The sequence below is a fragment of the Acomys russatus genome, chromosome 32 (assembly GCF_903995435.1).
Source record: "Acomys russatus chromosome 32, mAcoRus1.1, whole genome shotgun sequence".
In the NCBI taxonomy this organism is placed as follows: domain Eukaryota; kingdom Metazoa; phylum Chordata; class Mammalia; order Rodentia; family Muridae; genus Acomys; species Acomys russatus.
In genome coordinates, this window is record NC_067168.1 from 8490368 (window position 1) to 8596186 (window position 105819).

Here is a 105819-nt window from a genome sequence, read left to right on the forward strand (position 1 = left end):
CCTGGGCTCCACAGGGCATGATCCCCTGCTGATAAAATAAATTACTTGCCGAAACTGCCTAGGATTTAAACTGACAAATTTTTCAGTAAGTTCCTTTTTCTTAACAATGGATTATATGTACTAACTGATCTAAAAAATGGATACACATTAATCTGAGATTTAGTGAGGAAAAAGTGACGTAGCTGCTCTAAAAAGGGCCAGCCAATCTCCTTAAAAGTGAAAGATCCACGAGAGCTACGGTGCCAAGGGGCAAATTGGCTCAAGGAATATATTTTGTTGGTGAAAGTAAGGACTAAGATTAAAAGGGGAGACAGACATGCAAGCTGAGAAGGAGTGAGACAAAAACACCCACAACAAATGTAAAAAGCCAGGTACAAGATACCTACGATATACATAAACTCTAAGATAAAATGAGAGTTTGTACGTTTATTTAAAACTTACTGCCTTTTTCTTCTACTCAGGGCGACCAGCTTGTTTCTCAAACGGGAAGCATTTTCTCAGGAAATAGGTAGCGGCCTGACCTATACATCAGGCACCATAGAGCCTAAAAAAAAAAACATTTAGAACTATACAATCTTGTTTTGATTTCAATATGATGATAATTGTATATTCATTGTTAATGGTGATGTTATATTTCTTCTTTGAAAGAGATAAAAATGAAACAGAACTGGATAAAAGAAAGACTGCTAACTTAAGTGAGTCTGTGTTTACATGAATTCAAACTGCAGAACAAACAGTTAACTTATATACTAATCCCACTACGTGGAATTAGCTCTGAGACTGGCTGAGACATGTGCATCTTGTATAATGCTTGTGAAAAATTAGATGTTTTCAGAATTAAAGAACCAGGCACTGACGCTGGACCAGACCTGACAGGATTCATTCCTCCAGCATGCTAAGCGCTGACACCCTGCATCCTTCATGTTCCAGCCCCAAGTGCTTAGGTTGCTGTTCCCCATTAGAAAAAGACAGCTTCAAAGAAGGATCTTGGTCCAAATTGGTCCAGCATTTCAGATTGTCTCATACAGGACTTAATATTAAGCATAGAATTTTTCAACATTTAGAGATTGGACCACAAATACTATTCTTAGCTTGTTTAACCATCCTTTTCACGTTTTATTTGGGCCCCTATACAGGTACTTTCCGCACCAAAACTACCTGAAGAAACTTTAAGAGAAAGACGCCCTGTTACCCTTAAGGGGGGTGGGGTAGGTTTTTGGTTGCTTTCTTGGGCTATAGGTGTCTATTGTCATTGGGAGTTGGTAAAGGTTATTATTGGTCTTATTCAGAGAGAAAACAAGGTTAGACTCAGGGAACTTCTCTCTTTTCCTTTATCTTTCTTTCTTAGGTATAGAGATAGGGTTAACAAAAGAAAAGGGAATATAGAAACATATAGGGATGATAAAACAAAAAGTAGATTATTGAATCTAGTCCTCAACTTAAGGCCTTAATTGCTACTCACAAATAAGGTTAATTTTATTTCATTGATATAGAATTTTGTATATTGATACAAAATAAGTTTAATTTTGATACATTGAAATAGAGTTCAAGTTTAACATTGTGCTTTACACATTCCATCTCCACTCTAGAATGACACATACAACTCAATTAATACATAGCTTACTTCCAACACTCTGATAGTGCTATTGTAGGCTGTTTAAGATAATTAAGTAATACAAGTCAATTGTTGATCAATTCACAGTCATGTCAAGTATAAGCATACACATGCTAGGTTTAACAGATAGGATTCTACAGTTAGATAAGGTCTTCAAAATCCTCAGAGACCTACAGAATATGACATTTTCAAATGTTTTTATTATTTTAAGGATTCTCTGACAATAAGACAGGTTAACTCCTGACAACACCCACCCTATCTCAAAGAAGATGATGAGCATCAAAGAACCTCCTAGTAGAGATGGCTTCAAATGTCCCAAAACAGCCACTGGACCAAAATGTCCTCGTTTCTCCCACAGACAGAATTCTGCCTAAAAATGCAGATTTGGATGCAGGCAGAGTTGACGGCCAGACTCTGTCAAGACAAAGTAAGCAAGTCCTCAATGGCTCCTGCTTCACAATGTGTCTGTGCGATATATTGGGCCAGAAGACTGAAGAAGACACTCAAATATTAGAATTTTGGGTGACTGCTCAGGCAGCAAACTGTCTCTATCATTTTTTTCATTTTGGAAGCTGCTAACTTGCATTTCCTCTTTTCTCAGGTAATTAAAATTATTCCTTCTCAAGTCTCTGATAGGGTTGAAGATAGTTTTAAAATAAAACTTAGTTGTTTAGGAGTCAAGATACTTTTTTAGGTCTACGTAAATATTTTAGGTTGATAGATATAAACTTTAATAGAGACTGATTTACATTCAGAACTTTAGACTCACAGAGATAGAATAGATGTTTCTTTACGGTTGCCAAATACTTTTTGATTAGACTTTATTTATGTAAGTCTTACCTACTGGTTTTTATAATTTCTCATAATTGTTCTTAATGTAGATGAAAGAAATGGCCTTTTTATTTAGACAGAAAAGGAGAAATGTTGGAGGAGTATTTTGATGCTAATTACTGCTTGCTGTCTCTGTGATCCCCCTTTTGACCAATAAAAGGCCATCACTGGGCAGGGCAAAGAGGAGACAGGTTCCCAGGCTAAGAGACAGAGAGAATCCTGGGAAGGCGAGACCTGAAGAGTGACTTGAGGACAGGGACCCGAGAAGGGAGAAAAGGAAGGCCGCCATGGGTTAGGTGGAGGAGACACATGTGGCCGGCCGGCCGGCATGGATGGAAGATTCAGCCCAAATAAAGAACATTAGCAAGGATTTGAGATTATGAATGGGATGTAGCTTGACAGAAATTATTAAAAACAGATGGCATTGGATTGGGGCAGGTATAGGATACCTGCCCTACTATGGGAAGTAGTTTAGAGGATTAATGTCTGCCCTGCCCCAGGTTAACTAAGGCTATTTTAAAATATAACAAGTGTCTATGTCTTGATTGATTGCTAGCAGGTTTTACTAAAGTAATAATAAATATAAGCCTGATAATAAACATTATTAGGCCCTATTGATAATTTAAAAACAACACGCTATAGATATAAATACTGCTTCCCTCTATAGTTACATAATTATTTCCTTTAATTTATAAGTTGACTACAGGAAAAGATAAACAACAGTACTCAGTAATAAAATAGAACAATTGTAGCTGCGAGAGTTGGGTCTTTTTTTAAAAGATTTACTTATTTATTTATTATGTATACAGTGCTCTACCTGCATGTACACCTGTGGGAGAGGGCATCTCTCCAGCCCCAATAGTTGTATCTTGAATGTACCTGCAGACTCATGTTAAGGAGTTGGTCCCCAGGTTGCTGCTATTGCAAAGTCTTCCAACCTTTAAGAAATAGGGCCCTGGGCTAGAGAGATGGCTCAGAGGTTAAGAGCACTGGCTGTTCTTCCAAAGGTCCTGAGTTCAATTCCCAGCAACCACATGGTGGCTCACAACCATCTGTAATTAGATCTGGTGCCCTCTTCTGGCTTGCAGGTGTGCATGCATGCAGAACACTGTATACATAATAAACAAACAAATCTATAAAAGAAAGAAAGAAAGAAATAGGGCCCAGTGCAAGCTGACTGAGGGTATGGTCTTTCAAGAGATTGTGTGGCCTTTGTATCCTCTTTGTCTCTGGTCCCTGGCTTGTATAAAGCAAGCTTCTCAACCAAGGCAGTTCTGTCTGTCTGTCTGTCTGTCTGTCTCTCTGTCTGTCTGTCTGTCTCTCTCTCTCTCTCTGATTTTGGGCACACAGGAGGGTGGATCCTTGCAATTGACCATAAGGCCTTAAACATGTTAAGCAGATGCTCTACCACTGAGCTATAGTTCCAGCTTCTTTTATTCTATTCATAAAGACCATAGTCCCCTAGAAGATCTAACACAAACATTGCAGTCCTCCCCCCTCCTCTCCTCTCCCCCCCCCCCCACTCTTCCTCTGTTTTCTTTTTTGACATAGGCCAGCTTAGAACCATGTATTCCAAAGTGGCTTCGAACTTGTGGTGGTTCGTATCCCAAGCTTTACTCCTTTAACTTCCTGAAGTCTAAGATGCTATGGCTTCATTCTCCACACCCAGCTGTGGTTGACCTTTGAATCAGTTTGTTTTCCTTGCTTTATTTTGTTTGACTGACCTTTTGAAATAGGCCTTTAGCTATACAGCCTGTAATCCTAGCTACTGTGGAGTCTAAGACTGGAGGATTGCCAATTCAAATTCTGCGTGGGCTACAAGTGAGTTCAAGACCATTATGACAATAGAGTGAGAGCCTGTGTCAGAATAAAAAATCAGAGCAAGGCCTGGTGTGTAGGTCTGCAATCTGAGCACTCTGGAGGTGAAGGCAGAAGATTAGGTGTTCAAGCACAGCCTAGGCTACATGAGACCTGGCATCTAAAACAATAGGGGAGGTGACTAAACCAATGGGATAGTTGGGGAAGCACTTGCCTTACACACGTAAAGACCTGAATTCACTGTTTTTTCTTTGTTTGTTTGTTTGTTTTGTTTTTTGGTTTTTTGGTTTTTGTTTGTTTTGTTTGTTTGTTTTTCTAGACAGGGTTTCTCTGTGTAGCCTTGGCCATCCTGGACTCACTTTGTAGACCAGGCTGGCCTCGAACTCACAGCGATCCGCCTGCCTCTGCCTCCCAAGTGCTGGGATTAAAGGCGTGCACCACCACGCCCAGCTGAATTCACTGTTTTATGCTGTGAAGAAACACCATAACCAAGACAACTCTTATCAGAGCAAGCGATTCACTGGGGGATACTTATGCTTTCAAGGGCTAATCCGTGATTATCATGGCAGGAAGCAGACAGGCACTGAAGCAGTAGGTGAGAGCTTTGTTTGGGTTTTGAAACCTCAATACCACCCCCAGTAACACACTACCTCCAACAAGGCCTTATCTTCTCCATCAAGGCTACACCTTCTAATCCTTCCTAAACAGTTCCACTAACTGAGCCTACAGGTGCCATTCTCATTGAAACGATCACAGATTCCCACTATCGATGTTAAAAATAACACCTAACATAGCCAAAACACTAAGAATGTAACATTTATATAATTCCTGGTTGTGTCATGGATCTTTTTGCTACAGGTAGTTTATTGTATATATGTGTAATAATATAAATCTATATGTAAAAAATAACAAACAAACAAACAAACAAAAACCCAACGCATAAAAACAAAAACCCCAAGCATGGTGGCTCATGCCTTTAATACCAGGCTTGGCAAACTGAGAGGCCAAAGACAAGATGGGAAGTAGAGACAGGCAGGTCCCTGGAATGTTGTGGCCAGCTCGGCTGATCTAAATGACAAAGTCAAAGCCAGTTAGAAACACTGTCTCAAATGGGAGAGGGCACCTGATGACCAATATCTAGGTCTTCTGATCTCCATAGTGTGCAGACATGAAACCACAAAGGCATTCTCCCACCCCAGACAGGAAAAAAAAAAAGGTAAAAAATAAAAAAACAAAGGAGGTATATTTGTGTGGTTAGTGTGTTCATCTAGCGTGCAGGAAGCACTGGATTCCAGCTCCAGAACTGGCAAGACCCTGTCTCCACAAATCTGGGAAGGGGGAGCATGGGAGAGCACTGTTAATATAAGGTTGGTACGAACTGACCCACATTAATAATAAAAATAGCATCCTGGCTTCGGTACACACACACACACACACACACACACACACACACACACACACACACACAGTTGAGAACACAGTTACCAATCTTGGTTTTTGTCTTTTTGAGACACACTTTCACTATTTGGATAGTCTGGAATTCACTACAGAGAATTCCACCAGGGTTGGCTTTGAATTACTAGGTGGTTCTCCTGCGTTATAGGACCGCAACGCCATAGCCAACTTCATATGTGTGCTTAAACAATGTTAGTAGGGGGCTAAAGAGATGGCTCAGTGGTTAAGAACACTTGCTGATGTTCCAGAGGACCCAGGCTCAGCTGCTAACACCCACCCGTCAGGTGGCTCACAACCACTTATAGCTTCAGCTCCAGAGGGCCTCTGACCTCCAAGGGTATAGGAATACAAGCACACATACTCACACATATACAAATAAATAAAAATAATAAAATAAATCTTTTTTTAAAAATGCCAGGTGTGGTGGGGAACCAGCACCTGGTCTACAGAGCAAGTCCTGGATAGCCAGGCCTATTACAAAGAGAAACTCTGTCTTGAAAAACCAAAAAAAAAAAAAAAAAGAAAAGAAAAGAAAACAATTTAAGTATGTTAGCTATGCTGGCCACTTGTCTGCAAAGCTCTGAATTGTATGTGGTGACAAGGCATTCCTAAGGTTACAGACAGTAGGGTCAATGCTTTCTGACACAAGGAAGATACGATCTAATAGACGGTTGAGGCTGAGTGTCTCTATGATGAACCAGGATATTAAAACTAGAATAGGTATGTGTAATGGCAGACAACTCTGGTAAATTAAGGGAATGCTCAGCCTGTGTTTTATTTTACAGTAAGTAAGCAGTAAGGAGCTTAGCTGGGGATGGTGGGGAAGGCTGATGTGAGGAGCACAGTTCTCTGCAGTCAGACTAGAGCCAGGGCCTCAAACATCCTACACAAACAAAGGCCTTATATATGATTGAGCTCTATTCCCGGCCCCCTAAATTTTCTTTAATGGAATAATTAGAATAAATAAAGCAAAACCTCACATTATTTGCTGTTAATGCCCACACACATAAATCTGAACTTTTACCTTTTATATTTTATGCCAAAATTAAATTTTCCTTAATAAGGTCAATGATAGTTGGACGGCATTTGCTACATTTAAATGACAAAGGCATGGTAATAAGAAAGTTTTAGGAGCCAGGAGCCAGGAGCAGTGGCACACGCCTGTAATCCCAGCACTCAAGGAGGCAAAGGAAGGTGGATCTCTGTGAGTTCAAGGTACAGAGCAAGTTCCAGGACAGCCAAGGCTATACAGAGAAACAGTCTCGAAAAACAAAACAAACAAAAAGCTAAGAAAATTTTAAATAAATTTGTATTTTGCTCTAAACTTTATTATTATTGTGTGCTATTTAGTGTGTGGCAGCCAGAGGGCAACTTTCAGAGATGACTCCCTCCTCCCACCTTGTAGGAGGAGTGATGAGATGGCAGATGTGTACGTACTACTATTTGGGCTTTTAAACATTTTATTTATTACTATTTTTCTCTGTGTGTACGTGTATATGAGTGTGCATGTGGAAGTAACATCACAAACCTGACTCTCTTTCCACCTTTACATGGGTTCCTAGGACCAAACTCATGTCATCAGGCTTGTGCATCACGTGTCTAGCCACAGCAACAGCCCTATACTGGCTTTTTTTTTTTTTTTTTTTTTTGGTTTTTAAAGATAGTGTTTCTCTGGCTGTCCTGGACTCACTTTTTAGACCAGGCTGGCCTCGAACTCACAGAGACCCACCTGCCTCTGCCTCCCGAGTGCTGGGATTACAGCCAGCTCCTGTGCTGGCTTCTTTCTTTCTTTCTTTCTTTCTTTTTTTTAAAGATTTATTTATTTAAGTATACAGTGTTGGGCTGGAGAGATGGCTCAGCGGTTAAGAGCACTGACTGCTCTTCCAGAGGTCCTGAGTTCAATTCCCAGCAACCACATGGTGGCTCATAACCACAATCTTCTAAACTACCTCCCATAGTGGGGCAGGCATGGGATCCTTGTCCCAATCCCATGCCATCTGTTTCTAATAACATTTATCACGCTACCTCCCATCCATAATCCCAAATACTTGTTAATGTTTTTCATCTGGGCTGGATTCTCCATCCACGTCGCCGGCCATGTGCTTCTCCTCCAGCTAACCCATGGCGGCCTCCTCTCTTCACTTCAGGTCTCTCTCTAATTTTTATTTTTATTTATTTATTTTTTGTGGAGATCCTTCTTCTTCCCAGAATTCCTCTCTCTCTCAGCCCCACCAATCTCCTTTGCCCTGTCCAGGTGGGATGGCTTTTTATTAAGCAAAAGGTAAATCACAGAGGCAGTAAGCAGTAATTAGTATCAAAATACATCAGACCATCCCCCCAACAAATAGGGGTTTAAGCTATATAGGAGACACTGCCTCAGAAACAGGGGGGGGAGGAGGAACAAAAGGAAGAAGAGGGTGTGAACATACCGAATATATAGTTACAGGAGCACCATTTAAATATGAAATTTTCTAGGTTGAATAAACACAAGACTGTTGATTCTCAGATGATCATACTCATTAGGAGTAATGGCGCGTTTGGAAAATATCACTACAGTATACCTGAGTATGGCAACTGATTTCTTTTATTTTTTTATTTTTTGTTTTGAGACAGGGTTTCTCTGTGTAACCTTGGCTGTCCTGGACTCGCTTTGTAAACCAGGCTGGCCTCGAACCCACAGCAATCCGCCTGCCTCTGCCTCCCCAGTGCTGGGATTACAGGTGAGTACAACCACACCCAGCCCAGAATGAGAAGGACTGAACTACGAAGGAACCTAAAAGACAGTTGAAATCTCATTCTCTAAGTACCACCCCCAATCAGGAGCAACTGTGTCCAGGGGGCCTGTTAGAACTGCAGCTTCTTTAGTTTAGGTAAAACAATGTGTTGTAACGAGCCTTCGGGTGATTGGGTTTTTTGTTTTTTGAGACAGGGTTTCTGTGTGTAGCCTTGGCTGGACTGGAACTCTCTTTGTAGACGAGGCTGTCCTGGAACTCTCAGAGATCCACCTGCCTCTTCCTCCGAGTGCTAGGATTAAAGGCCTGCATCACTACAGCTGGCCAGGTGATTGGTTGGAAAGATGGTGCTCCTTAGACTGGCTGAACTTACCAACACCTAAAAGCAGGGTGTGGTGTCACATGCCCTTAGGAGGTAGAGGAAAGTGGATCTCTGTCTTTTTAAGGCCAGCCTGGTCTACATCAGGGAGTTCCAGAACAGACAGAGCTACATAGAGAGAACTCGTCTCAAACCAAAATAAAGAAATAATAAAGCAGTGGCCTTTGTCTGAATAGGCCCCATTCAATTCCCTCTCCCGCCTCCCTCCAGGATCTATATAGAAGACCAGGCTGGACTAGAACTCACAGTGCCTGGCTCTGCCTCCTCAGCGCTAGAATTAAAGGCATGTATCACCACACCTAGCTTAATTAAATTCTCTTAAAATGATAACATTTCTTAGTTTCCTATTCCATGTGTATTAACTTTCTATGTTTTTGTTTTGAGGTAAAGTTTTACTGTGCAGCCCTGGCTGGCCTGGAACTCCTTCTGTAGACCAGGCTGACCTTGAACTCACAAAGATCTGCTTTCCGAGCACTAGGATTACAAGTATGAGTCACCACAGTGGGCTACGTTACTATACCACTAAATTGGCAATTTACCACAAATTTATTGTGGTCATACCTGTAACCTCAGCACTCAAGGAGGCAGAGGCTGGAAGATCTTTGTGAATTTGAGGCCAGGTTGGTCTACAAAGCAAGTCCAGGGCATCCAGGGCTACACAGAGAAACTGTCTTGAAAAACCAAAACCAAACAAAAGAAAAGCAACACTTATCATGGTCGAGCTCTGTAAGGCCAGAAGTCAACTTCTGTCTCACCGGTTAAAACCAAGGCTCTAACTTCCTCTGTCTCTAGAATCAGCTTCTTCGCCTTTGCTGTCCTGAGAGGCCACCTGTATCCTTTGACTTCTGGTGACTTCTTCCAGCAGCATGTGGAGAAAGTAAGCACGTGGCATTCGTTAGCTTTTGTAGGTGAGAGCTGCCTATGTGCCTCGGTATTAATACTGAGCCATTAGCACGGATTATGTCATTCAAAGACTAGCCCTACAGGATCATGCATTTCCTTAGGCAGTAAAGAATACAAACTGAAACAAATTTGTAAAAATACAAATTATATTCACTATGCTACTTTTAAGAAATCAGGATAGATACTGGTGTCACTATAGTAGAAGACATTATGGTGTTTGTGTTTTGAGGCAAAGCTACTCTGTATAGCTGTGTAGCTCCCTTTATGTACCAGGGTGGCCTTGAACTTGGGATCTGCCTTTCTCAGTCTTCCAAGCACTAGGACTGCAGGTGTGAACTACCACAGTGGGATAAAATACATTATGGGGGAAGAAAAAAAAAAAAAAAAAAGGTTCCTATGTGACTTCTGATTAATAAACAGCTGAATTAGAAGGTAGGTGCTTAAAGACTGTACTCAATAAGTATTTTTGAATGATGAGTTTTGAGTTTTCACTGATATACAACATAGATTTTTAAAAGATGAACAGTGAAGATTTTAAAGAACAAGCTAGGCAGGGTGTGAGGGTACATGCCTGTAATCTCAACATGTTGAATCAGGAGGATCAGCCGTTCAAGGCCGTTTTTAGCTACAACAAGAATTCAGGGCCAGCCTGGGATTCTCCATACCGTGTCTTAAAAAACCAAAAGGAACAGGATGTGGTGGCATAAACTTTTTCTCCCACTAGCTGGGAGGCAGAAGAGGAGGCAAAGGCAAGAGGGTGGCAAATTTTTGTGAATTTGAAGCCAGCCCGGTCTATACAGCGAGTTCCAGGTCAGCAAGGACTCTATAGTGAGACCTTGGCTCCAAATCAGGAGTTAAGAGGGCTGGAGAAATGGGCTCAGCAGTTTGGTCCCAGCGCCTACACTTGCAGGCACAACTGTCTGAACTATCCCCTCTTCTGGCGTCTAAAGGAACCTAGGCAAAACAATCACACACACACTTTTTTTTTTTTTTTTTTAAACCGGGCGTGGTGGTGCACACCTTTAATCCCAGCACATGGGAGGCAGAGGCAAGCGGATCGCTGGGAGTTCGAGGCTAGCCTGGTCCAGGACAGCTAAGACTAGAGAAACCCTGTCTCAAAAAACCAAAATAAACAAATAAATAATTAAATCAATAGCTGGGTGGTGGTGGCACATGCCTTTAATCCCAGCACTTGGGAGGCAGAGGCAGGCAGATCACTGTGAGTTCAAGGCCAGCCTGGTCTACAAAAGTGAGTCCTGGACAGTCAAGGCTACACAGAGAAACCTTGTCTTGAAAAGCCAAATAAATAAATTAAAATTTAAAAATCTTAAAAGAAAAACGATTATTAGCAGACTACACACCTAAGGGATTTGTATTTCAGTAACTTTTTTTTTTCATTTTCTGCATTTTCCATAGTCTTGTGTTTTGTTTGTTTTGTTTTGAGACAGGATCTTAGGTAGACCAGGCTGGCCTCCAACTGACAGAGATCCATCCACCTGCCTCTGTCTCTCCATGGGCTGGGATTAAAAGCCTACACCACTATGACCGGTTTGTAAGGAAAGAAAAAAAGAGCTCAAATTATATGGTTACCTGAACCAGTTCTACACAGAATCTGGTGTTTGAAGTATCAGACACACAACAAAGGTCTTAAAACACACACACACACACACACACACACACATAGAAGTGTACTGGCTCAGCCATATACATTGTTTTGAAGACGGAACTGCACACTAATTATTTTCCAAGGTAGCATTACCTCTCTACATTTTTCGTTTTTCCTTCACATTTTTCTTCACAAGGCACCCACCACACGTTTTAAAACCCCAGCCGTAGAGAAGAACTTGGGGCGTTTCTTCAGCATCTGACCTGGACAGCATAGAATCAATCCCTCACCAGCAAGCAAGCAGGCTCGGGAGCGCTCACAGGCTGGGGCGGCCATGGGGCCTTCTGAGGAAGGGGTTTTGTTCGCACCCCGCCTAGGCCTGGGGCAGACGCCACGCAGGGCCCAAAGCCCCCACCCACGCCCCGGGGTCGGGTTCCGACCGACCGCTCGGTGTCGGCGGGGGTGGGAGAGGCTCGGGGCGGGGGCGGGGCGGGCCCGGAGCCCCGAGGTGGTGGTGGTGGGGGCAGGAGGAGGAGCGGCGGCGGGGCTGCCGTGGCGGAGACCCACCCCCGTCCACATGGACAGCCTCCGAGGCCTGGGCTGAGGCTCTGACGCCTGGGCGGGGTGGGCGGGCGAGCGGCGGCGGAGGAGGCGGGCGAGCGGCGGCGGAGGAGGCGGGCGAGCGGCGGCGGCCAGTGCTGGAGCAGCGAGGGGGTCGCGGGCGCCTGACGGTCGCGGAGCCCTTCGCCTTGCTCGGCTCGGCGCGGCGCTGCGGCCATTTTACGGCCCGGGACGCAGGAGGCGTGTGAGCGTTCGCCTCGGTCTCCGTCCTCCCGGGGCGGGCGGCGGAGAGGAGCTTTCTCGGACGCCGGTGCGGGCCGTGCTGTGCCGAGGGGGAGTCGGGCCCGGGAAGCGCCTCCTCCTCTTCCTCCTCTTCCTCCGCCTCCGCTCACCGTTCCCGGTCGGAGCCCGAGGAGAAGCCAGCCCAGGCCCCGGGCCTCTCAGTGCTTCCCGTCAGGGCCTGGGCGCGCCGGCGGCCCCGCTTTTGTGTGAGGCCCGGCCGGCGGGGAGGCGCCGCTCGCGGACCGTCGGAGCCCCACAGCCCCCGCCACCCTGCGGCTGCTACCCACCCGCCGCGCGGCCCCTGTTCCCCGCGAGCACCGCGGCGGCGCCGGCCATGGAGTAAGAAGGAGGCGGCGTGGGAGGAGGAAGATGGCGGCGGGCAAGAGCGGTGGCAGCGCTGGGGAGGTTACTTTTCTGGAAGGTATGTTCGTGTCTCCCCTGCCCCTCCCCCGCCCCCGTCCTCCTTCTCTCCCCCCCACCCCGGGAGGGTGGGGGTTGGGGGGGTGGGAGATTCGCCACACTGGGGAGGGGTCCTCCCCTCCCCAGCCCCGGGGCGGCGATGGATACTCTTGCTGTGTGCTCGGAGTGGGCTGGAGGCCGCGGGGGTCCTGACGCTGGGTGGCGGGCAGGGAACGCGCCGGCTTCGGGTCCGTCCGGGCAAGGGCTCGGGCAGGCCCGGCGCGAGGCGGTGCGGCGCAGTGGTGGCGGCGCAGGGCGAGCCGAGGCCCCGGGGCGGCCTGCGAGGGGGGCACGCAGCCGAAAGGCTCGGGCTAGTCGTCCCCCACCACCACCACCACCCGCGTCCATGTTTCCTATGGTTGTCTTAGTGGGTGAGAGCGGACTGCGTTCGGGGCTTGCTTTTAGCGTGGCGTGGAAAGTTTCAGGCCTCCAAGCTTGGTTGGATTTGGCCGATCCAAGTAGGCTGGGAGAGAGGGTAGTTGTCGTTTCACGGCCCCTTCGGGTGGAAAGCTCCCAGGCTGGTCGCGGCCATTGGGCTGCAGGTTAGACCCGGCGGTGCCTGATATAGCTCTTAAAGGAGGATGTGTTTGGTTATACTTTGTAAGACAACTTCTATGAAAAGAGAGAATGAGCTTCGCAGTATGGGTTTGGGGTAAGCCAGGGCAGCTAAAAGAGTTAGGGTTTTTCCATTTTTTCAGTCGCTTGTGAAGCAGAGTTAACTATTTCAGTTGGTGGACTTAAGGCGGCTGAAAGGTATGTTTTGGTTTGGGGTGGTAAATGGGATACGGTACTGGTATTTGCCTGTGACTGTATAGGGACCTCCGTAATACAGCTACATTTAATTGCAGTTTTCGTCCAGGAACATGAACGTTCTCACGACTTTGTCTGGTAATTGAGTTTATAAATATATTTAGGAAAATGAGTTTGCATTCAGTGCTTGTTAAGAATAATTAATCTTTGGGGTAATCTGCAGGTTCCCCCTCTCCCCCCCACCCCCCACGAAACATATTCAGGCCATGCTTTAAGAAATGAGTTAGACACATTACTGAATTAAGAAAATATAGTTTGAAGTTAAGAAAGCACCTTAGTGGTAACAAGTTCTATAGGAGGATGGCTTATGCCTTGTTTACTCTTTGAAGGCTTGTGGAGACTAAGAGAGGAGGAAAAGTAATTTTCTTTATTTGTACTTGAGAATAGAAAAGTGGGAGGGGAGAACTTACCTTGCTTGTAAGCCAGACTTTATATAAAAAGCGATGAAAGCTTTCTATGATTTTCCTTACAAGATAAAGAAAGCGCGTGCATTTTCCTGACTTCATTTCATATTACCTCCACACTAGTTTGACCACAGGAGGTGACCTGCCAACAGGCCAGGAGAAGAGCAATTCCTGTTGCAGGTATTCATTCCTGTGTGTGTTGGTTTTTTGTTTGGAAATTTACCAGATGGCTTTCTGGGGTTCATAGTCACCAGGAAGATGATTATACTTGTAGGCTTTTGTACATTTTGAGCTTCCATGGGCTTCAGGTTCACTTTAAATTCTGAGTGGATAATAAAAGGATAAAACAAGCACAAAGCCATCGCTAACAGAGTCAGGGTGATTGTCCATTGCTTTAAGTTTATTATAACTTAGGTGTCTGTAAATGTATGCAAATTAAGTTTCCTCCTGTCTTATTCAGTAGGGTATTTTATTTGTTTAAATTTGAGACAGGGTCCCATTATGTAGACCAGGCCAGCCTTGAACTTGTGGAAATCCTCCTGCCTCAGCTTCTCAGCACTAGGATTATAAGTAATGATGGTTTTAGGATTTATTATTTTTTAAACCTTTCTTTTAAACTTTTATTTTTTTGTATGTGAGTCTTTGCCTGCATACATGTGCTACATGTACAAGCATTGTGACCACAAAGTCAAAAGAGGCCATCCAGTCACCTGGAACTCGAATTAAGGGCGCTTGTGAGCCACTATTTAGGTACAGGGAACAGAATTTGCAAGAGCAGCGAGTAGTCTTAACCTATGAGCCATCTCTCCAGCCTCTAGGTTTAATATTTTATTTTAAAGATCCCTATATTTACACTGTGGTTTTCTCTGGCCATAGTTTTGAAAAAACGGAAGTAGGTTTTTCTTAACTCATCAAATATTTTTAGTAGCCTAGGCTGTTGGTTGGAATAAAATGGTGAATGAAATACTCAAAGTCACTGCCTTCATAGAGTGTTATTTTAGTGGAAGACACTGTCAACAACACAACAGCAGCACTGCATTTTAAAAAGTTTACTCATTATTATGTATACAGGCCTCTGTCTGCATGTACACCTGCAGGCTGGAAGAGGGCATCAGATGAGATTATAGATGGTTGTGAGCCATCATGTGGTTGCTGGGAATTGAACTCAGGACCTCTAGAAGAGCAATCAGTGCTCTTAACCTCTGAGCCATCTCTCCAGTTCTCCAAAACTGCATTTGCAACAGTCTTATCCTTAGTTTTCTTTCTTTCTTTCTTTCTTTCTTTTTTTTTTTTTTTTTTTTTTTTTTTTTTTTTTGGTTTTTCGAGACAGGATTTCTCTGTCTTTGTAGACCAGGCTGGCCTCGAACTCACAGCGATCCGCCTGCCTCTGCCTCCCGAGTGCTGGGATTAAAGGCGTGCGCCACTACGCCTGGCTCTTATCCTTAGTTTTCAAAACTTCCATCAGATTACTGAGATTTGTTCAAACTTGACAAACTGTCTTACCACTTGTGCTCATGAATCTGCACAAGAGTACATGGAAATACTGTCTTATTTTTCTTAACAAATAATCAAGGGATTTCTTTCTGCTTTTCAGCCCTATGGAAATACAAAGTGTGTGGAATCAGTTCGCTTGTAGTTTTACTGTCACTTTTTTTTTCTTTTTTCCTTTTTGGTTTTTTAAGACAGGGTTTATCTGTGTTCTGAGTGTCCTGGAATTCTCTTTGTAGACACAGCTGGCCTCAACTCAGAAAGATCTACCTGCCTCTGCCTCCTCAGTGTTGAGATTAAAGGCGTGTGCTACCATGCCCGGCTTACTGTTACATTCATTCATTCTTTCTTTCCTTTCTTGCTTTCTTTTTTTCCCCTCGTTTTTCAAGACAGGATTTCTCTGTATGGCTCTGGCTGTACTGGAGCTCACTCTGTAGACTAGGCTGGCCATAAAACTTACAGAGATCTATCCGCCTCTGCCTCCCAATACTGTAATATTTTTATACCTGGCACATATTTGCTGTTAATAAATAAACTAGGTATTTACAATGTGATAGAAGGTTGTAGAAGAAGCATAGGGAGCAATGATGGAAATTTTATTTTATGGTTTTCAAGTTAAGGAAAGTGTCCTTAGGGGCTGGAGAGATGGCTCAGTGGTTAAGAGCACCACCCACTCTTGCAGAGGTCCTGAGTTCAATTCCCAGCAACCACATGGTGGCTCATAACCATCTATAATGTGATTTGATGCCCTCTTCTGGCATGTTGGAATACATGCAGATACAGTGCTCATATATTAAATGAGTGAGTGAATGAATGAATGAAATAAAATGAGAGAAAGGTGCCCCTGCCAGCTGGTGGACAGGAGCATATACCTTTACTCCCAGCACTTGGGAAGCAAGGAAGGCTGATCTACAGAATGAGTTCCAAGACATCCAGGGCTACACAGAGAAACCCTATCTGAAAACACACACACACTCTCTCTCTTCCTCTCTTTCTCTCTCTCTCTCTCTCTCACTCTCACTCTCACTGACACTCACACAAACAAGGGAGGGAGGGAGGGAGGGGGACAGAGGTGTCCTTAAAGAAACGATGCTGAGTAAACACCTTAATCATGAGGTGCTCATGATGAAGCCTTAGCCGTGGCATGTGCTTTTGTTGTTTAAAAAACAGCAAGCAGAGGAGAATGTATAGAAGCTCTGTGGTCCAGGATTGTAATCATGTCTCATTCTAAGTAGTAGGAAGCCATTGGAGAACTCGTGGCAAAAAAAACATTAGCTGATAAAATTTACACATCCATAAGTCTGTAGTAGTTGCTCAGTAGCAGAGTGCCTGCCTAGCCTGCACAATGCCTTCGGTTTGATCCTTAGCATGGTATGAACTCCTGAAATCCCAGTAGAAGCGAAATGGAAGCAGGAGAATCAAAAGTTCAAGGTCATCCCTATGGGATACATGAGGCTGTCTTTTTTTTTTTTTTTTTTTTAGGTCATTTTGGCTTCCCTGTCTGCAATAAATTAACAAAAGTGCAAAAATAAAAAGGAGATGTATTCAAAACAAAACATGTAGCAATCTTGATAGAAGCAAGTCTGGCTTGGAAATTGGAAAACAGAGTCAGTGGATTGGAGATGGTTTGGTATAGAGTTTGTAGTGTCTACTCATACAGTGCCCACTTTAGATGAAAGGAAAGGAAGACTTCAGGATCATTCTTTGAGGTACCCTGGAGGTACTGGGAAGTAATGCCACTTACTGAGACTGAGAAGGGAAGTAATGCTCTGCTGGGTCCCAAGATTCAAATGAAAGTTTGATATCTTTGCTCTAGAACATATTTTAACTATTAAGGGTTTCTAATTGTTCTTTTGTGACTTCTCTAGAGGAAGTGGCTACTATTTATTGGACCCTCCGTATTGCACCCGTGTTGAATTTTCTTTTCCTTTTTTCCGGCTTTGACTGTTTATTTTACATCTGTTCATATACTGATGTCACACAGCCCTTTTTCACTTGTGATAATTTCAGCAGATTTCTCCGTTTATTCAGCGTGTATTTAAGAATAACAATTGCTGTGATCACTACACAGAGGACCATAGTGGTTTCTTGGATCTTCTGAATAGTAAGGAGACTAAATAATCATAATCACACTTAGAAAATTGTAACTGTTAGGTATAACAAAGGAGTTATTTACAATAAGAACTTTATCTGTCAGAGTGCTTTAAAGGATAAATAGGAGAAGGAATAGTGGAGAGGTAGAGCTTTCCAGGAAGAGATGTAAAAATAGAAGGAGCATGCATGTTTCAGGGAATGAAAACAGTGCCAACAGGAATGGTGCAAGGTGAGGCTGTTGGTGACATCATCAAGTATGCTTCCAAAGAGATCTTTGACTCCCATGTGGAGACAGCTTTAGAGGGATGGAAGAGCATTAGGGGAACCAGCTGGGAGATGATTGCTGTGCTGGGCAATTATAACTTGCTTATTCTCCTGCACTTTTGATATTCTCTCTCTTCTCTTTCTGTGGAGCCTAACAAATCTGTTTTCTCTCACATTTGTCTATCTATGTAATATGTTTACTTTTATCTATTTGCTTTCTCTATTAGTTTCTCCCATTTAGTGTGGGGGGGTGGGGGGGCGGGGGAGGGAGAAAATATATGAGCACATGGACGTGCATGCAAGCAAGCAAGCATGGGTTTCTCCTGCCTGTGTATGTGGAGACCAGAGGTCAAAGTGTCTTCTATTACTCTCTACCTTTTTGCAAATATTTAAGTGTTTATTTTATTTTATCTTTTTTCAGGACAAGATAATGACTGTGTAGTCTTGGCTGTCCTGGACTTTGTAGACCAGACTGGCCTTGAATTCACAGAAATTTGCTCTCCTTTGCTTCCCCAAGTGCTGGGATTATAGGCCAGTGCCACTTTACCCAGCTTGTTTTATTTTATGCGTATGTGCCTGAACATGTATGTGTACCACATACATGCGGGAACCTGCATAAGTCAGAAGAGATGGTGGGTTCCCTGGACCTGGAGGTTAGAAGGTTATTAGCTGCCCTGGGAGTGCTGGGAATTGAACCCAAGTCCTCTGCAAGAATAAGTTTTCTTAACTGCAGAGCCCTCTCTTCAATTTCTTAGATGCCTGTTTTTTTTTCTCTCCTTCCTTCCTTCCATTTCTCCCTTCCATTTCTTCTCTTCCTTCCTTCCTTTCTTTCTTTCTTTCTTCTCTTTCTTTCTTTGTGATGCATGTATGTGCTTGTGCTTATCTCTGCAGATGTGAGGATCTACTCGCCACAGTGTACTGTGGAAGCCAGGGACAGCTTCAGATAGCAGTCCTTGCCTTATGCTGTGAGACATGGTCTGTTGTTGTTGTTTGCCACAGCATAGACCAGGCTAGCTGGCCTGTGAATTCTGAGAACTGGCCTTCCTGCCTGCCTGCCTGTAGAGAAGCTGGGATTTTACAGCACAGCACTGGCTTTATGTGGGACAGTTTTTCATGCTTGTCCTGAGTCTTCTCACCTGCCCTCTACCTTATTTATTTATTTATTTACTTATTTATTGTAATTAGCCAAAGATTGTTCATTTCTTGCACTTGAAGTACTTTCTGGTGATCTCTTTTGCCTGAGATTCTTTGCTGTAGTTCTTAAGCATTACACAACTGTATCCAACCATTACCCATTTCTTGTCATCAATCTTAATTAGATTGATTTTATTCTCAATACAAAGTGCTTCCACCAACTTGACATACATAGGCTTATCACAGTTGGATGCCAACACAGAGATAACCTTGGGGCTTGTCCAAGGCTTTGGCAGCTTCACAAATTCCACGTACTAAGCCACTATGGACGAGAGAGGTCTTCATAATCTCTTGTAAAGCAGTACTATTGTCCATTAAGCCTCTCGCAGCAGTGCCTTCCTGGACCGGACTCGGGAAGCTAAATCTTGGATGAACCTGAGCATTGGAGAACAGTTCTACCATGTTTTAAGTCCAGAATCTCACTGAACTTGGAGCTTGTGATTCAAATGACTTGGCAAATCCCCTCTGGGATCTTCCTGTTTCTTCCTCCCAGTAATGAGCATAGAGGCATGAGCGGTTACATACAGCGTTACTGCTTTCTAATTTAATTGATTCGTAGCTGCAGAACATCCTTTACATAATTTCAATTAAAAACTTCTTGAGATGTATTTTATCCCGCATAATGTATTCTATCTTGGGAATGTACTTGAAAAGAATGCGTGCTGTGTTACAGCTGAATGTTCATGTTTTATAAATGTAAGGTACATCAGTAAGTAGATAGTGCTTATGTCTTCCCTTGGTGTTGGCCTTAGGCTTCCTGTGGGAGATGACTTTCAACTTTTGGTCCTGCCACCTCTACCTTTGTGTTGTGATTGCTGGTGTACACCAGCATCTAGTTTATATGGCCTTAGGGTGCAAACCCAGTGCTTCCTATGTGCTGACTGCTAAGTGAGCTACATCCCAGTCTGCACTTGACAGTTTATATGGGAGGTGTATCTGAGCTCTGGTCTTCATGCTACTGCCACAGCAAGTTACCAGTCATTTTACCAATCTCCTTTTTTTCCTCCTTAAAATACCATATTTGCCGGAGTACAAAATGACTTTTTAAACCTACCCCTCACGAAAAAACAGTGCTGAAGTTGGAAGTTGTCTAATGCGCCAGGTACTTACTTACCTGCAGCTTACTTCCCCTGTCCTCATACGTCCAGTGCATATGTAGTGAGGGGGCCGCAGCCCATACCCCACTTGTGCAGGAAGGAGCAAGCTGTACACATCTTCCTGTACCTCGAGGAGAACTTGACCATCGATTTGCTCTCCACCAGAACCCACCCATTCTACCCGGAGGGCTGCTAGTCTTCAGGTTGAGTGTGGAGCATGTCTTAAAGGGGCAGTGTAGGCTGCCACTGGCTGTCTGCTGGCATTTAATAAAGTGCCCACTGTCTGTGCCCTGCCTGCAAACAGATATATGCCTGAGTTTGCTGCACAGGGTGTGCATTGGAAGAGGGGCAGTCTTATATGTCAAGCGTATTCCAAACTATATTTAATTGGAAAAGTTGGGGGTTGTCTTATATGCTCAGTCATCTTATATGCTCCAAAAATATGGTAACTTTTCTGCCTTCCCTTTCTTCTGGAACTTGGCAGCAATCCTCCTACTAGGGTGCTCTATGCCTAGTTGTCCCTTTCTAAGAGGTGTGAGGAGAAAACGCATCCTAGGTTGAAGCACATGATAATGAAAGACTTGTTTTTAATCTTCTAAATTTTTAGTCACATTTATTTATTTAGTGTATAGGCCAGAGGACAACTTGATGGTAGTCAGATCACTGAGCTGCCTTCCATCTCCTCCCTTGTAGTCTAATAAACCAGCAAAATACTTCTGTCTCTAATGAGAAGTGTTTCAGTATGCCTAGCCATACTTTTTAATATATGAATTTAGTTTAGAACCCAGTCACTTTGGGAGTATCAGAGACAGCAGATTTTCACTATCTGTTGAACTCAAACATAGCCTATCTTTCCAAGGATTGTGAGTGAGGCCCTTAACTTTAGTTTACTCAGAAACATATTTCAAGGTTCTTTGTTTAGTCTTGCTTTTCTTTGTCTTCTTCGTATATGTTGTATATAGCTTAGATTGACCTAGAAGTCAGTATGTAGCCCAACCTGCCTGCTAACTGATAGGCATTTTATGTCACCATGCCTCAGCTTCCATTGCTGGGATCGTAGGCATGAGCCCAGAAGTCTGGTTATACTTTTTTTTTTCTTAAAGATTTATTTGTTTTTTAATATGTATACAGTTCTCTACCTGCAGGCCAGAAGGGGCATCAGATCACATTATAGGTGGTTGTGAGCTACTGTGTGGTTGCTGGGAATTGAACTCAGGGCCTCTGGAAGTGCTCTTAACCTCTGAGCCATCTCTCTAACCCCTCTGGTTACACTCTGGTTGATTCCCTTTTAGGAGTTGTATCCTGATGCCATTCCTTATTTATTCCTTACGTAGGGCTGTTTTCTGTTTTCATTCCCGTCGAAGTGATAAAGTTTATTCCTTGATTTCATATGCTCACATGAAGCAGGAGAGTAGAATTATACTTGTGTATAAAATGGTTCTTACTAGAAATGAATTTAGAATATGAGCTCAGCAGCCGGAATGCTGAGATCTCACCCCTGGCTGGATTACTTAACAGTTTATCTTGTCTAGGCTTTCCCAGTTGTAAAACAAGGATGACTTGTGTGAGTAGATTAACCAGCTGTCTGCCATAGTGCCAAAATGCTAATAAAGTCAACTTAAAGAGAGAAAGGTTTATTTTGGTTGATAGATTTTGGAGTTTTTAGCACATGGTTTAGAGCTGGCCTGGGTTGGTTTCTGCCCTTGGAGTACCTAGGCACCATCGTGCACTGGGCCAGCCTGGAAGGATGAAGCTTAGCTTAGCCAGGCGGTTGGGTTATCCAGGATCTCCGTTGGTGAAGTGTCTGGAGAACTCCCTATTTCCTCCTTCCATTAGTGCCCCTCTTTCAGAGCGTTGCAGAAAAAGAGGGAAAATGTAAATAACGTACTAGGGGAAAAAAGAAACGTGATGAAGAAAGCTATGGCTATCAGTTGGGCCCCAAGCTCTAATTCTGATCTTCTGGGGTTGGCTTGCTCTAGGTTAAAGAACCAGAATAAGCCGGGAGGTGATGGCGCACACCTTTAATCCTAGCACTCAGGAGGCAGAGGCAGGTAGATCGCTGTGAGTTGGAGGCCAGCCTGGTTTATAAAGCAGGTCCAGGATAGCCAAGCTTACACAGAGAAACCCTGTCTCGAAAAACAAAAAACAAACAAACAAACAAAAAACCCCCCAGAATATCCTGAGTTCCTCAAGTATTCAATATATTTTGTTAATGGCAAAATGAAATATCAGTTTACAGATTATAAGACAGAAAGAAACCATAATTTTATTTTCTATTTCTCACTATACCAATCAATCTACCCACTTCCCAAGGTTTATATAGCCCTTATTATTCCCCCAAAAGAGAGCTGTCTCACTGAAGCTCACCGAGAAGGCTGTTTCTCCTGACCTCATCTCTTACTGATGAGGGAAGTCAGGGAGGCTGGGCTTTAGGAGGCCACCCAGACCTAGAGAAGAAAGGGGGAGACAAGAGTGTTGTAGAAAGACAAATTGTTCTTTCTATGTTAATACAGTATATTAGGAAGGCAGTAGTTTTCTTTACCAGGTGGTTTACCAGTGACTGACACAGATAAACTATTATTTATTTTTAAACTGTAAGCACTATGCTGGGTAGATTGAGCTATTCTAATCCTAGTACCTTTAAAAACTACATAAAAACCACTAGCCAATCTGATGATTTACAGGGCAGTTTTTGTTTTTTCCCTGAGACAGGGTTTCTCTGTATAACAGCCCTGTCTGGCCTAGACTCACTTTATAGATAGGTTGGCCTTGAACTCAGAAGAGATCCACCTGCTTCTGCCTCCCAAAATCTGCTTCTGGGATTAAAGATGTGAGCCACCATGCCTGGCTCCTGTCTGCTTCTGCTCCATCAGGGTCAGCACCCTCTTCTTTCTCCTCCAGTCCTTCTCTTCCACCCAGTCATAGGCCTTTATGCATCTTTATTTAGCCAATGAGGGATAATTGGGGAACATTCCTTATCATCACATGGTTACAGGAGATAGTTCAACATTCATAACAATGATCATGGCAGTAACCAGATCTCAAGGAACTGAAATTAGCATTTGAAAATACAATTGGACCTTCCTCAAAACAAGTTATGTTGCTGGAATTAAGTCAGCATGTGAGTCAGCCACTCGGAAGAGAAGCAGCAGGTAAGTAGCCGGAGGCGGGCTTAAGAGAAAGAATAAGGCAATATTAAGTCCAGAAACATTAAGAAAACGGTCTAAAACAAACGAGAGAAAAGAAAACAAGGCCTGAGCCCATCAAATGTAAAATCCCAACAATAAACACGTCGTGGTTTTAAATTGCACTACATTCTGAATAGCAAGGTGAAATCTTGGCAGGCACCTTCTCTGTACAGTCTTAGATGCTCCTCTCCCACCCCCACCCCCACTGAGACAAAGTCACTCTGTGTGTCCCGAAGCCTAGTTGTTCCTGTCTTTTTAAATATGATTTTTGTATATTTTATATATTTGCCTTGGTTAAGATTGATTGTTGTGCTATAACATTTTTTGTGTGTAGTTTTACTTAATAATCCCAAGATTCAAGAGTACTGATGCTGTCAGTCTGAGTGTGCTATAATACAAGAAAAGGGAAGAGAGAAAAACAGCCATGTACTAAGCTTGTCAGAATCTACAGTAAGAATCAAAAATTTGAAGACAGATTTGTTAGCAATATCAAATTGTAAAAGCTATATCCACAGTGCTGATATCTATGTAATCAGCTTTCAAAAGGTATCACATTACAGGCTTGTGTCCACTGGCATCTTGGAATGTAGTACATAAGTGAAATCCTCAAACTTGAAAGGGACATTTTTATTTTTTAATGAAATCCAAGTTTCCAAATTCAGAAGTTTATGAATTATAAAGAAAAATAGGACTAGGGATATAGCTATTGATTTTCCCTGGAATGTATGAGAGCCTGTGTTCCATCTCCAGCCCTGGGGTAGAGTGGAGTAGGTGGGAAGATTTAAAAAATGACATATCAAGTCCTGAGGTCTACTTTGATCAACAACTGATAAGAGGATTTTCTAAATCCAGGCAAAGAAAGTGAACAATCGCTGGGTTGGAAGGAGACTATTGGGTATTTTGTGACTATAGAGAAGTCTAATTTTATGTTAGTCTCATGGATATGTTCAGAAACTTAGTCTTAAAGTAGTGTTCTGCTTACCAAAAGGCAAACATTTACGTAGCTTTGGGAATGGAGGAAGACTCAGCTGAGTGGTTTTGGGAGGCTTCCTGAAATAAGTACAGGGCTGATTCTGTCTTGGCTTGGCTACTCAGATTCCATGTTGGCTTCATTCAAGTGTCTGGCTGGATACCCCCTTACCCCCATGCAGTCTCTAGGCATCTTTGGGTGCCTAGTATCTTCAACAGTGGGCTTACAGTTGCATGGGGGAGCCAGGGGCTCCACAGTAATTGCCTTTGGGAATCTTGACAATTCTGAGAAAGAGTGACAGCACCACCTCAGATTGCTATTCTTAAAGTCTATGCCATTTTCATCACCTCTACACTAGCCAGGATCTTGCTATGTATGTAGCCTTGCCTGGACCAGATCCTTGCTGTATAGCCTAGGCTGGTTTTGAACTCATGAGAATCTTCTTGCCTCAGTTCCCTGATCTGCAGCTGGTATACATTTCTTTATTCTCTATGCATGTGTCACTGAGCTACAATTATACATATATATTCATATGCATTCTTATGTAAACAATATTCACACTTAATGTAATTGTTTTTTTTTTTCTGTGTGTGTGTGTGTGTGTGTGAGAGAGAGAGAGAGAGAGAGAGAGAGAGAGAGAGAGAGAGAGAGAGAGAGAGACAGACAGACAGACAGACAGACAGACAGACAGGACCTTAACTGTGAGCAGCCCCCTTTAGCTATTTTTATTGTACCTTTCATCTCCCCTTTGTTTTTCCTCCTTACATCATTGTCATTTTTGGTGGGATGACATGTAGAAGAATACATAGAATTGTAAAAGAAAAAAAATGTATTGATCTGGAGAGATAGCTTAGTGTTAGAGTACTTCCCTAGCATGCACAGGGTCTAGGTTTGATTCCCACTATTGGAAGAAACTTAATTTGTTAAAATTTTCTGTGTGTGTCGGGGTTTTTGTTGTTGTTGTTGTTTTTTGTTTTTTGTTTTTGAGACAGAGCTTTTCTGTATGATAGTCCTGGCTGGCCTCGAGGCTGGCCTCGACCACAGAGAACCCTCTGCTTCTGCCACCCAAGTGCTGAGATTAAAGGTGTGTGCCACCAATGCCAGGCTACAATTTTGTTTTTTTATGGAAATCTTTCCTTAATTTTCTTTTTTAACCCTAATTTCACAGGAGTACAGTGGCTATACTTTTCCACTGATGATTACCAGTGTTGTTCAAAACAGTGTGTTGACATGTAAATACTCAGGGACTTTAGAGGATTGTAAGTTTCTGCTTAGAATGCACGAGGCCCTCAGTTACATCCTACACCACATAAGTCTACACATTGATGCATATCTGTAATCCCAGCTGTGGGGGGGGGGGTGTTGGTCTGGTGCTATGTATTTTAATGCTAATTACGGCCCCCAAGATCTGGTTGCTATGCAGAGCACAACATCTCCTCACACGGGTCTTTGTGTAAACCTAATTTAAAGTTAATTGGTTAATAAAATTGCTAAAGCCTATAAGTGGGCAGAAGAAAAGTAGGTGGGCCTTAGCTGGGGGCCTCAGACGGAGCATGAGGCCAGGAGGATGGGGGGGCGGCTTACTCTGTTTTACAGTCTGGGAGATTTCATATTGAGGAAGCAGTGAGTGAGCAGGAAGTGGGGCCTGGTTATGTAACTTAAAGATTTGCCCCTAGCGACCCATCTCCTAAAGATTCTGTAACCTTTGCAAACAGTGCTAGAAACCAAATATTCAAACACATGACATATGGGAGACATTTTCATTCAAATCGTAATACTTTGTCCCTGGCTCCCATAGACTTATGGTTCTCATGATGTATGGTGCATTCTTTGAAAGTCCCCACAGTCGTTAGCAGTCCAGCACCATAGGAGAGTGTACGTACTGTCTCTTCTGATACTCAGGCAACCAACTCCCTGTACAATTTTCCTTTTTAAAGTTACACACTTCCAACATACAATGGCACAGAATAAATATTCCTACTCTAAAAGAGAGGTGCGTGGGTGTATAGCAAGGAAAGGTCAGATCAGAGCAAGACTGAAATCTGTCAGGGCAAACACCAAGTCCTGCAGCTCATGTCCTACATCTGGAACTAGTGATAGAATCAGCTGGGTTATAAATAGCCCCATCCCTCCCTGTCTGCTGCTGACTGCACACACAACCTTTTTCTTGAGCCAGCTCTGTCCTTATCTACAGCTTTTGGTTGGTGGATGTTCATGGTGCTGGCATCTCCAATATACTTAGGTCTCCATTGAAACCTTCACTTTTACAACTTCTCACAGGGGTTAAGCCATATCATGTGGCTCTCCACTCAATCTTTTATCTATGAAAGCATTCCTAAAATATCACTGCTACATGGGTAGAACATGGACAGTGCCAAGTTCTGTTTGTTGCCAGCTTCAGATGGACCCTTTGGGCCACAGTCAGCCTCTGTATGCTTTCTAGGCTGACCCTACACTTCTGGGTAGTGCTCTTTCAGCTATATTCTGAGTTTAGGCTCTCAGAGAGGATTTCACAATGTGGAGACTTTGGTGAGATCTTGTACTCAGGCCCATTCCTATTGTCTCCTGCAGAGCAAGAGGTTGGTCTCCCTTGTGAACACCCACAGCCAGCCACCAGCCACCTTTCAGTACTGCTCTGGATTTAAACTTGTACATGTTCTTTTTCTTGCCAAAGTAAAGGTTTTTGGTTTTGTTTTTTTTTTTTTTGAGGGAGAGGGAAGACAGTGGGAGGGAGAGAAGGGAAAAGAAGACACAAAGACAGACTGACTAATTCTCCAAGTCATCGGCTAGCTTGGAACTGACTTTGTAGACCTGGACGGCCTCAAATTCACAGTGATCCTCCTGACTTCACCTCATATCACTATGTCTACTTAACTCAGGTGTCTGACAGTTTCTTAATCTCTCTCTCTCTCTCTCTCTCTCTCTCTCTCTCTCTTTTAATACTTTTATTACTCCCCTCTCCTATGACTGTGCCTGAGGGGGACTTCCTCCCCCTTCATATGCTCATAGGGTATCAAGTCTCTTCTTGGTAAATCTCTCTCTTTTTTAAAAATTTATTTATTATTATTTATATAGTGCCCTGCCTGCCTGTACTCCTGCATTCCAGAAGAGGGCGCTATATCACATCACACATGGTTGTGAGCCACCATGTGGTTGCTGGGAATTGAATGCAGGACCTCTGGAAGAGCAGTCAGTGCTCTTAACCGCTGAGCCATCTCTCCAGCCCTTAATCTCTTTTAAAAGAAGTTTTGGTTTGGTATTTTATTGGTATCTCATTTGGGGACTTGTCTGATTGTCCTTGATGATTAAATGGGCATTAAGAGTTTTAGGGAAGAACAGCAGAGAAGGGAGGTGCTTTTTTGGTCATACTGTAATGAAAGATTATATGCCATGAATAGACATTACTATTGATGTAGCCTTCGGCATGTTGGGTTTCTTCACTGTCCATTTGAGGGTTTTGTTAATTTTTTTCTTTTTTCTTTTTCCTTGGGGTGAATTAACAAGTCTAGCCTGTTCTGAAGAAATTCAGAGTGTGTACAAAACATTATTTGAAAAATTCTCTAAGGAAAATGTATCCTTTATTTGGGAAGTTATATATAACCAGTTCTGTAGTTTGTGTTTAATTTTTTTCTTACTTATACATTTGTATGTATGTATTGTACCTGCATGTGGCTGTTCACTCCGGTGTGCATGAGATTTGAAAAGGGCGTTGGAGGTCTTTGGGGTGGGTCTCTGCCTGAACCTGGCCTTGCATTTTCTCATCCGTGTTAGAAGCCAGCAAGCCCCGGCAGCCCTGTTTCTGCCCACCTACAAGCTCGGGGTTGCAGGGGTGCCCAGTATGTTAATGGATGCTGAGATCCTAATTCTGCCCCTCAACGGTTGCTTGTTCAGTAAGCACTTTAAACCACCGACCCTTCTCTCCAGCCTCTGGTGTTTTTAAAGCGTGAGCATCTTAGTGAACCAGTTTAAGCTTTTCCTTTATACTTGCTAAGTGTCCAGTATAGTGTCTAGTTGTTGTTATACAATACCATAACAAAAGCACTTTAGGAGAGAAAAGGGTTTAATATAGCTCATAAAATTACAGTCCACCATTGCATGGCAATCAGGACTAGCAGGAACTTGAAACACCTAGTCACATCCAGTTAAGAGTAGAGAGAAAATGAATGAATCATGCTTACATGCTCAGCTTGCTTTTTCTACTCTTAGGCTGTACAGGACCCCAGAGCAGGGAACAGTGGCGTCTATGATGTGTGAGTCCTCCCCACTCCGGTTAGCACAATTAGGACAATTCTCCCCAGATACTCCCATAGGCCAACTAATCTAGATAACCTCTCATTGAAACTGTCTTCCCAGAAGAGTCTAGATTTTATTAGACTAAAACTTTTGTCACAGTAAGGTAGTCAAATTTGCTACAGACCAAATTGTATAGAAGGCAGCCTGCTATAGAAGTGTGTCTAATTGCAGTGCTTCCAAATGCTCATGGCCTTTTGTCAGCTCAGGTATCTGAGACCAAAGGAAGCTGTTCTCATTATGGGCTCCTGTGTGCTTAGAGTGTGACCATCCTTGTATCAGCTCTTAGGAATTGAGGGGTTGTAGTTAGGAGTGTTCTGCTTAGTCTCTTTAGGGTGCTATTGCAAAGTTTCACAGATTACATAATTGTCTTTGCTGAGTTTTAGGGGTGGGGTTTTTACTATGCAGCTGAGGCTGACTTCAAACTGTGTAGCCCAGACTGGCCATGAACTTGTTTATGATCCTCCGTCTCTTTCAGCCTCCCAAGTGCTGGAATGGCTGACATGCACTACCACACCCAGCTCTAGATGGATTTCTTAGTGCTAGAGGCAGGAAAGTCAAATCAAACTATCCAGAATCAAAGTTCCTACTCTTACCATTATTATCCTGAGGTGGGATTTTAAAAATGTGAATTTGGAATAATCCCTATGATTGATCTTTCAGGATACTCAGCTAAAGTCTGCCTTTCTGACCCTTGACATGGAAAGATGTAACCTTTTTCCTTTTCCGTCTCTTTTGGTCACTAGCCAGAGCTAAGCATGCTTTTTCTTGGACTTGAAACTTCCTTATTGTTTCTCTTAGCCTGCCTGCCTGCTAGTTGGCTGCTTCTCTGTCATGTGACTGACCTACATGCTGGCTTAACTCCAGCAACATAGCATTTTCTCCCTTCTTGTCTCCACCTTTTCTTCTCTAGGAAGATGCCAAGATTTATAGGTTGCCTGCCTTAAAAAAAAAAAAACAAAAAACTAATAAATTTATCCTTAAGTTGAAGGGGGGAGGATCTAAATTCTGGAGAGACACAAACATTTAGATGGGTGCCTAGCCCTTTGACATTGTAACCTGAAACTGTCATCTACAGAGGTCATACTTGAAACCCAAAAATTAGGTTACAAAGTTGTTTTTTTGTTTGTTTGTTTTTTAAATCTCTTAATATTTTAAGTAAGTTTACAATTTTGTGTTGGGCTGCATTCATGGTCATCCTGGGCTGAAGCCAATGGTTTGATACACTTAGTAGATACACTTTTTTTTTTTTTACTGTTTTGTTTTGTTTTGTTTTTAATGGTGCTGGAGATTGAAGCCCATGTCTATAGCTTGGTGGGCTAGCAGTCCATCCCTGAGCTTCCACTTCCCCACCAGACTTGTAGATATACTTTAGTTCTCAGAACTCAATAAGTTTAGATCCAAGGGTAGGTTATTACAGTTATATCTGTTACTTTTTAAAATAACTAGCTGTATTTTCCTTTTTCCTGCCCTTTGGGTCAGTCTGACCTTTCATAGCACTAAGACCTTAAACTTAATCTTAGCACAAACTCTTACAAATTATATTTTTGCCATGTAGCCCTAGGACAGATACTAACTTTATTATTATTATTATTATTATTATTATTATTATTATTATTATTATTATTATTATTATTATTATTATTTCTTTCATATTACATCTCTATTGTTATCCCATCCCTTGTATCCTCCCATACCTCCTTCCCTTCCGCTTTCACTCTACTCCCCTTCCCTATGACTGTGACTGAGGTGGGCCTCCTCCCCCTGTGTATGCTCATAGGGTATCAAGTCTCTTCTTCGTAGCCTGCTATCCTTCCTCTGAGTGCCATCGGGCCTCCCCATGAGGGGGACAAGAAGATCATTATCATGAGTGGATCTGGGCCCAGGGGTTCTGCTCAAACTATGGCACCAACCAAGGATAATATGTGCAGTAAACATCAAACCCCTACCCAGATCTAGCCAATGGACAGGACATTCTCCACAGTTGAGTGGAGAGTGAGGTCTGACTTTCACGCGGATTCTGATGCCCCATATTTGACCAGATGCTAGCTTTTGAACCTCATTAATTCCCCCTCCCACTTTTTTCTGTACTTCCTAATCTTGAGTATTGTGATCTAGACTTTTCTGGTTATCAAATTAACTATCTTGCCAACACATGGTCTTGTTTTTCTTCTGTTGAAAGGCAGAAGTGGTTGAGTCTAACAAAAATGTTAGTGGTTTGGATGTAATTCTCATGAAAGGCAAAAAGGTAAACTAGAGAGATTAATTCCTAAAATCAGTGATCAAAGATTGAGATTAAGCTGATTTTATAGTTCATGTATATATGCATGCCCCTCCCCGTTTTACTGTGTTTTAGTAATTTAAGTTTCTGTAGTAGAGACACACACCCACGCTCACATGCATGCACTCACACACACCAAACCAGTTTTAATGTATTCTTTCTCTTGGAGGAAATAATATGTTTATGAGAAAGAGTTGTTTGTTTTTTTTTTTTTAAGCATCAATATTAAAAAAATTGAGAGAGCTGGGCATGGTAGCCCACGCCTTTAATTCCAATACTCAGGAGGCAGAGACAGTTGGATCTCTGTGAGTTTGAGGCCAGCCTGGTCTACAAAGCAAGTCCAGGACAGCCAAGGCTACACAGAAAAACCCTGTCTCGAAAAACGAAAAAACAAAAGCAAACCAAAACAAAATTTAGGACAGTTTGGAAAATGTTCACTTTTTTGTATTAAATAGTTACATTAATGAGTACTTATTTCAGTTTGTTTTATTTCAGCTTTGGCTAGATCAGAATCTAAGAAAGATGGAGGCTTTAAAAGTAATTGGAGCTTTGATCATGAAGAAGAAAGTGAAGGAGATGCAGATAAAGAGTAAGGATATTTTCCTCTGATATTTCATAAGAATGAAACATTTCATTAGAAAATCAATTTATATTTTATGATAAGTTTTTTAATATTACATTTTTTACAATAAGAAACTATAAAGTAATAGTTTATTGGTAAATAATTTTGCTTATATTTTTCAGTCTTTAAAATATATGCTTGTACTGTTTTCTAATGATAAATGACTAGACAACAATTTTCAAACAAAGGCAATCTTCTTCCTCTTCTTTTTAAAAGTCAACCTTTTCTGGAAACAATTTGAAAAGCCACAATTTATCAAGCCTCTGAATTTTGTATGAAAAATTAAGTCTTCCATTTTCTTTGTTTTTAAACTTGTGAACCTGTGATCACCACTTTGACCTTCAAAAAAGATTTCCACAAGGAAAGTAGTGCCAGTATAAACGATACACGTAGGCATTGTCTAGGCAGAAGTAAAAGCAGTCACACTTGTTAGTGCACTTGAATGAGCCCTGTGTGAGGTTTTGCAGCAGAGGTGTGGCTTTTGTTGTGGGTTTTGGTAGTGCTAAAGATCAAGTTCAGGGCCTTAACCAGGAAAGTGCTCTTCCACAGGGTATGTTCACTACCTTTAATGAGAATTAAAGTAGTACTTCAGCATACTCTGATAATCATGTTGCAAATCAATACTTTTTTTTTTGATGTTTTTTGTTTGTTGGTTTTTCAAGACACGGTTTCTCTGTGTAACAGTCCTAGCTCTCCTTGACTCGCTTTTTGTAGACCAGCCTGGTTTCGAACTCACAGAGCTCTGCCTACCTCTGCCTCGCCAGCACTGGGATTAAAGGCGTTCATCACCATGCTCGGCTTCAATACTGTTTTTAAGTTCTTGGTTTATTGACTTCTTTTCTACTGTCCAAATAAATTTTAAGTTTTGGCTTTTCAAGACAGGGTTTCTCAGTATAACAATCCTGGCTGTTCTGGAACTCCAGAGCAGGCTGGCCTGAACTTAACTCACAGAGATCTGCCTGCCAGTTGCTGCAATTAAAGACATGTGCCACTACACCTGCTGTAAATGTATTTTTAGAAGTTTGTCTTCCTAGTTGTTTTGGGAGAGGGTCCCACTCTGTATAGCTGAGCATGGCCTTGAGCCTGTAGTTATCCTCCTTAGCCTCCAGGGCTAGAATTGCAGCTTTTTAAAAAGATATTTTTACATAAGTTATCATTCAAGTATATTGACTGAATATTTGAGGTATTTCAGTATTTTAGAGGTAATTTTATTTGAAAGAGAAGTTTGGTTTGAATTGATAAATATATCTCAATGAAGTCAGCGTTTTATTGTCATCTTGCCCTTTTTTAAGAAGTTATTTTTAATTTTTTCCCAGTAGATATTTGGTATTTAAATAGTTTTGGGAAAATGGTACTAAATGTGAAATTGCAACAAAGATATTTTACCTTCCAGACATTTTGGTAGAATATGTTATTGTTGTTGGTGGTGGTGATGGTGGTGGTTTGGTTTTTCTTTTTCAAGTCAGAGTTTCTCTGTGTAGCTTTTGCTGCCCTGGACTGACTTTGTAGACTAGGCTGGCCTTGAGCTCTGCCTGGCTTGAAAGAAAAATTTTGTATTAACAATGTTGATATATAACAGTCATGAAATAAAACATTAAATTTTAATTACAAATAGCTTGAAGTATCTAAAAGACACTTTTTATTTCTGTTCTGGAGGATTTACCAGGATTATATTTTTTAAATGATCTATTAAGGTGCCATCCTATGCACCTCAGACATAGATCACACTTTTCAATTCATTGTGTCCTCACGGATTTCAACTTTCTGATCATGTTGAGGTTGGTGGTGAGCTGTTTACTGTAGTGTGATGGTCAGGTGTGCTGAGTGAAGGAAGGTTGCTGTCTCCAAGGTTGTACACCACCCTTGTGCAGTGCCGTTGGAATCGCTTTCTTTTTCTTAGCCAATTTCCCTATCCTCGATGGCACCCTGCTTTTATAACTTCTCTAAAAGAAACTATTGAGCATGGCTAAATATAAAGTACAGCCTGAAAAACAAGGTCATACCTTCATTTAAGGTAGGGATCAACAGATTAGTTTGTTGCTTACTGCCTAAATTTGTACATGATTGTGTTGGAAAGTAGACAGCTGTATAATGTTAAAAGTTATTTTCATGCTGCGGTGGCAAAGATACAGAGCACACATATAGTTGTCCTATGGAAAGCCTAAATGCTGAGACTTTGCAGCGCAGTTGGCTGATCGCCTCAGGCGATGAGCCGCGAAGATGAAGCAGCTGTGCTAATGTGTGGACTGCGCTGTGGCCTAAGGTCTCTTCCTTTATTTTCTGTGTAGTGGTGCAAATCTACTCAGTGTAGAAGAGGAGGATTCTGAAACCTCAAAAGGAAAAAAGGCAAGTGTTGCTTTAAAAAAATATTTTTTTCTTTTGCATTATGTACTTAAAAAAGTTATTTAAAAAATTTGGGCATGGTGATATATATGTCCCTTGCAATCCTGGCACTTAGCAATCAGTGCAGGGAGGTTTGCCACAAGTTCAAGGCCAGCTTGGTCTAAGTTCAGGCCAGTAGGGCTACAGAGTTGAGGCTATGTCATTTTTAAAGAAAAATATTTATGTGGTTTTTACTGTAAGCTCCACTGCTCTCCTTTCTGATTCCAGACACAAACAGGTCTTCCCCCCCCCCCCTTTTTTTCTTTTTTTCTCATCTCTAAAGAACTGTGTCTTGGTTAGGCTTTCCATTAGTATTAAAAAATAGCAAAATCAGCTTAATAAAGGAGAGAGATTGATTTTGGCTTAAGTACGCTTTTGGTCCACAGGTGCTTGGGCCTATTGCAACATGGTGGAAGCATACAACTTATGAAGCTTCTTATGCCCTGGATGCTAGGAAGCAGAAAGGGAGAGGGGGGCAGACCTCCCCGTGGTGCCCCAGGCTCTGCTTCCTTATGTGGTTGGTAGTATACTGTACACAGTTCGCTCGTCTTGTTTTCACTTGGAATTTCTGGAGGCCATCTATAAGATGCCATAAAAAATAGCTCTAGGACTAAGGGGATGGCTCAAGAGGAAGTGTTTGCGTCACAAATACCAGGACCAGAGTTGGCATCGCCAGGGCTTTGTGCATGCCAAGTAAACACTCTACAAACTGAGTACACATCTTCCATTCCTCAATAGTATATGGCTTGGAAGAAATGACATGGGTCAAAAATACCATCTCAATTTTTGTGAATGGGACTATTCTAACCTGTGAGGTGATTATCCATAATGACTCAGTTTTTACTTGTTAATGCTGTATTTTCCTCTCTTCAACAATTTGATATATTACCAACTAAGACTATAAATAATAAAAATTATTAAAGGAAAAGAAGTAGATATACCAGATATCTAAAGTAGCAAAATAATGATTGTTGCTTTTTTGGTTTTTTGAGACAGGGCTTGTCTAGCCTTGGCTGTCCTGGACTTGCTTTGTTGGCAGGCTGACCTCGAACTCACAGAGCCACCTGCCTCTGCCTCCCTGAGTGCTGAGCTTACAGGCTATGCCACCGTGCCTCGTTTATGTTGTTCTTTCTAAAAAAGGAAATAGTGTGTGTGCGTTTGGTGTGGGTGCATATATCCTCCAAAGCTAAATTCCTTCTTTCACTAATTGTTGCTGTATTTATTATTGAGGCAGAATTTCTTGCTTAACCCATAGTTGGCTGATCTCTCCCATCTAACTAGCCCCCTTTCCTGGGTATCCCATCTCTGCTCTCCAAATGCTGGGTCTTCAAGTGGCCACAATGCTTGCCTGGCTTTTACTTAGGTTCTGAGAACACAAACTTCACTCCTCATGCTTGCATGGCAGCGTGTCTTACACTTTTGTACTTGTGTGACAAAAAAAATCATAAGCTTAAATTTTGTGATTTTCTTATAGAATAATACATTTATGGACCTGGGGGTATAGGTTAGTTTGTAAAGTGCTTCCTTAACATGCATGAAGCCAGAGCTTTGAACTTCGGCACCATAAGCTAGGAATAGTGGTGCATGCCTGATGGCGGCACAATCAGAAGCCCAGGTTCATCCTCAGTTACATGGAAATTCAGGGCATGAGGCCCTGCAACAAGAAAACATAGTAAGGAGCTGGGCACAGTGGCGCACGCTCTTAATCCCAGCACTCAGGGAGGCAGAGACAGTCAGATCTCTGTGACTTAGAGCCTCGTCTGCTCTACAAAGTGAGTCCAGGACAGCCAAGGCTACACAGAAAAACCTTGTCTCAAAAAGCCAAGGTATGCGGGAGAAGGAAAGAAAACATAGTAAGTCAGACATGGTGGCTTTTGCCTTTAATCCCAGAACTGAGGAGGCAGTTGCAGGTAGATTTCTCTGTGAGTTCAAAACCAGCCATGGCTTCACTGAATACGCTGTCTCCAACCAACCAACCAAAAACAATAAAACTCTTTTTAAAAAAGGAAACAAAAAGAGATAGTTACTTTTTCCTGAGACTAAATACTAAGTGTAATAGATAGTAAGAAAGCTTTTTAAGGGAATTGACAATATAATAAATGATATTTTCCATGAGATTCATAGTTTCTAACCATATCAGTTAATATCCTGACAAAAACATGAGCTGGGGGAAAGGGCCTGTTTGCTGACAGTTCAAAGAATGGTCGTCAAGGTGGGAAGGCGTTCTGGCAAGAGTATGGGCCCGCCTGGCAGGCTGGAAGCAGTGATCCCATTTTATTTGCACATAAAGAACAGGAGTTGGGAGCAGAGTGTAAAGAAAGCCTCAGCGTCACTCTTGGTGAGGTTCTCTTTGGCCTATACCTTTTAGAGGTTCCACAACTTTCCAAACAGGACTGCCAGCCGGGAACCAAGTGTCCAAACACATGAGCCTGTGGAGGTATTTCATATTCAGCCTACAACATAATGAAGCTAGAAGTACTGACTATTTTATTGCTTACTGAAATGATCTAACCTATAAACAATCTGTAAACGACAAGTGAGAAGTTGAAGAATTTTTCTTAAATATATACTATCACTTTGATGATGGCACTAGTTTGTTGGTCGATACTCCCCCAAATGCTTTATCAAAAAAGATACTCGAGACAGAATATTGCTTTGTAGCCCATGCTGACCTTGAATGCTCCACCCTCCTGCCTCTTCCTCTCCAGTTACAGAGTTTTAGACTTGTGCCACCATATCTGCCTTCAAAAGGACTATTTGAAAACACATAGTTAGTTCCTTAGTCAGAAACATGGTTGAAAGTCTGGTAAGGCACTCAGTACTAAAGTGCTTGAGAACCCTAAATTAAGACTCTCATTCCTGCTTCTGGATCCCAGGTGCTCATTTATAAGAAAGTGTCTCGGGTTGGAGAGGTGGCTCAGAGGTTAAGAGCACTGACGGCTCTTACAGAGCTCCTGAGTTCAATTCCTAGCAACCACGTGATGGCTCACAGCCATCTATAATGTGATCTCATGCCCTCTTCTGGCCTGCAGGTGTACATGCAGGCAGAACATTGTATACATAAAAAAAGAAAGTATCTCTATGCATATGGCATTAATTTTATCATTAGTTTTCAATGCAAACCTTGCTTCTAGCATTCCTAACATGATAATATATCAAAACAACCCAGAGAGATAGCCATCAAATACAGCTTTCATAATGAAGACATCTGGGAATTTTGTGGTTGTTTTGTTTTGCCTTTTCACTATGCCAGTGATCCAGTGCTGGGCTTTGAGCATACTAGGCAAGCATCTACTTAAAAAAAAAAAAATGAATGCTATAACCCCATTATCTATCCAAGTTCTGTTACTTTTGCCAGTTTATTTGTGTCTTAAGAGAATTTCTTCCGAAGAGTAGCAAATAGATGTACAATTACTTTGGGCTAGAGAATAAGACTATTGCTATTTTTAGCATGCTGTCCCAATCTAGATTCCATAGTAAGACCTTGGTGGTTTATTTTATTTATTTGGATTTTTGAAACAGAGTTTCTCTGTGTAGCACTCTTTATACCAGGCTGGTCTCAAAATCAGAGATCTGTCTATCTCTGCCTGCCATGTACTGGTGATTAGAGGTGTGTACTACCACAACTTGACTAAGAATAGTTTTTATAGAGGAGGGAGAAGGAAGAAGATACTGAAATAGATAAGGTCAAGGTGAGACTACACTGTAAAAGTTGCTTGCTGTACTTGGAGAAAGAAGAGAATGCATATGTGAAATTAGTAAGTAGATAGTGTAAAAAATAATAAAATAGATGTATGACTTTCTTTTATATGATTTTGAAGAAATTATCACTTAGAACTGATAACTAGGGCTGGAGAGATGTAGCAGTAGTTAAGAGCACTTGCTGTTCTCGCAGAGGACTGGCGTTCAGTTTCCAGCACCTATGTCACAGCTCACGACTGTGTATAACTCAAATTCCAGGGAATCCTGTGCCTTCTTTTAGCCTCAGACATGGTACACATGACGTACATTTGGGCAAAACACTCATACCCATTACAAGAAAAGAACTGAGAACCGTAGAGTCTGAAAATATCTTGTTCAGCGAATTGTAGCAAAGATAGGTTGGTTAAATATTGAGGCCCTCCTCGGGCTTTTCTGGTCAGGATGTTCATGTTGACATTTACACCGGTGAAGCACAAAGAGCTTACTTCAGTTTGTATTGATGTAGAAACTTTGGTGCAGAGGCAAAGTCACACATTTTGTAGTATAGTCCTACTGATAGCAGAAGGCCTGGTAAACAGTGGAAATCTTAATATTATTGGTTTGATTTGGCTTTGCTTTCTAGAGAGAAAATTAGTCCAAGACCCATTATCTTAATTTTTAAGTGTTTTAAGTGAGATTTATATGAAAAGAAAAATAATAGAGTCCCTGTTCCTACAAATTTACATTGTCTTTAGGAAAAATAAAACCCAAAAAACAAAACATGAAGCATTTCCACTCAGGTCCTCCTGCTGCTGTCCTCTCACCAACCTCTCTTCCCTTAGTCACCAACGGCTGTGTACAGGTTTATCTTTTCCATCTCCCTCCTTTCCTCTGTCCTGCTCCTCCCCCACCCTTCTCTCTGTTCTTCCTATTCCTCACTCCCTTTCTTTGCGACAGTCTCACTATAATATCCCTGACTGGCCTGGAACTCACTTGGCTCAAGTTTGTTGCAATCTTTGCTTTGCCCCCCCCAATCTCCGGAATGCTGAAATTTGAGGCCATCATGCTCTGTTGACATTAAAACATTTTTAATGACATTTATTTGTGTGTGTGCATACATGGGTGTGCCCACTCTCAAGTGGAGGTCAGAGGAAAACTTGAATCAGTCAGTTCTCTACTTTGACCATTGTGGGTCTGGGAGATCAAGCTCGCACGGGCTAGGCTTGCTGGTAGGTGCCCTCACCACCCGGCATCTCACTGCCTTATGAAGTGTGTAGCCTGGGCTGCCTGGGAGCTGTGCTTCTCTTGCTTCCACCTGGTGTGTTGTCACAATGGGCTCATTTTTTGAACTGATGAGTTTTCAGATTATTGTTGATAAATTATAATGTGATGTCATTTATTGACTCTTACATCTTTTTGCAGTTAAATCGGAGATCTGAAATTGTTGCTACTAGCTCTGCTGACTTCATCTTGAAGACTTATGTAAGACGAAACAAGACTGACAGTTTTAAAGCTTTGAAAGGCAACCCAATTGGACTTAATATGTTAAGCAACAGTAAGAAACTGAGGTACATTTAAAAGGAAAATAAATCCTTTAACAATAGATTGATGTGTAGATGCTTCATTATAGAGAAGGTAAAGAAAGAATTTGACACTAGAAGTTAAACTGCATTTGTGGCCAGAGGCCTGCCCTGCCCCATTTCTTTTGAAGTTGTTGGTAAGGCCAGGAGGTTGCATAGACTCTTTGAATCTTAAAAGAAACAAACAAACAAACAAAAGACCCCTTCAAGCATTTATTTATTTGTGTGTGTATGTGTGTGTGTGTGTGTGAGAGAGAGAGAGAGAGAGAGGGAGAGAGAGAGAGAGAGGGAGAGAGAGATGCATGAATGTGTGTGTTCTCTTGTAGGGGGTTATGTGTGGAAGCCAGACAGAACTCGTTGGGTCTTTTCTTCTATTTCTTAACTTTTTTTTTTTTTTTTTTTTTTGAGACCTGGTCACTGTGCAGCCCTTGGTTAGCTTGGAGCTCACTGTGTAGATCAGACTGGCCTCAAATTCAGAGATCCAAATCCATTGTCTCTGCCCTTGAACGGTGGCTGTATCGTATTTTTTCTGAGACATGGTCTCTCACTGGACCTTTAGCTTGCTGTTTCAACTAAACTGTTGCCAGTGAGCCCCCTTGATCTACGTGTCCTTACCTTGTCACCGTTGGAATGCGCATGAGGTTTTGAGTCTTTGCTTTTCACAAGGATGCTAGATATCTGAGCTCAGGCTCTCAGTCACTTTACTCCCTGATCCATCTCTTCAGTCTCTTTTAAGTCTCGAATTAGGACCTAATTGCAATGATTTCTTGCACGTAGCAAGAAGTGTTTTAGTGTGTCACATCTTATGCATTTTATTTCATGTAAGTAGAAAATCAGTCACAGTATCACAGCTCACTTAGCTTTTCCTAGTGCCGTCATCTCAACAAGGGGCTGTTTTTCTCTTAAAGGAGTTTATTTTTCTTCTTTGGATAAAATGCTCCTTTCTTATTCTATTACTGTCTGGATAGCTAAGAAAGATCTATACATACCAGGTAACTTTCAAGTTAGTAGCACAATTTAAATTTTAGACTTTGGGCTTTTACTCCACTATCCTAGTTATTCTTTTCCCTTGAGCAAGTTGGAAATAGTTGAAAATATATTAGAAAGTCTCCTAATGGACAATTTTAGATGGTTAATTTGGTTTATCTTTTCTCCCCATTATTTTAGTGCACAGTTTATGTGTGTGTGTGCTCAGATTTTAAAAGGTATTTTGTTGGTGTGTGTGCAAATTTTTATTTATTCAAACTATTTTTTGTTTTCAAATGTGCAGTGAAAATACACAAGCTACAGCATTATGTTCTGGGACTGTAGTTCATGGGAGGCGCTTCCATCATGCCCATGCGCAGGTGCCCGGGGTCAAAACAGCAGCTCAGAGGTGAGGAGCCCGTTCTCCTGAACTCACGGTTTTGCCTTTTTAACTACACTTTTCATACTCCCTTTATGTGTGGAACTTGACAGTTTTCTCTGTCTTTGAAGAGTTACAGCTCCAAAATAATTCATAACCTGTTATATTTTAATTATATTTGTTTCACAGAAAGCCACATTTTTGTGGAGAATTAAGAGCTGTTTGCTATATTACATTTTAGGTCTAAGAGGATATTTACTGAAGCTGATCCATAATACTGATCTTACTGTATTGGATTAAACAGCTCTGGTAGTTGACCTAAGGAGCAAAACTAATTCTTATTATTTTTCTTGTTTTATAACATTTCAGAGTATCAAGCAAATTCTGTTAGTTTTAAGTGTTTGGTTTTTTTTTGTTTTGTTTGTTTTTAATAAATTTAGGAGTTTTCACTGATGTTGAAAGTACTGTTTCACCCTTAAAGCATTGAGAAAAAGGTTGGTCTTTTAAATGATTTTGAGCTTTTTTCAGAATCATTTTTATAATGTTAATACTCCTTTGAATTGCTTCAAATTCTTAGACCCTTGGAGTTGTCTGTTAACACTATAATATAACTCATAACATTTATTTTTTAGTATACGTTTACATGATGTTTTTTATAATGAGTTATAATATAACTCATAACATTTATCTTTTAGTATACGTTTATATGATGTTTTTTAATCTTCAAGCTTCTTCTTCTTTTTTTTTTTTTTTTTTTTTTGACTCATTTTGTAGACCAGGCTGGCCTTGAATTCACATGGAGCCACCTGCTTCTCCCTCCTAAGTACTGGGATTAAAGGTGTGCACCACCACGCCCAGCTTTCTTTAAACGTTTTACTTATTTAAAAAAAAAAAACTGTTTCAAGCCAGGCGTCGTGGCGCACGCCTTTAATCCCAGCACTTGGGAGGCAGAGGCAGGCCGATCGCTGTTGAGTTCAAGGCCAGCCTGATCTACAAAGGGAGTCCAAGACAGTCAAGGCTACACAGAGAAACCTCGTCTAAAAAAACAAAACAAAACAAAAAACTATGCTTCAGACCTTAGAAACTTACTGTATCTGATGCTTATGTAGATTTACTGTGATAGATCTTTAACTTAAAATCTTTATTTTTTTCTCATAATTTAAGATGATTAAATGAAAACTTCTGTCTTTCTTAAATATTTTACATATCATATTTCACATAAAATTTTAAAGAAATTTAGTATAAAAGATAGAAGTTGCTGCTCACAAAAAATTTTGCCTTGTTTTAGTAATACAGGGTGCACAAACAAATCAGGCTCTATGGCAAACATGGGGCACTACCATAAGATAACAGATCAAAAAATAAGAGGTATGGTCACACAAAAAAATTAAGGTCAGAAATTTGGGTTGTTTTTTGTTTTATCCTAGGTCTTATTGTACCTTGTATTTGTATTTGTACCTTGTATTGTACCTCTGTAACTGATTTAGTTTGTAAATGAGTTAATGTTTATTGGTAAAAAGGTTGTTTTCTAAAAAAAAAACCAGCAGCTGGAATTAATTCATATTTCCAGACAATCCTAAGCCAGAATCGCTGACCAGAATGCTTAGGAACAGTAGAGGAAACTTTAAAGATTCAAATGAGCAGGACAGAGTCCGTCCACTCATGTTTGTCTTACTTGTAAACATATTTTGTTTTAATTTCTGCAACCTTTCTTTTAAAGAATTTTGAAATTCAAAGTCTAGTCTTTGAAAATTTCTCAGTTTTATATCTTCAAAAAACAAAGTGATTTGTATGTTATAAAACTGTTATAGACGATGAGCAGTGTATTGGAAGACTAATATGGCAAAGCCCCACCATTTAAACTAAAATTTAATGAATTATGGTGGCCTATGACCCCAGCACTCAAATGCTGTAAATTTGAGAACATCCTGGGCTAGTGCGTTTAAGGCTTCTCAGAGCTTCTGTACAGGGAGAACTGCCTCAAAACACAGACCTGCCTTCTGTCCCCAGTACCTTCTCATCCCTAGCAAGCAAAGGCTTAGGTGTGACTTTTGGAGTACTGATGTGCAAAAGAAGTGTGAGAGTATTACAGAACAGAGCTGTCCTGCAGGAGCACATTACACAGGAGCCTTTGTGAATGCTTTGGAGGCTCTGGGCACAGTTGAGAGAGAGGCCTCTCAAATGTTGTTGTTTTCTTAAGTCTTAATCTGAAATTCAAAAAATGTTGCCAGTTTGGTAGTTCACAGAACAGTTTTTGGAGAGAGTATTAGGGCTTGTTTTTTATGTCAGTCCTGCATGCTAGTAATTGGTAGTTTTAAAAGAAGATTAATACTTTTTTTTTTTTTTAATCTAAAAAGGGCATGATGGAAGGTTGTTAAAAATTACATCAGATTTAAATCCTTTGGGGCAGATGGTTAATATTCTAATATGTTTCCTTACTACTGTTTCAAAGTTATTTTATACATAAAAGATAGACACATGCACTGACCGTGCTAAAGGAAAGTAATAGACAATTGAACTGCAGGCATTTAAAAATCTGTTACATTGCAGCTCCACCCACTTTTTAATTAATTAATCAAGTCACTTTACATCCCAAAAGTAGCCCCTTCCCTCCTCTTCCTCCATTCCCCCCTCGCCTCTACCTCAGAAATTTTTTTTTCTTAGCTTTCTTTAAAGGATTGGTTAAAAATTCTTCTAAGGGAAAAATAAATGTCTTCAAAAACATATATCAGTGAGATGTGGCGCATGTCTGTAATTTACCACTTAGGAGCCTGTTTTCTGTCACCTGACAGATATATTTAATAACAGTGATAAAATTCCAGATACTAAGGTAGATGTATTGTTTCTTCACTGCTGACAACAGTTTTAATGTGTCTTTTGGGTGCTGCTCATAGGAAAGCTCTGTACTTTTTCTTAATTTCCTAGATTGTATTGTTGACTTGGTTGTATGCTCGCAGGAGAGGCCGGTGATACTGTAGTTTTGTTACTTACATTTTACTTACAATTTTGAACATTTAACTCTTTATATGATGAAGAGCAATAGTTTCAGAATGTGAGTTTTGTCTTACTCTAAACTGAAGACTATAGCTTTACTCCTGAGTGACTGATTTTTTTTCCTGGAGTTTCCATGAATTGTGGAGAAATGTAGAACTTGTATATAAACTGGACTTGTGATAAGAGAACATGGTTATAAACCTAGGCTTTGTCTTGTGTCCTAAATAGCATACAATGTTTATTCTAAGACTGTTGTGCAAAACAGTTTTAGCCTTAAAAAATTGGTGTCTGATAAAATAAATTAGAAGTTATTGGAATTTTTATAACTTCCAGGCAATATCATTATTTCTTAAAAATGGTATCTATGACCGTCATAAAAGAATTTGTTAATCAAATGCTTTATAAGTGAAGCCCTTTTGAGAATTTTCATGATTTTGTACACCCATGTCTTCCTATTAAATAATATGTGACTATTTAAATTATTTTATGTTGACAAAATTTGAAAAAAAGCAATATTTAACATACAGTGTATATAAAATATCATTAAAACAAATTGCTCTTAGTCATAGCTTTGCCTTGTTGACTGTAGTTTCATATCAACAATGCATCTCCTCTCTTACATTTTCTTTCTTTTTCATGTTTTAAGCAATCAGGACCGAAAAGAAAGGTAAGCTTAATGTTGATGACAGTGGAACATGGGTGTAGCAGTAAAATAACAGCTTATATGCTTTGACAGCACCCTGAATTGGAGTTCATCTCTAAAGCTAATTTAATGACAAGAAACCTGTTAATAACACACTGTTACATTTGATGTGTGGGTGATACTTGGGTATAGTTCTCAATGCATATATTATTACATGGATGGTTAGTATATATTATATAATATTTAGCCAGACATTATACTAATGTTTGACTAATTTTCTTTTAAAATTAAAATTTTTGCTACCTTAAGAGTAAAGTTGCATACAGTAAAATTATGAAGGTGTTTGTGCCAGGAAGACTTGAGTAGGCTCAGACATGAGGAGCAGGAGGTTGAGGACAGCAAGACCTGTCTGCAACCTGGGACTCGCTGTGTAGACCTGTCTGCAGCCTGGGACTCCCTGTGTAGACCTGTCTGTAACCCAGGACTCTACACAGGGACTCATTTGTAGATCAGGCTAGATTTGCTGATATAAATTTGCATACTCTATAAAATGGACTGGGGAGAAACTTTTTCTTACAGAATAATTCTAAGTGAAATATGTAGATACTGCTGTCCTTTGAATGTGAGCTGAATTTGTTGCTAAGTAGAATAAGGCAAAAATGGTAGTTTTAGAATAGAGAAAACTGGTAACGGTTACCTTAGACAGGAGGCCAGGGTTGGCTAGGTATGATAGTTTACAACCTGTAATCTCAGTACTTGAGCAGGATGCTGAGGCAGTAGTATCCAAGTTGTACAAGCTCAGTCTGGGCCATAACAGACCTTTAAAAAGGAGATGGCAGCCAGTGCAGCCCTGTCTCCAGGGGAGGAGAAAAGGAGAGAAAAGGCTGGGAGCGATATTGTACTCAGGAGTGTTTGGTTGTACTACCCTAAAGCTATGTCTCCAGTCTGAAAAGTACGATTTAAAGAAAATAAGATTATGAGTGGCAATTTAATTTTCTTACCAAACAAAGATACTTTTACGTTTAAAAAAAAAAAAAAGATCTTTCTTCTGGGCAAGTAAGGGGGTCACAGGGACAAAGGTGCTTGCCAGTAAGCCTGACAGACTGAGTTTGATGTTGGGGATGCATATGGAAATGTTTGAATACTGAGCATAAGGAATTTTTGTTCTCTTTTTTAGTATAATTAAGAGCAGCTTATTTTTCTTATTTGTGTAGGAAAGGATGCAGGAAAATTTGGAAACAGTAGCTATGAAGTCTGGAATACAAGCAAAATACATATTGCAACACATTTTAGCATTGTGGGTATTACATGTATTCATCCTCATTAGCAATAGTGTAGTACAGAGTATCGAATAGCGAAGAGCGTAGTTCATTAATGTAATATATACAGATTAGTTTTAGGGTACTTATCTATAATTGTTAAATAATTGTGGGGTTTTGTTAATAACACGCACCATTTTGAAATATTTACTGTTTTTGTTGCTCATAATTTAAAAAATTGGAAACATAGAATTACAGTGGAAGTATTACTGTATTTGCCTCAGGCTTTATTATAGTATATAACCTTTTATTATGAAACAAGCATATTTAAAATTTAATATTAATATAGTATACTTAGGAACCCAAAGTTTTTTAAGGTGGAGTCTCACGTAGTCCATGCTGCCCTTGAACTCACTGTGAAACTGAGGTTGACCCTAAACTCCTGGTCCTTTTGCCTTCCCAACTTCTGGGATTATAGTCACGTGCCACCATGATGAACTAGAAGCTAAAAACATGCTCTTTAAAGTTAAATTTGAACATTTAAAATTTATTCTTCCACAATTTTATACGTATGCAGTATGAACTGCTCTCTCTCAATATTCTCTCTCTCTCTCTCCCTCCCTCCCTCTGAACCTCTTCTTGCTAACCCTGCCTGCCTACCTACTCCCCTCCACCCTCCCCCTTCCCACTGTGTTTAACTAGACTTGCTTGCATGAGCACAGATGAGGGGGTTTTTTACTTAAGCAAGGCCATCTTGTTACTGACTATATCACTAAGAAATACCACTCGCTCTTCCCCCAGTAACCATTAACTGCCTGTGGCTTCTCAAGGGGAGAGGGGCCCCAGGAGCTCCTTCCCCGTTCATACGGAATGTGGACAGGCCCAGGGTTGTGTAGGTCTTCTGGCCCTTCTTTTTCTTTGGTCTATGTCTTCATATGTCTTAGACTAGCTTGGAACTCTGTGGTTGAAATGACCTTGAACTTATAAAAATGATGTTATTGTTAATATTATGTGTATATATATCTTGTGGGTATGGGAACATGAGCACAGGTGTCTTTGGAGACCAGAAGTATTAGCTCTTCCAACTCTTCCAGGAGCTAGAGTTGTGGGCGAGTGTGTGTGTGTGTTCCTCTGTGCGGTAAGTTAAGATTCCTTTTAACTACTGAGCCGTCTCCAGTTCCAACTTTGAACTTCTTTTTGATCCTCCTGCCTCTACCTCCTGAGTGCTAGCATTACACACACACACACACACACACACACACACACACACACACACACACACTCTACAGTGCTGGAATCAAACGTAAATCTTTGTGTAGGCTAGACAAACTAGCATCCCTGAGCTAGATCTCCACCTTACTTTTGTTTTTTTCATAGTACTATTGCTACTGCTATATGAAAGGCAAGGTTTCCCCACTCACACAATTTATATCATCACAAATTTAAAATCTTGGCAGAGGAGAAATTGTCACACATTTGTTGTTGCTGGCAGTTTGCTGGGATTCAAATTGACATTTAATAATTGTGGGGCTATGGGCCAGTTAACCAATTTTATTGTTCTGTTATAGTTATTTTTATAAAACTGTGTTTGTTTCTCTTTGTTTCTCTCTTAAAGCTATCACAAAAATAATTGAGACTTTTGTATTTGTTTATAAAGCTTCACGACACAATCTTGAGCAATGTGAATCTGTTCTTAACTTTGTATGTTACCCAACTGCATCTTTGCCACAATCCCCTAGTTAACTTGCTTTTTAGTTCTTTTTTGCTCCAGCTGAATCTTCATCTCTCCTCCACCTCTTCCCTTTGAATTCCTTCCTGAATCCTCCACTTTCTCTTCTAACACCTCCCTCCCTGGCTGACAGGAAGTCCAGCCTTATTCTCTCCCCTGCTTAGCGATTGGCTGTAAGCTGCTTTATTGACATATCAGGCAATTGGGGAGCAGCGTTTATACTACATTAAGATTCTCAAAACAAGGCTTGCAACCAGATATGGGGGATACAGAAATCAACATTTGAATTATACAATCACTTTATGCCTACGTTGTGCCTCATTTTTCATATATAAAAATGTTGATAATGTATATCTTGAAAGGTTATCAAGAGAATAAGGAATTAATAGGAAAAAATTTGAACAATAGTATCTGGCACATAGTATTCGTTGTTTATTGCTCTTATAAATAAATTGCTGTCTCTATAGAATTTTGTCATTCATATTTTGAGTGCTATGATTTTATATGGAAATATGAAATCCTTTAAAGTATTCATTTGTGTTGTATTTAATCAAATGAATTATATTGTTCTGTATTGAATAGAAACTACTGAACACTAGTTTGAACATTTATAAATAGTGTAGCTTCTTTAGTTTGTGCTTATATAAAACGAGTATTTTCAGACGCTTAACCAGTGTTGTTAAGTATCTGTTATACCTCCTGAGTTTGTGCTTCTTTTTCCTTCCGTGGTGCTTTTCTCTCAGTACTAGCATCAAAACATTTTTTCCTCTCAAAATTAGTATACTTAGACTTACATAGATTTGCTATTAGGACACTTAGTTATTGAAGTTATGTTTATTATAGGTTGTATGTTGAAACAGGTATGGTGGCTAATGATTGTACTCCTGCACCAAGGCAGGAAGATTGCACGTTTGAAGCCAGCCTGTGCTACATAATGAGACCCCCTTTCTAAAATAATGATAACCAACTGTATGTAAGTTTGACAGAATAGTTTAATCTTTTAATAGAAGTGTATTTCCAGCCATAGTGTCCCACGACAAGATAAGAACAAGACATCACCTGCTTTATAATTGATGCATATGTTTGAAACACATTTTACTAATATTTTCTATAAGACTAATTTTATTGAATATTCATTTTGTTTAATATTCCTTCTAGTCATTGATTACTTTTTTCAATAAAAAAATTGGATAGTATTCAGTTGGGTCATTTATTCATACTATATGTGACAGTTTTTTAATGTGAGTTTCATAAACTAGTTAAAAAGGAATTTCAAGAGAAAAGTCTTGATTTTTTTCCATTTGAGGAGTAAATACATAGCTTACAGAGTGATTGCTTTGGAAGGAGGTTATGTAATGCTTGGAATCCCAGCTACCTGAGGCTAAAGCAGGAGAGTCTCTTGCATCTGGTAGTTTGAGATTACAAATAAGGCATTTCTTCTAAAAAATAAAAATTCCACTAAATAGATGACTGCATTGAAAACCCAGTGACTTGAATGTATTTACTGAGTATGTGTTCCACAGTTCACTACTGTAGCTCTAGGAGGTTATAGAGTGAGAGAGCGCCACTGGTCTCTAGCTGGAGTTTTATTTTCCTAATGTAGTTTTATTTTATAGCATCAATTTTTAACATGACAATATATGATTTCTCTGAATAAATATATTGTAAGTGGGCCCTTGACTTTGTCATTTTGAAAACTTCATTTCCTATTTGAGTGAAATCATACACATTTCCTTTTGTAGGAAAGAATACCCACCTCATGTCCACAAAGCTGAAAACAGCCCTGTAATGTTAAGTCATAGGGAAGCTATAGGTAAGTGCATACTTTTTGTTTGCTACCCTGAGAAGGGTTTTTAATTCCTGCATGTAAAGTACAATAGAAAGAATATAGATACTAGCTTTAGGATAGTCTGAGGCTCAATAGAAACCATGTTGAAAACCATACTCGATAACAGATTTCAGGTTGTTTTACATTTTAAACTGTGCTCTTATATTGTCAGGATGGTTGTACAATCAGGTGAGTACAGTTCGAAATCTTTGGATTAGGTTGTTTTCGTTAAAGATCCAAATATTAATTATAGAATAAATTTAAATTTAAATTAAATTTAAAGTAGTTTTATATTTATATTAATACAAAAAAAGCATGTATAAAATATATTGCACCATCAAATCATCAAATTGATGGTCCTTTTGTAATGGGTATCTAGGGTGCATACTATGAGGCATGTGTGGAGGACAGGAGACAGCTTTAGAGGCCTTCTTCCTCCCCTTTACCTTGTCGAGGCAGTTGTTTTGTTGTTTCTGCCACTGTGTATTCCAGGACAGTGGGCTCCTGAGCTTCCAGACAACCCCTTCCCACTTGTCATCCTGCTTTAGGAGTGCTGGTGGATGCTCGCTCTCACCTCAGCTTTTTGTTTATGTCCTGGGATATAACTCTAGTGGCTGAGCTTACACTGCAAATGCTCTGTTGATGTCTTAACTTAAATCTTCCTTAACTGCTGGGGTGGAAGGAACTTAAAGGTGTGTTACTAAGCCCAATCTGGAATGGATTGATTGGTCAATTGATTATCTTTTAGATTTATATTTATTAATTTTAATTTTGCTGTATGTGTATGTATGTGGGTTGCATGCATGTGTACAGCTGCCCATAGAGGCTGGAAGCGTTAGATCCTTCTAGGACTGGAGTTACAGGAAGTTGTGAGCTGCTAAAATGGGTACTGGGAACATAGCTTGATCCTCTTCACGAGCCATCTGCACAAGCCCCATAATAGCTTTCTTACCGTATGTCCTCCTTGTTTATAGACAAGATTTTGCTTGTTTGTAAACATGATAGTTCCTAGTTCCAAACTTTGGTACCTGCATTGAATTATACCACTGTTTTGTAAGTAAAGTTTTTCATGCTCAGTTTCATCATTTTTCATTATCTTGCATTATTCATTTCAAATTTGAATTGTACTTTGCAGTGCATAGTTATGTTAATAGATTGAGTTTATCGATAATGACCACCTTCTTAAATCTGTTACACTTCATTCTTGAACACTGATTCTATTCTGCTTGCTAAATTATATTTGTTATGTACTTATGTTTTATTTCTTGTGGAAATTTCCTCTAAAATTCAGGTTTTATACCTGCATTTTGTGCAAAAGAGCAAATGGTGCCATAGAAGCACTGAATTATTGGCCCAGGCTTACAAAACTAGCAATGGCAGAGATGGCTTGAAACCCAGGTCTGTTTAATGCCAGATCACATACCAAACCAGCCCTTTTTATTATTTATTATTTAAATACTTACTCTTACCTTTCTATCTGTGGCATCGAGCCTCATAACTTTGGAGTTGGCACCTGCAGACTCAGCCACTATGACCAATTTTATTTGAAAAGAAATTACATCTTTCAAAATGGCATGTGTATTGAACATATACCTTTTTTGTTTGTTTTTATTCACTAATTGGCACAGTAAAATAACTACTTACATAGCATTTACAGTATGTTATATAACATAAGTAATCTATACATGATTTAAAGTATAGACAGATGACCACAGGTTACATGTCAGTACTACAGTTCTTACAGGAGACAGATATTTGCCAATTGTAGTCATAAGGAATCCTGTCATTAGGCCCTCCTTTGATTCAAAGAGAAGACAGTGTACTCATTTTTAAATACTATGCATACTGTTATATTTACTTGTATTTTAACTGAATATTACTTATATTTAAGAAGCATTTGGCAGAAAAATGATGCATGTTTGGATGGAATAAGGTTCATAGATCTTGTGCTTCATTTATAAGAACTAGTGAAAATTTGTTTATAATGAAAGGATTTTTCCTTTATATTCACAATTGAGTTTATTTAAAAAAAAAATCTGAGTAGGGCCTCGTATCACAACCCTTTAATCCCAGTTCTTGGGAGTCAAAGGCAGGCAGATCTCTGTGAGCTCAGAGGCTGCATAGAAAGACCTTGTTTCAAGATAAAATAAAACAAATCTGAAGCAGCATGTTGTTTAAAGGAATTAAGGGTTTTTACTTGCAGCACATTCTGTTGTCCAGTCTGTTTGTTTACTCCTGGGCCCGACTTCCCTGCCTTAGCCTTTTAAGTGCTCATAACCCATGTCCTGTTGAAGGCCATGTTTTTAGGCTATTTTGCTGTAAACTAATTTCACACATTTTTTATATTCTGGGCACCCGTGTTTATGTACTTTCTGATTTTAAAAATGTTGTCTATGTTTTTTTGTACTCAAAGTGGGATAGTATAACTATTAGTGACCATTTATTCAGAAATTGGAAAGTAAACTGACCCTCGAAAAAACCACTAGCATCGGGATCCTCTAGACTAGTGTGTTTCTCTGTGTAACCTCAAGTGTAAAACCATGATAAAAAATGTTAAGTCTTTGATGTCCTTGGGTTGTAGGCTAGGTATTCAGGTTCTAAGTTTACACATGACTCATTATCTCTATTGTAAAGGGTAAGTCGTCTTCAAAGGTGACTTAGAAACATCATCTCCTCCCCTAAATTCCTCTGCCTCTGCTTCTCCAGTACTAGGATTAAAGGCCTGCACCCCCACACCTAGCTAATTTCATACTTAAATATAGTCTACCATTTTGTCTTTATGCAGCTCATTAATATGGTAAATACTTGTCTAGTTTTTATCTTTTGTAGTTTCTGAGTGTTAGAAAAATATGTGACTAGCTGGGCATAGTGGTGCATGCTGTTAATCCCAAAACTTGGGAGCAGAGGCAGGAGAATCTCTGTGAGTTCAAGCCCAGCCTGGTCTGCCAAGTGAGTCTAGGCCAGCCAGGGCTGGTTAAACAGAGAAACCTTGTCTCAAAAAAAAAAAAGAATGAAGCCAGCTTCCCCCCCCCCCCCAGCATATTGGCAACAATAGATCAGTATAAACAAGTATTTTATTATTCAGTGAGTGCTAGATGTATAGGTTACCCATGGAAATGATGAATTGATGAATTGGCCAGGGTGGGACAAAGGCTTCTTAGCAACAAAGGCTTTGGATTCATCGGATAGATTGGGTAGACTTAGCTTGCACGGAGAGGAACATATGGAAGAGAATACTCTGGAGAAATGCACCTCTGTGAAATGAGATACAGAATCAAGTGTGGTGTGGGCCACATGACGTTCTGAAGTCAGAAGAGAAAAGGAAGTTTGGCGTGATGGTGCGTGGCTGCTAGCACTTGGAGTGCAGAAGCAAAAGGGTGCACACAACCCTGAGGCCAGCCTGGACTACAGTGCGTTCACACCAACCTGCTTAGCATAGGTGGGCCTCATCTCAAAAGGGGGCAGGGGGGCAAGGAGAAGAAAGTATTCAAGTAAAACTATTTAGCAAAGTATGTCAGTGGGGCTCTAAAACATAATAAAGACAATTCTCTTATATTTCTAGCGGGAAATGCATATCTAAGCAACACTTAAAAAAATCCACATGAGTAGCGTAAGAGTTAGTTTAAATTACTTTTTTAGAATCTTTGTACCAAATACTTGAATTCCTTTATTTTCTTACTACTAATCAAAAAACAGAGCTTGGAGGGAAAGGGGTATATGTGTGCTTTAATAGGTGTTTATGTTGCTATATTGCTCAAATGAATAAGACACTGTCATACTAATGCAATAGTCTGCAGTGTGGAAAGCCTACTGAGAAGGGGAAACCAGGTAAGAGTAGCTTGGACAGTATTACTGCCTTCGTCTTAAAGGTCTTGTTTTTGTTTTTTGTTTTTTACGTGTATTTAGCATGCACATGCTCGTGTATGTACACAGGTTGTTAGTAAACAACTTTCAGGAGTTCTCTTCTGTCATGTGGATGCTGAGAATCAAATTCATGTCATCAATATTGGTGGCAAGCACCCCTGCCCACTAGCCATCTGGTTTTTTTTATTATTATTATTATACATATGTATACACTGTCTCATTTTAACTAAAAATTAAAACGTGAAAATACAGACTTTTAACTCTTCTATAGCAAAGCTTTTGAAGAATTTGTTACATTTAAATTTAGTGCTTTTCACCCCCATTTCCTTTAGATTATATAATGAAGAAAATTGAAGAGACGGGATCATATGTAGAGCCTGAAATTAAGAGGAAAGTACAGCAGAAACGGCACTGTAGTACTTACCAGCTGTCTCCTCTGTCCCCTGCCTCAAAGAAGTGTTTGACCCATTTAGAGGTAGGTCAAGAAGTTGCTCTTTTTACTAATCATACAGTATTTATGTTACTACTACTTAAAAATCTAATCTTATGACTGTAGTGTGAGAGTGTGGTCACATGGTGTAAGTTGGAGGACTATGACTAGCCTTTGGGAGTTGGCTCTTTCACACTGGATCCGCAGGATCAGACTCAGGCCATCAGGCAATTTCACCAGCCATTCACAGTGCCTCTATTCTCCTTACATCCTAGGTGTTCTTTTATCATAAAACTCAAAGAAACTTAGAAAAGTTATCTAAGCAAATGTTTATGGCTTAAGTAGACCATTTTCTACCTGTCCTAAATACAGAGTGGAAGAGATGGCCCAGTTACTAAAAACATGTGCCAAACAAGCCTGAGGACCTGAGTTCAAATCCTCAGTGCCAGGTGTGATACTCATCTGCAATACTCTTAGGGTGAGATGGGAGGCAGAGACAGGAGAATCCAGTACCACCAGGATGCTTTGTCTCAGAGTAGAAAGCAGGGACCGAAACTCAAGGTTGTCCTTGGCCCTGTTACGTTCATTCTTCTCTCTTTCCCTTACTCCTTCACTTTTCACACCTACCTCTTTCTTCTCCCTCTCCCTAATATCATCTTACTCAACTCCTCCTTTTTCTTTCTCTCTTTCTCCTCTCAACTTTCTCCCTCTCTCTTTCCCCCATACACACTGTTACACACAAAGAAAAATTTTCAATTAAAAAAAAAACTAATTTGGATCTAGAGAGAAAGCTCAGTGAGTTAAGATGTACTGCTGTTAGAAAGGACCTAAGATCACCCGAGCACCCACATTAGGCAGCTCACAAGCATCTACAGGAACCTACACTTATACCTGCACACACTGCCCAGCATATACATAATTTAGAAATCAATTAAACCTTCCAGGGAATATTGATTTTAAACTTACTATCTGTTCCACAAAACTCAGACTTCTTTTTTTTCCCTCCCTCCTTTTTTTCTGTGAACCTAGGACTTTGGCATGTTGGGCAGGCACCTGATCACTGACTTACAGCCTCATTCAGATTTCACATAAACTGTGGGTTTAGGCTTCATTTAAGGATTATGTGTTGCATTTATTTGCCACAACTCTTTAGACTATTTCTGTCTGGAATAATTCCATCAATTTCTTCGTTGTTTGTTTTTTTGTTTGTTTGTTTCAGATAGGGCCTCACTCTAGCTCTGGCTGCCCTGGAATTCACCAGGCTGGTCTTGAGCTAAGAGAGATCCACCTATCTCTCTGCCACCTAAGTGCTGGGATTAACGGTGTGCATGATTACTCCCAGCAATTACAGTAATTTTTGGTTTTTTGAGGCAGGGTTTCTCTATGTAGCCTTCGTTGTCCTGGACTTGCTTTTGTAGACCAGGCTGGCCTTGAACTCACAGATATCCACCTGCCTCTGCTAGGTTTAAAGGCCTGGTAGGCTAATTGTTGGTGTGGATAGGGAAAAGGTGAATTCTGGATCTGATAATAGAGTAGCAAATGTTATTTCTCCAGCCCTTACTTAATTATTCATGAGCATGTGGGTTCTTATTTTACTTGAGTTACAGTCTTTACCTTTCATATATTTGGAAGCTCAGTAAATACCTCCTATTGTGTGTAGACCATTCCTGTAAGCTGGTCCCTGGTGCTTTGACGCACCGCCATCATTCTTTGAGGGCTTCATTGTTTGGGATAACAAGGCAGTCTAGATTTACTTGTTTTGTTTTGTTTTTTATCTCTTATGTATCTCTCTAGGAAGTCATTGTTCCCTTTATATGCAGGGAGGCATTTATTTGGGCTCTAATTATATTCATCAATAGTGAGTTTTTATTTGTATTCTCTGTCATTACACAGGGCTAGGAAATACACATATATGTGTGAGTTCATTTCACCGTTTTATCTTTTTGCCCTTTGTAGAATTGTAGTTGTTTTTGGCGATAGAATTCTGACTTCCACTAGGTACAATGCTCACCTATAATTGCAGCACTTGGGAGGCAGAGGCAGGTAGATCTATGAGTTCAAGGCCGGCCTGGTTTACAAAGCAAGTCCAAGATAGCCAGGGCTACACAGAGAAATCTCGTCTTGGGGAAACCTTGACTCCCGTTAACCCTGCTAGATTTATGCATTTTCTCTGTTCTCCCCTATAGACTACTCTCCTGGTTTGCCTGCCTAGGTTGACTCAGGCCATACTAGTGTGTCCTGAAAGAAGGGAGGCGGTTGGGGGAGCTGGGTCGGAGTTGGAAAGCTCCTTCTCAGCACATCATCCTTCCTTACTGCGCTGCCAGCTCACAGGCCTCAGCACTATTTCAGAACTGCTTTATGTCTAAAGACCTTTGACTCCATTTCTGTGCCAGTCGATCCTGTTTTCACTTAGAGTGAGAAAAATTATACAGTCTCTTTGTAATCTTTAATATACTAGCAAGATTAATAGTTCATCTTTTCATTTAAGACTGCAAGACTCCACAATGCACTACTTTAAAGAAAATAGTATCGTTGAATTTAATGTAATTAAACATCTTTTGGATACATAATAAAAATGACATTGTCTGAGACAGGCTTGTTTTTATTAAGGTTTTTCTTGTATAAAGTCTTGGACATAGTATGCAACACTAAATTTATAGTGTTTTCTTGTTGCAGTTTTGAGGATCAAACTTTATGCTTAAAGGACCTTACCATCAAATCCTCTAACCCTATAATTTGAAGTTATTTACCTTTGTTATTTTTTTTTTCCTGACCAAATGGGACAAAAACAGGTTTTAATCAGATTTTTTCAGAAAGAAATTACAATTAACAAAGTTTTTATATTCGTGAAAAACCTTTTATTTTACGCTGTACATGTTAAAATTGCATCACTCATCAGCAGAGAAAGGCAAGAGGATTGCCCACGTACAAGATCAACCTGGTGTACACTGATTTCCAGTGTAACTAGTGCTTTGTAGTAAAACTTTCTCTCAGAAAATCAAAAATCGTGAAAGGAAGATAAGGAGGTGGCATACATATATGTATATACATATATACCTTAGTGAAACTATTTCGTTTTTAGTAGTTTCATTTGAATTTGGGTTTCCATGATGGTAGAGATAGAAACCAGGGCTTAGCTTAATCCCCAGCTGTGTGACTTTGCAGATGGGGCAAGTATATGTGCATGCATGCCTGTGTGTCACCTTCTTGTCTGCCTTACTTTGTAACCTAGACTAGCCTTAATTAAACTCCATCCTTCCCCAGCCTTGAAAATGCTGTGCTTACATTTATATGTCACTATTCCTTGCTTGAAATTCTTTATTTTCTTTCTAATGTTTATTTTAAACTTTAATTATGGGTATGTGTCTGTGTGTATGAACTTGTGAGTCAGGTGCCCTCAGAGGCCAGAGGTGTCAGATTCCCAGAAAGCTGGAGGTTATAGGCTGTTTAGAGCTATATGAGAACTGAGCTAAGGACCTCTACAAGAGAAACATGTACTCTTCACCACTAAGCCATGGCTTGACAGTCATCTCTAGTTTTTATCATTAAAACTTCAGTGTCTGATTCAGTTCATGGATTGCATTTTGTTTCTAATTGCTGCAATTAATTTTATGATATGTATGTCTTAGCTGATGAAATACTTACTATGTTTTAGTATCATTTCTCTAGAAAGAATAACTGGAATGCTGTTTTCCCAAGCTCTTCATTTAAATATGCTTTGTTTACCTTTATTGTAGATGGTTAGGTGAAACCAAGTACTTGGGTGTTTCTGTTTGTTTGTTTGTTTGTTTGTTTGTGGTACTGAGAATCAAACCTCCATTACATGCAACACAGTGTCTCTACCATTCCCAACTCTTTCTGTTTTGATTCTTAAGGTTAAAAATCAGCTTATATCACTAACTGCTTGACAGGATGGCCTTGAAATTTTTTCTAGCATTCTGATTCTGACCACCCCCACATCCCCCACCCCACCCCCCAAATAACATGACTTTCTCAGAATCTTAGGGAGGCCATGATAGAGATGATGAAAAAACAATTTTGAGACTTTTAAAAGGAGCTTTTTAGTGCCACCATAAATATCAAAGTCTTTCTTTTGTGGTTTTTGTTTTGTTTTGTTTTGTTTTTGGGGACATAAGGTTTCTGAACAGCCTGAACCTTGCCCAAAATGTGGAAAAGAAAAAGAAAATCAGACCAAATGCCAAAGTTGTGGTATTGTTTTTCATAATGATTTACAAAGAAATTGCCAACAAGCTGGAACTCTGAATGAATCTACTGGACCATTACTAAGAACATCAATTCATCAGAACTCTGGAGGACAGAAGTCACAAAACACAGGATTGACAGTTAAAAAGTTTTATGGGAACAGTGCGGAAGAAATTCCACCTGATATTTTGCTGTCCTGTGATGCTAGCAGACACAATTACATACAGACCAGTGGGAAAGTCATTTTACCCGGAGGAAAAATACCTAAAATTACAAACCCGAAAGAACAAAAGACAAGTGTGTCAGATCTAAATGATCCAAGTAAGTATCCTCTTCTTGTTTTCTCCTTTCCCTCCGGAATCTCAAAACCTATGGGCTCCAGTGCCTCCTGCCTTTGCTCCTCAGCGTCTGAGGTCCAGGTGTGCACTGCCACACGTAGAATAGCTGTATTCTTAAATGATTAATACCCGGTATTTTTATTGTGTCTTTAACAAATAATCATAGATCAATACAATATTTGAGACATAGAAAGGAGTCAGTGGAAATTAGTTCTCTTACCACAATGCAAAAATAGTGTGTGAACAGTTTAAAGCCATGTTAAAGAAAGTGCACCCACAATTTACAAGTTAGTAGGTACCAATTACTGTGATAGTATTTTACATACCCTTTTTTCCTTGCCACAATTCTGTGAAATAGATACCATGGTTGTTTCTGATTTCATAGAGGAGAGAAATTCGATCAAATAATCAGCTTTGAAAATAATAGAAGGTCAGTAGTTTTTGTAAAACTGGATAACAAAATCAAAGAGATAAATTAATATTTCTAGAATGATGGCCCTCAGGGGCTTGTACATTACTCAGTATTAATTGAACATGTATATGTGGGATACTAAAAAGAAAGCTGCCCCTGTAAGTGCATACATACATCATGCTTCCTTTACCCACCTCCCTGTTAAGGTTACTTACAGAAGTAAGTAACGCACAGGCAGCTGTATTGCCAGAATATCTTTCGCTAACTTTTTACTGTTATGCAAGAACACCTTAAAGTGTATGCATTGGGGCTGGAGAGATGGCTCAGAGGTTAAGAGCACCGGCTGCTCTTCCAAAGGTCCTGAGTTCAATTCCCAGAAACCACATGGTAGCTCACAACCGTCTATAATGTGATCTGATGCTTTCTTCTGGCTTACAGGTGTACATTCAGGCAGAAGACTGTACACATAATAAATAAATAAATCTTTTTTTTTAAAGTGTGTGCATCAACCTAGGGTATTTTTAATGTTTTTCAGTGTGAAGCATAGTTTTAGCTTCTAGAATATAGCACTGAGCAAGACATTATGCCAGCTGTTAGAGTTGCAAGTGGCTTACAACAAAGAGTGATACAACATTGAAATCAGGAGTAACTGTCTGTCTCTGTGCTTACATTAGTTTAGGTTATCTATCAAAAAGTGATTTTCAAGCTAATATTTTATGACAAAACATGAAGAGTTTTGAAGGTCGAGAGAGTAGTTGGCAAATTCTTGCTAGTGTTCCTGGAGTGAGGAATTGGGATCTACTCCATGCATAGTGTGAATGGCTCCAGGATTATGATACAGGGGCAGATTTGATAAGGTATAGTAATGAGCACAAGATCTAAGAGCAACTTGTCATTACAGTTCTCTTCTTCATATTTAAAAGCAAGATTTACTGAACATTATTGGTACAGTTACTCCTCAGGACCAGTTATAATTTTAGTGTTTTCTATTATAAGGTAAATTATTTGGCCAGAAATTTTAAATGTATATTATTCTGAACATAATTTGTATATTTTCAAATCATAAGTTGTAACTCTGAAATAGACCTGTGGATAGTTCTTGTGAGTTACTGATGTAGATGTGTGGCCTAGTGACTATATCATGTTTTATTTTTTCTTTGGTAATACTAGAGATTTTAACCCAGGGCCTCATGCATGCTAGGTTAGTGCTCTACTGCTGAGTTGTATCCCCAACCCTGGTAGTGGTGATTATAGAAGCTCTGAGCATAAAGAGTTGATTTCATATTTGCCGAATATTTTTGAAAAGATTATGAATCACTACTTCTTTTTTTTTTTTTACCTTTTATGAGATAGAGTAGATATACACATTTTAAAATATCTACCTGTCTGTCTATCTATTTATTTATTTTAGTGGAGTCACTTCTTGCCTTGCAATTCTACATGAATTCCAGTGACCAGACCCAGGGCACTGGACTTGTGCAGCTAGTGATTTCACATGCTCAGCCATTTCATGGGTTCCTCCTTCATTTGCTTTTATTGATCTGATATGGAGAAGATCTAAAACAAATTTAGTATATTTCCCAGCTCAGTTTTTAGCTCACAGAAATGAAATATAAATGTAAATTTTTTTCATGTAAAATTTGAATTTTCTTTATGATTTTAGTCATTTTGTCCAGTGATGATGATGAAGATGAAAGGACTAGCAGAAGAGAGAGCATCTCCCCGCTGCCTGCTGACTCAGCGTGTTCTTCCCCAGCACCATCTACTGGAAAAGTAGAAGCTGCACTGAATGCAAATATAAGCAGAACAGAGCAAGAGCCTAGAAGCAATCAAGCAGAGTCAGAATTAAATACAGTTGTCATCCCAAGAAAAGCAAGAATGAAGGACCAGGTATGTTGAGATTAAGGTTTTTCCTTTGGAGTATTACCTCTGTTTTAGAAGAGTAATTTGTCAGGGACAGCAGAAGATGGCTTTTTTATTAATTCGTGCTCAAATGCTGTTAAAAATTTGTCTTAGAAGACCATAGAACCAAATGTTATTAAGAGTGAGTGAATAGGGCAGGTGAGATGGCTCTACGCGTAAAGATGCTTGCTGACAAACCTAATACCTAATACTCTAATTTCAGTATCCAAGACCTCCATGATGGAAAGAGTAAAAGCAACTCCTAGAAATTGTCCTCTGACTTCCATGTGCTTTGGTATTTTATGTATAATCTCCAAAAATAAATAAATGCTTTAAAAAAGTAAATAACTAAAACTGAGGATTAAAGAAAAAAAAAAACAAAGAATAAAGAGTACCAGATGTAACCAATCTTTTGACATTGTAAGGTGACAATCACTGTGAGGTGATGGTCTTTATCACATAAACTACAGAGTTCATCCCTGAGACCTGAGCCGTTGAATTGTTATAAATCTCACACTGTTTTAAGTAAGTTGATGATTGTGTTCATAGCTGTTGTTGGCTGTACAAACACACATCAGAGCATAAGTTGGATGTGTTGTCAGATGTAAACTACTACACTAAAAAGTATAAATTGGAAGCTGGGCATGGTGGCACACACCTTTAATCCTAGCACTCAGGGGGCAGAGGCAAAGGCAGGCGGATCTCTGTGAGTTTGAGGCCAGCCTTGTCTACAAAGCAAGTACAGGACTGCCAGGACTACATACAGCGACCCTGTCTCTAAACTGCCCCCAGCCCCCAAAATAGTAAGGAAGTACTTACTAAAGAAAATGAAATATAACTAGTTACTAAGTTTTAAAAATTACTACAAAGTAGTGCGGTAAGAATATAAGGGAAGAGGAGGGCACTTTTCTGTTTTGGCAGTAGGAAAGAAAGCTGTGGCTTTTAGGGAAAGAGATTTTAAAAAACCGCATATCTTAAATATTTTAATATGTTTCATTTGACCCTATAGAGTCCTTTTCAAAGGATTTCTTCCTTCTTTCCCAAGATGTGAAGTATTTATACAAGATTGTTAGTGAGCACTGTGCCTCATGGCTGTAGTCCTAACACTTGATGAGCCGAAGCAGAATTGCTGCACGTTTGACTGGGACTGCTTTGGGATACAGTGAGTTCTTAGCCAACCTTGCCTACAAAGTGAGACCCTGTCTCTAGAAACAGAACAAAATAGAAACCAGACAACAGCAAGACACCATTAGTAATGAGAAAAATCACTGTTCACTAATACATGGATGGCTAGACCAGTGCCACCAACTGAAGATAAAAATTAGAGCTAAGTCAACATATATTACTCTTTAGAGAGGCTAACAAGATACAGGAATATATAAATTTATAAAATGAACATTGTCTTAAGCAGAGAAAAACAGCTTTACTACGGAAATGAGAAAAAACTGTCATCTTAAGAAATGAGAAACAGCAAAAACAACTCAGGATTACTTTTCAAAATGGATTAGTATTTATACAATCTTAGTGCCTTTCTAAGCATGACAACACAAGCAAAATAAGTAGCAGAATTATAGGTGCATTTTACTAAAGAGAGATTCAAATCAGTATATGGAACATGAACAGGATTTGCTAGGTTAATGTGAGAAGAAATAGCATCAGCTGACAGATCTTGTCAGTTGATTCTTTAAAAGAAATGAAAGGTCTAAGCAAGGGAGATTATTAACATGCCTGCCACCGAGCCAGATGACCTGAGTTCGATCTTTAGTACCTGTGTAGACAATCAAGTGTGGATTATAATCCAGCACTGGAGAGGCAGGCATGGGTGCACCCCTGAGTTTACTAGCCAGTCAGCCTTACCCAGTCAGAGAGCCCCCTAGTTCCCAGTGAGACACTAATACATGCTGACATAAAGATGCTTGCCCACTGGTGCTCACACAAGTGCGAGAGCACTGAAAATGAAAAAAGTCAGATGGTAATTGGTTGATGAATGCTGATTGCCAAAGGTTTTTTTTTTTTTTAACTGTTGTAGTGCTCCAGTGGTGGTTACAAGATGGGCTGTTAGGCTTGTAAATTAGTATAACTTCCCTGGAGGGCTGTTGAGCAGTAACTGCACACAGGAACCAGACTCCAGAAATACTTGTTGGAGATATTTTGTTTTGGGGACAGACTGGGAATATGTACAGCATAGAAGAGTTGAGTTAAATGATGGTTTTGATGGGACACTTGACCAGAAGGCTTCTGTTTCTCATTTCAGCGGTGCTCTATAGCCGGGTCTTTCAGGTGCCTTCCTTTTAGGATTGTACTGGAAACAGCACTTAAGTTATCTATCATCAGTAAACAGAATAGCTCTCATTTGAAAAATGAACAAAGTATAAAAACAAAACCAAACCAAAGCAAACATGTCCAAGATGCATTTTTAAAAAAGGGTCTTTGTGTCATTTTAATAATTTAGGAAAATACTCATAATAAACAGTTTCTTAGCCCGAGAAGTCAGTGTATAAAACTATATATATCTATATGGTGTAGTATATATTTTCTTGGAGGATCCTGGACATGTCAGGTCTATGATGGAGTCTCACTTTCTAGCCCCATCTGCCCTCAAACTCACATTATAGCCCAAGCTAGCCTTAAGTTCTCAGATGTACTTCTGCATTAGCTGAAATTACAGACATGGAAGAAGCCTGGTTCAGGCTCACTTCAGTTATGGTAATGGTCTCTAGCTCCATCCATGATGTTACAAATGATAGCACTTCATGTTTCTCTCTGTCTGAGAAGTACTTCAGTGTGTCTGTTTGCCATGTCTGTTTCATCCAGCCATTGAAGTGCACTTAAGTTATTTCTCTTAGAGTAGTGTGGTAGCCATGGGAGTATGACTATCTCTTTGGTTGGCTGGTTTCATGTAATTCTGATAGTAGCATTAGTTTTATTCTATTTTTAATTTTTGGAAAAATATATCAGTTCTATAATGGTCATAGTAATTTACAGTGTCCCTTTTTTCTGCATCCTTGCCATCAGCTGTTGTCCATTTTTCTGTTGCTTATTTGAGATACTTTGTTAGGTATATTGCTTGCCAATTTCTTCTCATGTCTTTTAGACGTTTTTGTGGATTTTTTTGTGCTTTCATGTCATGTATAAAATGTCTGTTGCCATTTCATCATTGAGAAATCCATTGTATTTGTCTGCACATGTTTTATTGTTTTGAGGTTGTATAGTAAGTATGTCTTTTATCCATTTAGAAATGATTTTTATATATAGTCAGAGATGGGAGGATTTTTAGTATTTATTTAAGAATATTTTTAATTTTTTAAAAATATACGAGTGTTTTGCATACATGTATATCTGTGCATCACTGACCACCAGATTCCCACCCACCATGTGGGTACTGCGAATTGAACTTAGGTCCTCCAAAACAGCAGCAACTGCTCTTAAGCTATGAACCATCTCTGCTTGTTGATACTGCATTTTTCCTGCATTTTTTGTGGAAAAAGACTGTCTTTTCTCTAGTGTATATTCTTAGCCCCTGGGGCTGGAGAGGTGGCTCAGAGGTTAAGAGCATTGCCTGCTCTTGCAGAGGTCCTGAGCTCAATTCCCAGCAACCACATAGTGGCTCACAACCATCTATAATGAGATCTCATATCCTCTTCTTGCCTGCAGGAGTACATGCAGACAGAACACCATATACATAATAAATAAATAAATATTTTAAAAAGCGATATGTTACCTGAGGCAGGGCACTTGAGGTGCCGAGACAAGACAGTCCCGAGTAGAAGGGCATCAGAGACTACATGAAAACTCAGTTTCAAAAAACCAAAACACGGACTGGAATGATAGCTTCACTGTTAAAGATTAAAACTCATGAGAGTTCAGTTCCAGCACCCATAACAATTAAATCCATCTCTCAAGCTTTCCCTAGTTTCCTATAGTATAGCTGTATATACATGTATACATCTATATATACACACACTTATTCATTAAAACGAAACAAAATATTTTAAAAATCATTTGCCTGTAGAAGCATGAATTTAATTTACTTCCAGTTCTTTAAAAATTCTGTTCCATTGGTCTATGTTCTGTTGGCTGGCCTACTGTACTACCATGCTGTTTTGATTACTATGGCTTTAGAGTATATTTTGAAGTCCGATGATAGTTCTGTTCTTCTTAAGATTACTGTAGTATTCGGGGATGTTTTTTCTTTTGTCTTTGTGATTGCATAGTTGCATATAACAGTTAAGATTTGTTTTGCATATTTTAATAATAAAGCTTCTGTACGAATCTAAGATGCCTTTTCCTCTGTATGTCTTTAGTTTCTTTCTCATAGATATAATTAATATCTTTTCCTAATTTTATGCCTAGAAATTTTATTTTCTTTTAGCCACTGTTTTTTTGGTTTGTTTGTTTCTTTGTTGTAGTTCAAATAATTGGCTGTAGGTGTATGGCAACACTATTGATTTTATTGGTTTATTTCATACCCTGGGACTCTGAATTGCTTATACTGATATTTTGGGGTGCTGTGTGAGGGACTGTGTACATTCACTGCTTTCAGCGTGTGTTTTGTCTATGGCAGACCCCAGAAGTATTTCAGGATGTCAATGGGACTACGGCCTGTCCTGTATAATGTACCTAGCTTTTGTTGTTCAGTTGGTTGGCTTGGATATGTTTTCTTAATTTTCTATCTAGAACATGTTTTATTCTTTGATGGTAATATAATTAATTGTGGGCTACAGAAAAATTAAAGTCTGAAGTACTCCAAAGAGCAAAACTTCTTAGGTGGTTTTGGATTTGGAATTTTGAAATTATCGATGCTTAGCCAGTAAAATTTATGCAAATATTCCAAAATCTGAAACACTTCTGATAGCACACATTCAGATAAGGTATATGCAGCTTATATAAACACAATTAAATTCAATTGTAATTATAAACATATAAAATATTGTTTATATTGCCACTTGCATTTGTGAGTGTGAGTATGGATTCATTCAGGCATTTATTAGACATTTATTTATTTAATGTGGAACAGGTGCATCTCCCACAATGCAGGTGTGAGGGTCAGAGGACAGCTGACAGAGTCAGTTCTTTGCTTTATCCATGTAAGTTGTGGGGGTTTAACTCAGGTCACAGGCCTGAAGTAAGTGTCTGTACCTACTGAGCCATATTACTAGTTCTAGTACAAGCAATCTGTGTGAATATATAAAATACCCTTTTTAAATATTAATATTCTCTTGAACATTTTCTTTCTAAAGAAAGCAAGACAAAACAGGCCTCAAGTTCCACCACTGTCATTCATGACTAGCATCTGTTCATCGTGTCTGTGCGTCAGCAGCCACCTCTGATCTGCTCTGGGCACACTTCCCCTCTCAAGACAGGATTTCTCTGTGTAGCCCTGGCTATCCTGGAACTCATTCTGTAGGGCAGGCTGTCCTCAAACTTAGAGATCTTCCTGTCTCTGCCTTCCAAGTGCTAGGATTAAAGGAGTGTGCTACTACTGCCTCGTGAATAGAGATATTCTTAGTCTTCATTACTGTTCATTTTAGGAAACAGAAGCTTAAGGAAGTTACTGACTTTTGCAAAATCATTAATTTGTATTTTGGCTGTGATTTAAACAAAGCTAGTGTAATTTCAGTTTTGACCACCGTGTTTGAATTTCAAGTCATAACTTGATAATTCTGTTACCTCTCACATTGAGGAAGGACAGTCAACTAGTGACATTTCTCATATTGGGTCTTTGTGCATGTGTGTTTGGTTTGCAGTCCTGTTACAGTTTTTACTATGTGAAATTTTTCTTTTTCTTTTCAGCTTGGCAATGCCATCAGCACACCTCTAAAGCGTCGTAAAATAAACACTCATGTAACTTCAGTTCACACTATGTCTATAAACCCAAACTTTGGCAGTGTCATTTTAAACTGCCGCAGTATACGAGTTGGAGCACTCTTCCGACTCTTGGTGGAGCCTGTAATTGTAAGTACTTTCTTAAGCTGTGGCTGTATTGCTAACAAGAATCACATGCAACTGACAGTAGTTTTAAAGTGGGTTGAATCATTGAAGTTAATCAAATATCAAAATTACTTAAAGATTTCAGATTGCTTTAAGAGTCTATACACTCATTTATATATTGCACATTACAAACTGGGACATAAGAACACACAATGTAACATTCAAAGTAATGTTAGACTCATTGTAGGAGATGCGTGTGACTCTTACTCATACCTACAGTTCAGGCCTGTCAGCGTTTTACTCTACAGGTTGGGTACCCCATTCCAAAAACTCAAGATCCTCTGAAGTCTGAAACTTAAGAGAGCTGACAGGAACTTAAAGGTTTTGTATGGCTGGATATGGTGGTATATACTCTGAGCCAGCCAGATATGCTGGTATGTACTCCCAGCCATTTTGGAGGTTGGGCGTGGTGGCGTGGTTCAATGCAAGCAAACAGAATAGGCCAGCTTTGATACTAGATGAGGGGGCACATTCGTCAGTCTCGAATTGAAGGTTGAGTTGGCCTTACGGCTGGAGCTCAGTGGTGGGCCTCAGGGTTAGCCGGCTCAGCGTTGTATTCAGGCACCAGTGGTGGCTGGCAGACATGAGTAAAGTTTTAGATTTTGGAGCATTAAAAATTTTTATTTTCTGATCAGACATGTTTAAATATTAAAGCCTTAAGTAATTATTCCACATGAACATCTCCAAAATGTGAACCCTATTCAGCCCTCACCATTTTAGAATTTTGGATATGGAGTACTTGGTCTGTGTTTACTTTTCATGTACCTGATTAGTACTATTAATATTGGTACCTCTTACTCGTCAGTGCATTTCTGATTCTCTAACTCCAATACCTGCAAGATAACTTGATGCAGGTCTTAATGACAAGTTGAAGTAATTACAAAATTAAACCATTTTATAATCACCAGTAAATGATTTAGGGAAAGACTGTCAGTAAAAAAAAATCTACACACTTTAAGTATCTTTGCTTGAATTGCTTAGTTACAAATGGATAAACAAAAACAGTGCAAAAGCCTAGCAATCACTACTGAGGCAGGTGATAAAGTTTAACATGATCGGTGGGGTAGCCGGACATTTGTGGGAGGAAAGTGTGGGTCTCAGCACATCGTCATCCATGGGCTCCTTTTACTGAAAATGTATGGCCTGGATTTGGAGATGAGAAAACACCCCTCTAGCAGAGTGCATGTTTTATACAAGTAGAATCCATAAAAGCCATATCATGAAAAATAGGCAAGTTTGTAGTGTAGAGTAGACACAATTGATATATGCTATGTAATATTAACAGTAATAAAGTTAAAACAAGTAAAAAAAATTACACGTTAAAACAAAGATTGAATAATTGTAAGCATTTACAGAAATTTAAGTTTAAACTGTGTTAAGGAAGCTCATCTTGGTCTCTTAGATGTGCTCATGGTGTTTTAGTTATATAGTAAAATGTTCCGTTTTTAAAATAGTCATGCCAAAGGTATGAAGTAATGAGTGCTCCCTGCTTTGTGCCTCTCCCCCTTTTTTCAAAGTAAAAATGAAATGTATAAAGTAATATAGTAGATATTGAAAATAAAATGAATCTAAGAAAGGGTTGTTAGGTAGGTATTCATTGTAGTATTCTCTGTTATAAAAGTTCAAAATATATGAGGTGGGTTTTTTGTTTTGTTTTTGTTTTTTAAGGGTGGATATTTTCATCTTAGATTTAATCACCTGCTATGTGGCTCAGTTTTTCTGCCCTTTGTCTACTTATGGATGGTATATGCCAGTTAGAGTGTGTGGAACAAAATCTCAATAGGTCTGTCAATACTAATTTGCCTTTTTGTTTTTAAAGTTTTCTTTAGAGTCAATCAAGATACATCTAGATGGTAAGCTTTTTTAAATTTGTTCATTTATTAAAGCTTTATCTAAACTGATCCATTCTTAAAGTTATAAATACTTGTAGAATTTGTTAATTAGTTAACATTTTTTTGTTTGTTTGTTTTTGGTTTTTCAAGACAGGGTTTCTCTGTGTAGCCTTGGCTGTCCTGGACTCACTTTGTAGACCAGGCTGGCTTCAACCTTACAGTGATCCACCTGCCTCTGCCTCCCGAGTGCTGGGATTAAAGGCGTGCGCCACCTCTCCCCGACTCTAGTTAACACATCTTATAAAGAGCTTCATGTGATTTCATTCTGCAGTGTAACAAAGCCTAATACTTTAGAGTCTCTTTTATTTGGAAAAAATATGTTTATAAATGCAGTTTTTGTCTTTGTTTGTTTTTGGTTTTCTGAGACAGGGTTTCTCTTGTAGTCCTGGCTGTCCTGGGCTTGTTTTGTAGATCATGCTGGCCTCGAATGCACAGCTCTGCCTTCCTCTGCCTCCTGAATGCTGGTATTAAAAGTGTGAGCCACCACGTAAGAATAGTATAGAGCATGGTAAATGTTAATTTTATGTTTGTATTTTCTCTAGTTTGGGTTAGCTTTCTTTAAAATTTACTGCTTTTTATTTCTCTTTTCCCTCTAGGACCAGAAAATGATCCTATAGAAATTATTTTAAATACCTCTGACCTAACTAAGTGTGAGTGGTGCAATGTCTGGAAATTGCCAGTAGTGTTTCTCCAAGCAGTGCCACCTATTTATCAGAAGCTGAGCATGCAGCTGCAGATGAATAAAGAAGATAAAGTTTGGAATGGCTGTAAAGGAATTAACAGGTTAACAAGTAAGTTTGCAGACACATTACAGTTGAGACAGATGGCCTGCTGAATAGCAGAATAGGAATGTTTGGAAAAATAGAGGGTTTTATATTTTGGTAGCATTTTTGGGTAACACTGCCCGTTTTCCAATATTTACTGTGTGTCCCCCTTGTACCAGAGCTTATTGGTTAGCACCTTTCTTATCTCTGTGTGCATGTACAGACGGAGAAGCCAGCGATCACCCTCAGGTGTTGTCTGGCGTTTTGAGACAGGGCTTTTCACTGCCCTGAGATTTACCCTGTAGGCTGTGCTGCTGGGTATGCAGGCAGGGGCCTGCCTGTCTCCATCTCCCAGCACTGGGATTATAAGCTTATGCCACCATGCCCAGCTTTTTTAATGTGGGTTTTGGGAATGAAAGTGAGGTTCTTTCTTATGCTTGGGTGGTAAGCACTTTACTGACTCAATTGTCTCCCCAATTCTCTTTTGGCTCTTTCTTTTCTATCTTTTTTCTTTTTCTTTTTCATTTTTCTTTTTCTTTTTAAGAGTGTTTCAGTATTAACTGTGTAGCCCAGGCTTTCCACAATCTCTTGCCAATCATCCTGCCTCCACTTTACAAGTGCTGGAATGAAAGGCATCAGTTGCCGTACCCATCACTTGTTGGTATGCTTTAAAATTGTCTATTTACTTACTTTATTCTTTCACCCTTATAGTTATATTTATTTCTTTACAGGTTTAGAAGAACAGTACATTATTCTAATTTTTCAAACTGCCCTTGATCATCAGGCAGATATGGTCTTTCAAAGTATAATTACTGAGATTGGCATAAAGAATAAAGTTTCCAACTTTTTTGCAAAAATTCCTTTTGAAGAAGCCAATAGCAGACTCGTTGCCTGTACAAGAAGCTATGAAGAGAGCATCAAAGGAAACTGTGTGCAAAAAGAGAACAAAGTGAAAACGGTAATTATATTTAAAAATCTTAGGGTAATTTTAATAATGGGTAATTCTTCTTGCTTTTTGTGATGCTGGGGAATCAAACCCAGGGTTTCTACACACATATGCTAGGCAAACACCTTGCCACCAAGCCACACCCTCAATAATAATGAATAATTTTAAAATGAACTGTTTTAATAGTACTCATTTTTATGTTAGACTTTAAAATTTCATTTGAAAATTAAAGATTTTTCTCCCCTGGTTTTTTATTTTTTCATAACAGAGTATCTCTGTGTATCCCTGGCTATCCTGGACTCGCTCTGTAGACCAGGTTGGCCTCAAACTCACAGAGATCTACCTGCCTCTGCCTTCCTGAGTGTTGGGATTACAGGCATTGGCCACTGTGACAGGCAAAAAATTTAAGTTTAAAACAGTGTGTGATATAAGTTTTAAGGTCTCTTTTAGTTCCTTTTCACACTCTGTTCTTTTCCTTTTTTCCCCTCTCTCTTTACACTGCTTTCCGAGCATACATGTACCAGCACTGCTTACTCAAATCGATTGTTACCCTGTGTGTTTTGGTGCTGAAGTTTAGTTTCCCTGTGCATAATACACATTTGTTTTAACATAGCTGACAACATTGGAAATAAAAAATACACATTGAGTTTGTTGAAATCTGCATGTAGTTACATAAAAATGCCTCAAAATTAGGTAACTCAAGCTGCATGAACCATAAGCCCCAGGAATACAGTACCATTTCTACAGCAGTTCAGTTTTGCTAGTTTTGACTTTTGAGGTTTGCTTAGTTTAAATCTTTCAACCTGGCTACAAACTTAGAAATGTGGACTATTCACAGCATAATTTGATGGGTTTTGTTTGTTTCAGGGTCTTATAAACTGACTGCTAAGTGGTAGTCCACCTGTACATCTTAGATTTTGAGATTACATTTGAGTCCATCACATCCAGATGAAAACTTTTGTTTCTGTTTGTTTGATTTGGTTTCTTTTTGTTCTTGTTGTTTGGTCATTTTTGAAATGGGTCCTAGTCTGCATTTCTGGCTAGCCTAGGACTTACTGCAGACCTGGCTAGCTTCAAACTCAATAATCTGCCTATTTTCCACCCCCACTTGATAGGCTAGGATTAAAGGTGTCTATCACCATGATGGACGGTTTTTTCTCCTTAGTGCACTCCTGAACAGTTATTCTTCAGCTCCAGCGGGCTGTGTATTCAACCTTAAGACACAGTCTTGATAGCTGAGCTAGACCTCAAAGGTGTAGTGGGAGGCAAGAAAAGGAAGACGAGGAATCCTGCCTCTTGCAGAGATTTAAAAAAAGAAAACAAAGGTGGAATGGACTCAGGGTTTCACTGAACTGTATGTGTTTAGCACCTGTGCCTCCACATCCCAAGACTGTTTAGCATTTGAACTAAAGTAGGTTTCCATTGCTATCAGGAAAAAAAAAGAGACAACTTCAAATTTTACCAGTCTGACTCCATATGAATAGTAGAAATAAGCTGGAAAAACTGTTCGTACTTATCACTTGAAAGCTACTATGTAGCCATATTCCTAGCTTTTTGTTGTTGGCCCCCCCTCTAACCCCCCCCCCCCCCCCCCCCCCCCCCCCCCCCCCCCCCCCCCCCCCCCCCCCCCCCCCCCCCGGCTTTTCGAGACAGAGTTTCTCTGTATAATAGCCCTGACTGTCCTGGACTCTCTTTGTAGACCAGGCTGGCATGGAGCTCACAGCCATCCACCTGCCTCTGCCTCCTGAATGTTGGGATTAAAAGGGCATGCTACCACGCCCAGCTGTTACCTCTCATTTTAAAGCACTGTCCATACTTTATTAGTTTGTCATTTTTAGTCTTTGTTTGTTTGTTTGTTTGTTTGTTTTTAAAAGCCCTGTCTGCCCTCAAATTCACTATGGAGTCCAGGCTGTCTGAAGCCTCCAGTTAGCTCCTTCCCATGTCTCCTGAGTGCTTAGGCTGCATGTGTGCATGTTCCGTGGAAATGCCTTTTCTGCCCTGGGCTTGCTCATTTTTTATTAAGTTTCCTATTTAACTTCACAAATTGATTATATTTTCTGTCAGGTGTCCTTTGAATCAAAAATACAACTTAGAAGCAAGCAAGAGCTGCAGTTTTTTGATGATGAAGAAGAAACTGGAGAGAGCCATACCATCTTCATTGGCCCTGTAGAAAAGTGAGAAAATTCTTTTATCTTTTCAGTGCTTAAAAATATCCATTTCAAAAAAATAAACTGTCCACTTGTGTGTTAATTACTGTTTTCTTTTTCCTTTATTATAGGTTGATAGTGTACCCACCCCCGCCAGCTAAGGGAGGCATATCTGTAACTAATGAGGACCTGCACTGCCTAACTGAAGGGGAATTTTTAAATGATGTTATTATTGACTTTTATTTGAAGTAAGCTAACTAATTTATTAGTAAACCTTTAACATTCTGCCATTGTATATCTTTAAATCTTTGTTTTCTAAAGTCAGACATTTGACTGGAATTTTTCTCAGTGCCATATACTTTGCCACTTGAGAAGAGTAATCCTCTACTCAAGTGTTCTTTCTGTACCTGTGTTTCCTCGTTTTTAAAATGAGAATAAAGGGTTGTGAAAGTTGAATGAGGTCATACATGTGAGGTAGTAAGGAAGTACTTATCACAGTTCTGATAAAGTACTAACTTATTGTGTGTATTTCCTGGCATGTGTAACAAAAGGCCCACATATATGAAACAAAACAGAAATTAGCCTCCAGTCTGTTGTTTTCTGGTTTATTTCAGTATATTTCTTAACTGAAAGTGTGTTTTGAAACCTGATTGCTAAAACCTGTAAAATTAGTTTAGTTGACTAGTAGTGGAATTTATCTCACATTTTGAAGGAAAAGACTTATAACTGCTACACCAAGGAATCTGCTACCCTCTTTTGGCCTCCACTGGCACTAGCACTCACATGCACACAAAACATAAAGTATGAATAACAGGTTTTTTTATGATGTTTTGGGTTAATGATAGCTCACCTGGGCTTAGATAGGAACACTGAATAGCATGTATGAAATCCTTAAAGATTTTATATCTAACTGTCCTATAAATTTAAAAGGATTGTTGAAATTTCCAGCTGTGCTGTTTTTAAAGTATTTTGAAGTTCTGTTAGTAGGAAAACATGCTTTTATACCTTGGAGAGTTAACCTCTATCATTATATGACACTCTTCCTTATCCCCGATCTCCTTCTTCTTGAGTCTGCTTTTTTGACAGTATTGATGTCTCTTTTCACTTGCATCGCAAGCTCTTCATCCTTTTACTTTTAACCTTTGAAGTCTCTATTTGAATTTTTTTTTGGGGGGGGTCGCTTTTTTTATTACTATTATATGTGTAGTATATAATACATCTAACATATATTCAAGTAAAATATGAATATACATAAAATGAAAATAAATTTTAAAAATGTGGATTTGTATATATATAAAAGTTTGGAACTTTCACTTGCTTTTTGCTTATTGGGTGGTAGGGGTCATGTTTCTTCCACTGTGTTAATTCTGGATGTTAAACTCAACATGTCAGGCCGCAGGTCAAATACGTTTACCTGCTGAGCCATATTGCTAACCCCAAGGAGATTTTTTTGTTGTTTTGTTTTTTGATTTTATTCTCTTCGGTTTTGGTTTGGAGACAGTAAGGACCTTGTTCTCAAACTTGCAGTAATCCTCCTGTCTCAGCTTTCCAAATGTTGGGATTACAAGTAGGGACTATCATACCTGGCTTGTCAGTTTCCATAAACTACAAATAACTTGTCCCCACGTTTGTTTACTTAATTCACATTTTGGAGTTTTTGAAAGTCTCATGCTATAGCACAACCTGCACAGCAGAGCCATTGAACTTGGGCTATCGCCTAAACAACCCTAGAAATTTCTAAATTTTTCCTATGCCTCGTCTTGAATGTGAAAAAAATGTAGTTATGAGTAACAGCGCCCAACTCAATTTATGTTTTCAGAAGTAGCCTTTGGCCCAGCAAGAGTAGCATGGTTTGGGCTGGAGAGATGGCTCAGCGGCTAAGAGCACTGGCTGCTCTTCCAGAGGCCATGAGTTCAATCCCAGCAACCACATGGTGGCTCACAACCATCTATAATGTGATCTGATGCCCTCTTATGGCCTCTAAGCATATATGCCGGCAGAATACTGTACACATAATAAATAGATTAAATTAAAAAAAAAAACAATAGCATGGTTTTCCCTTTTTATATAGTTCCAGCCTTCTAATTCATTTACTATATGTTCAGTTTAGAATATTATTGTAGAATCAATTGTGTGTTGCAGTGGTTAACTTTTGTAATGCCTTTTGTAGGGCCCCCTGAGCTGTTTCAGTATAAGAAGTCTTTCAGGTTGTATTCTTTTCTTAGGTTGAGTTTTGGGCCAGGGAGAAAGCTCAGCGGTTGAAAATTCTTCACATGCACCATGCAAGCTTGACAACCTGAGTTTGATCCCCAGAAGCCACAGTCAGAAGAAAATACTGACTCAACAGAGTTGTCTCCACATGCACATTTTGGTGTGTGTGTTGCTCCCCTCCAGACACATAACAGTAGTAATATAAATTTTTAAAAACTTGAGCTTTGAAATTATCAAATGATATAAAGTAAAAGACCTCAAGACTGTGCCCTTAATCCTGGCACTTGGGAGGCAGAGACAGGCAGACCTCTTGAGTATATTAGTCTCCAGCAGAGTAACAAGAAAAAATGAAAACAAATAAAAGAATGCTTTTTAAAAAGATTCTCTCCCCCACCCGGCCCCTAAGACAGGGTCTCTTTGTTTAGCACTGGCTGTCCTGGAACTCACTCTGTAGACCAGACTGGCCTTGATTGAACTGGGGATGTGCCTGCGTCTGCCTCTCAAATGCTGGGATTAAAGGCGTGTGCCACCACCACCACCAGTCTTAAAAGATCATTAAATTTTTATTTCATGTCTATGAATGCTTGCTCAGGTGTTTGTGCACCATTTGCATACCAGGAGCTAGAGTTACAGGTGCCTGTGTGCTCTGGCCACCAAACCTAGTTCTTGGGGAGAGCAGCACGTATTCTTACCGCTGAGTCAGACATCTCTGCAGCCTCAGGACTAGCTTCTTTGTTGTTGGGGTTTTTGTTTTGCTTTGTTTTTTGGTTGTGTTTTGATTTTTGTTTGCTTGTTTGTTTTTCAAGACAGGATTTCTCTGGGTAGCCTTGACTGTCCTGGACCCGCTTTGTAGACCAGGCTAGCCTTAAAAACTCACAGCGATCTGCCTGCCTCTGCCTCCCAAGTGCTGGGATTAAAGGCGTGCACCACCACTGCCTGGCTTAAGACTAGCTTCTTACTCTGCATAATATGCTTGAAATTTGTCTTTATTGTCTATGTATAGCAGCCCTTCTTCTGTTGAGTAAGAGTCTATCATACACTTTATTTTTCCATTCATTAGATAGTGTTTCTTCCAATTTCTTTACACTGTTATAAGTAATATATCTAGGAATGCCTCTATATATTATTTTTGTATAGATATAATTTTTCTGGCTTTATTTTTCCATTCATTAGTTAATTAGTGTTTCTGCCAATTTTTTTACACTGTTATAAACAATATGTCTATGAATGGTCTTATTTTTTTATATATATAGATATAATTTTTCTGATTTAATGTTTGTTTTAAAATAAATCTTTCAAGTTATAGTTTTAAGTCTAAAAAAGACCACTTTAAATTGCCTAAAGGTGTTTTGGTGACTACTGCATCAAATACATGAAGTAAACTTCATTTCTAAGAGATATTGATTATGGTGGCCAAATAAAATGTATCACTGCCTGACTAGTTGTATATTGAGTAATCCATTATATGATAATTGTTTTTGCTTAAAATAGATACTTGGTGCTTGAAAAACTGAAGAAAGAAGACGCTGACCGAATTCATATATTCAGTTCTTTTTTCTACAAACGCCTTAATCAGAGAGAGAGGAAAAATGCTGAGACAACTAATCTATCGTAAGTCAGATTCTTAGCAGTTCATTGAGTACTTTTCCTTGGTGTCCATGGGTATTAGTTCTCTCTCCCCACCCCCATCTTGCATGAGATCTCAGATATTGACATGCTGTAGTATTCGTATTTGACTTGTGTACAGAGTCTTTGTAGCATGGTGTAAGTACGTTAGGTGCTTGTTTAGGCCGTGCTCTTCACTGGGTCATGACAGGGAAAGGGCGTGTATGCTTATACTTTTCCTCAAAAATATTTTCATTTCTCAATTTGTTAAATTCATGGAAGGGTCCGTGATATTTGAAAGCAAAGCCCAACAGAAGCCCCACAGATCTCTGTATCCAGGAAAAGCACACCAACTCAGGTTCATTTTTATTCTTCGTGGATTTATGTAATTTCAGCTGCCCTGAGGTAATCTTGCACTATTTTTAAGGGATTTAAAAAAAAAAAAACCAAAAACCTTTTACTTCTATTTAGCAGTATCATTTATTTCTGTTCCAGCCCTCAGAATATCATTAATTATATCCTGATGGCTTTAGAATACCTAGAATTCAGAGGTTGTAGGTCCAATACCTAGAACAGTGGTGCCCAAACAGGACTCATTTGTATTTTTGATATGGGCATGGAACCGTCTCTGTGACACTTTGCTCTGAGTGTTCCTTAGTGGTGCTAAGAGAGGAAACTTGCCTCTGTTCCGTTTTTTCTAGTTCTCTTTGTGGGCTGAGGACTGAGCCCCGAGCCTTGCTTGTGCTTGGCAAACAGGTACTGTCTACCACTGAGCATCCCCAGCCCTTAATCTCTCTCTTTCTTTTCTTTTCTTTTCTTTTTTTTTTTCTTTTTCTTTTTTCCCCTTTTGTTTTTTTGCGACAGGCTTTCTCTTGGAACTCGCTCTGTAGTCTAAGCTAGCCTCAAACTCAGATAGATATTCACCTACCTCTACCTCCTGAGTGCTGGAATTAAAGGTGTGCACCACCACCATCTGGCATTTAATCTGTACTCTTAATAAACTCTCAAAATGATTGTTCTCAGACAAGTTAAGGGAATTCCATTCTGTTGTCACACCTGAGTTTTTTACACTTTCTCTCTACATAGTGATGGCATTCAGGTCTTACGCTTGGCTTTAACTGGCCAAAATATTCAAGACTTGGTGCATTTGCTTGTAACTACACTGAAATGTCTTGAGTTGGGATTGTTATTCCAGATATAAATTATATTTTCTTCTTTTTAAGAATTTCCTAATTTTATATCACAGACTTGAAATAAATTTTTGACCACTGTTCATAATTTATGGTGTTGCTTTATTGTCAAATAGTGCATATTTTACCTGCTCCCTTCCTTTGAATTACCAGTGAGTCATGCTCTGATAATTATCTCAGTATAGTTGTTAATAGCAGCACTGCACCAGTAAAATGGTAATGACAAAAAGAGATTCAGCCAGGAGAAGCACTGGCACTCCCTAGAATGTTGTAAAATGAACTACAGACTCCTCCCTGCGAATTCAGTGGTAGGATTCATGCCTTCCCTTCCTGGTTGCATCTAAGATACCTGCTCATGGGGCTGGAGTGATGGCCCAGTAGAGAGCACTTACTGCCATACAGACTAGGGTTTGGGTCCCAGCACCAGATGGCACCAGGTGGCAATCTGTTCTTCCTACAGTTCTAGGGGGTCTAGTGACCTCTTCTGACTTGAGGGCACCAAGCACATTTACATCGGCAAAACACTTAGACATATAAAATAAAAATGAGTTTATTTTTAAATTTAAAATTTTTTCCTCAACTTGTTAAAGCCTTAAGTGACACTGTGATGTTACAGCTGAATCTCTTAATTCATAAGTCGCTGCATATAAGCTATAACTGTAATGGCACTTTAGAAAGGGATTCTTTCTTTCTTACAGGATACAACAAAAACGACATGGGAGAGTGAAAACATGGACCCGGCATGTAGATATTTTTGAGAAGGATTTTATTTTTGTACCCCTTAATGAAGCGTGAGTAAAATTCTGTGGGATGTAAATTGCTCTGTAGTCTAAGCTAGCCTCGAACTCAGATAAATACTGACCTTCCTCTACCTCCTGAGTGCTGGGATTAGAGGTGTGCACCACTACCATCCGGCATTTAATCTGTACTCTTAATACACTCCAGATTCTGTGTGAGTAAATGTGATGATACTCTTTTTTCAAATGAAGGATATGTTTTAAAACATCTTTCTGAAATTTGTTGTATATATTAAAAATATTTATTGTATGAAATTAAACAGTTTTCTACTGAGTTATAAGATACAGAATTTTGCAGAAAGTAATTTTTTAAAAAGATGCTTACGTGATACAATATAGTCTATAGAGATCACCTTGTTTTCAAAAATGATTGGGTCACAGAGAAGAATTTGAATCTTTAGTTATATGTTACTGTAGTCATGGCTTCTTGGGAGACTAAGACACAACAATCACTTCAACACAATTACTTGAAGTTAATTTGAGCAAATATATTAAGACCTTTTAAAACAGATAATAAATACTATGTTTGGGGGCTATCACTAGCAGGCTGCTAGTGGAAGGCTTGTTTGTGGAAGGGCCTCAGGTCTCTCCCCAGCATTGCCGTGTATGGGGGGCAGGGAGCATGCATGTGGGTGAGCATGTACAAGTGAGTGGTGTGTGTGTGTGATGTTTTAGTTAGGATGCCTCAGCTCTGTTAAGTTGGGCATCACTTATAGCTACAAAGCACAGCTTTTCAAGATTGTACTTTTATGTGTAATAAAATTCAAAATCCAGGTTGAAATTTATTCTGTATAATAAATAAGATTTCATGGAATGTATTATATGATGTAGCACACACTTTTTAAGAGAAAAGAGTTGTTTATAGGAAATAAGTAATAAGAAAAGTGATAGAGAACCAACAAAGATGCATGCCAATGCAAGATTCTGCAAGGGGGCTGCACCTATGAGTTGTTGAAAAACAGTCTGCAAATTTCTAGGCCATTTATTTATTTATTTATTTATTTATTTATTTATTTATTTATTTATTTGGTTTTTCGAGGTAGGGTCTCAGGCTGGCCTCGAACTCATAGTGATCCACCTGCCTCTGCCTCCTGAGTGCTGGGACTAAAGGCGTGAGCAACCACGCCCGGCTTATTTTTATTTTTTTAAGAGGTTAATGCCACATTGCTAGATAGGCCACCATAGGTTTGTCATCTTCTACTTCATTTTAGTAATGTTTTTTGTTTTTAAATGAGATAGGATCTCACTATGTAGCTTTGATAGTCTGTCTCTATATAGACTGGGCTCCATCAACTCAAAAAGCTCCATCTCCTGAGTGCTAGGATTAAAAGCATGCTCCACCATGCTCAGACTGATGATTTTTAAAAAACATTTACTTTTATTTTATATGTATGAGTTTGCCTGTGTTTATATGCACCAGTGCTGCCTTTGGGGGCCAGGGAAGGACATTAGATGCCCTAGAAGTGGAGTTCACAATGTTTGTAAGATGCCATTGGGTGCTAGGAACTGACCCTGGGGCTCTCTGCCAGAGTAGTAAGTATGCTTAGCCACTGAGCCGTCTTTCTAACCCGATGATGCTGATTTTTTAAGCCCTGTATTTTTATGGTTAGAAGAGATCATATGCCTCAGCATTGTCCTTTAAGTTAGTAGAAAGGAAAGGCATTTTGCCTAGTATTTAAGTGAGGCAACAGAAACTGTATGACTTCTCATACTGGCATGATTAGAGAGCATATAGTTGTTAGACTGCAGTCACTACAATATAGATTGAAAATTACCACATTGCATCATATTTCATAAATAATGATTTTCAAGGTTTTATGTAGTCCAAGCTGTCCTCAGACTTGATACATACCCAGAGATGTCCTTGAACACTTGGTCCTTCTTCCTCTCACCTGTTAGGAGAACAGTCATTTGCCACCATGCGTTGCTGTAGCCTGTTTTTGAAACACCTTTCTACATTTCACCATTTTTAAAACTGAGGTGGAACTTGGATTTCCTGTGGTTTTGTTATTGAAATAAGGACATTGATATACTCTTTCTTTTCCTTTAGCCTGACCTAAGACCATTGTATACTGATAATTATTAAGAATAAGAAAGAAGTATTCATGCATCTGGCCTTTTGGTTGTATGGGGGTGGATTGGAGGGGGCGTTGTTTTTTGAGACAGGGTCTCACTGTGTAGCTTTGGTTTGGATAGACCTTGCTATATAGACCAGCCTGGTCTCAAATTCATAAAGATCAGCCGGCCTCTGCCTTCTGCATTCTGGGATTAAAGGCAGGCAACACCACACTAGGGTCCGTTTGACCCTTTTTGTTGGTTTGGTTGCTATTTTTTTTTTCCACAGAGTTTCTCTGTAATGCCTTGGCTATCCTATACTTGATTTGTAGACCAGGCTGGCCTTGAACTCACAGCGAACTGCCTGCCTCTGCCTCCCAAGTGCTGGGATTAAAGGCGTGTGCCACCATGCCTGGCCCATTTGACCCTTTTAATACTGAGAATAAAACCAGTCTTTGATCTTTGTACTAAATACTTTCAGATAAAGGACAGTATTGTTCATAATACTACCTTGGGAGTTCTCTAATACAGACAGAAATAATAATACAAAATTACCTAATGATGTCATGGTGTTCAGGTTAGGGATATAGCTCAATGGTAGGGTACTTGCCTAACAGGATCAAAGCCCTGGGTTTGAAGAAAAAAATAAATTTTTTCTATTGAGGAAATATTTTTCGGGCATCTTACTGTATGACACACATTGTACTCAGTAATAAACCTTTTTAATCTATAGCCTATCTGTTGCGTACTGATACATAGCTGTGGCTGGTAAATACCTTATGACTGTGAGGCATAGTTTGGTTTGGTTTTTTTCTGGTGGGTTATACTCTGCTGCTGAAGGTTGTAATACCTGAGTATAGTGACATCCACTGTGTTGATAGCTAAAACTCCTTACTAATACTTGAAATTTTATAATATACCATTTCTTTTTAATATTAACGTATTTATATTTCAACATAGCATGAAACTAAGGATTATTTAGATGTATAGTTTTTTATAAGCCTTTCCCACTTTAACAATAGGAGACATGATAAAAAAATTTCTTTTGAATGGATTCCAAAATCAGAAGATTCAGAAGAAGCTGGGTGTGGTGGTGTACGTCTTTTATCCCAGCATTTGGAAGGCAGAGGCAGGTGAATCACTGTGAGTTCTAGGCCAGCCTGGTCTACAAAATGAGTCCAGGATGTCCAAGGCTACATAGAGAAACTGTGTCTCAAAAAACCAAAAAAAAAAAAAAAAGAGAGAGAGAGAAGATTCAAGTGATGGTTTGCAAGAGTAATGTAATAATCCTATCATTATTAATTATAGTAGTAATTTGGTAATGTAGGCACACAACCCTAACAACAACAAATTAATGGACATAGTATGCTAGTCACTGATAAAATAAGGAGAGAACAGTTATAAATGATACAAAAATTTAAAAGATCAGTGTTTGTTCACAAACTTGTAAAAAAGATGGCCTTTCTCAATGATGTATTTAGTAGTGTTGTTTGTTTTTACAGTGCACACTGGTTTTTGGCTGTTGTTTGTTTCCCTGGTTTGGAAAAACCAAAATATGAACCTAATCCTCATTACCATGAAAAAGCAGTCATGCAAAAAAGTTCAAGTGCAGAAGACAGTTGTGTTTCTTCTGCCAGTGAGATGGATGCTTGTTCACAGAACTCTGCTGCCAAGCCTGTGATTAAGAAGATGCTAAACAGAAAGCATTGCTTAACTGTAACTGATTCAAGTGCTGCACAGGAAGAAAGTGAGCCTTGTTATCGGAGAAACACTTGCAGTGTGAAATGCAGTGTGAAAAAAAAAAACCATGCTATACATGAAAACGAAGAACCAAATAACAGAGAATCTTCATGCCAGGAAGTTACTGATAGAACTGAAGTCCAGAATGGCTTGCAAGATGAATGCTTAAATTCTATACATCATCCAGGTATGTACTGATATATTATGAAAGGGTAAAAGAACTCAAAGTAGAATTGCTGAAGTTATGTGGTTTTTTGGTAAGGCTTACTGAGGTATGTCGTGATAATTTTGGAATTTTGGCCTCTTTTAAGAACACAGAGATATTGTAAGATTATGTTTCATTTAATCCCAGGTGTAGGGATATGGGGCTGCTTTGCAGCAACTGACTGATTTGGCTCGTGCTCCAGCAGAGACGTGATTTTGCCAGCTGCAGATAATTTGTGTGATGTTTGGAATTCTGGGGACTTTTCAGAGGGTATATAAGTGCTAGGGCCCCAGAGGTGGGGTGGATTGTTGTTTGGCTGTTGACTGCTATTGGTGTTGCTCAAAGAAGAAGGGAAGATCAGACTTTCCCCTGAGGGGCTCGGCATCCCTCATCAGCAAGAAGTAGTCTAGTGATAATCTCGCCCCCCTTTCTGACCTCTGACTCTCTTTATTCAGGGATCTTCTTCCTTTTCTCTCTCATATCTAGTGATGGGGAGTAAAAAGGGCTTGGGGAGGCCACAGGGGATAAAGGGTAGGGGGGGGGGAAAGGAACCCATAAAGTAGCAAAGGCTGGGTTACAGAAGCAGATTTTCCTTAGAGTAACATTAGCTCATGGGTATCACTTAAGTTTTATTAATGTATTCAGTCATGAAATCACTATGAAAACCAACATTTAAAAATCATTCCATTACTCAAAAAAATCTGGTGTCTCTTATGCAGTCACCCTCATCTCTACCTCAAGAAGCAGAGCTAGCATCTCTAGCCGAAATTGATGCACCACTGAAAAATTATTGTGTAGCAAGTTGTAGACGCACTAAAATTGTTATATACTATTACCTTCCAGTAGTCATGTAAGATATGTGTGAAAAGTAATTTCATGCTTAGGCTTGAGTTTCATCTCCTTGAAATCACAAGTGTTATATACAAATAACTCAGAATTCAAAGGAAAAATAAACCTTGAAATTTGTAATTCTGCTCCAAATATTTAATCTGGATAAACAAGCTTCCTATTTTCCACTTATAAGAGCTTGATTCATTTTATTTCATAGAAATTTTCCAGTATTCGAAACATACAGTTAAACACAGATAAGCATAGGTTTAACATACAAAACAAATATATCTAGTTTTCTTAATGTTCAGATTGGTATATTGACTTCAGATGGCCAAAAGAAAGAAAGGAAAGCTTTCTCTTTCAAAGTTGAGATCCCTGTTTCTTGTTCTCCTTCACTTGGTTCTGTAGAAAAGGGCTATTTCTCTAATGACTTTTATTTCCCTTCAACTCTAATGAATTGGTCCTCTTTTTCTTCATTTAGAACCTATTGTTTCTAGTTCCTTTAACAGAAATCTAAAATTATGATCAAAATTTTTTTATATCAAGTCAGTTTCCTCTCTAATCCACAGGTGCTCCATGTGCTCACCTAGCATTATCCTAGTTAGAGTCACTATTGCTGTGACAAAACACCATGACCAAAGGCACCTAGGGGAGGAAAGCGTTTACTTGGCTTATGCACAGACCTCACTTGGGGAAGTCAGAACAGGAACTCAAGCAGGGTAGCCAGTTGGAAGTAGGAACTGATGCAGAAACCTTGGAGGAGTGCTGCTTGCCATGGTCTTACTCCTCATGACTCGATCAGCCTGCTTTCTTATAGAAAGCCAGGGGTGCTGCTGCCCACAATGTACTAGGCCCTGTCACATCAATCACTCATTTTAAAAATGTTCAACATGCTTGCTTACAGCCCAATCTCATGAAGGCATTTTTCAGTCAAGCTTCCCTCCTCTCAGATGACTATAGCTTGTGTCAAATTGACCGGCACAGGCATTATTCAATCACATATACATCAAAACATCTAATTTTAACCTGAGTTTTCAGGGTGGCCCTTTATGTCTATTTCTGAGTATTAAACCTCACACGTTCTAGGCAAGCACTTTACCACTGAGCTACAATCTCCAGCCCCAAGGATATGTTCAGGTATTATGTGTCAATTAAAAAAATTGTCTGAGCCGGGCATGGTGGCACACGCCTTTAATCCCAGCACTCGGAAGGCAGAGGCAGGCAGATTGCTGTGAGTTTGAGGCCAGCCTGGTCTACAAAGTGACTCCAGGACAGCCAAGGCTACATAGAGAAATCATGTCTCAAACATCCCCCCCGCCTCCCCAAATCAAACAAATCAAATCTTCATCTAGGTTATTTTCCAGTCTAGTTCATTATATAGTTAAGCAAAGTAGGTAAACACGCCAAGTGATTATTAACCTGTAATTCTTTCAGTGTCGGTATTTTAATTGATTTTTAAAAACCTAATTATTTGTATGAAATCTCCAGAACCAGAATATGTATAGAGTAGTAATTGATTGCTTAGGGTGTTCAGCAAGAAAAGACAAAAAGCAAGGAATATGGAAACAGGACAGTGTGGCTATAGGATTTCTTCTTGAGACTTTGAAATTGATTGTAAGGGCTGATGTTGGAGCTCAGTGGTAGAGGGCTTGCCTAGCATTTGTAAGGCCCTGAATTCAGTCCCCAGCACCACATAAAAGATAACGTCAAACCAATATTGTGGTGGAAGATAGTTGCCCATACTTGTGAATATATAACTGTTTTGAGTATTTGTGGAAAATTGGTTCCAGCCCTACTCCCCACAAAATGGTTACCCAAATTTATGAATGCTCAAGCTCCTTATGTATAATATGGAATGTTGTTCATATATGGTATATTTGCATCCTCCCATAGACTCTCTCAATGACTTACCTCATCTAACGTATAATTCCTCAGTATTTGGTTTTTAATTATCATGATGCTGTATGTTTACTCTTACTGAATGCGGAACCTGTGTGTGCTGGGCAAGCATTCTCACTTAGCTGTATTCTCAGCCCTTATAATGTGCTATTTGGGGAACTTGAAGGGAAAAGGAGCCTATACATATGTTCAGTACACACTCTATTTTCCTCCATAAGCATATATATTATATATAAATATATAAACATAAATAAGTATAGTTGAATATATAGATATATAATATAGATATAAATAAATATATAATTTTTTATATAAAGGGTTTCACTGTGTATTCTTGCTGGCCTGGAACTCACACAGATCTGCCTGCTTCTCCTGTGCTGGTATTGAAGGTATACACCACATGCCACATTCTTGCCTGCATATATTCTTGATCCATACTTGGTCAAATGCACAGAGATAGGGGGCTGACTATGCTAAAAATAGAACTGGATTGTACACTTGAAATGGTGAATGTTAAATGAATTAAATTTTTCACATCTATTTAAAAATACAGATTAGAAAATACAGTTCAGTGAAGAGAACACAAAGCCCTGAATTCAGTCATCGGTATGACCAATAATATAAAACAGTACAGTAATCTGACACTTTTAATGTGAGATCAAATAAATGAAGGAGTGACTGTATGCATTGGTACACAGCTTAGGGCTTTACATGCACCAACTGTAGAACTTCCAAGTTGCCGCTGCAAGTTGGTTGAGTAGATGGTTACTTTTGAGGACACAGTCTCAAACCACTAGTGGAGACTAAAGTACAAAATGATGTTTTATGTAGGTTTCATAGTTAACATGTTTATCCATCTTGGAGCCTGTACATTTGCTTTCCTTTCATATGTATGTGCCTACATTAATTATATCTTTATAATTAAAGGCAAGGTCTGTGAAACTAATATCTCACAAAACAATTTGTTGTTTGTGTTAGTGATGACACCAATTTTGTTTTGTTTTGCTTTGCTTTAAATCTTGCTTTTATCCAATGCTGGTCACACCCCACAGTTTGATAAATGGTGTTCTAAATCATAGTTAATTTACCACCATTGAGGTCAATAGATTTTGACAGGTGCTTTGAAGAGGTCATTGGTCAAAAGTACACTAAGTATGGGTTCTCTTGAAATAGGACTTTACCACCTCTGAGGGGATGTCACGTATGAAAAGTTAGGAGCTTATCAAAAGTTTGTGTCCTGATTACTGTCCAACTAGCTCAATTCTTTTTAGCCTGGTAATATAGTTCAAATGATGTATTTTAAATCATTCACATACTTTAACTCTCAGATCCATGTAGTTAAAAGTGTTCAGTAATAATGTCACATAATATGCCACAGTAAATAAATGGGATTGTGTGTACAGTTTTAGGCCAGCTATTATTTCTTTCAGCTGGCTATCTTGTAAAATAATTGACCAGATCAGACATGAGGAACATGTGTACTTAAGATTTATCATTGTGCTCATGTAGACATTGGGCTGCCAAGATGGCTCATTGGGTAAAAGTATCCGCCACCACGGCTGGTAACCTGAATTCAGTCCCTAGAATCCAGATATTAGAAGAGAGAACTGACTCCTGAAAAGTATACTTTGATCTAGACACAGAGAAGTAGGTGTTATACACACATATGCACAGTAAATGTGTAAATGATTGTGTTTTTTAAAGGACACTTTTGGTTTTGTTTTTAAATTATTTTTAATTGTGTATTTGTGTTTTGGGTTTGCAGGTGCCCATAGCCATCTGCTGTGGCCTAATGTGGGTGCTGGAAATTGAACTTGGATTCTTTTAAAGAGCAGTAATAATATTCTTAACCACTGAGTCTTCTCTCTTCTCTCCAGCCTTTCCCCCTCCTTTTCCTCTTCTCTTTTCTTTCTTTATTATTTTATTTTATTTTATTTTCATATTTTGAAAAAGGTCTTACTGTAAAGCCCTGGCCAACCTAGATAGAACTCACTGCTCAGCCTAGTCTGGCCTCAAATTTACAAAGATTCCCCTCACCACTGCCTCCTCAGTGCTACGACTAAAAGTGTAAATCACTACACCCAGCCTAAAAGAAAGAGACAAGTACTCCAAGCCCAACCCTGTTTAACTTCTAAGTTCCAGTGAAAATCAGACACATGGAGAGTTCTAATGGCAATAGACTATGTTATCTTTGAATGGCTTTTGTAATAGTTTAGTCACTGCAAGGTAAATAGTTAATAATACTTTCTATAGATTAAAAATGATTTGCTTCTAGAAATAATCTGATTACATTGACTATTGGGGGAGGCTGGGGATTTGTTTTACACAAATATAAAACTCTTTCTGAAATAGATAATTGAAGAGGGTTTCGTGTGTATAACAGAAGGGTTTATCGTTGTGCTTAGTTATTTCTGTAGTGTTTTTCTGATTACAGCATTTTGATTTATATTTTTCTCAGGAACAATATACTTTGTTTTGCTTCCTTCTCAAGATACCTTGTTTGTATTAATATTTTTAACCCTTTAAAGCTTTGCAACCTAGATTGAAGTAAACTTTTCTAGCCAAAATACCTAACAGTCCTTTTTTATGAATTTTTGAAATGCTGTACACTTGTTTTAAACAATTTTGGTGTATGTGGTATTAAGATCTCTGATTTGGTTTTCAGGATGAACTTTTAAGAATGTCCATTTTGGGGGCTAGAGAGATGGCTCAGAGGTCAAGAGCAGTGTCTGCTCTTCCAGAGGTCCTGAGTTCAATTCCCAGCAACCACATGGTGGCTCGTAACCATCTATAATGAGATCTAGTGCCCTCTTCTGGCCTGCAGGCACAATGTTGTATACATAGCAAATAAAGTTGGTGTTTTTTTGAGTTGCTCTTGATTCCCATAGTAACTTAAAGGGAAACTTACACAATGTCCGGAGCCCTTGATGTCCTGCATATGAAGGAGGAGGATGTCCTCAAACTCCTTGCTGCAGGAACCCACTTAGGTGGCACCAACCTTGACTTTCAGATGGAGCAGTACATCTACAAAAGGAAGAGTGATGGTGTCTACATTGTAAATCTGAAGAGGATGTGGGAGAAGCTGTTGCTTGCTGCTCGGGCTCTAGTTGCCATTGAGAGCCCTGTTGATGTCAGCATCGTCTCCAGGAACATTGACCAGCCAGCTGTGCTGAAGTTTGCTACTGTCACTGGAGCCACTCCTATTGCTGGCTCCTTCACACCCAGGACCTTCACCAACCAGATCCAAGCAGCCTTCAGGGAGCCATGGCTTCTAGTGGTGACTGACCCCAGCCAGGGCTGACCACCAACCCCTCACAGAGGCCTCTTAACTCTCTCTGTGCAGCACGGATTCTCCTCTGCGCTATGTGGACATTGTGCAACATCAAGGGGCTGGCCCAGTGGGTCTGATGTGGTGGGTGCTGGCCCAGGAAGTGCTCTGCACGGGTGGCACCGTCTCATGAGCCCCCATGGGAGGTGATGCCTGATCTTTGCTTCTACAGAGACCCAGAAGAGATTGAGAAGGAAGTTCAGGCTGCTGCTGAGAAGACCGTGTGAAGGAGGAATTCCAGGGCGAATGGACTGCACCTGAATTCACTGCTGCTCAGCCAGAGGTGGCAGACTTGTCTGAGGGTATGCAGGTGCCCTCCATACCCACCCAACAGTTCCCTACTGAGGGACTGGAGCACCCAGCCAGCCACCGAGGACTGGTCAGCAGCTCCCACAGCACAGGCCATTGAGTGGTCCTGAGCTGCTCTGCAGACACCTGAACAAAGAAGGAAATGAGAAGAAAATAAAGTTCCTAAAAGTTGAATAAATAATTGGGGAATCTTGTTCATAACTGTTATCCAACATGGCCCTCATGTTCATATTTTTCTGCTTTGTGCAGAAGCAAGTCTATTTGTACTATTCTTATTTACCCTTTATTCTTTCCATGTTTTCATCAATTTAATGTCGAAAGTATACATTTTTATTTGTTTAATCTATGTTACTGGTTTTGTTTGGGAACTTATCTTATTTTAGATTCTTACAGCTTTCTAATTGCTGTCTAGCACCTAGTGCAGCCATATTCTACACAAACCCTTACATGCACACATACAAATCTACACACAGTTTTATATAACCTTGTTTTAATTTTTTAAATAAAGTTTGGGGCCTCAGGAATAGAACAGTTCTGTAATTGACATCAGTCTATTTTTTTATTTAAAGTAACTTACTCATATTTGTTTTATTAACGTATTATAGCAGATTTATTTATTACTATCATTCATTTCTATATTCTAGCCTCTGAGTCATAGATGTAGGCTTTTTATTATACAATGTTTCCTGTTGATACAGATGCCTTAAGCAAAATCAGACTAAACTATGGTGATCAGTTGGCAGAAAGTGGGAAACTGCTTGAAGATGAGCTCATTGACTTCTCAGAAGATCAGGATGACCCGGTAAGACCAGATGCTTTCTAGGAATCTGTTACAAGACTTCTGGATTTGGGTTATATTTCAAAACAAAACCACTTTTCCAGTTAGAGGTTCCCAGGATATGTGTATTAGTGTTCTTGAAACTGACATAGGTGTTGAATTCTAATGCTACCGGAGAAAGTTTGAATAGAAAGTTAATTTCTTGGAGTGGAGGCTGTATAAAGGACTAGTTTACTATATGCTAGGCCCTCAGTTTGATGCTATTGGATAAAAGAAATGATGTTTTCTTTCAAAACATTCATGCACTGTGCTTGACCTTTGGTCTTACAGCATCTGACAGGCAAGCGGTAAAATTTGCAATTGTGTAGTACACATGATTGTAGTATACACAAGAATGGTTGAATTATAATTTTTCCACTTTCCCAGTAACTTTTTCTTAACTTAATTCAGTGACTATTTTCTTTTTTTCCAATTTAATGTCTGTATTTTAAGAACAGATAATATTTAATTAACATTATCATAGGTAAATGTTTCCTGGATCTTAATTGTTTTGTTGGGTGTGTGTGTGTGTGTGTGTTTAAGTGTAAGAGACCACACCTGCTACCCACAGTGTGCATGTAGAGTCAGAGCACAGTTACACAAGCCTTTCTTCTTTCAACACGTGGGCCCTCAAGATCAAACTCAGGTTTCCAATTTTAGTGTTAGGACAGACTTCCTATTGTTCATGTATTAGTGAAGATGCTTTGTGCTTTGCGCTGCACAGTGTATTTTGTGTGTTATCCCTTAGTTTATAATGTGTAGCTGTAAGATACTCAGGTTAAGTTGTTTTCATAACAGGTAGCTGCTGTAACCAAAAGTGACTAAATACTCAACATAAGCCATGACTATAACCCATGTAGGACCTCAGTATCCCTATTTGAAAATAAACTCTGAGATGTGTTTAAGATTTGGATGTTTTTCACAATTAAACTATTCATATAAACTTTACCCAATGAGTGGTATCTTACAAATATCAGAAATTTGAAGCAAAGAGCATTACTATGCACTTCAGACTGGGATACTCATGTGGTGGAAAGAAAATAACTTGTATTTTCCAGCCATATATTTATATAAGCCAAAGGTTCATATGACTTTTTAACTCACAAGATTAAGTAGAAAAGAAAAATGTAGCATAAGTCCATCTTTGGCATATGATGACACCTGAAAATTTGTCTTTCACTAAAGGCCTGGTGAGATGACTTAGTGGGCAAGGCACTCGCCATACATGCTGACAGCCTAAGCTGTACCCAGAGCCCACATACATTTGGGAGGAGTGAAAATCGATCCACAAAGTTATCCCTTGACCCCTACATGCACACATATAGTAATAATGGGGGGGGGACTTTCTTTTCTTTTTGTTTGTTTGTTTGTTTTGTTTTGTTTTTGTTTTTTGTTTTCTAGACAAGGTCTCTCTGGGTAGCCTTTGGCAATCCTGCACACACTTTATAAACCAAGGCAACCTCAAACCCACAGTGATCCACCTGCCTCTGCCTCCCGAGTGCTGGGATTAAAGGTGTATGCCACCATACCTGGCTGAGAAAAACGCCTTTAAATGTTTTAGCATTGGGTAAATGAAAGTGAGTAACAGGCTGAATTTTCTATGGCAGTTACGTCCCTTGGACTCAAAGTGTTGCCACTTTGTTGTAAGGAGTTTGATAACCTGCAATGTCAGTTTCTTAAATTATTAGTTATTTTGATAATAGAGTCTTAATAACTAACCAAAGGCTGTTTTTTATAGGACGATAGCAGCGATGATGGACTCCTTGCTGATGAAAACTACAACTCAGAAATAGGACAGTGGCATTTAAAGCCTACTGTCTGTAAACAGTAAGCATTGGCTACATCCTGAAAACTCTGAATTTTTTTTTTTTTTTATTAGAGTCGTAGAATAAAACACAACAGAACATTTCTTACAAGCAGAATTCATAAGTGCTCTCAGGGTCAGGGAGAAAAAGTGTGTATGCTATCTAGATCCAACATGGAGGCCATTTCTCTGAACTTTTCCTAGGTTGTGCTCCCAAAAATGCACATACCTTCAAAATGAACCACTATAACTTTGGTTTTCTTATTATTGTTTTGGTTGTTTTTTGGTTTGGTTTTTTCAAGACAAGCTTTCTCTATGTAGCCTTTTTGTCCTTTGTAGACCAGGCTTTGTAGACCTCAAACTCTCAGAGATCTACTTGCCTCTGCCTCCCTAAGTGCTGAGATTAAAGGTGTGCACCACCGCCACCAAGCTAACCACTATAATTTTGTTTCTAATGTTTTTGAGGAGAAAATACCATATATCAAGCAGTAACATGAAGTTGGGGTATGCAGTTCTGTTTAAGAGGGCTGAGCGTGACTGAAGGCAGCCTTACCCTGCACGCATTGTGTCCTACTCACTCAGAAGCCCTTCTCAGTCAGAGTTGACTGAATTCTAAGAGGAAATTGAGGCTTGCACCCCTCCATGCTTCATATCCCGGAGTAGCCGAGACTGTGTGCATTATTGAAAGGAAAAGGTGCAGGTGGGAACCCTGAAGAGGCACTAAGTCATTACCAATTTCCATCAATACATGTGCTTCTAAGGAATCCCCGGAGATTCCCAAACCTATGAAGTGATGATACACAGTACTGCCTGGTACCACACTTGTCTCCTTTTACATTGCTGTAGAAAGTGTTAGCGAAAACTACATTAGTAGATCTTGAAAGTAAACTTCATTTATACAAGAAAATACAGATTTTTAGAGGAAACATCCATTTGATAGTTCAGAGATATATATCAGGCCTAATCAGTGTTAGCCGTGTGCTTAGCATATTCAAGGCTCTGAGTTCAGTCTTTAGCAGAGAGGGAGCGAGTCAGGAATGTGGAATGGAGAGGAAAGATTAACATTTCAGACTTACTTCTGGTGCATTAGATTTCCTCATTGGAGTTTACAACATACTTCTACAGAATTAAAATTCTGAAGATTGGATCTGAGTTGAATAGAATGTTCTAAAATAAAATCTTGCCTAAAAACTATATTTGTCATAAACAAATTCTTGGGGTTACCTCTTTGGTTTTCTGTAATAAGCTGCATTTCACAATGAGGCTATTGGAGGCCAGTGAGATGGCCAGCAGGTCAGGGCATTTGCTGCCATGCCTGATGACCTGAGTCTATTGATTGCCAGAGCCTATGTAGTAGAAGGAGAGAGCCAGCCTTTCAAGTTGTGCCTCCATATGCTTGCCATGACACATGCATGCATATGCATGTTCACACACAGCACTTACTTTTATAGGGTCCCAGTTTTATTTTTGGAGTTGCATTACTATTTTGTAGCACGGTTTAATATTATCATAGATATATATAAATGCCCTGTGTCTGTAAAGTTTGCTTTTCCCCCTTGAGTATGTACTGAAACCAAAGAAATTTTCAAGGTTATAAATCTTAGTAATATGTTATTGTAATTTTCTTGTGCATATGTAACATTATAATTCATACTTCTATTATTTCTATGTTGCAGACCTTGTATCCTACTTATGGACTCACTCAGAGGCCCTTCTCGATCAAATGTTGTCAAAATTCTAAGAGAGTAAGTTCAAAACAGTACCCTGTTTGCTACATTGTAGCTGAGGCGGGAAGTATGTTTATATGTTTGTGTATTCTTGGTACATGTGTGTTGTTGTAGGTATTTAGAAGTGGAATGGGAGGTTAAGAAAGGAAGCAAAAGAAGTTTTTCCAAAGATGTTATGAAAGGTTCCAACCCAAAAGTTCCACAGCAGAACAACTTCAGTGACTGTGGAGTGTACATACTGCAGTATGTAGAGAGCTTTTTTGAGGTGAGTCTCATTTTATTGAATCTAATGAAATAATGAAATATATATATATTTAACTTTTCATGTAGTAAGCACAGTAAGAAATAATTCATTTTAAGTCATTTTAAAAAAGTGATTGTAAGCATCGGAAATTCGAGACCTTTTAAGACATAAAGGTACTATAATTGATCACCAAATCCCAGGCTTGTCAATCATTTCTGATCAACTGTCCCAGTAAATCTTACCTATGATTCATGCTGTTTCATTGTCTGTCTGTCCCCGTCGGCACACACGCACACAGTTGTCACTGAAGTCTTTAGAATCTGGAATCATCCCTTCCCTTACATTGAATGTTTTCTTGGCCTCCAGCACCCTTTCCTCTGTTCCTTCTTCACTCTCATCCTGAAGAATGGCTCCCTACCTACCTCTCTTAGAGACTCTTTACATTTCCTTGACTCCTTAATCACTGTTCATTGAATGAGCCACTGAATCTCTTTCTTTTTTTCTTTTTAAATTTTTATTTATTTATTTATTTTTGGTTTTTCGAGACAGGGTTTCTCTGTGTAACCTTGGCTGTCCTGGACTGGTTTTGTAGACCAGGCTGACCTGGAACTCACAGCGATCCACCTGCCTCTGCCTCCCAAGTGCTGGGATTAAAGGCGTGTGCCACCATGCTTGACCTGAATCTCTTTCTTAGCACTTAAAGCCCTGTGTGTACATTGCTGCGTTCCTTCCTGCTGCCACTTTCCAAGTCCAGTGGTCATGTCATTCTGAGCTCTAGACCAGAGGTTCTCGTGCCATCTGCTCGTCACAGTCATTTTCCAAAATCTCTTTTATGAGGTTGCTCTATTCACGTTTGTGGTTACTGACTCCCTGTTGCTACTGAGCTAAAGAACCAAACCCTTGTGGTGGCCTGTACATAGCTTTGTATCAGCCAGTTGGCTGTCATCTATTTCTTATTGTGTCATGTCTCCAGGCCCTGAAACACTTAGCTGACGTTTCTGTTAGTTTTTGGCTGCCTGACATCTGCTTACTCTCCAGGCCTGCCTGAAGCATCAGACTCAGGGCGTTCCTTCTCATTGTACCTCTGTCATGGCGTTTGCCCAGATGAGCTGGCTTTTATATAGCATGGTGCTGGCATTCTTTCCTTAGCCTGGGCCTAAAAGGAAGTACTTATGTTTTGCAGCTGTGGAGATTTCTGCAGTTATCAGTTCTACTATTGTACAAACAACTGCAAACCACTTGTGAATGTGTATGCTTCTGCTCAGAAATGAACTTCATTGCACAAACAGGGTATGGGCAGAACTCAATCCAATAAGTGTAGTTTGCCAGCCTCTAATCTAGACAATAAACATAATAGGCCAATACTCTTTATCTCCAGGGCCAATTCAGAATCCTGCTTGTGAAATGGAACTAGTAAATAGATACTGATACTTACTTTTTGAGTGTGGTTGGTAATTGAAACTAAAATGTCACCCATTATGTTTTTCTAATAGGCATTTAATCTTTTTATTTTCAGAATCCAATACTAAATTTTGAACTACCTATGAATTTGGTGAACTGGTTTCCTCCCCCCAGAATGAAAACAAAAAGAGAAGAAATACGAAACATAATTCTGAAACTGCAAGAAGAGCAGAGTAAAGAGAAGAAGCCACTGAGGGACACTTCCTCAGCAGAAGCATCTTTAGGGGATGGAGCAGAGCAATACGGCAGCAGTGTCTCAGACTGACCAGCAGGCCAAGGCTTGTAGGTTTTACCTTCAGAAATCACTGAGCATTCAACTTTGGGTATAGACAGTACAGAGCTGAAGTGCTCACTACTCAGAGATTTGGGGATGTTAAAGCCTGTAAAAATGTCATATAAGTAATTTCCAAAGGAGTCTGTATTAAGTAAAAGTCTGTAAATATGTTAATGAGGCCAATTTTTCCAACATTTATAATTATTTTTTTCACTTTTAGGAAGCCTTTGTTATGTATTTTCTGTTAATAGTACTAAAGCTGCAACTTCTAAACACAAATAAATAAAATATTTATAGGAGGAAATGATTAATTTGATATTCTTTAGTGAACTCTCATAATTCCTCAGTGTGATTTTTGTTTCATGGGACTATATATAAGCATCTATGATTTTTTTTTTAAACCTTTGTTCTAGAATACTTAGAAATGTGAAAATACAATTGTCAGGCATTTTAAGCTAAAAATGCATCTTTGCTCGCATAGCAAAAAAAACCTTTTCAATTCATGGTCTTTCATCTGTTCAGAGAAGCCCCAAAATGTAACAAATATTTATGATTTTACACAAATACTAAAACAATATTAAGATCAATCAGAGACAACGCGCCTTGACTCCTAGTAAAGCATGGCTGCACTACATACACTGCGACTCAGGTGAGAATGACCTACAAGCGCAGCGTGCATCTCTGATAGCCACTGTTACCTTATAGTATGCTGCAACCTGTATGGTAGAACTAGTTAAGAAACACCTCTAACCTGTGTAAACATAGGAATTCAAATAGAAATTTATTTTTTGCATCTTCTGCTATTTTTTCATTATTTTGTTCTCATGTTTTTGATAAATTATCAGACTTTTTGCTTGAGTTTTTCTGTGTAAATTATTTTAAATGTAAACATAATCTTTAATTGTATAATGTAGCAAAAGCCCTTATTTTAATTTCCCATGTAGATTGAAAGATATGGCGTTGAGCCTGTAGTTCAGTAGGAGAGTGCGTGTGTAACATGCTGGAGGCTCCTTGGTTCAGTCCCCAGGAGCAAACAAAAATGCAGAGATGTTAAGTTTTTGAGGCTACGTTTGTAATTCATGTAGAGTTCTCACTTGTGTATATAGAAAGTATTATTTTCTCAAATGGTACATATTTCTTTCAGTTTCTTTGGTTTGGTTTGGTGTTTTGAGACAGGGTTTCTCTATGTTGTCTTGGCTGTCCTGGACTCGCTTTGTAGACCAGGCTGGCCTCGAACTCACAGCAATTCGCCTGCCTCTGCCTCCCAAGTGCTGGGATTAAAGGCATGCGCCATATGCCTGGCTTAAAGTGGGTTTTTTAAGTCGTTTTTATTAGTGAATATTTAAATCCCATAAAACAACAAAAAGTTGAGAATAAAAGGCCACTTTGTCATCAGATATTTTACTTCTAATGTGGCTATCCCTGGCATTATGAGCCGCAGTTTAGACTGTTAGTGGTTTTAGTAGAGTGTTAGGAAAAGTTTGGAGTGGCTGAGAATGTTAGCAAAACATAGACTCTAGTCTAGTCCAATCAGTCAAGTGTAAGGAAAAGTCACTGTTAGTGCTATTATGTGATTCTTTTTTTATTTATCTTAAGTTTCTTATTTCTGATTATTTCTTTTTACTAAGACTTTACAGCTGCTAGGCCATATAATTAATTAGCTCAGATATGTATGACAAAAGTTTTCTAATTTTATTTTTAACTGAAAATACCAAAATGCTTTTGTTCTCTAGTGAAGACTTTAAAAAAAAAAAAAAGGAAGTTTAAAAAAAAGCACGTTAGTAGAAAGTATAAACAAGATTGGTAATTTTTTTTTAATAGACTCTTTTTTTGTTTTTTTTGTTTTTGTTTTTGTTTTTTGTTTTTTGTTTTTCGAGACAGGGTTTCTCTGTGTAGCCTTGGCCATCCTGGACTCACTTTGTAGACCAGGCTGGCTTTGAACTCACAGCGATCCGCCTGCCTCTGCCTCCCGAGTGCTGGGATTAAAGGCGTGCGCCACCACGCCCGGCTGTTTTTAATAGACTCTTATTTTGCCAACATTTGAGGGAACTGGAAAAGTTCCCGTAAGGACCAGGTATACTCGCATGTGCCAGTTAATGCCAGCTGCTCAGGGGCTAAGGTGCTTGACCACTTAGCCTGGCAGTTGAAGGTCAGCCTGAAGTATAGTGAGACACTGTCTCAAACAAAACAAACTATCCTAAAATGCTTTTTTGGTGTTGTTGTTTAATTCTTAATAGTTATATTTTACAGTGTTAGATAACTTTTGATAGGGTGAAATTACAGCTTGTCACTTGGGCTAATTCTGGTCTTTTTTTTTTTTTTTTTAATTCAACATGAAAAATAAAGGCTGATGTGTGTCAGTGTTTTAGAGGTAGCAGACTTCGGTGTTAGCTCTTTGGTGTTTTTTGTCCCACCCATCTTAACATTTGACTTCTGCTGGTTATGCTAATGCTCTAGAAATGTGTACATTGAAATCTTTTCAACTGCCAGATTATGCTGCAGGCCTAGACACTATCTTTCTAGAGGTGCATTTACTTGATAATTGTGTACTCTGGTTCTTCTATAAATAGTTTAAAGTGGAGATCTGCCTTTAAAATGTGTGATTAGTACAAGCTGTGAGACAGAACTTTGCAGTTAGAAGTCTGTCACTTGACACCAGAACTGCATGAGGATATCTGGTGACTTTGCTAATTAGATAGAGCTGCTGTATTGGTTTTCTTGCTGGGTAGAATAACAGTTAATCATTTTTAGAAGAGTTTTAGATTACTTGCCATAAAATTTGTATGTGTCTGAGCTCCTGGTAGGTTAGGAGCCAGGTGGTATTAACCAGTCTCGTCCTTTTGGCGTCAGCTGAGGTGCTTTCTTCAGACAACTGCAAATTTGACAGGATCACTTCAGTTCCACTCAAACCTGAAACAGTTAGCTTTTCATTGCATGCAACTTGTGCTTAGCTGAATGAATTAAATGTAGAAGGTTTTATTTGAAAGCATAAATTGATTTACAGTGTGTTTTGTCTCTAAAGTGAATTGAGTATTTTTTTCCATAAAGCCTATTTGTAGTCTTGAAGACCGTGTCAAGATAGAAAGTAAATAGAGTAACAATTCTCTGAAAAGTATTCTGAAGACTCAGACAGTTGTTTGAGTATGTTTTATTCAGGGGTTGGTGGAATGATCTACAGAAAAGAAAGAGCCTTTACAGAAAAGAAAGAGCCTTTTAAGTGATGAGGCAGGGTGGTATTTGTCTAGAGCAAACAGACATCAAAGCTGCTTTACGGAGTGAGGGCAGGAGGCAGGGCCTCGTTGTGAGGCAAACTGTAGAAGAGCAGTTTCGTGTCCAGAATCAAGTGAGCAGAGCAGCTTCAAGCAAGTTAGACAGACTGCTCCACAGGGCTTCTCTTTAGGCTAATATGCAGGATTATTGAGTGAAATTATAGACCACCATATACAACTGGGCCATATGTTCCATTCCCAGAACTTTTACAGTGAACAACTTAAGATGTTTTGTGAAGTGAGCTTTAAGAGAAAACGATTTTGAGACTGATTTGAGGGCTTAAAATACAAATTTTTCAACAATTGAGTGTATTTAAAATTTTGAAAATAATGTACATACGTGAGATAGTTTTATGAGAAGCCTTTTTAAAAACCAATATGAAAATAACCTTTGTAAGGAGGTTATAAATTAATTTTTCACATTAATGAATTTATTTAGGGAAAACGCTGATAACTAATAACTTTTTAAGGTCATCAGATCCCAACAAGAATGAAAGTAGAAATTATGTAAAAATATGAAAGTGAAGTGAAGGGCTGCTGGGAGGCTTGTCCCTCTTCTCTGAACCTCTTGTTGCTAGGTTAACATTCCCCTGACTTCTGTTCCATCTTTTATATTAGAACTTCATACCTAACATTAAAACCTGTGTTGGGAGGGGCAAGTATTCTTTTATAAACTGGAATAGCTTTATTAACATAGTTTGAACATTTTAAGCTCATCTTACTGAAAGTTGTTCAATTTTATAATAAAACATAATTAGCTTTATATGGGCAACTGTTGAGGCCTTGAGATGAATTAGATTTTAAAAATCTTTAGATATTGCATGTTTTGAGCACAGACATCACGCTCCTGCTTCAAGTGTGGAAAACACATTAATCGGCTTCACAGATGAGTGCCAGCCATGAACAGTTGGGACAGAGACAGTAATGTCCAGGTCTCAGAGGGTTACAGGCTTCCTGAAGTGACATTTGGACTGCTAGTGATGCTCTGAAGTAGAAAAAAAGAAGTTTTGGCCTAAAATGATAATTGCTTCATTAATAAAACATCCTGAGTGGTAGACGTTGTTTAGAGCATTTTTGGATGAATTTTCTTCCTTAATGATCTTAGAAGTACTTCTATTAAGATACTGGTGATTTTCTAGAGCCTCACGGTGATGGAATCTTCGTCTCTGAAGTGGGGTGCATGTGGCGGCTCTGAATTATACTATTTTTAAACGATGTTTAAACATTTGCGTAGTTTCTTAGAATGCCTTATGTAACTGAGCTCCGTGGCGTGGAAAGGGAGGATGGAAGCTAATCATGCAGGGCCTTGTAGCCATGTTCAAGGTCTTGATCATTACTGTGAAAAGTTAGAGAAGCAGTTCAGACAGAGGAGTAAGATGATCCAATGGGAATGCAGAAAGATGGATGGACATGGGACCAGAATGAATATAGTCTCATCATGCAGCTGTGTGTTCCCAAACTGAGGCATGGAATATTATGCATGCACAGTAGGAATGCTGGAAAGACAGTGGAACAAGACCATAAAAGACTGTTCTCTATCCCAGTCAGAACTTTTGTTGTTTCTTATTAAATGATTCCAAAGTAGCTCAAGCATATACTGCTTAAAATAGAAGAAATGACTGTTAGACATTACTAACGTAAAATAAGTTGTAAAGCCAAATCATTTCTAAAACTCGGGACACTACCAAAGAGATAAAGAACATTACTTTTTTTTTTTTTAACAAAGCTTTCTATTTTTTAATGTAAACCTCATGAAAGGAAGGTGTAAAATTAAGAATTAATACCATCATTCCTTCCCAGAAAAAGTCTAGGTGGGTCTAACCCAAAAGCAGCTCGTGCTCGATCTAGTTGTGCAAGATGTCGACGGTTGATTGTGCCACGAGCTCGCATGGCTCTTCGCTCCCTATCCCTGTCTGTGAGTTGACAGGGCTAAAGAAAAAGCAGGCAAAGGACACAAGCAGGGATTAGTGGAGCAGACCTAGGGGTTAGGATTTAAGTTGAAAGTAAATCATTTGCATATTGGGAAAAAAGAAAATGTGTTTAAATGAGTCTAATAAATGACCTTATTTCTAGGATGGACTTTCTTAATCTCTGAAATAAGACTGTATCTTATCAAATAAACTTGACTTTGTCTCAAAATTAATGGAAAGCATAAACATGAGTTGCCAAGCCTGGTCCCTGTGTAGTGCAGTCTATAAATTTACAGCCCTAACAGCTTATAGGCAAGAGCACACTTGAGAACCACTGGGACACATGACTTAGTAATGTTGCAGGCAGTGTGGGAGCCTTGATGCATCTAGCATGCATACCCACACTGGCTTGTGAAGTACTGTGTGAGCTTGTCTCCTACCTGTGTTTTATGCCTGAACTGAGGCATGTAATTAAAGTTCTGGTTTTTTTAATTACGCTCTGAACTTTTCTTTCCTTTTTGTGTTTTCCCCATATTCATATTATTTTTCTATGCAATTATATAATGTATTAAAATAACAACTTTTCTTATGAAACTAGGATAACTTTCATAAACACTTTCTAGAATCTTGTATTGACAGTGTCTTATGGAAATTATTTAGCCTTGTCTTGCTCTGTCACTCTGCTTTTGCCTGTGCTCGAGGAACAGTTACAAATTCTCAGGACTTACTCTGTGCAAGATGGTTCCTTTCTTTGATCATGATAGGTGTCCAGAGAAGCAAAGAGGAAGAAGGGGAGCTCTGCTTATTTGTTGTTGAGCTCACGGAGATGGGGCTGTCTCACGCCTCTGCTTTTCCCTCCTCAGAGTGGGAAGGCATTGGCTCCAAGCTTCCAAGGAGAAGCCATGTTGCTGCCCTTCAGTCTACACAGGTCTGCGTACTCTAGCGTCCGATTGAACAATGAAGCTTGCTTTTACCATTTCTCCAAGAGAGCAAGGGTTTTTTGTTGTTGTTGGTTGGTTGGTTAGTTGTTTGGTTTGGGTCTAGTTTTTTATTTTTATCAAAAGTGTTAACAGTCATTATCTGGAAGCCTTGCAAGCCAAGCTTCTCTCTGTTGCTGCCATTGCTTTCCTTATCACGGGTTGGAATGATTTCCCCTGGCAATACATAATCTTCCCGTTAGCATTCTGACCTTCTACATTGCCATTTGTGTTACAGGTTTATAGGGTCTTGCTATATAGTGCAGGGTGTCCTGCCCCAGCCTCCCAAGTACTGGCATCATAAGCCTATATAACCTATGCCTGGTTACAAATGTACTTTTTTGATATCACTTACGTGTGGACTTTATGTTGTATTTACCATAGCATTTTTTCCAAACATTTGATTTTTTTTTTTTCGCCCAGTCTTTGTTAACTTGAGGTAGTGCACATGGGCAAATAGTTCTTACAAGATTTTTAAATTGTAAGTAATGAAACAAGTTTATTTCTGTATATGGCAAAATACATGGCTGTTTCCTTCATGAGGATTTCTTCAAGACTTTGATTTGTGCCAGCACCATTTATTAAAAGTCCTGTTTTACATTGAATTGTCATATTTTTTATGCCAAATCACTGATTTCTATTTTTATTTATTTATTTATTTGCTTTTTCAAGACAGGGTTTCTCTGTGTATTCTTGACTTGCTTTGTAGACCAGGCTGGCCTTGAACTCACAGCAATCCACCTGCCTCTGCTTTCCGAGTGTTTCCCCCCCCAGACAGGGTTTCTCTGTGTAGCCTTGGCTATCTGACCTCAAACTCACAGTGATCTGCCTGCTTCTAGCTCCCCGGTGCTAGGGTTGAAGTCATGGGCTACTGCATCCAGCTGTTGATTTCTAAAATTTCTATGTAATAAAAACTTTGTCTACTTATTTTATTAAGCCAGGTAACTACAGAACAGTGGCAACACAAAAGGAGACTGTAGACATAAGCGTCTTATTTTAGACAAGGGATGAAAATTGAAACAGTGTTAAACTAGGACAATCAATTGTATTTTGTTCAACAAAGTAAAAACAGTATTGGTGAATTGTAAGTTTTTTCACTATGTTACTCACAAATCTGGTTTTTAAAAAGATAAATACAAAATAATTCTTGAGGCTAATGAAAGAAAAATGATTTCAAAGGAAAGAAGTCATATCCAAGACATAAGAAGGCTTGAAAACGATGCATCAAATTCTAACACTGTGACCACAATTTGAAAAGCATCAAAACAAATTCAAGAAGTAAAGAATTTGGCTAGACATTCCACACTTAAAAGACGCTGACCAAAATGCCAAAAGCCTGTACAGAAAATGTGCACCAATTAGATCAATCCATTTGTTTGAACTTTGAGGCAACACCAAATCATTCTAGGCCATAAAAGCCCTTGGAAATATTCCAGTTCATTTGTGAAACCCATCAACCTGTAATACAAAGATTTAGTCAAGGCATCTAAGGGAGGAAACAGGGTGAGGTTGCAGATCGGTCACAAAGCATATGAAAAGCTCTGGGTTTGCTCCCATGGTTGGAAAGTGGAGAGGAGACAAAATGAAAAAGTAACAATGCACTAAATTGTAAAACACAACCATTTAACTTAATATTTTTAAAGTTAGGTACAATCCTCACTTGTTGCAAATATACTAAGAAAAAACCTTTCAGGGAGTAAATGGAACATTTCTATTTTGTTTTTTTGTTTGTTTGTTTTGTTTTTTTAAGAGAATAGAGTAAGATAATCAGATTCAGTGCCTGGATAAGATACACCCAAAATTAATTCTAACAATGAAAATAGAGAAAAATCATCGGAAAAGTAAAAAAGTCCACACTGCAAAGAACTGTGAACAATATTAGAAGCACCACTACATGGTGTTACCATTCACCATGTGAATAGTGCTACCACTAAGGCTTAATCTTCCATGCCACAACATTTAAGTGTACACACAAGTAATATTTTTTCTAGTAAAAACTTGGATGCGTTGATGATACAGCCCTACTGGATAAACTATAAAAGTTATTTCACAATTTTTCAGTGGGCTGGTGAGGTGACTCAGTGGGTAAAGGCACTTGTGAAGTAGACTTGTACCCAGCTTTAGATCCTTGGAACCCACCAAAAGACGGATAGAGAGGACTCACAGAGTTGTCTTGGCATGCGCGCGCACACACACACTACAATAAGAAATGAGTGTTTGGAAAGATCATCAATGCTTAGTTTCAGTGGCATAATAGAAGATTTTGTTACTTGCTTGCTTGTTTTGTTTGAAACAGGGTTGCTCCTTGTAGCCCTGGCTGGCCTGGGAGTCACTAGGTAGACCAAACGGGCCTCAAACTCAGAGATCCACCTGGCTCTGTCTCCTTCCTACGTTCTGGGATTAAAGACATGCACTACCATTCTTGGTTTAGGAAGGGATTTTTCAGCTCTGAACTATGTGGAGGGTCTATATTGAGGCAGGTTGCTTCCTAATTCCCTGGTTAAATATTGCTATTGGCATGGTCAATTTTTATTTATTCTTTATTGGAGTTTTGGGGTTTGGATCCAGGACTTTGCTTACCTAAGGCAAATGCTCTTACCATTGAATTATACTCCCAACCCCATGTAAAAATCAGACACAAAATCAACGTATTAAGCCCTGGCATCTACTACTCCAGAGTTTAAGCCATCTTGCTGCCTCAGGCTACTGAGGAGCCGGGGCAACATTTGTACCACAACACCTCTCCACAGTTAAATACGTTTCTCTATGAACATTTGTTTTAAAACATCAAAACAAAAACTTTAAAAGTTGATGGTACCCAGAAAGTACCTTAGATGTTTTTTATTAATTTACTTGAGTTAATTTGTCTTTACATTATTAATAAACATTCCATTCACTTATCTCAGGGGCCCAAGCACAATACATTTGAAGAACACAAGGCTTCCTACAACAGTTTTAAAGATTTATTTCTTGGGGCTGGAGAGAGGGCTCAGTGGTTAAAGACATTGACTGTTTTTCCAGAGGACCCAGGTTGAATTCTCTGTACCCACATGACAGCTCACAACTGTCTATGACTGCAGTTCCAGAAGATCCTCTCCCTCTCACAGGCACATATGCAGACAAAACTCCAGTGCAAATAAAAGTAAATAAGTTTTAAAACATTTATTTATTTATTTTTATATTATGCATGTGAGTATTTTGCCAGCATGCACTGTGTTCCGCCTGCTGTCTTAGGAGACCAGAAGAGGGCATCAGGTCCCCTGGAACTGGAGCTACTGGAGGCTGTAAACCACCAACCATGTGGGTCCTGGGAATTGAACCTTTGTCCTCTAGAAGAGCAGCAAGTGCTCTTAACCATGGAGCCAGCTCTCCAACCCCTTACAGCAGGTTTTGTTTTGTTTTGTTTTTTTCTTTAACTATTTGTAAAAATACTGTTTTATGAGACAGGATTTTACTATGTAGCGCACACTTGTTTCCCTTTTTTTCCTGTTGTCCCTTTCACTGGGACTTTCTTTTTATTCTTACATCTTAAACCACATCTTAAACCCACACCGCCAAAGAGGAGGAACTGGCTGGAGACTGATGTCATCACCAAAGCCTAGTCCACTGAACTGTGCCTGTGAAATGAACCTTTCACAAACAACCAAACTTCAGGGCGTAGAAGCTTCTGGGTCGGTGTGGAGTGGGGGTGGGGGGAATCTATGAGTCACAGAGGGCATGTGACACACTTCGAATGTGTCTCCGTCTCCAGACAGGTCAAGTGTTGGAATTCACACTGCAAAGGCAAGAGGGCAGGAGGGTTATTTGGGTCTAGGAGTTGGAATTACACTGAGCAACAGAGCAAAACCTTGCTTCTTTAAAACAGAAAGAAGCCATGTGTGGTGGTACACACCTTTGATCTCAACAATGTAGGAGATCACCAGGAGTGACAGCCCTGCAGGGATCTACAAGAAGACCTGTCTAAACAACAAACAAACAGAAAGTGGGGTAGAGGGTGGGGGAGGGGGGAGGGAGGGAGACGGGAGAGAGAAAGAAGGGAGAAGAAGAAAAGATGAATGAATGAATGTACAGTATAATGCCAGATTTGTAAAAAATGGATCATTGCCCAGCAGTGGTGGTACATGTCTTTAATGCCAGCCAGCACTTGGGAGGCAAAGGCAGAGGCAGATGAATTTCTATAAGTTTGAGGCCAGCCTGGTCTACAGAGTGAGTTCCAGGCCAGCCAAGGCTACACATAGATCCCTTGTCTTGGAAAAAATCAAAACAAAACAAAATAATCAGCACCTGGTGTCCTAGTTACTTTTCTCGTCAGTGACAAAATACCTGTCAAGAAGCAAATCCAGGGAGGCAGGAGATACAGTCCATCGGTGTGAGGAGGGCATGAAAGCAGGATTGGCTACAGGGTGTCTACAGCCATGACACGGGGCAGGCCTATAAAACTGCAAAGCCTGCCTGTCTCCAGCGACCAGCTCCTCCAGCGAGTCTCCACCTCTTAAGGTGGAGACAGCCTTCCCAAAAAATGTTGCCAGTTGGGGGCCAGAGATCCTTAACTATGACTCTTTGGAGCACATCTCATATTCAATCAACATTCAGAAAGCCTTCTACATGCCCATGGGAAACCCATCCTATTTTGTTTATTTGCTTAAAGTTTATTTGTATTAGTGGAAGGAGGAGATACATGTTGTGTGTGCCATAGCATGCCCAGGGTGGCCAGAGGATTTGGGGGAATTGATTTGAACCCAGGTCTTATGCCTCTGTATCAAATGTTCTTACCTACTGCGCCATCTCCATAGCCTGGAATCTAATCGTAACCTCTTGCCTAAATTAAATTGCTGGGCTATAGTTATTTGGCAACATTTGATTCCCACATATTTATGATATGAATTTTTATTCTGCCCTTGGTCATCTGACTTTCTTTGGCCAGTAGAATGTGGCCAGAAATAGTACAGAACTGATGGAAAAAAAATAGGCTTCAAAAGCAGGCACCACAGCTTTATTTCCAGCACTCGGGAGGCAGAGTCAGGCAGATCTCTATGAGTGTAAGGCCAGCCTGGTCTACATGGTGAGTTCCAGAATAGCCACAGCTGTTTTGCAGAGAAACCCTGTCTCCAAAAACAAAAACAAAAACAAAACAAGGCATCACAGGGACCCACCCACATAGCCACTGTGCTATTATCTTGAACTCTGGAATAAGGCACCTATAACAGATGCTGCTGATGAGCAGATTCCCCAAGTGTATCAGGGAGAAAATGAACGTTTATTGTCTATGTCACTGAGATTTTTATTTTATGTGTGCATTAAAGTGTAAAAAGAAAATTTAATGGGGCAGAAAATATAAAAAAGCATATATATACATATATATATATAAACATAATACAGACATATGATTAAAGGAAAAAGGAAAAAATAAAGAAAAGAGGCATAGGTAAGTATGATAAAAATACATGATGCATTTAAAGAATTTCTCATGAAACCCATCACCATGTGCAATGA

General features: G+C 39.4%; 1 protein-coding gene and 1 pseudogene across 1 annotated transcript; one reads left to right on the top strand and one right to left on the bottom strand.

The window, feature by feature from the left end:
* Positions 1–12271: 12271 nt before the first annotated feature.
* Senp6 (SUMO specific peptidase 6) lies at positions 12272–95165 on the top strand. The gene is made up of 24 exons (XM_051140589.1): positions 12272–12603; positions 31217–31310; positions 33632–33689; positions 38829–38974; positions 40257–40361; positions 43972–43992; positions 48699–48769; positions 52981–53123; positions 57215–57602; positions 59695–59921; positions 65727–65888; positions 67744–67777; positions 68413–68607; positions 69312–69538; positions 71591–71700; positions 71805–71921; positions 75376–75495; positions 77378–77470; positions 81034–81458; positions 88542–88645; positions 90399–90487; positions 92141–92209; positions 92306–92456; positions 93952–95165. Exons 1-24 carry the CDS (start codon positions 12552–12554, stop codon positions 94159–94161), a joined length of 3411 nt encoding a protein of 1136 aa, XP_050996546.1. The 5' UTR covers positions 12272–12551; the 3' UTR covers positions 94162–95165.
* LOC127184288 (40S ribosomal protein S12-like) lies at positions 18898–19231 on the bottom strand (annotated as a pseudogene).
* Positions 95166–105819: the final 10654 nt, after the last annotated feature.

What these genes read in the sequence shown, in the direction of transcription:
- Senp6 (XM_051140589.1), top strand. Translation starts at nt 12,552, where the DNA reads ATGGCGGCGGGCAAGAGCGGTGGCAGCGCTGGGGAGGTTACTTTTCTG. An exon ending in AAACCTCAAAAGGAAAAAAG is followed by an intron (nt 33,690 to 38,828) that starts GCAAGTGTTGCT and finishes ATCTTTTTGCAG; the next exon opens with TTAAATCGGAGATCTGAAAT. An exon ending in ATTATTGACTTTTATTTGAA is followed by an intron (nt 71,922 to 75,375) that starts GTAAGCTAACTA and finishes TGCTTAAAATAG; the next exon opens with ATACTTGGTGCTTGAAAAAC.